Below are 144,179 nucleotides of genomic sequence, written 5' to 3' on the forward strand. Positions count from 1 at the left end.
GAGAGAGAGAGGGAGAAGGAGAGGGGGAGGTCGAGGGTGCGGGGTCCCGGGGGGGTCGTCTCTCCTGATGTGAGCCCAGACCGGGCCCGGGTCCGAGCCCCCGACTCCACCACTGAGCCCAGGGACCACTCCCCCGACAGCGGAGTCGTAGCAGGGCGCCACCCCGCCGCCAACGAAGAAGACCCCCCGTCCGGCCGCCATCACAGCAGCAAGAGGTCCTCCAGCGTCCATCTCAACAACCACCACCATCGGAACAGCGAGGTCATCGCCGCCGGCTCCCCGGGCGTCCACACGGACACCCACACCTCCTCGTCCCCGAGCACACTGTCGGAGTTCGCCCAGGCGTCGCTCTCCAAGACGTGGCACGGCTTCTTCGCCCTGAAGAACAGCAGCTTCCCCACGGACCTGTACATGCTGGAGGGCGGCGCCTCGTTCTTCAGCACCGTGATGAAGGACACGCTCAAGCAGCAGAGCCAGAACCTGCCCAGCCAGCTGAAGATCGCCCAGCGGCTCCGCATGGACCAGACCCGCCTGGACGAGGTGTCCCGTCGCGTCAAGCTGGGGCGGCCCGACGGGTTCGCCGTCCTGCTGGCTCTGCAGGGGCCCATCGACCGCCAGGCCCCCGCGCCCGAGCCCGGCCTGCAGGTGCGCCTGCTCCGCCACCTGGTGACCTATCTGCGGAACAAGGAGGCGGCGGGGGTCGTGAGCCTCCCCGCCGCGAAGGAGGGGGGGCCCGGGGCGATGCTGTACGCCTTCCCCCCCGGAGAGTTCTCCCAGCAGTACCTGCAGGCCGCCAAAAGGACTGTGGGTAACCTGGAGGAGGAGCACATGGTGATTGTGATCGTCACGGACACTAACTGATCATTACACTGAAGAGGACACACACATGTACAGACGTTTGTGAAGGCATGCACACACACACACACACACACACACACACACACACCGGGTGAGTTTCCCCCGACGACTACAGATACTTCCTTGTTTTTAGAAAGATGCATTTTATTGTTTTATTCAGTGTCTTATAAAGGAATCACAACAAATTACACTACATCTCTTTTACTCTCCTCCTCTTTTATTACTTTATGTCTCCCCCCCCTCCATGACGCGGAACTTTCGTCACACTCACAGTCAGATAAGATCGGAGACTTTGAGTTTCTGAGGGGGGGTGAAGTGTTCAAATGGCCTGTAATGAAAAACACTTAAAAAGAGAGAAGATATATAACAACAGGCCTGCTGCACACACAGGAAGCACCGTCGCTGTTGTACTCTAAAGCTGTAACATACGACACTAAAAACCGAGCAGGTTTGTTTATATGCTTGTTTACTTTATTTGTCTTTTTATTTTTCTTCTACTTTGATTCACCGGGATGTTCTGTTCATCCGATACAAGTGGGACTATAGGAGTTTTATAAAAAGTGATTGTACTGTAAACTGAATAGGGATCTCGCGCCGGGGGCCGAGTCCGGCTGAGGCTACTTCCAGTTTGTCTCCTCTCCTCTACTCGCAGGTTGATGATTCGAGGTTCTGTTAAAAGCACCAGCTACAGCCAGTAGAGACAACAGTGGGTGTCCTGACCCGTCCCCGTCACTATACTAGACTTTACATAGCTCGTGTTTTCAATCAATTGAACCATTCCAGTTTCTTCTTTCATTTTTGAAAGGTGTGAGTGTGTTTCGGTCTGTTGTTGCATGCAGGAAAAAGTTAAAACAAAACAAAAAAAAAGCAAACAGAAAAAAGAACTTCTATTTTGTCCGTCTTTAAAAACGTTTGATTCCCTTTCAGTGCACTGTTGTCACTCGGGACAGGTTCAGCTGTTACACTGGTGCGTGGTCTGATGATGTTACTGGTTCAGTTTTTATATTGTACACAGACTATGATTCACTTTTAATACATCAATCCATCCATCCATCTCTGATCTATCCATCCTCCTCTTTTCTTTACATCTGCCTTACATAGAAGCCTTCTTTTTAATTTCCCCTCCGTCTCTTTATGTGAACGTCATTCAAAGGGCAGTTTAAGTTGAATTGATATAAACCATTTTATTAGCTCCAGCAACTGAGACATACATTTGAGTGAAATTCACCTCCAGACTTTATCATCTTAGACGCTGATTTTAACCTCTCTTTGCTGAACTTGCCCAGAATTAAATGTCGAACATCCATGTCAAGTGAACTGTTGTGCCAAGATAATATTTTAGTAAAACAACACAGATTTGAACGATGTTTTTCTGCCCAGATGATATTAAATGAGATATTAAAGAATTAAACAGAGAAAACAAAAAACACAGCAAGCAAGACTTGTTTTTGCCAGAGAAAAGAGTGAAAGCGATGAATGCTAATAACTGTTTTGAGTTTTTTTTTTTAACCCGACAACACCGTCACATTTGTTGTCAGACAATTTGTTTTGCACCAACAGAATGAGAATGTATGTAGTTCATATAGAATAGGTGAGAAGTGTGACGCCTCACGTAGCCCGGGTGGTAGATGGACACCTCGTCAAACATGTTTACCCCAGTGAGTGTTTTACAAAAGCCAGAAAAAGCTTCATCAGGTTGAAGGTTCAGTTCACACTCGTGAGGACTGTCACATCTTTCAGACTGAGCAGGAAACACAGTGTGTGTGTGCGCTCAGTGATATGAGGATGAATCGGCAATTGGAGAATGATTTAAATTGTTTACAGCGGCTGGCTAACAGTACAGGTTAAGTGATGAATGTAAAATACACAAAGCGTATATAGATTTGATTCTAGGATATAGAAATACACCACAATTATTTTGACCATGGTATAGCCTATTAATTGATTATTTTTCCCTGAAATGCCAGAAAAAAGCTCAATCCTGCCTAAGGACCAACAAAACATCTTCAGAATTCATGTAGCCTATGTTTTAACCTAAAGCTTAAAACTGTCAGATAAACAATAACATCTGCCTGTAGACAAGTACAACTGTTTTTGAGCTGCCGCTGTTTTAAATGGAAATCTTACATGGGAACATCGTTTTTAGGTTTTTTTTCCCTTTTTTTTTTAATCAAAGAAATGAATTCCATGTTGGCCTTCGTCCTTGAGTCACAGTGTCAGACTCTTACATAATGAGGCAGTAATTACCAGTGGTGGGAAGTAACTCAGGTTTTGCATCACTGCCTGTAGTTGAATGCAATAACACATAATGTTGACCAAGTGAAGACTTTATACAGATGTTGCACAGATGCATGACCACAGGCGTCACCAAAGATGAAAACCTTGATTTGAACTGTACATCAGTTGCATATTTTATTTGATTATCCATTTCTGCTGCTGCTTGATCTTCTCCCACTAAAATTAACCCTTAACTTCACTGTTGTTTCAGGTTGTTCTGTGTTTTCTTTTTTGTTTTGCATAGTTATTTATTCTTTTTGTCATTTTAAGTTGGAATTGAGTCATTTAAACATTTCATAGTACACAGAATATTTCAGCCATTTTTCAGTGAAATTCAATTTTATATTATTTGCTTTGCAGACATCCACCCACCACTCTTAATACAAGTTGAAATATTATCACTACAAAATTATGAAACATGTTCATGATTCACCTGATGAACTGAATTGCTTTCAGATAGTTGCTGGTTAAACAACCCAGAAAAAAGGGGTCGAATCAGCTCCACCTTGAGCAATAACAAAACCCTTACTCACCCTACACCAAACCTTAATGCATCATTGCTAATAACCCTTTATTATACTGTTACTGCGGTTATTTAGCATGAGAAGTGCTTCATCTTCCATTACTTCAATTGCACTTTGCTGTTAATATATTTCTGCTTTTTCTTTGAAAGCCTGACTTGTACTTGCAATGAAAGTATTTTTTAAATGATCTGTCACTACTTGTGCAAAGTATCTGAGTGCTTCTCCCACCACTGGTAACAACTGTTTTCACATGTGGCCCGACACATTGGTCTTTTTCTCACCCTACTGTTTGTCGTAACCATCGGGACCCTAACACTACAGCAGGAGGTCACCTGTCTTTTTTATTAAGCTCACTGCATTTTCTCCATCACCTGTTGTCTTCAATTTCACTATTTCTCAGAAAGCTGCTTAACCCAGTGTTTCTGGACCTCAGCCTTGAATGCTTTTGATGAGGACAAGTAAAGAGTTTTGTCCGTGCAGGTGATTGGACAATGTTTCCTTCAGAAAAGCTCCTTGTTCTCCTGTATATTTGGTTTAAGCATCACTGAGACTATACTGAATGTTCATCACCACATGGATATATATATAAATACACCGGTTTTGTACAATATACCAGTAAAGAAAATGAAGAGGTGAATACACTACTTTTTCTATCAGCTGCCCTTGTTGTGAATAGACTTCCTATTTTTCCCTCATCTCATCTGAACTTGTGGTGTGCTGTGTTCTGACCGATACCATTACACAGACTGGGTGGAGTATAAAAATCCATAATGACAATCGGTTTTTGTACACAGTTTCCCTCTTTGTTTTTGTGTCAACATAGAAACATGTATCCTGCATTAAAAAAGTGTAATAAACATTTTATGCTCTTTTTAAGTCTGGGTGGAATGATGTCATCTTTCTGAGTTTTGTGTAGTACATACAGTAATATACATCTGTTATACAATACAGCCTATTTTAGTTTAGCGTTTTCTTATAGTAGTTAAAATAAAGCCTGCAGTTTACTGTAGTGCTGTCTACAGTAACATCAATGTCTGGTCATTGGAATATTTTTCATCCTGTAAATTAGCTTGTACCAGGATATAATAAATAGTTTAATAAAAGTTTGTATTTAAAATTGGAAAGTAAAAGCACTTGCGCAGTAAAATGACAATTACAATGCCTCAGCAGTATTTTGCTACTGTTTGATGTGTTTGTTTGTTTTACTGAGCCATTGGTTTAGACCTCAAAACACTCAACAGATCAGGTGAATTTCAATATGGCAGGAATTAGGTCGAGGCTCTTTTTGGTCATTTTGAGTCACTTTGCAGTTGTTTTTAGGCTCTTAGTCATTTTGTGACACTTTGTGGTGATTTTTTGGCTCTTTGTGGTAGTTATGTGTTACTTTGTGGTCATTATGTGTCACTCTGATCATTTCATGTCTCTCTGTGGTTGTTCTGGGAGGCTTTGAGGTCATGCTGCGTCACTTTTTTGTCATTTTTAGGCTCTTTGTGATTGTGTTTCCTTTTTTTTTTTTTTTTTTTTTACATCACTGCTGTTTTGTGGTCATTTTGTGTCACTGTGGGTTTGCAGATCTTGGAGGTCGCTTTGAGGCTCTTTGTGGTAGTTTTGTGTTATTCCTGGTTTCCTCAGGACATGATGCTTAAAACTGAGGCCTAACAGTTCAGTCTTGATCATGGCCAGAGCAGGGCCGTTGCTAGGAATTCTGGGCCCCCTTAAAGAATACTAAAGTGGGCCCCTACCCCCTAACTTTTCCAGTTTTTTTTCTTAGACTATGTGTGTATTATCATTTTTTATTTAGCCTACTTTGTTTTGATGCTAATGCAGGATTACTATGAGTATTAGTCAGGATCTTATGCAGAATAAACCAGTTACACAAAGATTATACTACTGGGGTTTTTTTTGTGGGCCCTACTGGGCGTTGGGCCCCTAGAATTATCATTACCTTTCTCCCCTATACAACGGCCCTGCTCGTCAGACCAGAGAATTTTGTTTCTCATAGTCTGAAAATCCTTTAGCTTTTTTTTTTTCTTTTTTTTTTAAACAAAGTTTCACAGAGGAGATGTTTCATCAGATCTGAAGCTTAAAACCGGTCCTGCCTCTGGGCTCTGCAGGGGGTTCACTCCAATCAAAGTATAAAAACACATCTATAGAGTGAACCTGAGCAGAACTTCAGCTGTCATAGCAAAGGGTCTGAATACTTGCTTTAAGCTTTAAACTGCAAAGTACCGTAATGTGAAGGGGAAAATCTAAACTGAATCAATGTTCTGATTTTAAAATGACTGATTCTAAGGGTAGAAAATAATTTATTTTTTATTAATTTGATCTCTGTAAAACACTGAGGAACGTTTATCATGAATACATGTTCTAAATCACCCCCAGGGTTTCTTAGATGTTCACGACAAATTTCAACCCAATCCAGTAAAAAAAAGCAATAGAAAACACAAACAAAGACTTGCAAAAAATGATGAAATCTTAACTCTGAGAGCCAAACTTCAGAAAATTCCTATCTAATAAAATATTTGGAGCAGAGCAAGATTTCACAAGGTCTCATCAATTTAATATTGAAAGTTTTCACATTCAATGTTTTTCAGGGAAATCAATAACATGAAGCGATGAGTTGATGGAAAGACCCACTGGGCTTTTATGTGCATGAAAGCTTCAGGCAGAATCTATGAAATGTATAATATACACACAGGATTCAATAGCTAATTAAATTGTTCTGTAAAGAGGAAAATTGACATCTGACACGTGGTAATAAAATCTAAAATTGATTTCATTACCACACACACACACACAGACACACACACACACACGCACACACACACACACACTGTCAGAAGACTAATAAATCACCTCTGTGGTGCTTTTTGAGAATGCAGTTTGTAGTGTTGCATTGGATTGCGTTATACTGCAGCAGCGTTCACATTATTGTGTCCACTCAGTGTGTTTGACTCTGTTTGATTTCATTAATTCAGCAGTGAGTGTGTGTGTGTGTGTGTGTGTGTGTGTGTGTGTGTGTGTGTGTGTGTGTGTGTGTGTGTGTGTGTGTGTGTGTGTGTGTGTGTGTGTGTGTGTGTGTGTGTGTGAACACAGGGGGGCAGCAGGAGCAAAGAAAAGGAAGCAGTGAGGCAGTCACCTCATCTAATCTCTCCTCAACACAGCACAGACTGAACTCACTCACTCTCTGACGTCAGACAACACTGATAAACTGCTTTTATTTGCAGCTGTTTTTTGTTTAGTTTAGTTTTTTGTTGCATTATTGTGATTGATTCGTCAAATTTGACCAGTTAAAAGCATTTTAAACAGGTCAGATACAGTTTCAGTACCACAAAATGAGTCAGATCAGATAAATTAGGTGCATTCATTTTACATACAAAAAATAAGATATCTAGCAATTTTAGCGAACTATAGGGTTGTTTCGCAGTTGGTTATTGTCACTTAGATGTGAGACAACAGCCATGAGGAGAGAGAAGCCCTCTGTTTTTTCTGTTGTTATGTTTGTGTCACATAATAAGAGAACAAAAGGTGATAATATTTCTTAACATGATGCTATAGGAGCAAAATAAGAAAGTGAAGTCACACACTCATAGCCACAATGTCAAACTGGAGTTTTTAATAAGGTTCACTTCAGACATAACCGACATTTCGACGCAGACACGAGAGGTCTTCCTCAGGGTGTGAACATAAGACACATTATCAAAAGGACTATAGCCTAGTTGTGTAAGAGAGACTGGGAGGTTGAGTGTGACTGACACAGCAGGTTTTATTGACTTTTTAAAGATACAATCATGTTATGGTTTTGATAAATTACCTTTATACGGTTTCAAAAAAGTACAAAATGTGACGTTTCTGCTGCTGTAACTGACTACTGATCAGAGCGATTGCAGATTGTAAATACAGCATAACAATCAACACGTTTATAAATCATATTCTCAAGACATACATAGGATGTTTCTGGGTGACCCAATATATTTGTTAATAGAAATTAAAGCTGAAGTAAGCGATCCGGTCGCTTTGGCTAACTTCTTGTCAGCCAATGGAGTTAGCAGTCTCCGCCCTCGCCCCTACATCACCACATTCACGCGTATCCCTTGGCTGCACACACAGAGAGGACCGCCCCTTTATGCCGTTCTCTCTCCTCATTGGATAAAGGTTGTAGGATACAAGGAACGTTTTCTCCTCGGCTTACAGCTGAGCAGAGTGACTGGCAGACCCTTGTTTCGGACCAAACACTCTATATAAGTGATTGCCTTCGGAAGATATAATTTAAGACTTAGCCTATATTAAAGCAGATATCAGTGGAATGTTTTTGTTAATATAAGTCCTAAATAGTCCTATTTTCCGTCAGCAATCACTTACATGAAGTATTTCAGCCTAAACACGAGTCTCTCCGTCACTCTGCTCTGCTGTAACCCGAGGAGAAAATTTTCCTTGTGGGATACAAGTGTTATCCAATGAGGAGAGAGAACGGCATGAAGGGCTGTGTGTGCAGCCAAGGGATGCGCGTGAATGTGGTGACGTAGCACGAGGACCAATTGATGCCTGACAAGGGCGGGGGCTGCTAACTCATGGTGCGTTCAAAGAAACTCGTACTTTGTGTTTTTCCTTCCTGTGAAGTCATACCAGTTCGATCTGGTACGAGTTCACGGGTCGGAAGTTACGAGTGGCCGTTATAGGGAACTTTCACAGACAACAGGATGGTAAAAACACGAGCTACGGGTTACCTAGAACGCTACCAAGTCGTAGTTGTGACTTGAAGCTGTAACTTACGGTTTCAAAAGCCTGCCTTGAACGCAGCATTAGCCGAAACGGCCGTGAAGCTGATATCTGCTTTAACACAAACATTCCGCTTACTTCTGCTTTAACTGCAAAAATTACAATTGCCACTAAAATCATGAAATTATAATGATTTGATGTTTGTTGTTTCTTTCAGCCCGACTCAAGTATTTAACTTTGCATAATATTTATATTTTGTAGTTTTCAGTCAATACAAATTCATATTGTGTCTATTCCTGTCTAGTCTGTCTCACCTGCAGCAGGACGACTATTCTCTGTGTACAAAGTGTTTGTTGATCCTCCTGGTCAAGAGTCAAGAGTGAGTCTGTGCTCAGGAAATTAAATTTAATCAATTTGATTCTTCAGTGACAATTTGTGGGTCTGCTTGACTGATTGTGAAAAACATTCCCTGGAACCTGAAATACAAAGTCCTCTATTTGATGCAGGAAACAAACAGGTAACACGAGATGGGTCCAGAATATTTGACTCATCAAACTCTCAGCATGGAGATGATTTTTATTTATTTTTTTGCCCAGAGCCATTGTGTGATCTCACATTTGAAACACATTTGGCAGACTTTACGTTCATGTGCTGTTAATGTGTATTGTGTTACCCAGCTTGGCCTTGCAGTGCAAAAACCAGGCTACTGTTGGAATCAATAGACTAAACTCGACTCATTAGAAGCCCTACGGGTGATTCAGCGTTTCCCCCAGTGTGTGGCCTCTGATTATGAAAACTATCGGCCTGTTTTCTTTCTCATTATCTATCCTTCTCTTCCTCTCCTTTACAGCTGTAAACAACCTCAACTCACACAGCAGCCTCTCCGCTCTGTGGTGGAGCTCAGGCTGTTTCAGCGATGCGGGCAGGAAATGGAAGGCTGATGAAATATTAATGTGGAATCATGGGAGGTCCAATGAAATCCATTAGGAGGCTCAAATCAATGGGAGGAGTAAGCAATGCCAGACCAACTGACCCTGTTGAAAATAACAGAGTATCTACAGTGAATAGGTGGTCACAGTGTGAACACTGTGAAACAGACCTATAGTCGTGTGATTCTATTATTATTCCTAATAATAATAATGATATGCCTTTTCAAATTGAAGGAAATGTAGTTTAAATGTGGTTTTAGATGTCTGCATCATGTTTTCATTAAACAGATCTGCCAGGTCTGGTAGGAAGTCTTTCCTCACTTGTTTTGGGCTATAACAGTGACTCAGAATTTAAAAGGCAAAAAAAACTTTTTTGAATTGTCTTGTCCTGGAGAGCCAGAGCTCCCAATGGGGTTCCCAGATAAATCTGAGCGGTTGTGAGGTGATTCAGATGACAGGAAGGAAGGAGGAAGAAAAATTTCTCTTGCTCCATGTTATGTGTATTTTTTGGACTCTTCTCTAATTTAGCACTTCATAGACGTAAAACAATTAGAAGCCTTTAGAACTGGTTAATGTGCTATTATAAGTAGTGACTATTACTAGTTCTTCCAACATCTCCTCCCAAATGTGTAGCTATTTATTAACGTCGTGGACATGCATCACGTTATCGTCGTCCAAATGTGTATTTATTATTTGGTATGTATTTATGTACATTTAGTATGTGTATAGAATGTGTTCTAGCCCATGTGGTATCCATTGTTGTTCTTTTTAAAGGTTGCCTTGTACAATCTGGCAGAGGGACAAACGATGAAAACTAGCTTTTTAAGCTAACTCGGGTGCATTTACATGTGTTTTTTCTACAAATATTTATTAATGTGCATTTAATTGTCCCTTTTCAAATAAACTAAACTGAAACTGAAATTACAACAGTTGGAGAGGGGACCACCACTCTTTGGGTCAGAGAATCACTGAAGTCAATATAGATTCATCCTCTGAGGACCATCAGTGTCTCTTTCCAATATTTCATTTGAGTCTGGATCAAAGTGTCTAACCAATTAGCTGATAGCAGCTGGAATGTTTAAAAGGTCTTGGAGCTCGTAAACAAGACTAAAATGAAATAATTAGGTAAAAGTTGAACTTGAAATTACTTAGAATTGATAGTTTATAATAAATTATCATATCTGAATTATACTTGTTTGGTTAGTTTTTTGTTTGCAGTGCATGTTCATAAACACTTATAATATTATGATATAATGTCGTAAGATGACCAGAATAGAACAGGCGCTCTGAGCTGTAATCGGTTCAGCTCTGGTAACGGATGCAGAGATCGACTGAAAATCTACCAGAACACAGAATCAATGGGAACCTTTCTATCTATTCCACATACAGATGTCAATAGGCCTCTGAGACAGCTCAGCTTTCCCACATTTACATACTGTATATCATCCTTCTCCCAGCACAGCAGAAATGTACACCGGCAGACTCAGATGCAACACTTCCCTCACTCGTCTTTTCTTTCCTCATTTCTCTTTTCTGCCTGTGCTTTTTTGAAGTTGCCCCCAGTTCTTGTTACAGCCCATTTTTAGCAGCAGGGCTCCATGCATGAAGATGTTGCTCTATATTACAACAACTATTGGGTAGATTGCCATAAAACGATGCATTTACATCAGAGGTGGAAGAAGTAGTCACACATTTAGCTTTTGCTTAAAGTAGTAGTAGTAGTAGAAATTAAAGTAAAGAATTATAATTTAATTATCATTAATAATGTGTAAGTAGCATTTTACTGACAGCGTTGATTGGTGGAGCTCTTTCGTACAGTTTTCCTGTGGATTAATGTCTTGATTATTTTCTGATTTAAATGGGCAGCTAAACTGCCAGGACACTATTGTATTCCTTCTTCTTCTTCTTCTTCTTCTTCTTCTTCTTCTTCTTCTTCTTCTTCTTCTTCTTCTTCTTCTTCTTCTTCTTCTTCTTCTTCCGAGGAAATCTACTTCCCTTCCACCTACTTCCCATGGGTGAAAACTCTAGCCTCGTAAACCAGCCTCTCGCAGAAATGCATTTCATTTCATTCCGAGGGAGAGTCTGGCCTCATTGCCGCTGTAAGCGTTTGGCCTGAAACCCCCAGAAGGCCGAGCCAATCAGCGTCGCCGCTGTGATTGACACAGCACGTTGGCCAATCAGGGACCGACTGGTGCAAAGCCCCGTCACTACACCAACTTGCTGATTGGCTGAATGGGGTTGTCTGTCAACGCTACTACTCTCGCCCAGCTCCCGCCCACCCCAAACGCTTACAGGGGGAATGAGGCCAGACTCTCCCGAGAAATGAAATGAAATGCATTTCCGCGAGAGGCTGGTTTACGAGGCTATGAAAACTCACCAAACTCTACAGAAATGTCCGACCCCATGCCAGATTTACTCAACTCCAAGGACATCTTCAGACTGTCCTCCACAAAACTTGTTTCCCTGATTTTTGATTTATCAAAAATTGAGCCTACAGTGCATGAAAACGTTTGACTGTAAACAGTACTGTAAAGATATACCATCCAATTCTTGATAAATACATTTTCAATCTTCCTGAAAAAAATTGACAATATTTTGGAGTCATGGTTGATGAAGTTTGGCAAATATCAGAATTTTATCTCTTGAGTTTGATTGACGGATGGTGTGACCAATCACAAGTGACCTTTAGCCATGCCCACAATTGAATTCCAGCCAATCACAAATCGACCTTTAGTCCTGCCCCTTTCTGCGGGCTGGGGTACACTTGAGTATAGCAACAAAACTCCTGAGAATAAAAGGAGGGTTGAGAGAAACCAGCCTCACCATAAGCTATTCTATTTCGCTGCTTCCCTATTAACTACCTTGCAAAACTAATCTAACCCAAAACACGATCCCGATAACTGAACCCCCAACTAACTCCAAAAACTAAAATAAGAAACAAATCACATCAAACATCACAACAGGGTATTCATATTCTCTTTTTTTTTGCAGTTTTTTGATGGCTTGGTCCCGATGCACAGATTATGATGCAGCACCATAAAATCACTACAGTGGCAATTTAACCATAATTGCAGTTACAAACTTGAAATCCATCAAGGTCAAAGCTTGCTAAGTAATATTGTTTTCCATGAAAACAATTACTAGGTACGAGTACGAGGTAGGGAGAAGGGCGACTGCATCAGCCGACCCCTCTAGTGCCTTCTTTTAAAGGCTATTCACCTTGACTGTAGATGTCATCAGGTGCTGGCTTCCTATTTGACAGACAAGTGAAAAGTGAGTGAGTGTAAGTGAGAGAGAGAGACAAGACACAAATGCACAACAACAAACTGGAGTTGTGTGTAACAGTGAGATCTAATAATGCCAGTATACACATCTTTTATCATTCCTGCAGGGTTCTGCATTTGCTTTGGAGTAGGCACCTGTGTTTCAGCAGGAAAACTTTTACCACAGATCTGATGTGGATGTAAACAAGTGGCCGTGCGTTTGAGATCTGGTCAGGAGGAGTAGTTGCAGACAGTGGGAGACTTCTTCAGAGCTGAGGAGGCCTTTTGAAGTAGCTTTCCTCTGAAATGTCGCTACAAGCAGAGAGACAACTTGCTCAACAGCGTGGTGCACAAAACTGAACAATGCAACAGATTTCTAACGAGCCCTGAAGAGGGATGAGTTTACTGTTGATGCCAGTGAATGCTCACTAAATATCACAGCTGTCTGTGGTGCAGAGCAGGGGATGATGAAGGATGCAGAGAAAGGAACAGATGAACAACGGGTGAAGAGGGGAGACAGAGGGAAAGAGGTAGATGAATTGAACAATGTGTGATGAGGAGGAGAGCATTGTTTTGAGTCAAATTTAAGAAAAGATCAGAATAGGATGGGGAGGTTGCAGAAGAAGCTGGGGAAATAAAGTGAGGGAAGCAAGAGGAAGAATAAGAGGGCAGAGAGAAGAAATAAAGGGGAATGGATAAAAATCTAAGAAATAAGGAAGAAGATGGAAGCGAGTGTGGAGGAGAAGAAGCAGGGCAGAACTGAAATAAGAAGCAGTGAGAGAGGATGGGAGGAGGAGGTGGGCGGACGTCTGCTGATCAAAGGATGGAGCAGAAGGAGAGAAAATAGAGGATGATCTGAAGCCTGTGCCAGAGACGAAGCAGGAGAGGGACAGAGGTAGAGGGAACATTAATGGTTTGAAGGGAAATTATTTGGAATGAAGATAAAGAAGAGAGGGATGAAAGTGGGAAGACACGCGAGGAGAGATCCAAGTCGATCCAGGCTCAGTTTATGGATCAATATTAGCAACAATAAATTTGATTAAATGATAATTATATCTATACGCTGCTGTACTGCGTCAGCTTCCTGGTGTTGTAAAGCTGCTGTCCTTTTTGACGGCTGCAGCATTTTATTGCACATGTCAGTGAAAGTTAGTATGAGAGTATGTGAAATGTAATTTGGGTGTTTTGCATGTGACGCTGCTAATGACTCCCTCAGTCTGTTTTCGCTGCTCTTTCTTATTCAAAGGTCAGTCTGCCATTATAGCTGGTGAATGATGCAGCTCAGCAGCTGCTACCTTTAGGTTCTGCAAACATCTCCAGCAGCAGGAGCTGTGCTTAGCGTATTTTTTGAGTAATTTAAGATCAGAATAAAATAAAAACTTGTGAAGGTCACCAATGGCCATTGGTTAATTGTCCAGCCGATTCAATCATCTGATCTGATTCTCTCTCACATATATCAGTATCAGTGTTTGTGCTCACCGTTAAGAACCAATGTGAAGACTTTGTGCCTTTGCTCTGGAGGGAACTCCGAGTAAAGCTGCTGCTAGTCAAAAGACAGTTGGGGTGGTTTAAGCATCTGGGCGCCTCCCGCTAGAGGTTTTTTGAGCACATCCATGAAGTAGACCTCAGGGTTAGACCCAGAACGCACTGGAGAAATTACTTATCTCATAACATCTCAGGATCCACCAGAAGGAGCTGGAAACCGTTGCTGTGCGGACGGGTGTCTGGTCTACTTTGACATGCTGCCACCATGGCTCAACCTTGGACAAGCAGAAGAAAATGGCCAGGGTGGATGGTGTTGCGCAAAAAGCTTGTCAGCTAATAATCACCTGTGAAGGAAGAGTCTCTGCTCCACACCAATGTGCTTTCTAACCTGGGTTTTCTAACCCTAACCCTATTTGACTTAACTAAATAAATAAATATCAATCATAGTAGCTAGAGCATATTTTTGTGTTCTTTAAAAATGTGTCTGGAGGGAAACATTAATAGCTTTTTAAGGACCTCCAGAATTTGGAGCATGTGAAGAGCAACTTGCGCCAAATTCATCATCATGGGAGGAGGTGGGAGAAATGGCCTTTGGGAAGAAATGTACAGAGTTGGCAGGAAAAGCAGAGGAACATGGTGAGAAACCAAGGGTCGGTGCAGCGTTTTGGGAACAGGTCAAATCTATGTTCTCTGAGTTAGGGCTTAAAGGGCAGAGTCTTAAAAAGAAGTCAATGGACAAGAAGAAAGTTCAGTCAGACAACTCTGAAATGAGAACAAATAATTTATTGAGTATAAGCATTGCAAGCTGAAGCACAGCATAGTTAGCATATCTTGATTGTGGTTGCAGGAGGATTGATTGTAAGCATTGCAAGCTGAAGCACAGCATAGGTACTTGAGCATGGCTGCAGCAGGTTTGGCGTCAGTCTCAGTTATTCATTCCCTGAATGATCTGGTTTGCCAGAACTAGCTCCGCAGGCTTTGCATCATGAACATGACAGGTGAGTGCGGAAAGCTGAAAACATGAGCTGGTGTGGTTGTGCGTTGTGTTGCTCACAGCAGGTTGGGTCTTCTCAGTCTCTGACACAACCTCTTGCTGAAGGTTGTGAACATGACTCACGCACAGAAAAATAGCTAATTACTGCATATTTGTAAGACTATGTGCTACTGATTCAGATAAAACTACGATGGTCCTGAGAGCTCAATTCACAAAAAAGCGGCATTTTGGCGAAAGACTAAATATCTGAATCACGTGATATTGACGTAAAAAATAAACCAAACAAACTCTCGTATTTTCAATCATAGATGTCTGTAACTTCCAAAGTCAGGAGCAAGCAAACAAAGGTGTTCACCTACAGGGTTCTTCACACATCGCCATTGATTTCAGATCTCAGTTTTATTTTTTATTTTTTTTAAATGGAAACAGTAGCCTACATATTAATGAACACTGTTGGGTAAATATGTGGGATAAGTGGGATAAGTGGCTAATTTCCATCCCCAGTCCCATTGGCAGGTTGATGTTAAACATAAAAACAATGAAGATAAAATTGTGTTGTAAGCTGTTGTAAGCTTTTCCAGCGCATGTCTGTTTACATCGATTGAATTCTTTTTTTTGCATTTAAGTTTGTTCCTTTGCATGTGTTTCCTTAGGCTGCAGTACATTGAGCTCTCAAGGCCGCTGTATGAAACTGCCCTAACGAGTCAATGGGGCCACTCAACATTAGTCTACTCAGTCACAGTATGTCTGGGTCAGGTTGTTAATATCTGCTCTTTGCTCTGAGTGGGAGATTCAAGGGCTGTCAGGTACATCAGGATTAGAAGACAGTGTTTCTTTACAAAAGTCTCATTAGATTAATCAGAACAGCCTGATACTCACTACAGAGTCTAATTGATAGGTCAGAACGTCATTAACATTACTTGTTACTGAGCGTCCATGGTTCACGGTGACAGTCTACTGGTACAGGCTTAGAAAAGACGAGACAAAAGTGTCTGGCTCAAATGTTCAAATCTCAATGCATCATCTTCACAGTGTAATATGTGCAGGAAGGAACATTAGCTTAAATATTCACTGTTTAACACAGTAAAGTAAGGACTTGCATGTTATTGTTAAGGACTTCAACGGTGTTGTGATGTATTCTTTGACCCATCCGATTTTCTGACCTGCAGCAGGTGCAACAAGTTCGCTGCTGACGTTAAAAGCATCGAGTAAAACATCAGTGATGTGTTAAGCTGATATTCACTGGACTGTGAAGTTGTTTTCACCTCTCCCTAAATGAGTAAGGACTATGAACAGAGTAAATGAAGGTCACAGAGCAGAGATAAAACAGAAGGTGAGAGACCTACAACCCTTCAGCTCAGCAGAATGTCTATGGTCTAGGTTGGATGCTAAATGGCCATCATTTACTGGAGCCATGTCGTGTTTCTCTGGTAATTGATACAGAAATCAGAATCGGAAGTGACACGAAATTGTTCTGTTCTGAATTTCTCCTGTTATCAGGAGAAATTCTGTTCACATCTGTTGTTAGACAAAATTACTTCTGTTGTGCAGACAGTAAGTTTTTCAGTTACCCAATGTTTTAATTTCCCACTAGACAAACTGACTAAAGACATTTGATACGGGACTCAGAGCTGGATTCAGATTTTATTGACTGCTGTAATGTGAGACTACTTTCTGTGTTAATATAGAATTATTCACTTATCAAACATGCAGTGCCACCTAAATTGGACAAGATCCCCAAACCATCAAAGAAGTTCATACTGACATGTATGGCCCCAAAGAGGCCACCCTTCTTTCTCTTCCCACCACCATCTCCAGATGATCACTGAATGAACCCTTAAGGGTTAAACTCATGGGAGAAAATTAAAAGTTGTCTGTAATATGTATTTTAGTAAAACAGATATATACCAACAACAGCAAGTCCTCTGTCATACATTGTTCACAACTGAGGACAATGATGATGACCTAAGGAAATATCAGGTTATCAAGGGGTGCGCTGTTACTCAAGCCTAAAGTGAAAAACTAACAAAACATTAATTAGCTAAACTGTAACATTTGGCTTAAGTGAAAAACAAGCTAACATTATTTTGTTAAATTGTGATTTAAGGCAAATGTAATGTAGCTTACTTGCTAATTAACTTTTCATCCATCATTACTTTGATTGATCATAAATAAATTCCCTGCATTGGGACACAATTAGCAAAAAATTTAATAAAAGATGACCTTGAACGCTACACAAGTTGAAATAGCGTGTGTTGGACAGTTGTAGCATTTCAGAGAATGCATGACTTAGGACCAAAAAACATAGTTAAAGAGAAATGAGGTGAGGATGTTATGAGGGATTGAAGAAGTGGACATTTTAAATAAAATATATATATATATATATATATTGGAGTAATGCACAAAAAGAGGAGGAGGATAAATGGCTAGGAAGGGAGGAAAGGGGATAAGATTTGAGCGAATAGAAAAAAGAGGGAGGATTATTGGATGTGGTGGTGGGAAGAGGGAGAGAGGAGGAGGGGTAGATTATTTTGGAGGAAGGAAGATGAGGAGCACCGCGACAACAAGGAGACAAGTGAGGAAAGGGTACAAGGAAGCAGAGAGAGGAGAAGATGGATAGCTCACAGCGTGGCGTGCCATCAACACAACACAACAGATTTCTCACCAAAGCCGGAGAAGGATGGGTTGAGCCGCTGATGAATGGAAGTTAAATATCACAGCTGTCTGCAGCTCGGAGGGGAGGAGCTGGAGAGGACAAGGAGAAGGTGGGGAAGGAGGGAGGAAATAATTCAAAGCAAAGACTGAAGGGAGAGAATTTGAGTGTAGTGATCCAAACCAGAGCTGAGGGGTGGATTCAGAGGGAAAACACACACACACACAAAATAGGAGATGGTGAAGTGAGAGGGTTAGAATGAAGACTACACAATTATACAAGTAAAAGTGGAGGAGAAACAGGAGGAGGAGGAGTTGGTTACTAGGAGGAACCGGAAGGAGTAGGAGTCATCAATGGCTTTCTCACAGCATGGTGTAGAGTCTCAACAATATGAGAGATTTGGAACGAGCCTGTGGAGAGATTCATTTAGCTGTTGATGAATGGTGGTTAAATGTCACTGCTGTCTGCAGGGCAGGAGGAGGAGGAGGAGGAGGAGGAGGAGGAGGAGGAGGAGGAGGAGGAGGAGGAGGAGGAGAAAGTGTAGAGACAGGACAGAAACTGTTGAAAGAGTAGTTAATGGATAAACCTACACCAGCCACTATATAAGGTACAAATTGCTAGTACGATGTTTGACCCCTTTGCCTTCAGAACTGCCAAAATTCTTGGTTTTGTAGATTCAATAATCAGATTTCTGCTTCATGTTGACACAACAGCATCACACAGGTGCTGTGGAAACCAGTTTGAGATTCACCATCAGATTTTCTCACTGGGTGTTTTCTCTTCATCTGACCGTTCTCTGTTAAACCCCAGAAATGTCTGTGTGAAAATCTCAGTAGATCAGCAGTTTGTGAAACACTCAGATCAGCCCATCTGTGATACTGTGAGAAACACAAGCAGCTGTACAAAAGAAATTATCATAAATCTTTGGTTGCCAACAAACATAGAGAGGAGGAGCTTCAGGTATCAGCTGTTGATTCATTGATTTCATTAAATGTACGCAGTCAGCCATTTCAGCTAATGTTATCGTTGTAGGCTTTTGCTGTTGTGTTTAAAACAAAATGTTAATATTAAAAAAACAGATTTTTTCAGATTTAACTTTTTTATGCATTGACAAATTGCCCATAGTGCATACTTTTTTAAACCCATTTAATCTACATTATAATCCATTTTAAACCCCCAGACATCTAACAAAGATGAATAAGGCCTTTCATCCAGAAAATATATTTGGAAATCTTTTTTTTCCAGGAAGGAAAGAAAGTGGTCTTTAAAAACTGGTTTCATGATTCAGCTCATTCGGCATAATGAGTCATACTGTATTTCTAGCAGGTCTGAAATGTTCCTGTGATACCACATAAATCTGCAAACAAGACTGTGAACAGTTGAATTAGAAAAGTAATCAAATAAATGGCAGGGTCAACTATAATATTAACACATGATGAGAAGTTCACAGAGCTGGCAGAACCACGCTGTTTTCCATAATGACTCATTATACTAGATGTAATTAATGTTTGAGCCATTTACTCCATGAATAAAGCTCACCCCTGCACATTAGTGAGTAGTACTGCGGTAACAGTATATCACAGTCATCGGTCCGAAAGATTGGAGCCACATACTCATTACCTCAGCACGGGTCCAATGATGGGACCAAAAAATCGTTTCACAGCCATAATACATTGTAATAATATTTCATTATCGTGACACCACCCCACAGAGATTTAACTTTCAATCTTTAATGTTAATGTGTTTGATATTTACAGCGTTGTACATGTTTCTGGTGAACTGTGAACTGAACTGATGAGCGAGCATCATTGACTTCTGCGAGAGGGAGTTCTCCGTCCTTCCCACTTTTACTGTCAGGGATTTAAAATGATTAGTTTGGTGGAAATTTCCTGTAAATGCAGTGCGACAAACCTGCCACAGGCCAAACTCTGCTTTGCATATTTATTTTTTCAAATACAACTATTACCACAGTTTAATTGGTGTAGTTATTTCTCATGTATATTGTTTTAAACATATTTATGGTATTTCTGCCGTTATTTCACACTTGATGCAATTCGCCTGCAAGATGTTGTGTATTGTTTCCTCTTTGAGGTGTTACGTTTTTCATCTAGGGGTTTTCATCTTAAACCAAAAATAAAAAATAAAAATAAAAATACAGAATGGTCTCATGGCATTTATTTTGCATAGTGAAATCTTAGACATTTTAGGTTTTGAGATATCCATTTGAAGACCCTATAAGGCCTTAGAATTTATGATTCAGTTCAATCAGAACTGGATGTTCTGTAGGTTGTTGTTTTTACTCTGACCCAGAGCAGCACTACTGGATCATTTTGAATTTCATTGTCTTATTTATTTATTTATAATTCTAAAAGAGAAAGAAAGAAATTATTTAAACTAGGTAGAAAATAAACTAATAGCCTAATGGTAATGATAAAAAAATAGAAATGCCTTGGTTGTTATTTAGTTATAGTTAATTCATTTATTTGGCCTGTTTTGTGGGAAAAAACTGCTCTGTCTGACTTTGGTTTAAAACAAACAAATACATGCATATACCTTAATAATTAATTAATTAATGTATTCATTTCATTGATTGGTTTAGAAACTAAAACATCACCTAAGTAAAAGTACACTAATCATCGGTAACTGTTCCACCACATGTCTCTCCTATAACCTGAACTGAGTCTTATTTTGCAGCCTGTAATCTGAAGGTGATTTCAGAGACAGATTCACAGAAAGTATGACGTCCTGTTTAGGTTGAGGGCAGGTTGGAGGCTGTTGGCGTCACATCCACACACTCACAGTCCGACTCGGCCAATCACTGGGCTTTTGTTGTGGGGGAACTAATGGCTCAGCCCGAGGCCGTGGCTCCGTGTTGGCAGATGGAGGCTCAGGGGAAGGACTGCTGCTTCATGAGGGCAAATATCCAGCCCTCCTTAATCCAGCCAGCTCAGTGCTTCCCTTCCTCTCTTCTTACTGCTGCTTTTTGCTCTATGAAATCCCTTCTTCTCCCCCAGTCCCCCAAAAAAATCCCATTTCATTTCAATACATTTTTTTTCATTAAAACCTTTCCTCGTGTTCTTTCATTCAACCTTCAACACCACCATCCACTCCCATAGTTAATTATCTATCTGTTTATCTATTCACCTAAAGTATCTAGCTATCCATTCATCCTTCATGCAGCCTATCTCCTTCTTCCTGTCTTCATTTGCCCTCTCTCAAATCCCATTACCTGCGTGTCCCTCTCATCCCCCCATGGACCCCTCAATCTGACCTGAGGGCAGCTGTTTGAACCCCTGACGACACCAGAGGAAACACACCACCAGCTCATATGTCACACACCTTTGTGTTTCTGAGGGATCTCAGTAATAGGCTTATGTATGTGCCTGGTAAACCTTCTTAGTGTAGGAAAGCGCAGCTGAGGCTGATGGGATGTCATTAATTTTGCATGTATTTGGTCATAAAGCTGAGATTCATACTTAAGGAGACATGAAGAGTTGCATTTATATATCTACCTGTTCATTTGCACATTTCCAGGTTGCACATTTTCTATTCACACCTGTCAGAGGTGGAAAAGTTCTTGTTGTTGGAGTGATGATGAGGAGACCAGAGGTGACCTTCCTCAATTTAACACATGAAACAAGCAGAGATGTCAGCTTTCCATACTGTTTTCCACCTGGTTGTGGAAATTGTTGATGCACGAAAAGATATAAAAACCATCTCAGTTTAGTTTTACATCTCCTCTTGCTGTGAGCATCTCTTCTGATTGACTGACTGTTATTTGAGTGATCCAATGAAAATATAGCAGATTTCAGGTAAAACACTCTGATAGGACCCCAGGAAGACTAGCCTGGCGTTTGTGCGTCGGCTAATGGGGATCCTCAATAAATAATAAACAATAGCCCTTTTCCACTAGCACTACTCGGCTCAACTCGACTCATCTCTACTTTTTTTTTTTTTGCATTTCCACAAGGGGTTGTACCTGGTACCTGGTACTTTTTTGGTAACACCTTGGCTGAAGTTCCAAGCACGCTGAGCCGATACTGAAACGTGACTCCAAACAACTGCCAACCACTGACTGGCCAGAGTGTCACTGGAAGAGTCGGGAGCATGAGGCTCAGCGCTCAGACTCTGAATACAGGATGTGCGCATTTTTCTGTCAACTGAGGCTTTGATACTCTCACTGTAAAGAAACTTGTCCAGCTTTACTATCATACTACGCATGGACATCTACCTTATGGAGCTGTAAGTCCTCTTCTTTAGTGGTTTATCAGCACCTGTACCCAACTGAAAAGTCTTTTTTAGACTAATATTGATATTTGGGAGTTTAAAACATTTATTCAAATTAGTTCAACTCCAAAACATTTTCTTTCTTTTTTTCTTCTCTTTCTTTTCCTATTTTTTAATTGTGAAATACCTGAACCAAATTTCCTGAGAATCCGTCAAATTATTGTTGATAAAGATAGGTGTTTGAGCCTGGACTGACCGATGGACCGATGCAGCCATATCTGAAGTTCCTGTGTCTGTGTGTTGTCCCCCACCCCTTAACCAACCCTTTATGATATGATGGTCATGATTCTTGAGCTGCAGCTGCATCCACCTCTGTGCTGATGCATCTCCAGTGCTGCAGCTTCTCTCAGCCTTGAACTCTTCCTCTCCTCTGCTCATTCCCAATTCTTCTCTTCTTTTATTGCTGCAGCTACCCTCTCATCTTCCTCCTCCCTCCTCCCCCTCCTCTGCTTTCTCTATTTCTCTTCTGAGCTCCTCCACTCCTCCTCTTTTTCCTCCTCCTCCTCCCCCGCCTCTGTCAGTCATGATGGATAAGGTCTTGTGATTGCCTTGTCAGACCTTTGGAGCATCTGCCCCTCTGGGACTGTACTGCTTTTGTGTATTGTGCGTGTGCATTCACATTTTGTGTGTGTGTGTTGTCTGTGGTGTGGCCCCCAGAGTTGATTGGATTGGATTGCATTTACAGGCAGCAGGGCTGGATGTATGAACAAGGCACCGCCACTCAGGCCAAGCCCTCAATCTGTGCCCAGCTCAGACATAAGCTCTGTGTGTGGTTGTGTGTGTGTGTGTGTCTTCCTGTTGGTACCATGTTCTTTGTCTTTTTCACATAAATCAAGCCATATTGTTTTTATGTTTTCTTCCCGTCTGTCCCAGTCTTGTGGACATAATGCCTTGAAGGAGCGTCTTCAGATTTGGCACAAACATCCACTTTGGGCTAAAGGATGAACTGATTAGACTTGGTGGTCAAAGGTCAAAGACAATCACGGATGTGGTGACCTCATAAAAGATGGTTTTGGCCTTTTGGATGCAATATCTCTGGTAACACTTTGAAATAACTTCCTCAAATTTGTTCAAACATTCACAAGGAATCCAGGATAAACTGATTAGACTTGGAGGTCAAAGGTCAAAGGTCACAGTGACCTTATATCACGACGAGGATGCCTAATTGGTGTCTTTGTGATACATCTGTTGTTGTATCTTGAATTTTTAAGTAAAGCAGTTCAAGCTGCTATTTCTGTCACAAAAGATGCCCTATAAATACAGTTTATTATGAATATCATTATCATATTGAATCATTAACATGACATGACCAAAACACTTTTGTTGGTGACATTGTTGTTATTCTTAGGAGTGATAATTTTCAAACAAAATAAAGGAAAACAAAGGAATCTTGTTAAAATTTAGAGTTTTCTAATCAATACTGGTAAAAATGTTTGTAAGAACATGAGACTGCTGTTAGTGTCCTGCTGACAGTGTTGGAGAATTCATGAACTTCTCATGTGAACTGAAAGAAAGAGAAAACACAGGACAAGACAAAGCAGAAATAAACCGACAAATAAACACTGGATGTGAAGCGAGTGCAGCTGTTCCTCCTCTGCTCAGACCTGATGTCTCTATCATTATCTCCACCACTTGATTCCTCGTATCAACGGCTGCTTTAATTGTTCTTTAAAACACAGAGTAGAACGGCGGCTCCCATGTAATCACTGACTCCTCCACTGGCTTGTCTTTATCCATTTGGTCAGTGTGTGTTTGTGTGTGTGTGTGTGTGTGTGTGTGTTTTGTTGTGGTCTTTGAAGACAGGGCGGCATGAGACACGAGAGCTGTTCATTTATCAGAAGGTCAGTATTGTGTTTGTGTCTTCAAGGCAAATTCACACACACAAACACTGACACACACTTGCTCAAACATGTAAAAACACGCAGACCCGCCTCATACATAGAGAATATGCATGTATGCACAGAATTACTGGCTGGAAGACTGTGTGTGTGTGTGTGTGTGTGTGTGTGTGTGTGTGTGTGTGTGTGTGTGTGTGTGTGTGTGTGTGTGTGTGTGTGTGTGTGTGTGTGTGTGTGTGTGTGTGTGTGTGTGTGCGTGCGCTATATGACCAGCTGTTGATCTCTAAGCTCTTGTTCTAAGACCCACTTTCATCTCAGGCAGGCGGCTGTTAGTGTTTATGGAGAGGGTGCGTCATAGTCAGCATGGCGTGTGTCTGGGTGTGTATGTGTGAGTATTTATAAGTGTATATTAAAAGAGGAGCATAAGAGAAAGAAGTATCACCAGCTCTGTTTCTATTTACCATCTTAAAATACAATTTGAAAACTCTCTCCTGAGGTGGTTGGACACTGCACTGTTGGACAGAGCAGAAATGACAAGGTAGCATGGAAGCACTTTTTCTGCATTGAAGTCACATGACAAGACTGAGTAATCACATTACAAACATTTCAGACTTTGTGGTCCCTGGCAGATAGAAGGGGTTTGTCTTTCCATTTTCCACAAGCACCAGATGCCTTCGACTGAACACAGCACCATCCCAACACTTAGACGATGCTGGATTTCTGTTGTTTAACATGGTCATATTGAAGAGGAGTAAACCCAGCTTTATTCACATTGTGAAGAATGCGTCTTTTATTTTGTGTAAAACTACAGAGGACAGTGTCAGCCACTATAAGTTACAAGCTAATAAACAACATTAACAAGTATGTACAAATTGTTCTTTGTAATTTAATTAAAATATTTCTCATCAGAACCTGCCCTGCACCGATCAATTGGTTTTTGAATTAAGAGTCAGTGAATTAAAAAATCAAAAAACAAAGTACCATTGAAGCTTGTTCTAGATTCTAAAGGTGTGAACTCTATTTTCTTTGATATATAGACAGTATACAGACTATATTTAGGAATATCTTTAAGACATCGCCTTTTAGACAATACTGTGGCTACATAAAGATCAAAAATATTTTTTGGGTCACCCAAACTTTCAACCCTGGCCATGCTGCTTGCTCACACTGTGCAAATAACACCATTAGTAGCCTGATGATAGAAATGAGCATTTAAAGTTTTAGCACTGGCAATGTGCCACTACAGAGGATTTGGGAGGCAGTGCTGGTGATTATTGGCATCCAAAAATGTCCATTAGAATTAATTTATATTGGCCGACACCACTTACATCCTGGTTAATAAAAGGCATACAGTATAATTTACAACTTTTAATCCAATATACCCTTCTGATTCCTTTTTAAAAAATATATAATTTCTAGCTATTCATATTGGTGAGTAATTTCAAACTCAAACCAAACACCAGAACCTTTTTACATACCTTCACAGCCCACCAGGCAGGACCGTTGTATAGGGGAGAAAGGTGATGATAATTCTAGGGGCCCAGCGCCCAGTAGGGCCCACAAAAAACAGTCTAATCTTGGACTGAATTATTCTAACCCGATCCTGATTAATACTCATAGTAATGCTGCATTATGCATCAAAACAAATAATAATAATAAATAAATAAATAAAAAATAATAATACATACGTAGCCTAAGAAAAAAAGTGGAAAAGTCAGGGGACAGGGGCCCACTTTAGTATTCTTTCAGGGGGCCCAGAATTCCTAGCAACGGCCCTGCACCAGGGGGCCCAAACTTTGAGAATCCCTGCCTGATACTATGAATACAGTAATTGTTTCAAATCTGCTGACTTTTGATCGGCTAGTCTAGAAGATGATTCATCAAAATGAAGTGAAACATTTTCCCCCACTGTGTTGTTATTAGCATTATTATCAAAATATACTGTATCCTACATTACTAACCCAATGAGTCTTCAGTGTGGAAACAACATTGTAATGAACCTATACATTCAGACCTGTCACTGCAACAGTTATGAGCTGATCTGGTCTAATTAGCTGCTGCTGGGTAACAAGCGGTTGATGTTCACTGTTTCCCTTCTCTGATGTGGTCGGATGTTTGCTGATGTTCAAAGGTGAAGACGTCAACCTGCACCACAATCTGTGATATCGAGAAACAAACTTCCTATGCTGGCAGTTGTAAACAGCTGTACAGATGTTGTTCTGTGGCTGCATGATAAAAGTGAAGAAAACCACCTAAGGTTTTTTGACTACAATAAAGTTAGGTTTTTTGGTAAAGAGATAAGCACAAATGGGTCAACACTTTTCTTTCAGTGTGGGTTTTATTTATTAGAACATGGCATGAATGGAAAATAAACAAGAGAATCACAAACACATCAGAATACACAAAAAGCAGAGCTGCCCCGACATCACAGGGAAGCAGAAATTAAAACACAAAGATGGTGGTGCTTCATACTCAGGAGAGAAAATCTCATCATAATGGATTTTTCATGTTCGAGTGCAATACAATATTCATTACCGGACTCATGTCGTTCAGCAGTTGGTTACCAGTGAACGTGGGTTTGTGGGTTTCTGTTGTGTATCTGTGTGTGTGTGTGAGTGCGTGTAGTAGAGGTTGGAATGAGAGCATCTTTATAGGGTAAATTTCTTCTCCATGTTTGATTGAGTCTTGTGTAGCGTGCTGAAACCTCCGTCCCACGGCCTTGAGGGTCTGAGTCCAACAACACATCCGTCCTGAGGAGATTCTTCACTTTTTCATTTTTTTTATATAATTTGTGTTTTCTTAAAAAAAAAAAAATTAAAAATTTGTCCGCAGCATCAGGTTGAATTTGAGTCCCAGACTCTTGTTGATGTTACTGCAATTAATCCCATAGTTTTGGAAACTATTGTGTTTGATTTGCTTGTTTTAGTTCAAATAAAATCTCCTGAGTTAAACAAAGCTTTTGGAGTATTTAGACCAGACAACTCCAGTAAGTTTAAAGTCACAAATATTTGAGAAGAAACTCACAGTTTTGTGATGAAGAAACACCTCCTAATTTATGAGAAAATAACTCACAAACTACAGAGAAAGAGATGTACAATGCGAATCACAAATATGTGATTTTGTTGTTGTGAAATTTGCAACTTTAAACATGAATCATCAGAATTTTAAACACAAGAAAAATCAACCTCCCCCTCTCTTCTTTTTTAACCTACAATGGCCTTAATAGACCCTCATAAATATAAGCATTGGGATGTGATGTGTTGGGATGATGCACTGATCCTTGGGGCAGATGCGTTGCGACTCAGACCCGTCGTCTCCTGTAGCCCTTTCATTTCAGCTGCACTTCACAAGCACCAGCGCAGCCTCCACGTGAACCCTCACATGGATCACTGAGCCCAACCTCACAGAGATGGTTTTGCATAGACATCAATTCAATTCAAGTCAGACTCATGCAAACGGCCGGAAGGACACATGGACGACGGCCAGACAGTGAAAAGAAAGAAAAAAGAAGAGCGAAATGAAAATGTGTTGAGGACGGATGAATGAGGTGATTGAACACGGTGTCCACAGTTCAGTTCATCAACAAGGTTATCTGACTTTATAAAAATAAGTGAGCTTGTTTAATACACCACATCGTCGTTAGAGTTATTCTTAGAAACAAACAGAAGGAACAGAGAAACTTGACGCATCAACAACCCATTCAGTTTAATATTAATGTCTTTGTACACTCTTGTAGATTTGCCTGCCACTGTTGCTCTGCAGTATGTCGCTACTCGTGCGGCTCTCTTTAGTATTGCTTTGAGTTCACACTGTCAGTGAAGAGGGGGTCAGTGCAGCGACCGAGGCCTGTGTGTCTGTGTGTGTTTCTGTCTTGTATCTGTGTTTGCATTTTAAACCATTTCATCAATATAATCTTTGAGTGTATTTACGTGTATGTGTTTTTTTTGTGTGTGTGTGCGTTTGTATGTTAGTGAGGCCAAGCAAACATGCAGCATTAGTCTTTGACACTCTGGCAAGGACAGTAAACCGCACTGAGCATCAGATCAGTTGAAACAATGAAAAAAAGTTTATAATAAAATAAACATTGCTTTGCTACTTTCACACACAGAGACTCTGCCACAGAACTACTGGAAGTAGATTCATTAATTTATCAATCAATCAACAGTGCAATGTTTCACTGTTCCCGAGGTGGAACTGGTTTGACTGGTTATATAGCTGGCTTTGCCTGGTTACTCCAATGGTTCCCAGCTTTTATGTTAAAGGAAAAATAAAAAATAAAAATTAGAAAAATGTTTTGGGCAAATTTGTTTAGTTTTGTCCAAATAAAATGAAATTTTCATCAAATTTCAAGAGATTCAGCCAAATAGAATGTGGATTAATGCTCATCCACCACCATTATAAAATGTTACAAGAAGAATGTTACAATAGTCGGACTTTGTTGAGACAAACAGCAGGTGGCGCTCTTTCTCAAGTTCCCTTGTAAACCACTGCACTCTCTGCCGACAATTGTAAATTTTCTTAAAACTTCAACAAACTGCTGTTTAATTTCTGGCTTAAATGGATTAAAATTTAATTATTAAGACATTTAACATATCTACTACGGCAAATTACTGATTGATCTGATTGAACAATATATCAATCGATCAATATCAATGCATTAAGTAACATGAACAGGGGTCAACGCATTAAACTCTTTGCTCATAATTTGTGTCCAGAAAGTGACCAGGAAGTGACCAGTACGTGGATAGCTTGTTCTACTTGGCTGTAGTTGTGTGGCTGAGAGTTGAGAAGCAGGGCATAGATTTACAAACACATGTCCCCAAGTTTGAAAGTGTGTGTGTGTGGTCAAATGTCCAGTTTGAGCTCACAAAGTGAAAACACTACTCTTCTATCTAACAAAAACATCTGGTTATTAGCATTAATGTAACAGTGATATTTTTCCTAAAACAAAGTTATTTTTGTTCACACAACTAAAAAACAAACAAACAAGAAACAACAAACTCAAGTCCATTTTTACAGTATTTACCTGCAGCCATTTTGGAAAAAGGAACATTTATTTTTTTCTAAAACTGATCATGTAATACTCCTTTTAATAAGTTAAAAAATAATTTAAACAACACATCTGTGAACAAAAAAAGAAAAAAACTGACTGATAACGCACAAAAAACATTGTATGTTTAAAAACAAAACAAACAAACAAAAAACAACAACTTTATACTACAAACCCTGAAACTAAAGAGGAAGAAACAGAGGAAGGAAAAAGGAAAGATCCTATACAAGTAGACATCATTGTATACAAAAGCTGATTTGTTCAGCTCAGTGTTAGTGACAAGTGATATAAACTCTCTGAGGGAATATTTCATATTAGTCAATAAATACGAGAGTATACAATAGAATAAGGGAGGAAAAGAGAGCAGGAAACAGACGGGGGAGAAGCTGGATAGTCTCTATGGCTTTTACAGGCTGTGTGGCCCAAATAACCTTAAACATAATCATCATCATCAGACAGTAGCTTCAAACCAAGGCTGGGCCAACGTCCGGACAGTCGCTCTGATCAGGGCAGATACATGAGAGATGGAAAGTGGGATTACTGGAAAATGAGGAAGTGGTGAGCTCTGCTGAATTTGACTTCTTCCTCTTAAATATGTGGCTAACACTGGTCTCTGTGTGCAGTTTAACAGTGAGCTGCTTCTGCAGGAGGGAAATCATCTGTAATCAAAAGAGTCAGAATATTGGAGGAGTCTTAATAAAAAAAATAATAAAATAATAAAATAATATAAATATACATGTAAATAATAAAAGTCAGAATTTTACTTACAAAATGTCTTTATTCCTTTTGTGGTAATTTGATGTGATTATTAAAGAAGTCATAGTTTTAAGTGACATGTTTCAGAAGGGGAATTCCAGACGTCCTGTCACTGTCAAGATCTACTTAGATGTTATATATAAGAGCATTGCATCTGCTTTATTGATTAGTGGAATAGCCCAAAATGTAATTCTGTAAACATGATGACCTATTCTTGTGATATTTTGAATTTGTTCTTGAGAAATTATGACTTCATGTTATATTATGATAATTTTATTAAAGTATTATGATTTTATTCTCTGAATTACAACTTGTAGTTGTAACCTGGAGAGTTGGCTGGTTCTGGTCGGGCTCAAGTTTCACCTCAGGCTGAACCAGCGCCACAATTAACCTGTCAGACTGAAACACAGTGTTTCCTTGCTGAAGGTTTTTCTTTGCCGCTGCACAGTGAACATAAGTCAGTTGGCGGTGCGTGTTGGTTTTGTCACATACTGCTGACATGAGTAGCACTTAGTGTGTAATTAACTGAATGTGTGTGTGTGTGTGTGTGTGTGTGTGACTAACTTCCCTGCCATTGGAAGGTGTTAGCATCCTTACCACTGTCATCAATTGATGTGTATTAAAAAAAAAAAAGTATTTAAAGTTATAGTTATTTCTATTAAACATACATGATAATAAATGCACTGCAATGACAATGCAGCTAATAAATAGATTAAAAACCTGGTGAGAAACACTCACTTGATTATCTCTTCTCTCTCTCTCCACTTATTAGGCTAAATAATACATTATAAAATCTATAAAGCAGACATGTAGAAATCAAACTATGTGTTAAAATCTATTCTATTAAAAAAAAGGGCAGTAGAGGCAGAGAAGTGGGTGGCTTGCTCAATTTTCCCAATTTGTTTGATTTCTTCTGTTTCTGAGATGGGTTTTTGTTCTTAAAATCACAAATATATCTTCTAATGGATCCAATTTTTAAATAAAACATATAGCCCTTTGATTAGTGGAGCTTGCCCAGGAAGAAGCTCAACTCAGGCCCGAGACATTAACTTACTAAACTTAAATATTTTTTCTCTTATTTTTTCAATGGTGGAGAAAATGTTTGAGAAGACACAGTAACAGCCTGAGCGAGGCTGCACACAGAGACATGATCGATGACTTGTGTGAGTCTGGGTAAAACCAAATGGAGGCAGAAGCTGATGCACACCGGGACATGTCGGCCGACGTTGTGACTTATGGCTGTAGCTTGCTGTAGACGGTGGATCTACAGGTGAAAGGTGGGGAGGTGTCACCGACCCTGAGTGGTTTATTGGGTGAGTTCACGTCTGCACAGAAACGCGCAGCTGTGATGCACAAACAAACAAGGATGTAAAGCGGCGTGGCGACTGCGTGTAACGATCCATCTGCCTCACAACAAAGACTAACTGTACAGGATTGTCTGATCGTGCGGTTCTTTTTAAAATCACCACCAAAAATCTCCCTGGTGCTGCAGGATGATTATGAACTCTGAAGCTTCTATTTGCTCTTTAATTTATTTTGTCCATGTGGAGCTTAGATGGGATCAGCATGTTAATTTGAGCCTCTCTCATTTCCCATGATGAGAGCTGCTGCAGTGTGGAGTCACACAGAGGGCGCCTCCTGCACTGGGATCAGTGAACAAAAGCCTCTGACTTCATTTTGGATGTTAACGTGGATTAACTGAGGGAATAATGATGACTTCTCTTTCTGTAGAGAAGTTATAGTTTTGTCCGTTGTTTGGGGTTTTTCCACGTGTGCGAGGTCTGGCTACTAGTGTGGTGTTGCTGGTTTGGTTGGTGTGTTGACATGAGGCTACTACCTGAGTGTCTGCAGTTTAAAGTTTTTGTTCTTTTAAATATCAGCCTTTCATTTACTTATTTGTTTTTTTATCGTTTACAGATCAACTGCAGCTGAGTCAGAGAGGCGTTCAGTGTAGAATGTCTGTATCTGAGAGTTAAAAACATCTGATTAAGATGAATTTGAGCTCACAAACTGTTGCACAAATAAATTTATTTTACTTGAACAGGTGTGACCAGGGAATGTGAGCAGGACATTATACAGTTAAAAAATAAACTCTCTTATTCTCTCAAGACAAACTAGATAAAAATGTCAAAGCAAATCTTTGGTATTTCTGTACTTCAACATTTAGTTAAATCAAGAATCTTAAAACTGTTTTGGGAGGCTTTTGTTGTGAAGGAGTTGTAGAATATGCAATTGATTTCTCCCCGTTAGAGGAGCTGCTCATCAATAAAAACAGATGTGCACATCAGTTTTCAACACACTGAGCTGAACTGATGTGCAAGCGACAGACTCACACCTCCAACATGTCACCACGGTCACAACTGACCACTGCACCGTGGAAAAACCCAGTGTGTCGCTGTGCATGTCCCTGTGTGAAACCAAACATGTTCCACTGATCCCACTTTGACCATTTCAAGAAATAAGGTGGAGAAAGACAGAGAGAAGAAGTAAAAGAGTGTGACAGAGAGAGGAATGAAAGAAAGAAGAGTTAAAAGCAGGAAGTGAAACTGCCCTGTCCGGCTGAAGACCCACCCAGGAGCTACCTCAGAGACACAGGCTCCTCCTCCTTCGTTAGTACGGAGCAAACTTCTGTCTCTCTGGCTTCTTCATCCCATTGGCAGATGAGATCTTGGCCGTGTAGGACGCCAGGGCCGCTGCCGCGTGAGCCTGGCCTGCCGTCGCCGCCGTGGGCATGGAACCCGGCAACATTGGGGCCCCGATGGCCGCCGCCGCCGCTGCTGCTGCTGCTGCTGAGGCGGGAGGGGTGGAGAGTGCCAGGTAGGGGATGGATTTCACTCCCAGGAGGCTGGAGAGTGGGAGGGCGTAGGGAGCGCCCAGCATGGGAGCGTGGGGCAGTGTGGCGCCCATCGCTGCCAGGGGGGAGGAGGAGGAGGACGAGGCAGGGGGGGCGGGCTGGGTGAAGCTCATGGTCAGGTCAACGGGAGACGGCATGGAGGAGGACTGGGCGGTGGATTTGGCGGTCTCTAAACTGGAGGACGGGAACGGATGGGGGAGGAAGGGAGGTAGGTAGGTAGGTAGGGAGGGAGGGAGGGAGGGAGGGAGGAGGAGGAGGTGGAAGGAAGGGAGGGAGGGGACGGAGGGTGGAGGGACGGGTAGAGGGGTAAAGGAGAGGGAATTTTGGATGGAGAAGGGTTAGAGGGTTAAATCAAAGACATGTTAAAGAAATCAAGAGTAAGAAACTGAAAAGGAAAATGAACCGAAAACAAAGAGGATTTTTTTCTTCTTTTGGAGAGTAAAAATGAAACAAAGGAAATTTGACAAAACTAAAATCATAAGACAGGTGTGTTTTGCTGGAGGTTGCAACAGATTATTGTAGGGGAGTTCGCTGTACGGATGGGGGGTGTGCTGTTTAAGTTGGGGTGATGGCTTGGGAGGGGGCTTTGGGAGGAGGGAACAAAACCATTATAGATATATTAGGATGAAGGCTTCGTCAGATATGATGAAAATGATGAAGAAGCATAAAAAACCTGTACTACTCACTACACACAAACACACACATACACAGGTTAACAACTAGGATCTACAGTACATGAGTCTGAACGGGAACATTTAACAACAGGAAATAAAATAAAATGAACCAGGCTGCTCTTCAGTGTGAATGTGCCCTGTTGCCTCCTGCTGAGCTGCAGATTTAAAACGGACGCCCACTTCATGCACACGTCCTCTGATGCAACGCGAGTGACAACCAGGACAGAGCCAGCTGTGTGGTTATAATGTCTGCACAGAGCTGATACAACATCACTGTTGTATCAAACTGTTTCAATAACACGTAGGCTATGTTAAAACACACATAGAGTTAAAGTCGAGATGAGAAACAAAGAGCGAGTCTGACAAGGGCCAAATTGTGATGGTTAGACGACTGGGTCAGAGCATCTCAGAAACTGCAGCACTTGAGGGGTGTTCCTGGTCTGTAGTGGTCAGTAATGGCCCAAGGAAGGAACAATGGTGTGTTTCGATCCAACAGACAAGCTAATGCTCAAATTAATGACAAAGTTAATGCTGGTTCTGATAGAAAGGTGTCAGAATACACAGTGCATCTCAGTTTGTTGTGTATTTGGCAGCAAAAGGGACCAACATAATATTAGGCAGGCGGTCATGATGTTGGTGTTTTAGATGTCACCCAAGCAGGGACAGGCTCCTCAGAGCTGCAGCTTCATGCTCACTGCATGTGTATGAATGTAATGTTAGCTTGTCGCTGCTGAATGCTAAAGATGCTATTGGAGATTTTACTGTAGAAAAGAGCAGCAGCAGGTTAGAGTGACAACAACAATAAGAAAAGAAAAGAAAAGAAAAGAAGCCTATAGTTCAGTTTCATGCTTCCTGTCAGAGTGGAACTTCAGCTCTCTAAAACACTGGACATTTATTTATATTCATTGTAAAAATCACAAAGTCTCTGATTTTATTCTTCGACTTCAGGAAACAAACACACCCCGCCTACACACACACACACACACACACACACACACACACACACACACAGCTGGTAATAACATGCAACCTGTTATCTGGATACATTATCTGGATATTTACAACACCTGGATGAAATGATGATTCTTGACTCTGGTTGGTTTTCATATGTAAATTATCTGCAGGGTGAGGGGTTTGATCAGGATATACATCAGACCACCTGCAGATGTGGAGCGTGTGCATTAATCTACATCTTCCCTTTTACAGATGAACGCTAATATCAAGTGTAAACATCATTTTAGCTTGTAACAGCAGGACTGCAGCAGGGGATTTCTCCCCCTCCCCCACCCATTTACATCTTCTGCCAAACTGTGTCATTTCCTGTTCTCAACAAAGTGTATTTAAAGACAGTGGGAAAGATGTTCAAGGCAAAAAAAGAGCCTTTTTTTTTTTTTTTTTAAATAACCAAAACTACTCCTTGTTACTGATATGACAAACTGACTCAGTGAGCAAATGAACTCTTCAGTCAAATGAACGAGTGATTGGAAACATTCACTGCATCTGTTCGGGCTGTGACTTCTTCCCTCTTCTCTCCACTCTGTGGTGGGAGCGTTTGTGTCTGACGGGTTCCCTGATTGCACGTGAAGCTCCTGAGGGAGCGCGCTCCGAGGCGTGAATAATCAACAGCAGATAAAAGGGAGTCACGTTCAGATCAGAGCGGTCATCCTCCATTTGTCACTGCCTCAGCCGCATAAAGCAAACATGCTGCTCAGAGTTCCTCCAGCACAGAGAGGGGGAAGTTGTGCGACTGCATCACAGAAGATAAAAGTCTATTCACTTTAACATTATGTATTGACCTGAAAATAGGATGATAATTTCATCTGGAAATTTTGTTTGAAAACATGACGATAGGCAATTCAGATAACAACATTGGATATTTCCTTTGTTTTTGATAGACTGTTGCATTATGGATTGTTTGTCACCTCAATGTTGCTAGGCTAGCAAGTGTTTGTTCAATAATAATGAACATGGTGACATTTCCCTAGCCAGGCTAGCGCCGCCTACTGGTTCCGGCAAATTTAATTTGCCTCAACCATGTAGTCAGGAAACTAGCAATGCGTTTCGGTTTGCTCCGTCCGCTCAGCGAACAGACGGGTAAGTGAAGGCGATGACGTTGAACTCAAGCGCTCAAGATTAACCTATGATCTTAACCGGTGTATAGCACACGTGACCACCAAGCAGCAGCGATTAGTTGAAGCAAATGTAAGCAACCGCCTCCCGGAAGCAAACGAATCCCTATGGCTCGTGTTCAGACGCTACATGAAATGTAATGAAATAAGCGGCTGATGCATCAGGCTAACATTTCCCACCATTTGCAATGTTTTTCATATAATTGTTAGAAAAGAATCAATAACATCTTAGATTAACATAATATTGTATATTTCAATAATATCCCCATCATACAGTTTATTATGGTAATGTGATAACATTGTATATTGCATCATAGTGAATTTCCCCTAGGGGATAAAGATGAATAAAGTATGTGTTTATCTGACTCGTTATACAATTATATCACAATAATATTGCAATATATTGTAAGAATTGTGACATTCGGCTGTCACATGTTTACCTACTAAGTTTAGTTTTGAGTAGGGATGGGCCATAATGGGACCCATAATGATCATCAATGGGACCCATAATGATCATCTACTAGTGTATACTAATAATAGACATGATGGCTATTTTGTTAATTTCTCAAATACTGAAAGCAAAACCAATATCTTATTGATACATTGGTCTTCAGGTTTATCAGGTTTGTTAAGTATTGGGTTTGGTACCAATCCCTGGGTCCCAATCTCTTGGGTTTGTGTAACAACTTTTGCTGTAGAAGAGAAAAGAAATGACCCAGGGAGGAAATATGACAAACACGTGTAAGAAAATACTATTCTGACACCTCAATGGTCTGACAGGACAGAAAGAGTCTGGGAGACTATACAGTAATGTGGATTTGTGTGTGTTACCGTCGTTCTTGTTTCACTTCCCTGAGACAAACTGCTTCAAAGACAACAACTTTGTTTCCCTGGGGTTAACAGGATCTTAGGGAAACTTTCCCAACAGAATGAGTGTAAAGTGTTTCTAGTCCTCAGAGCCTTTTTCTCTTCTCTCCTATATTCAGGTGGATACAGTAGGCCTATATTTTTTGCGCTACTGCAGTGCAGATTCTCGCTTGATTTAGAGGAGAGATGATGTCAAACGAGTGGAGGTCTGATGAGAAAAATTAGTTAATGTAGAAACTTTGCAGTGTTGATGAACAGCTGTCAACTGAAGCTCAACTATTTAGCGCTGATTCGGTTCCCAGTTTGAATTTACCTGCTGATCTGTGGTCAGCCAGTCACAGCCCTGACCTGCAGAGGCAGCAGCTGGAATAAGCTTTGACAGATAGTCTTATCTGTTCGGAGACTGATTAAAAAAATATAATGGAAAAGAGCAGATTTGTCACGGACACTCCAGCGTCATCGTCACCTTGGCTGACCTGACATTTCAGACTGAATGAGGCCGACCCTTCCTTACATTCGTTTTACGCTGTGTGTGTGTGTGTGATTTCTCTCCACTGTCAGTGGCAGGACGAATGGTTAAGTGAAATATCAATTTCACCCCGAGTCCAATCATGAATTTGCATATTCATAGTGGTTGTAACTTGTATTAAAGCTGCAGACAGTCTGTATCTCATGTCGCTCTCATTCACAGCCTCAATTAAACGGCTCGGTGAAGGAGCGACTGACATGATCTCTATGTCTGATGTAGAGCTTAATTTCCTTTTATCATGTAATGATTCTCATGTGACATTTCTACAGACATACTTCATGATGCCTGCAGTCATGCCACAAAAAACGTAAAGGTTGTATTATTGTATGCTTCCCCTGTGTTTTATTTTGAAGTGTTGATCCATACGAAGTTGTAAAATCATATCGATGGTAGCTGCTTTGCTGTGACATCACAAAGTCACAGAAGGCTCAGTTTCTGAATACAGGATGAGCGCATTTCTCTGTGGACTGCACCTTTGATACTTTCACAGTATAGAACCTGGATGTACTTTATGATCACACCACACATGGACATCAACCTTTATACTGTATGGAGCTTGGAAGATGCAAGATGAACATCTGGTCACCGCCACCGCAAGTAATAAACTATCATGACAGTCTGAAGGTGACCATGCAGTTGAAGGGGTTTACTTCAATTGTTGCTGGAGATGTAACACTTAAAAACAATCTTAAAAATGATCCGCCATTGCGTCACCATGTAAAGGGTGAAAACACAAAAGTCTGCTCTGATTTCTATGACCTGTGGAGGGCACGGAGGAGAGCATTATGATGGCCGGCATACAGCCTGCCGGAAATCAAGAAGAATAAGAAGAGGAAAAAACCTGGGTTGTACACAGGCGTGCGGACTTGGTCGTGTTGTGTGTTGTGTGTTGTGGCACACTGCCACTAAGGCGCCTGGTGTGCATACAACATTGAAATCCACAGACTTTTCCAGATTTCCACCCCAAAAACGCTCGTCAGGAAAGTGAGAACGCAACGCCACTTTTGCGTTTTCTGTTCAGATCGTTTCCGTGTGAACGTAACCTAAATCAACAATTACCTTGTTATAATGAAAGAGATATGACACTTTACAGTGATCTGATTAATCACAGGTAGACCTACAGTAAATAGCCAGAGCTTTTATAGTCCTGTTGCAGCTGTTCTGGCACTGGTGGAGACCCAGTCTTGGTCTTTGTTGAGTTTTTCACTGACAGGTCTAATAAGCAGGGGCGTGTCTATGTCCATTCATGGCGACTTGTGCTTCCAGTTCTAACCAGTGTTTCAATATGTTGGCAGGCTGCAGCTCTAATGTCTGCATGATGCTGCCAGCTACTCTGCTCTCAGGTTCATTACTGGTGATGCTTATGACACTCAACACTCATCACTGCATCCTGAATAAAAAGGTTGGGTGGTTCTCTCTCTTACTCTGAGAGACAGGATTTGCATACTGTATTTATTTATTTACAAAGCCAACAAAGTTAGTTTGGTCTACTAGAGTAGATTACATCACACCAGGACTAATGACTGACCGTTGTTCCAGGTCAAAAATATTTTGGTACTTTGTGGTCATTTCAGATTCTTAATCTCTGTTTGTACCTGTTTTCATTGATTATAACTGATATTTTTATCCATTGACATTAATGTTAACGAGGCGCTTCACTTTGAATGAATTAAACAGAAACCGATATTGAAACATATTCTGTTTAAACTAAAACAGGAATATGTGAAACATGTGAAACCCTGCCTGTTTACAGATTTTGAGTGTTTTACAATCTTTCACTGATTAAAACTTTCACCTGGATCCTTCCAGATCTCACACCCTTTTATCTGTCTTTGTGACTGTTAGTAGTTGCCAATAAAGTTGAGTTAAACTCTGATTAAATTACATACAAATTTGATTATTCGGTGAGATGAAAACAGTTGGCTGCATGGTGATGACAATCATTATTAATACTATTAGGATTTGCACTGAAGCAGTTATGCACTTTTGGAGGTTTCAATCCATCCTGTGTTCTCATTCAGTGCATGAAATGACTGTCTCATCTTGACTTATTAAAAAAATTAAAAAAAACCCAACCAATACTGACCCAGGGATCAGGAGATCTAAATTTTCTCTGATGGAAAAGTTATTGAGCCAGGAACCTGCTGTGGGTCCTTCAGTTCAGACCATTAAATCAAATCATGGTCCTTTTCTTTGTAGATCCTCTCCCGTGTTGATACTTACCATGAAGTGATTAGGTACTGGGCCAGGTTGATGGCAATTGGTGTGCCAGTGATGGTGACGTGGCGATCGCTGGTGCTGTCAATCTGACTGCCGATCTTGATCTGAGCTCCTGATACTTGCCGGATCTCATTTATCTTGGTGCCTTGGCGACCGATGATTGAACCGATCAGCTATGAGAAGAATGGGAGAGAGGGTTTAAGATTAGAGACCATATGCCAAAAGGACTTATAGATAGACATACAGATATTTCCGTCTGGATCAATGTGGATTGACCAACCAACCGATAGACTGTCAACGACCAGCCAATCAACCAACCAATCGAGAGACCAATCGTCTGACCATCCAACCAACCGACCAGCCAACAGACCCACTGACCAATAAACCAACTGACCGACCAACCTGATTTAATTTTGCAGATGTAAATCAGCATTTCTAGTGTGTTTTTACTAGTACTTTCAATGACTTTCTGACCATAGACACATGTGGGAAAGCTACAACAAACACCCCTGAATGCATCACAATCCAGCACAGCAGCAGTGACTGAACCAACCCAGGCTCAACACAACCTGAACAGAACAAGCTACATCATTAACTTATTTTCTTTGCTGATGTCAGACCTTCTGAACCCACACCTACACTGCATCTATCTCTGTGGTTCATTTTTCAGCCTTTCCATCCATCCACCCCTCCATCCTGTTACCTTTTCTGTGTCTAAGAATATAAAATAGCAACAGGTGGTGAACTCAGCTGTCCGCCAGGAGCTTTGTGTGTGTGTGTGTGTGTGTGTGTATGTGCTATACTTGGCCCGGCAGGGGTTTTGTCATACAGTAGGTGTCACCGTAACAACAGACTGATATTTACTGTGGTGTCAGCCCCAGAATATAAACATCTCTCATTACCACCTGCATGTGAAGGTTGCACCACTGCCCTTAACACCATAAAACCTGGTGTCTGCACACAAACCAGACAGGAAGTTGATAACATGGACGAAATTTTGATTTTAGAAGTGGGGGGGACATATTTTAATAAAACCCAAACTCTTTCAGTTTCTTACAGTTCCCCCCCCCCCCCCCTCTCTCTCTCTCTCTCTCTCTCTGTGTGTGTGTGTGTGTGTGTGTGTGTGTGATTGTGTGTGTGTGTGCGTGCGTGCGTGTTAATGTGTATCTCTGTGTGTACACGTGCGCAGGCTGCGCAGATGCACACTCACGTCCACACTTCACACACGCACGGTGCAGAAATTATTTTCCAGACTGGACAGACTAGTTGTAGAAGAGGTGTAGCCTACATTCAGGGGGGAAATATCAATATGATATCAAAAGAAAACGAAATTCGTTTTATAAAGCCAGTATTTAGGAGCAAACTAGTGTAAAAACAGAGTCGCTGTGCTCTTCATGTAAAGCGCCGACGTGAGCACGCGGGGGGGGGGGGGGGGGCAGCTCCACCTGACATATCAAACAAAGATCACTAAGGACTATGGATGTTGCCGTAAAAGAGAGAGAGAGAGAAAAAAAAGGTCGTTTATACGGTGGAAACCTGGCTTTACAGGCGGGGGCGGGGTTCCTACGGTATGCCCCCCCCCCCGTCCCCCTGCCTCGCGGAGGCTGCGGGGTGCAGCCTACTTCATGGCCCAGAGTAGCTGTTAAAAGACTAAGACAAATGTAACACCTATACAGCTCTAATTAACGCTTTATTACAGTTCGTCCAATGAACGACTCATGGCGGTTATAGGTATATAGTGTGCAATGGCGGTGCTAGTGTTAATACAGTGTAACATTGTTTGTGGACGGTAAAAACAGCGGGGGACAAAAACGGCGTTTTGAAAAAGTGGGGGGGACATGTCCCCTGCGTCCCCCCCTAAAATTACGTCCGTGGTTGATAATGACAGAATTCAAAGTTGCAAATAACAGGAGAAAACTTGTGACAAATGACTCAACAACATGAAGATGCCTTTCCTCCACTTCTTCCTCTGCTCTAAAATAACATGTATTTAAATGACTTAAATGTTATGAGAGGCAGTGACAGCAGAGTGAGGGGAATATAATGAGGGGGGATGTAAATATAATCCAATTAAAACAGAAAAACAATGGTAGATTTGTCTGAGCCCTTTAAGGCTGGTATGGTGTAAAGAATCATCATTAACCCTTGTTACAGCTCATTAGCCTCAAATCCATCATATTAAAGAACATATAATGTTAATTAACTTTGGCATTTATACTTAATTATGTGTTTACTTGTAAAGAAAATTAAAAGACGGTAAGAACAGTAATAATACTTTGCTTAAGAGGGAAGTCATTTAAAGTTAATGACCTGAAATGTAATTCTCTTTTTACTTATGAGTGTTTTTTTTCCTTGTGTTCACAGTGAAATCATTGCTTGATTTCAACATTCGAAAAAGTTTTCTTTTCTTGAGATCAAAATAAAGAGAGTTAATTCTGTCAAGATGAAAAATTTAGTAAATTCGGGAAAGTGAAATATAAAACAGGAAATAAATAAAGAAGCAAAGAAGGTCCAAGTCTGCTGCATTTGCGTCCAGGTCTGAGTCACCAAAGAAGAGTCAATTTCTGCACTCTGTTAATTGACATAATATACATTCATATATGTCAAGAGACCTGAAGGTCGTGATTCAAGCCAGTCACTCTTTAATTTAGTTTTGATAGTGATGATGCTAAAATGTCACTCAAACGGCTTGCACATGCAACACCAATGCATGTGACTGATTATGTATCTTTGGAAGCATCTGCATTAGTTAGATGTTTAGGTCAGAGTCTCAGACAAACATGCAGACCTGGTTGGGATCAAGTCTTCCAGGTTTTGGTGTTTCTCCTCAGCAGTGGAGGGTTCTTCTCTGTTCTCAATAATTTCTGAATGAAAGTTCTCCGTTACAAACACTGACTCAGGGACTCTGATGCAGAACCCTCCGTTGATCCTCTCACTTTTATCTGTGTGACCCAGATCTTTCTCTTAGTCAGGCTTTCTGCCTCTTCTAGCTCACTGGATTCTTTTTTTTTTACTGCTTCTGTCATTCTGTGCCTTTCATTCCTTTATTCCCCCCTCTCTCTCTCTCTCCTTCTGTAATCTTTACCTTTCCCTCTCTCCACTTCCTCCTCTCTCTGCAAAAACATTCCACTCCCCACAAGTAACGGGCTCTGTTGGAGGAGATCTGCTCTGTGGGCTATTCATGGAAAGAGGCCTGATAATGAGAGAGCGCTACAATGATATGTAGGAGACAGAAGACAAAGTGTCAGCTGACAACAACCAGGTCAGGACCATTTGTGTGAAATCCACCTTTAGCCACCGTTCGACCCCTCAAACGGCCTCATTGAATCACAGGCGGTGAGTTAGAACAGCAGAGGCGCCAGTCAGCCGTCCTGTGAAAAATTCATATCTCCAGGTTTAGCCTGTATGTTATTATAGTCTGTCCATCCATGATCCATACCACTTATCCTTATAGGGTCATAAGGGGGACGTTGGAGCCAATCCCAGCCGATGGTGAGTGAGGGCGGGATCTCGAGTCTATCACAGGGCTGACATACAGAGATGAATAATAATTCACACTTACAAGTCACAAGTTAACCTACATGAAATGTGGAAGGAAGCTGAAGAACCCGTAAGAAGCCTACTAGTAATTGTGAAATCAAATTAATGCTGAAAAAAAAAGTCATCTTCTTTTAATATTTTTTGTGCACTTTTCTTTAACCAGTCTCCAACCTGAACAATCCACACAAGTCTTTCATCCCAAGTCTCTGATAGCAGCGTTTCCTGAAATAGTGGCCGTTATGGTGGCAGGTGTCCTGGTCCTTGGTTGTCATGGTTACAATCAGAAATGGTTGTAGCTTGATTATGTTTAGGCACAAAAACAACTTGGATAGATTTAAAAAAAAAAAAAAAAAAAAGGAAGTGTGGCTTGGGCTAAAATAAGAACTTTGTCAACATACAATCTTTGTCATCATGGTTACAATGATAATAAAGCAGCAATAGATGTTGAATGGTCATATGGGAGGGAAATCCGTGTTTTGTTGATCCACCCATTCATCATGACCCCTCTCAGACTCTTTTGCTCCTGTTATGACTATGAACTAGATGTTGCCTAGCAACAAAATCTAACTATGGGTCATAATGATCAGCTGCACAGAACCACATACTATCTAAATGTCTATTGAAAAAAACAAACAAAAAACAATTTCTTTGTGACACACTTAAAACTGTGACTTGGCTCTAAATGTTTAATCAGGAACATCGTGGCTTCACTACATATCTAAGTCCTGACTTCCCCAATTTTCTACTGCGGTAAAATAGACGCCGTAGCCCTCACTGTGAGAACAAGCTTTGGCTTTTTACTCTTTCTGCAAGACTGACAGCTCTGGAGATACAGGGTTTTTTTTTTCAGGACTGTGTACAGTGGTATAGTCCCCTCTCTCCAAGCGGCTTTATGTAAGTGCTATGGGTAAAAATCAGCTTGAAGCTGAGGAGGAAGAGGACGAAGAGAGGGCTATTTTTGGGTGATTCCCTGCTGCCCTTGTAATTTGGAAAAGGTTTATTGAAGGAGAGAGAGAGAGGGAGAGGGGTAAAGAGAGAGAGAGAGAGGGAGAGAGAGAGAGGGGTAAAGTGAGAGAGAGAGAGAGAGAGAGAGAGAGAGAGGGAGGGTTGCTGTTAAATCTCTAACTGTGAGAGCTATAGGATGTCATTAAGCTGCTCTGCTTGGCCCTGCTCAGTGAAACACACACACACAACCCGACACACAAACAAACACATCACACACACTCACATACACAGTCTCTTAAGCTTTTATTGTGTTACTGGTTTTCTTATTCTCACTCCATTATACACATGTAAGCTGTGTGTATGTGCGCGTAGGGCTGCACAATGTAATCGAAATTGCAGTGTGGCCGTGTGCAATATCCAAATCACAAGGGCTGCAATTTTTCAAAGGTAAAATGTGTCACATCATTGTTGTGCATTGTTAGCCCCATAAGTGTTGTGTTGTTACGGAGATGCTCATATATATGTACAGTCACTGTACAGAGACCTGAATGGAAGTTGAAACTGATGGCTAATTTGTACATGAAAGGTGGTGGCACCTGCAGAGGTGTGGATTATCTTGTCAGAGCTCCAGAGTAGAGTTTCCTGTGAAACCGTGACCTCCCGCTCCCCCGTCTGTCCTTTACTGTGCCAATGAGAGCTCATATATAAAGACATGAACTGAACACAATTGGTTGAGGAGAGAGCCAAACGAAGGAATGAACGAAGCCTCAGGGCACAAACAGCTCGGAAAACACTGCGCCCTTGGTTTGAGAGCTCGGTGCAGCAAGAGTGCTGTATATATTCTATCTGCTGTATTCTGTTGTTTATTATAGCGTGTCTAATTGACTTCCCTTTGAATCTGATCTCTGAATCACCACCCACAACTCTGATATGTGCAGTTTCTGTTTTTTTTTCTCCTTGAGACAAATAAGTGGATGATTCTGCAGACTTCAAACCCTAATAAACTCTAGGTATAAACTAGTTATGGAGTAACTAAAACACTCAGAGAAGGTCAGAGAGAGACTGAGGTCTGTGACAGGAAACATGAAAGTCAGACGGGCTATTAGAGATCTTTAAAAAGTTAAACCCAGACTGACCCAGAGAGAACCTGAGCAGACATGCATGAATGCATTTTGAAAGAGGAAGGTCGACCTGAGCGCAGGAGGAACCAACCTGGAGATAATTAAAGAAAGTCCAAGACGACCTTCTCAGGACAGGTTCTGCTCAAAGACAACTGAAACAATAACTTCTCTTTAGCTAAATTTACGACTAAGGTCCTGGGTCAGCTCGATCCATTCATGAGCAAGACCTCACTGTTGATTTTTACCTCTCACACTCTAAGCTCTATGGATATAGGTCAATGTGCAGCTTCAGGTTCCTGACTCATCAATAATTTAGATTGAACAAGGTCTTTTTGAAGTGAGCATGCACAGAAAGGATGCACATCTGCCTGCGGCAATTAAGTCTCATACAGTATAAAGGTAGATGTCCACTTGTGTGATTATGAAGCAGGTCTAGATTCTATATCAATACTGAGAAAGTATCAAAGTCCACAGAGAAATGCACACAGCCTGAAACTGAGTATTAAAACCAGCCGTCAGGATCTTTGTTGTTTTACTTTGAAAATTAGGCTAATTAGATTTGAGTTATGAAAAGCAAGCAAAAGAACTCAGGAGTTCCTGTCACTTTATGGTGTCAAAATGAAACAGTCACCGCTCTCAATCACGACCCCACGACCTCTTTGAGAACTGATTCATAAGAATATATAGCTATGGTTTTGAGAACTAAAAACCAAATCTTAACATTAACAGTAGTGACAACAGGTCAGTGTCAGGAGAGAGGCTCAGTCTCACTTCTGATTGGCTGACTATTTTCTGAGTGAACCAATAAAAATAGAGACGATTTCAGGTAAAACACTCCCAGAAACCAAATCCTGCAAGTGTTGAATAGTGGGTCCAAGTGGGCAGGGCTTTGTGAATGCTTTGTCATGACATCATAACGTCACAGAAGTCCTGGCAGCTGGTTTGAAGACTGAGTTTCTGAATACAGGATGTGTCCACTTCTCCGTGGACTGAGGTTTTTCACTGTATAGTATAGTACTGTGTTTCTTTTTCCAATGATTAACATGTGAATTCTTTTGAACACAGATTTTGTAATGTAACATTTCTAATTTCATCTCTTCTTCCTGTGCATTACAGAACTGATGTCATTTGTGAGTCATTTTATCCTAATAAATGATCATGGTGTCAGTTTATTTTCACTTAAGCAGATGCTCTTGACATTTCTCAGTGATGTGCTGTTTGAAAGTTTCTTATTAAATGGCATACTAACAACAACTTGAGCCTGACTCACTGACAGTAATAAAGGCATGGTGCGTGTTCAGGTTTGTGAGCCTTGATACTTATCAGACATGTGTGTGACATCAGTGTGCTGCAGAAAAATTGGTATCCACTTCTGTTTTAAACCCAGTGTTTTGGCTGCAGGCTCCAGACTCCCACCGTGTGACAGCCTGAATGACTGACTAACAGCCAATGATGGACGGACAGAGAGCGCCAGAGCAGAGGACGACTCAGACTCAAGTGAGGGGGAGTCGCACATCGTCTGAGTGTTTAATAGGAAAAACACACTCGCTCACCACACTCCTCCCTCCCTCTCGTGTTTTCCGTCCAGCGCCACAAATCTGTGGCTCGTCAGTGAACGAAACTCAAACCCGTGTTTAGTGGTTTTCATTAATCTGTCATGATGCCGACATTCGGGCTCTGTTTGTTGCTGTCGTCAGCAGCCGGTTAAACGGGAAGAGGTTTGTAATGTGAGTAAGAGGAAAGTGTGAGGGAGTTGGCTGCTGCGGCCTGTCGGCCTGCAGAGGTGTGCGCTGTGATTCTTCCTTTTAGTTTAAAATATCCAGTTCCAGAGCGACTGCAGCATTTACCTCAACACTTCACTGACCACTTCTTCACCATCTGTTTAACTGTTATAGGTCATAATTGCTCTTCTAACATTGTTTTAGTGTGCTACAATCAGTCTGCTGTGGTGAACTTACCACCTTTTTCTGCTTAAACTGTACCAACCAAATGCTGCATAGACTGCATAAAGATTCATCATCACTTTTTAAACGCACATTTGCCTTTTTTTACTCTCTGAAATTGTGCATTATATTATATAAAGTTTGTAACTCAACACTAAAATTATATTTATTATAAAGCACTGTTTGGCAAACAACTTATGTCTTTTTAACTAGACAAAAGTTGAATTACACTTAATCTCAGTTATCACTTGATTTGATTAGCAAATCTGTTTACAATGCCCCATTCACGTGGAACAATCTGCAGAAGCTGTTAAAATGAGATACTCTAATTATAGACATAGTGAATCCATGGGTTTTCTTTGAGTGATAAACTGTATCTGTTATACATTGCTGGTCATGATCACATTACTGTAATGTGGTTTGTTGATTTTAAATGTAATGCCATCAGGGCATCCATGTAAAAGAGAGTTCTCTCTCAATGGACTTCCCTGTTCAAATAAAATGTGGATTACAACTCCCTCTTTTATTTTGAAATTGTTTTCCTTGTATCAAGATATCTTTTCCTTCTTCATGCAGCTGTTTTGGTATTTGACTGGAGTGAACTGAATTGTCTTGTACTGTGTCCATCTGTCGATTAAGAGGTGGAGAATCAGCTGTAGTTGGATAAAAACATTGTAAAGTTTGTCCAACACATCTAAATTAGTCCTAGCGTCTTTAGAAATATCTTGCCAGTGGATAAAAAAGGGGACGAGTTTTGTGTTGACCGTCTCCTCTCCTCCATCTTTCTACAGTTATGACTTCAGGGTCAGACTCTGTGTCTGTTTTTCAGACTTGATGCAGCTGTCCCTGAACACACCTGGAGCATTTCAAACACTCTGATCTCAGGCTGTAAGGTTGTGGGTCTTTTTGTGCAAATGTCTGCAAGGTATTCTTCTAACCTCAGGTCAAGTCAGTAAATAGAGACTGATTATATATATATAATATTCATCTAATTCACTGAGATCAGACCTGTCATCAAATCCAGATGGATTTAGCAGAACAATAAACTATTAAACATAAAATGCTGCTTAATATTAAACAAAAATGATATATTGTCTTGAATGCCAGTCATGATACACTTACTGGGGCTTACATCACATGCTCCCCATAAATAGAAACTAACTCTGGGTGAAACACATCAATCCACTAAGGTGTAAGGGTACTGTATAGGGCTCTGACTGTGACTGATTGACTGAATGTTAATAAAGAGATTAATCGTTGTGAACAATGGGACAGGTGCAGCAACTTATTTTTTATGTCCATGAAATAGAAATTTGTTACATGTAGGCTACTTCAGACTTTTTAAGTCGCCTCAAATACATATATAGCTGGAGTTGTTTGTGCTCTTTCCATTTTCTGATGTTTCTAAAAGTTGCACTGAGTTGCACTGGGTTAGCAGGTTGGGAGGGGCGCAGAGTCTTGGCAGGGGTGTGTGGATGGCTAGGAGAAAAATAAGGAATGAAACTCAGCTGAACGTTTGTGTTGAACAGGGGAATTTAAACAATGAGAACTTACTGAGCTTTTATTTCAGTAAAACTGGATGTTTGTGGCTCAGTTTCACTCGTCTCTGTTGATGAAGTGTGCAGCAGGATGGAAGCTCCAACACGTTTCCTGCCTCTCACGTTAATGAGTTTGGGCAGCTTTCTTCTGATGTCGCAGAACAAACCAAGCTCTCCACAGTTTGCTTTAATGTCATGTTGTGTTTTCATCATGTGCGGTCAAGCCGGGTCCGTCTGCGTTATTTCATTACTTTCCTCTGAACACTCACAATAAGTGCTTATCGCTCCTCAGGCAGATTATTAGGCTCGGGTTCACATTACAGAGTTGTGTAAACAGCTTAATTACTCTGAAGCTTAATTCAGAGTTTTGAAAGGAACCGGGTTGTCGTCAGTAGTGAGACAGCTGATTGCATCCTGTGATGGACAGAGGGAAGGAGGGAGGGAGGGAGGAGACATGGTGGCCAGAGGCTTCCTTATAAACTAAAAGCCACTGCTTTGACCTCACCACAGTCAACACGTCCATCAAATGTCATGTGTCCTTGAGCACGACACTAAACTGCTGCTCAGCAGCTCGGCAGTGCAGCTCATTCAGAGGCCGAGGGCTGAAGTATGTTGTTTTTTTGTTTTCTCATATTTTCTGATCAGATTCAGAGCCAACCTTCAGCAAAACACTGAGGAGACCAGACACGCACCAGAACGTTCAGGTTCTGACCACCGCTTTGATCCAGGCTGAAACATCTCAGCACATTTGCGCTTCCCTCAGGCTGAACTATAAATTTGATCCTCTGACTTTTCATGCAGCACCATCCTCAGGTTGAAACATCAAACTCTCCCTTCCTTTGGTTTATGACTTAATACCTTTAGACGTACAGTATCTGCTGCTGCACCACACATCAACATTGCCACCAGGACCAACATGTAAACAAACGCTAGTAAACACACAGTAGCAGAACAAAGCTTTCATTTTTACTCCACCTACAGTGGCTCACATCACCAACCCCGGAATATAAAAACAACTCACTGGAATTTGTTGAGAAACATAAACATCATAAAGCCGCAACTCAGCTCATTAGTTTCTTTCTGCAGTCAAGGCATATCTTACTTTTTTTTAATAAACAAGCTTCATGTGACATCTTCTTAATCTTATTTGCAGTTTGCATGTGATTGGTTTTGATGTTTGTTTCTGATTCATGTGAAGCAATTTGTCATTTGTAACGACAAGTGATATGCAAATAAACTATCATTATTATTATTATTATTATTATTATTATTATTATTATTATTATTATTATTAATAATAATAATAATAATAATAAATTAGACAGTTTCAGTTTCAATATCAGCTTGTGAGGCACAGATCTGACCTGTGAGATGTTGTTTAAACTCAGTCCTGCATTAAACAACTAATCTGAAGAAATCCAGTCAATCCAGTTTTTGAGTATGAGGAGTTACTTCCTAGATGATTTCTACACTGATTCATTAGTTCACCCAAAATTGAAATTTCACTCATTATCTACTCACCCTCATGTCGACTAAGGGCTGGGAGAAGTTTCAGAGTTATCCGTGGCTTCTCTGAGTTACAGGGGGTCTTGGCATAGCAGTGCATGTCCATACTGTATAACGGTTGCAAATGGATACCAACTGTCTTCGTAACAAAAAGACATACCAAAAAACATCCAAATACCTCCATGCTGCTCGTATGCAATGTCCGTCTTGTGTTGAAGCCCCGAAATGCGAAATTGTCCTGAAAAAAATTAAATAAGTCTATATTTCAAGCTTGTTTTGTAGCGGAAGCTTCTCAAAGCTCCTCTTCCTGGTTTGTCAAATTTGGACGAACTGGGAAGAGGAGCTTCCGCTACAAACAAGCTCGAAAAATAGACTAATTAAATTTTTTTCGGACAATTTCGCATTTCGGGGCTTCAATACAAGACGGACATTACATACGAGCAGCATGGAGGTATTTGGATGTTTTTTGGTATGTCTTTTTGTTACGAAGACAGTTGGTATTCATTTGCAACCATTATATGGACATGCACTGCTATGCCGAGACCCCCTGTAATTCAGAGAAGCCACGGATAACTCTGAAACTTCTCCCAGCCCTTAGTCGACATGAGGGTGAGTAGATAATGAGTGAAATTTCAATTTTGGGTGAACTATCCCTTTAACCCTTGATCAGGAAATGACAGATCAATTAACAGTGTAAAAACAACAGGTTATAGTGTTTTGATTTGACTCAGTCATGATGACTCTGAAGACAGGGGACACAATGCTTGTAGCCAATCATATCAATTGGGTCGATCATCTGACAGCATGTTGGTTACTGGGCTGAACCTTACTGACAAGTTCCAGATGCCAGTGAGGTCAGAGTATTCTACATCTGACCAAAGCTGACTGATCACAGAAATCCAAACAAAATATTGATCAATATCCTGAGCACTTACATCGTTTGGAATGAGGAGCTCCTGAGATGTGGTTTGGGAATTGGCTTCCACCCCTCCAGAGAGAGAGAGAGAGAGAGAGAGAGAGAGAGAGAGAGGGGAGAGAGAATTACAGTTACACCTGAGGAGCACATAAAACATAACCCAATTTAAATAAAGAATTTGAAGATTTTCATCCTGTTAGCGACAGAAACTGTAAACAGCAGCAGCAGAAGTGATGACTATGAGCTCCAATTAGTGTCAAAAAGTTTCCAGGCTTGTGACGTAATTGATGAGTTTTCAGCTGGAAATCAGCTTGAGAAATAAACAGGTTGAAACTCCAGTCACTGAAAACTCATTGCTTCAAGTTCCAACTCTGTGTTTGTGACACTGAAGTTACAAGAACCAATTTTTAGCTCTTTTTTTTTTTTTTTTACACCTGAATCTGACTGGACATTGACAGACCAATCAGAGAGCCGAAACATCAGCCCTCTGATTGGATATACTTTGTTCCTCCTTCCTCACTTCTCTGGTCACAGTTAGCTAAACCAACACTGCTTCTAATACAGTGTGAGAATATCTACTGGAAAATGTGTGTGTGGTGTGGTGTGGTGTATGTGTGTGTGAAGTTGCGTTACCATAACTGATGAGTTTTATACCTGGGACATAATGGAATAATCAGCCATCCATATCCCCACATGATAATTTGCTCTTCTCTCGCTCTCTGCTGGCCACGTGCGGTTTGCATTTGTTTGAAAAATGATGTGACAAAGCGATCCTGTCTTTGTGTGTGTAGGTGTGTGTGTGTGTGTGTGTGTGTGTGTGTGTGTGTGTGTGTGTGTGTGTGTGTGTGTGTGTGTGTGAAAAGAAACACAATAACAAAACCTTCAGAACCTAAGTCACCTCCCTCGCTGTTTGTGTTTAAAGTGATGATGAAGAGCTGCTGCTGCTGCTGCTGGACCGTGTCTTTTAGTTTCCTGCATAAATTCATTCATCCAATGAAAACATTTAATGCAAGCACATCGTTTTAAATTTCACATGGGGCTTCTTGTGTTTAAGATACAGAGTGGCCCGTTCAACTTCATGAAAAAGAGCCAGACTCTTAGCGATTTCTATGATGAATTTAAGATTTGTTTCAGTGCGACTGTGTGTATCTGTGACCTCTGACTCACTGTTTCATCTGAGTATGTTGAATGACAGGGCTGGTACAGAGCTGCTGACAGGCTGTGTAAAGCATTCTTAGTTTTACTTTGATTATTAACATGACACAACTGCAGATATGAATCTATTATGTTTGATTTTTGTTTGTTTTGTTTCCTGAGTGAGTGAGTTTTAAGAACATGTGGATTAATCACGTCTCCAGCAGAGATAAATCTGGTATTTGTGTCATCTCTGTGATTTTATTAAAAAATACATGAATCAAATCACAATTATGACAAATATGAGCTCCGTGAGGGAGAAGAACATGCTTCATTTCTCTGTGACAGTAGCTCTGCTGACGTGTCCTTGAACAAGACACTGATCCCCTGTCATCTCTGGGGCTGCAGCCCTGAAGCCAACCGTGAACTCTGACCCCTCTGAAGAGGAGGGGGAGGTAACATGAGGAGACCATCGATGAGGCACCACAGATGGAGCTCTGCTGACAGATGAGCTAAATGTTGACTAACACATTTTGCTTTGTTAATTCTGAAAATAACGAAAAAAAACTGTCCCGACATCTCTCACTGCACTGATTGTTGATCAGTCTTTAAAAACAATGAAAACCAATCACACCTTTGGTTTTCACCTTGTAGTTAATTAGCAGAGCTCAGAGTAGCATGCAGCAAACTTTGACTGGAGAAGCTGCTCCATAGTCGCCGTGTGCGCCCAGCTGGATGCTGGGATTCAAACACACAGGGATTATAATGCAGAGCCGTAGGCTGCGGTCCTGATTATATAAGGTTTATTATCCAACGTGAACTTAAAACAGCTCGCACAGCACGAGAGGTCGACGTGACAGAGATGAAGTCAAAGTCGGGCCTGATAACGTTAATGTATTTCTACAAATACGTGTGAGTTCAATGATGAAACTCAGAGTAACGGCTTTCCTCTTAAGTAGGAATGAGGTGTTTGAATACATTTTTTTTGTTTTAAGTTTTTAAGTTTCTGTAGTTTTTACTGTCAAAGGACAAAAAAAGAAATAAATAAATGAAAAAAGAAAGACTGTGACAACAAAGTGACTTCAAAGTCAAAAGTGAACAGACTGAACACAGATCAGCTGCTGACAGCCTGACTCCACTGACACGCACACAAACACACATACACACATACACACACACACACACATCCCTGTTTAACTACATTCATGGGGACCCTGACATTTCCATGCATTACTGTACCTTCCCTTATTCTTACCAGAGTTTGAACTGTGCATATAACGTGTGTGCGTGCGTGTGAGTGTGTGTGTTTGTGTTTGTGTGTGTTTACCTACCAGGCAGAACCTGTGTGGCTGATTGGCTGATGGGGGCCAGGCCCTGCTGCTGCATTGACAACTGGTGGAGTTTCGCTAACTGAGAGAGGGAGAAGACCAGTGTGAATTAGTGACGCTAACGCTAATTAATCATCTGATAGAATCAAAACCATCATTAACACACTGCTCACAGAAATTAACTAAATCATAAAAGTGTGTTTCATTTTTACCTCTGAGTGTGGAATGCCGTAGTGGCTCTGTACTGCATATGTCTGGAGGAGAGAATAAAAAAAAAAGACATAGGTGTCAGTAAAGTCAAGGCTTACATGAAAAAAATGAGATTTCTGTATCCGTGCAACATGTTCCTGCACCCAAGGGCGTAATATCAACTGGGGGAGGAACTTCTCATAATCCTGTTTATGCAGCAACGCTCACAGTTTTAGCTTCCCTAAGATTAAGAATATTTTGTCGGCTGTCAAAATCACAAAGAGAAAAGGCAATATATACAAATTTAAAGTAAAATAGCCTGTTTTTGTAGTCAAGGCTGCACAGAGACGACAGTGGAGACAAAAAAAACAGCACCCAGGTAACGGCCTTAAGAGCTCAACTTCAACTTTAGAAATCTTGCGATTGTACAAACAGCAATGATGATGATGCAGGTGTTTCTATTGGGCACAAACCATCCATGTGAGTGTGTCGCATCCTGGTTCCTCACTTTTTTGGGTCGCCTGGAAACATTTCCCAGTTTGTGAGTATTCTCACGTGTGTTGAGCTCTCTGGGCCACCTCTTTAACCTTTTATTATTTTAACTACTTACATTGATATAATTATTTTAGTGCTTTTATTTTTAGCCCTTTTATTCATTTATTTTTTAATCTTTGTATTATTTATTCATATATGACGGCTGTTGCTGAAGTAAATAAGTAATTTTTCTTTATTTCGTTCAAGCACTTGTTGAAATGCATTTGTAAGGTGCTACATGTATAGTATAGTATAATATACTATCAATCAGATAAATCAGTCAAGCTTTATACTGTATATTATACAGTATAAAGCTTGACTGATTGATCGAAAAAGCTTATGCTCCTGTACTGGGCTGATGAGATATTAAGCTAGTGGAGAAAAACAAGACCTTCTGACCATGCCCACTTGGGAGACAGGAAGTGTTGACCATTTTGTGCCATTGCCTTAAATGTATTACCTTCTGTATTAAGAGTCTTTGTTTGAACATCTTGAGGTTAAAACTCCTGAAAAATACACAATTTCCAGTACTGTTGGTTTATGTTATCAGATTGCTTCACTGATTGTTTGAGCTTGTTCCATCATTTCATTTGTTTTCAATTTTTTTCTGTTCCTTGTGCCCCTCCTCCTCTTCTAAAACCAAACCCACTCTCCTGGCTGTACCTGCATCCCACGTCATAAGATTTTTAATATAGATACAGATGTTGTGATCACCCATAAAACCGTCTCAGCTTCATCTCTAGATGATAAGAATGACAGCTCATAACACAAAGCTCATAATACTATTTAAAAGACACAGTATAAAGCCTGTCAGTTAAAGTCTCTCCACTGCACATCTCACCTCTGCACGGAGCACGGAGGGAACCACCTTTTTTGTCATAATATCAGTAGGATTAATGTTCCGCTCTGCAGCACAGAGACAATAGAGAAGTTCCTAAAAACATTTTTGCTCCAACAACCGTCCTGGCTGAATCTCCCGTGACTTCTCTCCCTCTGTTGCCTCGTTACAGCGTCTATGTTTATCTCACCGAGATCACGATTCAGAGAGTTTTTAGAGGCCTTTCCAAATCCCAGACCCAACTTCAAAGAGAACAAACGCCTCCATAGGCAACGCATGGTTACAGGCTGAAGGGTTGTGAGTTTGTGTGTGTTAAAGTGTACAGGGACAAAGTTGGTGTGCCTGGGTACAGAGGACTTTGTATGGGAGAGAGATGTTTTGTGCGTTTGTGTGTCTCCCTGAGGTTCACCACACAGATTTCACAGTGTTATCCTTGACGCAGTCTGCATTGCCACTGCTGCTGAACTCTTGACTCCCGATGCTAACTCAGGGATGTGGAGAACAGGCTGTTTGCAGCAGCAAGAAATACAAAGAGATTAAAAAAGGAAAGAAAAACACAGGCGACTACAAGCTCAATCGACCTGGGTGTGCTTGCCCCCCTTGTTTCTCTAATATCTCTCGCCTTCATCTGCAGATACGCTGCTAAATATTTATGCACGGTGGTAAAGATGTTAGTCTCCATAACATGCCCAAGTCCAAATGGTCCATGCATGCAATAATTCAACTGAACAGCCTAATGCAGCATGAATCAGATGCCGCAGCCAGGAGGAGCCGCTGATGCACTTCTGCAGCTGCGTTTATTAAACGTCACGTCTAACCAAAGAGAAATCCACTGAGGTTTTCTCAGACTGTAAGCGCCTATTTTTTCAGACTCCTGCTGTGTTTGTGCTGAAATTTAGGAGAGGAGTTCAAACCTGTACGGAGCCGAGTCACACTTTGTCCTCTTTACCTCATGCCTAACAGGGGGGATGCAGCTGTGCAACAGTGATGCTTCTGTTACCTCAGCAATAAGAAATCCAGCTGGATTCACACATTTCTCTGTGAGAGTGGACTGAACACAACCAAATCCCCATGGCTGGGCATCACCTCACCTGACTGCCATTATAGAACTCAGATCACAAACAGTAGGTTAACGGTTGTTTGTTTTAACCCTCTGATATGACCCACAGATTGTCTGCTAGACGTAGTGCTCACAAGTCTGCTGTGGTGACTATAATAAATACATACAGACATCGATGTATCCGACCTCTGTCACCATGGTTACAATAATAAAAGCTTATTGCTCTGTTAGATTTAGGCTAAAAAACAGTGACTGCATCACAGCTGTGTAACAAGGCTGCATCAAATATGTGATGCTTTACCTTGGCAACAAAGGTTCCTACAGACAGATGTGTGGCCTGACGTATCCCAACATTCATAGCGTGCTGGTTATAAAATTAACGTGGCAGCAACAACACCGCAGGTAAGAAAGTGTTGGGTTTCAGCCCAGTTCAGCAGTAACAACTGTTCAAAGACCAGTGACCTTAAAGGTGTGTAATAATTGGCAAGGTTTATTGGCAAAATCTGAATATACTACCCATGGATATATTACAGTAGTATAAGTGTATAAACACAATATAAAATGAAATTCTTTTGGTTTCCGTAGCCTTACAGTGCGTTCACACCGGGCGCGAGTAAAATATTCACCTCGCTCTACTCACTCGAGTTTTCCCACTGTAATATTTGTTTTTACTCACGGCATTCGCACAAATATTTCACGTGAGTTCAATTTGCGTGTTCGCTTCATTCGCGTCGCGCCATTCACGTTTTTTTGTCCTCAGAGGCCTCCTGGGGAGGACTCCTCTTTGATCAGTGTTTCCCACACACACTTGGGCGAGAGCAAGATGCTACGTGTGATCAATTAATCTCCCCTCACGCTACCCATCCTGTTTGTTCAGCTAACATAGCACCGCAATTACCACAGCTCCTGCCATAATTACTACAACCAATAGGTGTCGCCTTGGAACAAAACCCAACTATAGATCATGATAACGCTGCTGGAGAGACAGAAATGTGATAAAGCTTCTGCGTACAAAGTTGTTAGGTACTGTAGTTACTCAAGTTGTTTCTCTTGACACATACAACCTAAATGAATTTTGTTTTGCTTATTATCTGCCGGTTGGTTTTTACCCTTTACTCTAACGCTCCATCATCACGACTCTTCAGTGTTGAGCAATGCCGTGCTGTCTCCTGAGAGTGGCCTTCCACTCTGCAGTAAGTCTGTGTAATGAGTAATGACAGAGTTTCCCCCTCTGAAGCCATAATCGCCTAAAATTTTAAACCTGCCTTGTCTTGCGGGTTCAGCCATGTTACAGCTGTTTGCTCCTCTGGATGTTATAATGGATCTTTTCGGCCTTCAGGACCGCCCGCTCTTCAGTATTAATGATGGCTGGTGGAGCTAAACAGCAAACACACTAATTACTCTTTTGAAACTCAAATGTTATTAATACACAAATTAATTAACAATGCAAGGTTCTCATGAATATGCATCAGTTCTTTAATATAGTAGGGATCAGGGATGAGGTGTTAAGTGTCATCTGAGCAATGAACACCAAGCTGGAATTCAATTATTTGTCAAAAGTTCTTTAAAGCTTCATATTTTCCTCTTCTCCTATGTTTTATATGAAGTGTTGATTCATGAAAAAAAAAAAAATATATATATATGTATAAACATCTCCTTCTCTAGATGTCAGCCAGTCAAAGACTGAGACTGACCCACTTAAAAATAGAGCAGATTTCAGGTAAAACACTCAAGGTGGGCGCAGCCTGGTAACTGCTTTGTTGTGACATCACAAAGTCACAGAAGTGCTGACGGCTGGTTTTAGGGCCCAGTCTCTGAATTCAGGTTGTATGCATTTCTCTGTGAACTGAAGCTTTGATATTTTCAGTGTTAATATGGAACCTAGAATATTTATAAAAGAGAATATTTAGAATATAAAAAATACCACCAAATTACCAATATCAGGATTTGTATATGGGGTAGGGAAGAGATGCAAATCTGCTATTTGAATCTATGTGTTTCTGTTGCAAACATCAGTAATTGGAGTTTAAAGTTAGACGTTTTGTGTCTGCATTGAATCATCTTCTACATTTACTCTCATCATCTGTAGTCAAATAACAAAGAGATAAATCTGATAGAATAGAAAAGAGGCTTTTAACAGGATGGGAAAAAAATAATAGTATTTTCTTTTAAACCAAAAGGTTGCCCAGGTCAAACTTTAACTGTTTTGCTGAAGCATGTCAGATGAAAACAAATGAGAGCTTCAGAAAAAAAACAGCCCATAATAGATTTTTGAGGCCATATTACTGGAAAATAAAGTTGTTCATTTCCTTGAATAAGAAAGCTATTGATAAAAGTATCTGAAAAGCTTCCATTAGCCTCTCAGTGTGGACTCATAATGGTTCAGCTGCTCAGTCTCCTTCTATTGTCAAGTTGCACAGCATGTTAGAATAAGTGTCAAGGTGAAAATGAGATGTGTGGAACATGAGCTAAGATTTTATCTGTAAAAAATACTGATGGAAAGATGTCAAGGATAAAACTCTGTAAATGTCTCAATACTGAACCGTCTACACCTGCATGTTTCACTTTCAGATAAATCTTCATATTAAACAATTATAATAGGCAGAGATTTCCTTAACTGGATCGAATGCACTGCATTTACAGTATATATTTGACCCATCATTTTCGACTTAGTTCCTCTCATTTCCAAGCTTGTTTTACATGTAAATAAATACATTTACTTAATACTCTGCAAACTTTCACTCATTCGCTTGTTTGTTTACTTCCTCACTGAGTCAGTGTGCTTAGTGTCTACTCGTGTTCAAATGCGTCATTGCAGCAAATTTCCATCCAATGGCATCAGTGAGAAATTCTCACTACTACAGTATAATCTTGAAATTATAAGATTAATGTTAAATCCCAGAAATGAGAGGAAACGACCGCTGATGAATCTGTCAACAGGGAGCAAATGAGTGATTTTACCAGAAATTCCATATAAACAGACCATGCCCTCTTTTCAGCCCCCGACTGTGGACTAAATAATGAATAAAAAACATTAATCACATCGCACAGACACTTAACTCTGCACTACTGTAACTCTCTTCATGTTGTTCACCCAAACCTCTTCACTCCATCTACTTCCTTTTCTTCTTTAATGAAAATTTGCTTTTCATTTGTACTTTGTCTGCTGAAACCACATCTGGCCTTAGTATGGATTTGCAACTGGAGCAAACGATGAAGTAACGTGACAGAAGGAAGAAAGACACCCTAAGGCTGAGGAAGACAGATCAATAATGGTTTCAACATGCCCATGACTCTAATTCTGGCCATTCTATCGCCACAAGGTTTCTTTACTGTGAAAGTTTCCATGAAGGTGTCGTCAGAAAAAGAAATGGGATTATTAAATTCCAAGAACTCAGAGATTAACTTCTTCACTGCACAGTGTCAGTGTTTGGAGGTCAAAGTTCACTTTATAGCGAGACTCGGGAACAATTATTATGTGTTATTATATGTTTTTAGTTGTGTTGGTGTGGAAGCAGATTATTACTGATACAACATTCATCTTCGTCATTTTTTTAAAAAGCGTGTTTTAAAACGAAATATTTGTGTACTTAGTACTTGTGAAAGAGATTAGCCACAAATGTTTGTGCTGTCTCCTTCTCCCTCCTGTCTCTTCTTCATTCTCTACCTGTCATGTTCTCTCTCCTCCTCCTCTCCCCCCATCAGTCCCGCAGAGCTTCCATTAGCTAGTGTTACTGTTGCTTTAACTGACACTCCCAAGGCCCTGAGACTGACAAATAGTGTCTCTCGTACACACATAGACCACTTAGCTATGTTGGGTCTTGAGCACACTGAGCTGTCAGTGCACTATGGTGTGTAATAGAGTAAAGTGATATTCTATTCCTCTTCAGTCTTTTAATCCAAATGTCCATCTGTCACAAGTCTGTCTGCACGTCTCTCTCTCTAGAGACGTGTCTCTCAGGACAAGCATCTGAACTTAAGTCACTCAGACGCAAGTGTCCATGTGAGGGTCCCAGGGTCATTGAACCTGTGGTGAGTCCCACTGTTCGCTCTGTAACTCAGGTTTAAACCAAAGTCATAGGTCTAAGTCGTCACTTCACCTTTTTAATTCAGTAATTGAAGTGAACACAACACAATTAAAGTAAATCAATGTTACAGTAAAATCAAGGAATGCAACACGTTCTCATGAGGGGGTTTAGATCGTAATATATTCATGAAATTTCAGACTTATCCTTGGATTTATTTGACGACGTTAGAGGAATTAAAATCAATGTCAGCAGCCGTCTAGTATTTTACAACCTCACGGGTTCTGATACATTAAATGCTGTCGGCTGTTTAGTGAACGGCTTGAGCTCAGGTCGGAGTAGTTACCAGAGAAGGGCTGAACTAAAACATCTCTAACCTTAACCAGGAACCAGGGAGACCGACAGGAGCTGTTAACTATTAATACTAATAATTTGATCATTCATTCATTCATCTTCTGTACTGCTCCTCACTAGGGTCACGTCACGGGGGAGCTGGAGCCTATCTCAGCTGACTTAGGGCGAGAGGCGGGGTACACCACGGACAGGTCACCAGTCTTTCGCAGGGCCAACACATACAGACAGACAACCATTCACACTCCCATTCACACCTACGGGCAATTTAGAGTCGCGGATGAACCTAACCTGCATGTATTTGGGAGGAAGCCAAAGTTAAGAGTACCTGCACCCGAACATGAAAACTCCACCCAGAAGGGCCCCAGTCGGCCCCTCTTGCTGTGAGGTGATAGTGCTAACCACTGCACCAACGTGTCGCCATAATAAGGTAAAGTAAAATGTACAGTGGCCCATGAAAGCTCAACACACTGCAGCTTAAAGAAACACATGCAAATAAGCAAAACAAATACATTCAGAGAATAACATCAATTAGACGATCACAACACAGCAGAAGTGTTTCAAACGGGACAATAAAATGATTAACCTGTTTGGGACACATGTGCATGGATGTATCATAATGCACATATACAATTAATAAAAAAAAGTTTATTTCCGATATATCTATGACACCTCTTTTTAAGGTGCAGTTGAGCTCTCAAGATTACTGTAAAAATACAATCCATGCAACTTTAGTTTAGAACTCGTGCTAAAATCCACAAGTAAATCAATTCAACATATTGTTTCGTAGAGATTAAAAACCAGTCATTCAGATAATATCAGGTCTGTTTGTCCTTTCCTCTCTACAGTCAGTGTGCCTCCGTGCCTTCAACCACACACCTGCCCAATTTAGCCTATCTCGCTAATATCAGCCATGAGTACCATCATGGACGAATCACAAATAAATACAGAGGACAAGAAAAAACAAATGTGCGATCAGGGTGAGAAAGTGACATTAATGGGCGACATCTGCATTTAGTTTGAGGCCGTCACACACCAACACCCTCTGATGACTCTGTACATGAAAAGTATTTTAATGTACATGGATTTTTTTTTTTTTTTTTTGCCCCGGGCTTGACTCTCAGTCTAAAATAGAATAAATGTGTAAGCAATGATTGCGGGTTCACTGCCTGGTTGAAGGACACTCAGCTAATGATGGTGACACGCTCTGCTGTAGGAAACAGACCTCACAATGTTCAGTCACGGGGAGTCTAATCTAAACACCCTGCCTTGGCCTTCACATGACAGCTATTTGTGAGGCAATGTTTGCACAGTACACGGTTCATTGCAGCAAAAATGAAATGAAAGGAGCGAAAGAGTAAATAATTTTATTTGCAGTGCAAAATGCATTGATTAATGCAAACCAATATGCTAATTTCTATGAGTATTGGGCGACTCAAAAATATAGATGGTGATGTCCAAGCACATAAAGCTGACAAAGGAAGATCAGACTATCAGGGAATCAGTATTTTTTTTTAAGCTGATATCTAATTTATCTTTTTTCTATGATACATTATGATACATATTTTTAGGAAGCACAGGAGTGGGTTTAACAGCAGATCCAAACTGTGATGTTCTGTCACTATCCAGAAAATGCACCATATGGTAACAGATAGACATAAAATCAGCTCAGGTGCAATCAAAAAACAAAAACAAAAAGATGTATTAAAAATAAACTCTTGATTGACTTATGCTGAAAAATCAACAACAATTGCATGACAGTATTGATATCCTCACTGCCAGCTTGTTAAAAAAAATGCATCAAAGGCCTGGGTGGTGGGCGGTAAACATCTGTTAGAGTGAAACCACACAGGTGGACGTGGGGGGGGGACACGAGGACACTGATCACTGAACAAAGCTGCATGGAGAGCGAAGTGCCCTCCTGCTGTGCTGACAGTCAGAGCTAACCAACCATGGGATGTCTGAAAGGACAGGAAGTTTCTGCAGCCACAGGAAGCAACACGATACCAGACTGTGAGAGAACAGATGCTGAGGTCAGACTCCTGAGCTGTGGTGGAGGGACGTGTTGCAACCAAGAAACCAACGACACAGTCTCCGAGGCAGTGTGTGACTCTGCCTCCTAACATTCGGCTAATGAGACCGAGATACCCTCACCCACCTGTCACTCACAGAAGCCACACCCGAAATTCGCCACAACTTTAGTCCTGGATGTAAACAGTAAAACATGTCTTATTCTGCTATAACATGTGAGTCCATGGGAACTGAATCAGGAAGTACTCAGAAATACATTGAGGTAGAGACCTTGTTTACAATGTAGCTGAGCAAAAGATAGATTAAAACATCCTTGACACAAAGAACACCAACGTTGAGCTTATACACAAATGTGTCAGGAAAGGAAAAAAGTGTTGACAATAATTTAAATATGAAAGTAAAGGTGTGCAGATCAGCTAAAACAGGATCATCTGGGAGTAAGATGTGATGATGTGCAGAACGTTTTAGATTATAATTCTACGTCAGTTGTTGCAGGAGCAAAATAAGACCTGATGAGTGATCCAATCACATGATGGTGCCTGATAAGAGCCCAGATTACAGGAAAACAGTGAAGAAATGTCAGGGGGTAAAGGACCAGCATGAGCTTTATAAATGAATAAAACCCAGTATCCTTCAGGCTGTACAAAGAGAGAGGGCCACCCAGCCTTGGCATACTGGTCACGGTGGCCTATAACTATCACCAGTGATAAATCTCAAGGCAGAACGGTGGATTGACTTCAGGGGCTTCAGTCACTGCTGAGGCGTGCATGTATAAAATGTCAGTATAATCTAACACTGAACTTCTGGATCTTCAGTGTCAGCGTTGCTTTTCAGGAAGCTGCTGCTTGGTCTTGACTAACATGGATACCTGTGTCTCTAGTCCGTCTGGGTGTTCATAAAGCACCAGTACAAGATCCACTTGGTGCTCTTTTTTGCCCCAATTCCTGTGCTGCCTGAAGACATTTTTAAACATGCTTGACGGTTTCTCCCTCTTGTACCTCAGATTGGTGCGCATTAAATTACCCTATGAATTGGCCATTTCATCTTCGCAGTCATAGTTGAAATTCTGAACAGCTGTTTTACAATCTCCTCCATGTTCATATGATCTACCAGGCTGATTTCAGACCAGTCGGAAAATAAACACAGTCAGTAATCCCCAACAGATGTGTTTCTGGTGTGTTGAGGTATTGGGTGTTTGACGGCTGATTTTTCAGCTTTAAACTAACCAGGCAGAATGAAACTGATACGACAGGAGGTGCTGCTGCCTTTGTTGATCTCTTTTGACTTATTTTGTTTCTCAGAACGTTTTTATCTCCCTGCCTTATCTTCCTACATAAGTATTTTTCTGTCAAGCCAGCATCCCTTCACTTTTCTTTTTTTCTTTACATCTCTTTATTTTCATTCTTTCCTTCATGGCCATGATCTCCACTCAGCCTTTCCACATAACTGCATTTTGTAGCTTTTTTCATGTGAAAAAGAAGAGGTGTCTTATTTATTGACCTTCTTGGTGCAGAGATGTTCATCTGGGATCCTTGACCACTCTGATCAGCCATGTGTGAATTTACAGTGACATTGTATTAACGAATGTGATTGAACTTGGGTCCTGTGGTTTTGTCCCTGGCTTGATGGAGGTTGTTGTTTATCTGGTTTTAGAAGAAATCTCTTCATATCATACATAGAGCTGCACAGCTAAATATCCAGACAAGATGTTAAGAGTCGACACATGAACCTGTCACATCGTTTTGTATCACCAGGCAGTTTTTCCTTTATAAATGAGGCCTTTAAATACCTTCATTTATCACCTGTGATTTAAAAGAGTTGCTGTCACATGTTCTACACGGTACTCTCACTGAGGTGGTACGTGAAGTTCAACAATTCTCAATTACAACACTGCTGTTCTGCATTAACCAGAAATAATCATTGCAACATGTGACTGCAACAGTTCCCTCTTGCACGATCACGGCACTCCACTCTGTCAAACCCTGAAATAGGAAATGTGATACCCAGAAAACTTCTTCTGACTTTTTCCTCCATAATGCAGCTACCACCCCTTATGATTAGTTTTGTATCTCTTAAATCTTTTAATCTATGTACATTTTTTTTGTATACATTATCCTAATGAATGTGCGTGTGTTTTTTGTTCTCTAACTCTACTGTCACAAGTAGCCATCAACCTCATTGCACTTGTGTTATAACAATAATGGCATTGAGATTCATGTTTGTATTTTTACAAGCAATCGTGTAGTTAACATTTATGATAAAACATAAAGAAGATAATTTTTTCAGCATTATTGCTTTTACTTTTGAAGTATATTTTAATGCCAAATTTTTGTATTACTGTGTTCTTTTCTTATCTTTGACATCCAAACACAGAATAGGTAGTCTAAGTGGTTTCCCATCTTTTAAGCATCAAAACAATTTGTTGGCAGGTCAAAAAGTTAAGAGCACATATGAGATGACCTTTAACCCCTCAACCCTTGCCCCCAGGCGGCCATACTCACTTGCTGCAGGTCCACTCCTCCCTGTGCCACTGAGAACAGGGGGTGAGAGCCAAAGTCCGATGCCTCGAATACCTTCAGACGGCACAAAGAGACACAAGCACAGTCAGCACAGGAGTTAAGAGCTGCACTCATCACAATCAAACAACCAAGAAGCCAGTAAACCAAGTCATTCACAGATCCCTGCCACAGTTCATGAGGGTGGAGCTGACATTGGTGTTTGTGATCATTACTATAAAACTGTTATAAACCCTAAATGACTTGGTTTGGGTTACACTTCTGTCAACAATATGTTTAGTCAGGGAATGAACTGTGAAATTATTGTTGTTCATTGGCAGTGCAGTGATAAGATCATACAGTACTTAGATTAAAAAAGGAAGTCAAAGTGCAGCAAGGAGACCAATGAATAAGTTGACCAATTTAGGAACTTGGCCTTACAACAGAAGTGATTAACTTGCATTGTTTGACCCACAAAACAAAAATAACGTTAAGTGTTCTGCAAATTAAGTTTGTGTTTACTTTTTCTAAACAGTAGCTCCACACAACACTGTTGGACTGCCAGTGTGTCAGTTCTACACTGGAGCCATTTTGAACGATACGTTTATTGTGTAACAGTAACATGTTAGGCCTCAAATGTGTTTGAACCATATTTTTAGGGATCAGTACAAAAGAATGTGTGAATGTGAATGTGTGAACATGAGGAACCAACGCAGATCTGTTTCCATCCTTGAGCTACTGTTCCGTATTTTTCTCTCCTTTCAACACCGTTGACCCGAGTTACATTCAGTGAGCACCACATCACATTCACACATCATATCAGAAATGGGCCAAGGTGGTTTATTAACCCGCTGCACCACTTTGAACCTCACTCTATTACAAACTGGAAACTAATGTGAAGATGTAGGAGCAGGAGAAATGTGCTCAGTTCTCCTGTTTCTTGTTAAAACTTCCTTTGCACTTGGTCCTGACGTGACACCTCTGACTCCTACTGTTGGTTGAGATCATAAAACATTGACCATGGCAAATCTGAGTCGATTCACTCACCAAGGTTTCTAACTTAATCTTTAGACTTTAAAGAGCTGAAACTTTGCAACGTGCCATGAAGTTAAATGTGTACCTATTCTACTGAATCCTCTCTGGTGTCGTATTGATTTGCCTTTTTCAGATGTGGAGATGTGAGGCTGGTTTTTAAGTCTTTTTGCTGCTGAGGCGCAATTTGAACTTGTTCTCAATATTTGGGACATGTTTATTCCACAGTTGACTGTAGTGACACCTATGGGCCTCATAGCATTCATCCACAAACAGCCAAATGCCCCCAGACAACAACGCCTAGAGACATCCAACCACGAGCGAGTAAACCTCCAAACAATATCTGTTACAGTTCAATGATGTGTGACCAAGTACAGACAGATCTCAGTTGTGCCACTCTCACAGGGAAAATCATCCATAGCTCACACTGACCAAATGACAACCTGCACCGCTGCGCTAAGCTTCAATGCACCGCTGAATGCACACAGCAAGATTTCTTCAACCAATTAAGCATCCGGGTTTCCATCTCTAGTAACTCCTCAGAGCTCAAGGTGCTTTGAAAAACCTAGAGGGAAAAATCGTTAACGATGAAGGATTTTTTTCTTTTTTCTTTTTTAACTTTTGTGATATTTGAGTACAGAAAGGGCTAATTAGGGCTCTAACAGTCAGTATATCTGGATTGCTCAAATTCAACCTCAATTTAATTGTCTCGCAGCGCTTTACAAGATCAGGGGAAGATGTACGAGAGAAAGACAAAAAAAAAATGAATCAAGTTAATTTTCTTCATCCCTGTTGATATAAATCAACCTGATATTAATTAACTCCTTATTTCCCATGAGCTAAAAAAGGCAGGAGATTCAGAATTGGCTCTGTCAGGCTTTGTGATAATGCAATCATGTCTGCAAAACCAAAATACTCAAGGTGATGTTTCACAGGTGTACAGTATGTTTGCTGATTTCATCATCTTAGTTTACAATGTAAGTATCTACAGTAAACACAAGGAAGAGCTGGAGCTGATGGGAATGTTTCAGTATGTAGTCAAAAACCAATGTTGTTAAATGTTGACCTGACCACCAAAGTTATTGCACTTCATCCGGATATATCATCTTGATGTAAAAAAAAAAAAAAAAAAGAAAAAAGAAAGAAAGAAAAAGATCATTCATGACTATAATGTCAACTACACGGGGGCCTTGGAGAAAAGGGCTAAACACCACCAATGTCCACCAAAGTATATGTGTATTGTAATTTGTTGTTGTTAAAATGGATTTTTATAAAACTTGTATAACGTACAAGACTAGACAAAAAAGGACATTTAAGAATCGGTATGAAAGTCAATCAATAGTTGACTGGCTTATGTGACCTATTGACAATACATTGTAGCCTATACTGTATATTTCTAATTATCTGATTCAGAATCTGTTCTTTTGTCATCATTGTTTACATCATAATATATCGTATTATATTGATGTAGAGAAAAGCAGAGAGTCTGAAAGGTTTCCTTGTGCCTATTTGATCTTGAAAGATGTGTGGTAATCATTTTGTACAACAACATTTGGCGCACAAAATAATTGGCATTGTAAATTGATGTAAATAAAGATAACCTTGATTTTCTTTTTACATTCTCTGACTACAATTCTCAAGTTACTAGTTCCTAAAAACTACCAATTGGTAATAAATGAAGTCACTGCTGTAATTAGCTTCTGCTCAGAATGTCACAGTATGATACTGTAATCAACAGAATTAATGTGGGTATAGTGATAGACCGTGGCAGCAGCCTCAGGTTGGATCCTGGTAGAGCAACATCAGTCGTTTTCATGTTTGTTTATGATTTTTCCTCAGTTTATTCACTGTAGAAATGTGTGTGTAGAAGTAGGAAACTACATGAAGATAGAAAAACAATCAGGCACATCAGTCCTGAGAGCGTTTCCATGGCAACACTTGCTAACATCCATCTTACAGCAGCTATAGCATTTCAAGTATTTACTTTAAGGATAACACTATTGATATTCAACAGTCTGCTCATTGTGCAGACTCACTGCACGGCAACAGAGTGATGCTCATGTTCCTCTACGTCTCCATGAACAACATCCCACGGCTGGAAACACTCAATACACTAACAACCAAATTTGGATTAATCCGCATCTGAAAATAGTCCAACAGATGCACCATTTCCTCCTGTTAGTCAAAAAACTACAGTGATCAACTGTTTGAAGAAATTACTGAGATTTATTTAAGAATTAAAACTTTCTATTTGTGTCCTGTGTTTACAGATTTATGTCTTGGGTGAAAAATTAAAAGCAGGATTAGATCGGAGAGCCAAAGGCAGAGGAAGGAAGTCAGAAGGCATTAAGGATTAACATGTTGTTGGCTTTGACTTTTTATATTATTTCTGATTGTAATAACAAGAAATAAAGTATTGGCAGAGTTATCATTTAGGCTACTGTTAATGAGAAACGGAGGAAACAAATAAAAAGCAAATGGTGAATGTTTTTGTGTGAGATAGAACTGCAGAATGTAATTTTTCTTAGTTTTTAATTTAAGACAATAAACTGACTCTAGATATAATCTTCTCCAAATCTAATTTATAAGCTTTTAAAGAAACTCAACTTTTATAGGACATTTGACTCTACAAAACACATCTTTAACATTTATTAAATCCTGAGGTTTCTTCTTTAAACTTTCTTTGGGGAAATTCAAAGGTTTAAGACTCATCCTACGTGAAACTGAAAGTCTGATTCAGATCATTTTGCACTTATACTGACACTGTGATAAATCCATATTAATCCTTTTGTGTAAACAGCTCTATGCTGAGACGCAGGTGCTAAATGGTGCGCATTCATGCTGGAGAAGATTGTCATATTATATCGTGTGAACACACACGCACATGTTTAAAAGACACACACAAGATGACATTTCTTCTCCAGCATCTATACACACATCTGATGAATAGTCATGATTAGTAATGAATAAACATGAAAAAGCCTCGTTTGTATCCTGCTGGATGGGCGGTGACAGGAGCTGCCACTCACCATGCATGACCCATCATAGAAGTGTGTGTTGTTGTTGTGTGTGCGTGTGTGTGTGTGTGAATAAAGCCAAAGCATCCAAGTGGTCATTCCCTCTCTCTCTCTCTCTCTCTCTCTCTCTCTCTCTCTCTCTCTCTCTCTCTCTCTCTCTCTCTCTCTCTCTCTCTCTCTCTCTCTCTCTCTCTCTCTCTCTCTAACATTCAAATTGCAAACTAAAGCAAATTTCTGACACTAAATTATGTACTGGCTCATTCATCCATCCATTCCTCCATCTCCTCCTCAGTCCTCCTCTACATCCATCCATCATTTCTCCTTCCCTCCATACACCCACACCTATCTGACCCATTAATCCATCCACCCATGCCTTTCTCCCCACCTTCCCTTCCTCTCCTCCCCTCGTGCTTCCTTCTGTCATCCCTCCTTCCTCTCTTTGTCTACAAATCAGATTTTACACGCCTCCATTCATCTTTCCCTTTATTCATCCAATTAACTATCACACTCTCCTACAATCCTCTTCTCTACCTTTCTTCTATCATCACTCGGCTCCCTATGAGTCAGTAAACTCCATCCATCATTTCTCTGCGCTCTTGTAGCTGATTTAACTTGTTTCCCCCCGTGTTGTTAGGTCTTATCTGGCACTCCTGATGACGCCATATGATTTCCTACTCTGATCGCAGGTCAGCTGTGATCATTGTGCAGACTCTTACCTGGTTTCCTGCCAGCAGCACAGTTCCCGGGGTCGGGCTTGGTCTGTACGGGATGGTCGCTCCCTTTGGCGGCGACTGCACAGACATAGGAGGATTGAAAAGAGAAAAGGAAACAGGGGAAAGTGAGAGATGAGGAATCAGGGCCCACATCCATTAAAAGAGTTAGTTTGTGTGTTACAGTATAAACTCTCTTGACTTAAGTTAGGAAATTACTCCTCTCTCGTTCATCACCTCATGAATATAATGTGCTCAACTGAGGGGAAATTAATTCTAAATCTATGTTTTTTATTGTGAACAGGTAAAATCTGACTCAGTTTCAAATTATATCAGAACTGTCATATTTCACATTGTTATGACGTATTACTCAACACAGAAATAAGTCTCTCCCAGCTTTTTTTTTTTTTTTTCCATCAGGAAATTTTCACTTCACATTATTTCACATTTTTACATCAGCTATCAGATCGTCCTTGTTTTGATGTGAGAACTCTTTGGTTTTATGTCTACTGTCTCTGTCTCTGTTCACACTGATAAACCTCATTACGGCATGTATCACCTAGAAGACACATGAAGAGGAAGCTGTGATCTCACTGGGTTTTTACTATAATGAGATGCTATTACTGTATGAACACATAACTGATGCCATAACTATCATAAAACGATGTGGTAAATGGGTTAATAAAGTGCAGTTGGGTCAAATAATTAATTTTGTGTGAGGCCAAGGACACATATCCTGGAGGTGCACAAAGATGAGGTTAAAATTGCGTAAATGTTTTTAAAATATGTTGGAATATGAGGTTCCAAGTTCTTGTCCTGTGAAGAGAAAAGTTCACCCCGCAGCAAGTGAAAGAAAAACTATATATAGGCTATAATATAAATGCTCCAAATCAGGAACAAAAGTTGACGCATGTTTTGACAATCAGATAGATAATAGAGATACCTAATAGAGAACTGGATGACTAAATTAATTCCAAATTAAAATACTATGAATATTGAAATATCTCCAGACAATTATATTTCATTCGAATTTAATTGTGAACAGATTTCCCTGTTGAGTTCTTGAAGTGCTCATCTGTTTGTGTCCTTGTGAAAAATTAAGCATGAAAAGAAAACCTTCTTAATTTAACTTTCATATTAGATCATTGGTTAATGTGTGATTAAAGGTATTTTTGCATGTATAATCTTTTTTTCAGAATTATCTGTCATCACACATAAAACCTACATGAGAAAAAGTGCTATTTTCTTTATTCTCTACATTGCTGCTTTGTGTAATCCTTAAAAAACTGTCAGAAAACTGCAACACATCATCCTAATTTCTATTTTATGGCTGTTGAGTGTTGTAAAATGGCCACGTCTCAGTCTTTCCCCTGAAGGAAAAGTCAGTGTAGAAGCTTCAAAAATGATGCTCAGCTCCTCCTCCTCCTCCTCTCTGGCGCAAATGTTTTTCAGTCCTGGTTGAACTTTTAGCTCGATGCCTTGCAGCGATTCTGGGACTCTTGATAAGTACGTGCTTAGAACTATTATTATGAATGTGCAGAAATTCATCCTGAAGGAGCAGAAACGGTAAAATTACACTGATACATCACTTTGCTGACAAAATGAGGAAACATTTTTTATCTGCCCAATCTGATTTGGCCAATCAGTGTTGTTATCTCTATAATATGACAGATCTGATGTGGGCTGCATGCATATTTATGGAAAGACAGAACATACAGAACATGTTTTTTCATTGCATAAAACAATGACCATCAGCACTAGAACTAGTGTTAAAAGTGGCATTAGTTGTGTTTATTTTGACTATAAAGACTCATTATCCCACAATCTAATTGTTTCCTTTGCAGCTTTTTCACCCTGCCAACAGAGGGAATTCTGGGAAACGGTTTTCCCTGCAACCGAATGGCAGAACCAACTGTAAAATTATAAATTTTGCAAACAGGAGCAGAAATAACAAGAACAGAAATAGTTGTATTGCTATGGTGCAGGTTACATTTCTCCCCTGGAAGCTGTTGATTAACAAACAAGAAGGATGTCTCAGACGTGTTAGAAGATCGGTTCACCAGCAGCTGATAAAAACATTGTTCAGGCCCAGCTCTAATGGCTGTCTCCATGCTGTCACCAAAAGCTCAGTATTTCTGAGTCTCTGTCTTCTATTTCTCTTTCTCTTTTGTGTCACATCTCACCTCATACTGACACACCCTGTATCTGCTCTAAAAATAGCCCACAGCCTGATGTGACTGATGTTGTCGTCAAGTGTCAACTGATGTCATTTGTTGGGGGGGAGCTTAAATAAAAGAGACATCCAATAAGCAGCAGCAGGAGCAGGATGCTTTTATGAGCAACTCTTGTTTACAGCTGGATGGTTGTGTTTGTCTGAATTGCTAATGTGGTTGAAACGAGGGAAGTCGTTACTTCCCGTGCTGTAGTCTGAGTGGTTTTTATTACCCCCGAGCTCCACCTGACGTCACATTCTTCACACTGGGAGCTGTAACTGAGTTTGCGTTGCATGATCTAAAGCAACAAGTTAACACTCGAGCTGCAAGTTACACTCACCTTTTGAATAAATGTTTGATTGTGACTGTTTGTGTTTGTTCAGGTTCATTATTGTACAATCAAATATTTTACTCATTAGGACGTCCTCCACCCATCATCACATCCACCAGCGTCAGGACGCGGGGGAAAGATTCCTCTAACTGGAGTTAAAACCTATGGATCATTTTCAATGCAATCCATTGTAAGAATCAAGGTGTGTTTTCCTCTGTCCACAATGAATTGCACTTAAATCATATTTTAATTGCCTCCTGTTCCTTTTATTAGTCTCTACGAGTTACAATACACCCCTTAGCAACTATTAAATTTTCTGTTGTGTTGTAAGGAAAATAAACTGAATTAAAAAGTGACCGAACTGTCTGTCTGTGTCAGGAACATATTTGGACAATTTGGCTATTTTAAAGTTGATACTTGGGGTTAAGTTGATTTAGGTTTAAATTTAACTTTATTTCATCATGCTATTGCAAGAGATATATAAAACATCATTGGTTGTCCATGCTCTCAAAGCATCAGAAATGCACTAAAACAAAAATAATAGAGTATCACATGTAAAATCTCAAATATAAATAATAATATATGAACTGTGTGTGGGTCATGTTTGGACACTGCTCTGAGAGAAGGTGTCAATAAATGAATAAACTCTCCCTCCTTTTAAGCTCCTTCAGCAGGAGACGCTTGGGTTTTTATCAAACAATGTACTGACAGAAAGTTAAATTTGGGATGCCGCAACGGCTCACGGTGCATGGAAAGCAGGACCTTGCAGTAAAATACATCTTTCATTCATTTATCTTGATCTGGGGGTCAGGCTGTATCCTATCCCAGCATGCACTGGGTGGAAGGCAGGGAGACAACAGTGTGTCGGAGGGCATAAGTAGATCAAAAGGCTTCTTACTTCAGATCAAACAGAAAATGTGAATGGAGGGATGGAACTTCACGTCGGCAGAGTAAACTCTTTGATTGCACCAGCACTTGAAAGTGAATGAGTTTAGCTAAGGTCAGCGTTTTTTATTATTTCTTTTCCTTCTCTCACTTCTCCCTCCCTCATCCCAGATTAAGGTGCCTGGCATACCAATGAGCAGCAGGAGACTTTGATTCCACTGTTTCTGCCTCTAATCTCCAAGACGAAGCTCTTCTTAATGACTGCTGCTGCTGATTAATTATAATACAATCATGAATTATAGATTTCAGTGTTTCCATTCAGAAGATTATAGGAGAGGTGGACGGGAGCTCGTAAAAAGCACTTTAGTGTGGTGTTAATTGGGAGCAGACAGGTAGATACAATCACTGAGGTCAGTCGACTTTTCTCCATTTTAAAATTAGCATCAGGTTAAATAAGAGAAACAGCTTTACATTTTGTTTGTTATGAATGCGATTATGAAAAGTCATTCTTAATCCATAGACTGAGGCCACATCCACACATTATAATATCAAAATGAGCAGCATGTAGACAAGCACAGCTAAAAACTCACAAACACTGAGCATGTGCGAGCCAGTGCACGCAAAAATAGTTTGAATGAGGAACAGCTGCAGAGTTTAATATAGAATTGAATTAGATGATATGTGCAGCAAAGAAAACAAGGTCAGTGATAATTATCAATCAAAATAATTCATTTTGTTATTTGGTGTTTATTTCACCACTGGTGGAAGAGAGGAATCCTTTCCAAAAGGCTTGATATTCACTGATCTCTCTGATTTTGGCAGAACTGTACGTATGGAGGAAGAAAGATGGCAAAAGAGACAGATTTAAAAAACAAAAATGTCGATGTGTGGATGTAGCCTGAGGTAAATGTTTTATCTGTGAGTTCTTATAAGTTTCTATTGTTTCTATTTAATTGTTGCATTCCAGGACCTCATTGCTGACTTTCATTCACTTTCATGTACCTCACGTTTTGAAATGACAATCAATCTTCACAGCTGCTCCCTCATAGACACGTACCTCTAAGATGACGGTGCAGATGAGTTTAACACACTGGATGATGGAGTCCTGGCTCCCCGATATCGTCACCTCTCTCTCTGTGGAGTTGGGGAGAAGGTCGCCTGCCACCTGCACCTGGGCACCTGTCGTCTATACACAAACACAAATACAGTATTAACACACAAGTGGTGATTTTCTGCATCTGAGAGTCAGGCTGAACAGAAAACTGAGAGAGAGAAGGTCTTGTGTCACTCTTGTGTCAAAAAATCGATCGATAGAATCAATAGACACAGCGAATAAAGAACAGTCAAAGTGAGTAATTTTACAGCGTTTAGTGAGTATCCTGGAGTCATCCTCCTCTAGAATCAAATAATTCAAGATTTCAGGTCATCTGAATTTAATTTATTCACTAAATATTTGTCTCCTTCAGGCCTCAGTTAGTTAATTCATGTTGCTATGGAAAGAAGCTTGTGAGCGACTGACTGCTACTTTTGTTCCTGAACAATGACTTTACTGAGCTGCCACTGTTTTCCAGTTTTCAGGGTCTTACTGTTCCTGCTCAGTCCTTGGATTTTAAATATGAGAAGCAGAACTGCTTTTGTCCAGTGACTTTTTTTTATTTGATTTATTGCACAAGGTTTCAGTCTGACAAGCAGTTCAAGACATTGTCATAAAATAGGGAATCATCTATTGTTCTCTCTCTTATCTCCCTGCAAAACTGTGCAAACATACAAAGCCTATAATGAAATCATGTGAAACTGAAATCATCCCAGCGGAAATAATCCACCTCCTCCACCCCTCACCTCTCTGATTTCCTTGATCTTGGAGCCGCCTTTGCCGATTAGGGAGCCACACTGACTGGCCGGGATCACCAACCGCAGGGTGACTGGAGGTTTGCTGGTCACTGTGCCGTTGGCTACCAAGGCTGCCAGGTCCTGAGTGAGAGAGAGAATGAGGGAAGGGGGGTTACACAGGTCTTTAAAGTGCTCAAGGTATTTCCTGATGTGTGGCTTCATTGCTCAGTCTGCCGGAGGAAACACAATAAATGCTGTGTTTCACTCCATCGTGTTTAATCAGTAACATCTGTCAGGGTGAGGGGAAGGATTAGCCCGGTGAGGGCTGTGGTGCAAGAAAACAAATCACAGTTCATACAAATAGATAGAGAAATTGTAATGTTTGCTTGACTAAATGTAACTGGGAGAAAAATACATTTAATAATAAGGCTGAAATATGCACACAACAGAAGATAGTCAGGATTAAATCCTCGATTCTTTCTTGACACTGTCTAGTCATGATTTAAATACTTTTTGTATGACGTATACTTTAGAAAGAGAGCAGTAGGCCTATTTGCTGTAATACTGATTTCAGCCCCAGAATACTAATATTAATTTACTAAAATATCTTTGTAAGACATTAATATATTTTCCCTTTCTTCTCTGAATATAAAGGAGGAATGATCATCGCCAAAAAAACAAATGATTAAAAATTAAAGCACTTGCCTCTCAGAACTTTTTACTGATAAGAAAAAATAAATCAATAAATAAAACTTGAAAAATACTAAGTTGTTTCGACAAGGTACAAAGTCAGTTAAAGGGATAGTTCAACATTTTGGCAAATTGGCCCATTGCCATAATCGCTATAGTCATAGCAGTAGGTTCGTTACCTTTAATTGTCGGTGTAAGCTATTTTTAGAACGGAGGAGCGGAGCGTCAGGCTGCTCAGGGCTACGCTATGGAGGCTAATGGAATTTCTTGGTTTTCCTCATCAAACTCATCAAATACAAAATCCCAAAACTCCAAAACGCTTTCGTGGACAAGTTGTGACCTGCACAATCACCACGCTATGAGATAATAATGGAACGTTACGAAACGGAGCCGTTTTCGAGGTAAATACAGAGTCTGCTTGCTGAAAAACTGTCCCTGAACGCAACGCGCATCAGCGGTTTTGCATGAATTTACCTCTAAAACAACTCTGTCTCGTAACGTTCCATTATTATCTCATAGCGTGGTGATTGTGCAGCTCACAACTTGTCCACCACAGCCTATTGGAGTTGTTGGGTTGTGTATTTGATGAGTTTGATGAGGAAAACCAAGAAATTCCATTAGCCTCCATAGCGTAGCCCTGAGCAGCCTGACGCTCCGCTCCTCCGTTCTAAAAATAGCTTACACCGACAATTAAAGGTAACGAACCTACTGCTATGACTATAGCGATTATGGCAATGGGCCAATTTGCCAAAATGTTGAACTATCCCTTTAAGTGAAGACTACAGCAAACTAGATCTCTGCTAAAACACAAACAACCACTCCACACTTTAAAACTCAGGGAGCCATCTTCATTTGAACTGCGTTGCTATGGAACAACTTGGACCTCAGTGTATTATCTCAGCTATTAATAACAACAAACACAGCAATGAATGTATTATTTTATACCAGTGACTGCAACTGTTTGCCAACTACAAAAGGAAAAGATGTTTAAATATATATGTGTATAAAAAACAGGACAGGAAAAACAGTTCAGCATGACAGCGTTTATCATTTCCACACAGTATCATGTTGTGTCGTCAAACAAAAAAGTGCAAAGTGCATGACGAAAATAGACACAGAGAAAGGTTTTAAAGCAATAACTCCAGCTTTTGATGCTTCCCCCTAATCCAGCTCCTGTGTGTTCGACTGGAGCTCACAGTCGCTCTTTAACTCTCCCGGTGGATCCTCGACTCTCATCAATCATCATCATTATTGATGAGTTTTCATGTTGCGTAACTGTGATTTACTTGTCTGTCATCTCTGGAGCCCCAGCACAGCATTGCATTTTGGGATTTATGGCCTAAATTAGTGCACATACAACCCACCTTTTTTTGTTCTAATACGAGGTTACATGTTTCTATGAGTTTTGGACCATGTTTGATGCTCACAAACATCAGCAGCTGGCTGAGTTAGCTTAGCATGAAGAAATGTTTAAAATGGATTAATTGTCCATTTTTATGTATACATTTCATTTTGTTCTATCTTCAAAGATTTAATTGAAGTTATGGTGTTTCTTGTTTTTGAATGCTATTTTCATGTTTTGACACTTGACACTTCAGCTAATTGTTTTTTTTTAACTTTTTCTTAAATTTCCTTACATCTATTACACTCAATTATCTATGACACTTGGGTTTTCTGTCAATCAAGTGTTCATGTAAGTAAAGTGCAAGTAAATGTAAATTTTACATAAAGACAAACTGACTCTTGTATTTTCATACATTAAAAGAAAAGTACAATTTTGAGGTTGCGCAGGTCAGGCGCCAAATGTCTTCAAGCCTCGCCCCTCCCCTCGCCGCTGTCGGGTCGGTGCTCCAGCCAGTGGGAGGTTGTTGACTGAACATACGACTTCCACTCTTGTCTGTCATTCCTTGATTGTCAATGCAGATCACAGACTGTATATTTGCCCTGGTCAGACGTCTCTGTCACAGACTCCCTCTCCGACCTTGACCCTCTCTTTGTTTCTCCAACTCTCTCTCTCTCTTTCACACACACACTTTTACGATGTAAATGTTTCTTCAAGTCAGTTACATCTTGTATTATTGATTATTTGCATTTCCGATTATTTGGATCCATATTAGCTACCACCAAAGTAGTCACTATTCTTACTGGGTTTCATCAAACATTTCATCATAATTTCAGAAGACACTGACATTAAAGGTATAGGGTTGGGAATTCTGGAAAAACGGTACTAGCAGGCCACATTTTGAAAATACAGTCAAAAGTCCCAGCCCCTTTCCTCAGACTGCTCTCTGAAGCCACACCTTCACCTTTCCGCGAACGTGGGCGCAGACACCCAATGCACGTTATCAGAGCTACATTGCCACTCACAAGACTGGAGTGTGGCACACTTGCTGTTATTTTCAGCATGAGCTGCTTTACAAATGGCACCCCATAGAAATTCATGTAATTCACATGACAACAGTTCACATTAGCCTTTCAGGTTTAAAACTTAATATTAGTTTCAGTGGAGCAGCTCTGGTTTAGGGGGTAGAGAGGCTCATCCTGACTCACAAGGTCAGTGGTTCAATCGTCAGTTTCTCTAGTGCCCTTGTTGTAATGTCTATGAAGTCTGCCCCATCAGTGTGCGAGGAAAAGCACTGTGCATAATATGGTTTATTGTGGAAAGTGTTTTGAGTGTTGGAGTGGTGTTGTACGTAATGAGACTACATAATTACAGTCAATTTCACATTTATTTTTCTTTCATTGCACAACATGCAATGAAATGATTTACGGCTGAATAGCTCTGTAAGGTGAACGACATGTGACAGGCTCCCTGTACTGTCTTCTATCATATCTGTGCGCTGTGTTGGAAGAAAGCTCGGACATTTTCACCCGACAGTAACTCCTTACATTCACTGATAGACACACAATGACACTGTTCACTGCTACTTGAGATCGCACACTGTTATTACTGTAAACTCTCTCGCTCATGAAGCTGTGCACAGAGTTTTAACACAGCACAGTGGGGCTTCTCAGACAGCTGTCAAACATCTGCTGATAAGCAAGATGTCAGGATCGACTGGAGGCATCCTGACTCTCCTCCTGATCTCAGAGAGAAACTGTTCATCATCTGTGTTCAAATGAAATGTGAGGAAACGACCGCAGCAATAACCTGCTTACCCCTCTATGATACCCACACAGCCCCATCTGTAGTCAAGCTTTTGAAGAGATCCACGGTGATCAAGGACAGAGAACAACAGGTGAGCGAAGCAACATCCAGCTGTGAGCGCTTTAATCAGCCTCTGCCTGAAAACCTGCCGCTGCGTCTGGCCTGCAGTCTGCAGCTGAACCCACAACACGCTTGTCCTCACCTCTCTCTCACCTCTGCCCCTCTCCACGACCCTCAGCTCCATCCTACCATCTCCTACTGCTCTTTCCTGTCCATTAGTCAGAAAAAAGCTTTTTTCCTTCTCTCACTTTTTTAATTGCATCTTTCCTTCTCCCCTTCAGCTCTTTCTTTCTTCTTTATTTCATTTCCTAACTCTCTTTCCCTCTCCTTCTCCCCCTTTTTCTCATTACATATTATCTCCCTTGGCTGCTTAAATCACACTTTTCCTGTTCGTATCGCTCTCTCTTTCACCCCCATTCTTTGCTAAATCTCCCTGTCTCTATCCCTCTCTCTTTAATTAACTCAGGTAATAAATGGTGGCCTAAATCACCTGGTCTTAATATGATTGGTTCAATCATATCAATCAGCACCGTCTTGTCTGCTCTGCCCATCACGCGAACATGCTCTGAATAAAATGACTCTCTCGCCGCGCTCCCTCCCCTTTTTCTCTCTGGGAATATTTAGCATTTTCATTCACATCACCACGTCATGCAATAAAAATAAACAAAAAAATCTCTCACAGATGCTTCTTCCTGTTGTGTTGCATGTTCTCGTCACAGTAATTGACAGCCAGCACTGTCCCACTGTTTTGTGATGCTATACAAAGCTAAGCCAAAAAACGAGACATTCTAGGGACGTTTAGGGACAAGTTGTCATACTGAACAATTATAAGATGTCGTATTGTCATATTTCACCACTGTTAGCGTTGCAGGGATAACAGCTACATCAGTTAATAGCAGACACATGTTACTATTTTTATAAATTTTGGACACACTGGCTCAAAAAATAGCTGCAAGAAACAGACAGAAATGTCAAAATGCTGTCACCATCCCCTCCGTCTGCTGATGCCCCGTATGAAACCGTTTGTGTTTGTGGCTTTGGATGTGAAAGATAGTTTGGGGATTATTTTGAACAGAGCCGGCTGCTGGAGTCCCTGGTGTGTTGCTTTGGATGAATAAAGATGTGTTTTCCACCTTAATTTCTCTAAAGTAAACTGCAGAAGAGAGAAAGCACAGCCATAAACACCATGCAAAATGACTGTTCCTCGTTTCCGAGTACAGCTTTCTCTGTCCTCCGTCTTTCCATCTGACTCTCATTACAAATTTTCTTTAATCCTCACTACATCCTCTGCTCCTTTTTCAAATGCTCTCTTAATTTATTCCAGAGTATATCACTCGTCTAGTTTCTCTTTTGAATATCTTACACTCGGTTCGCTTTTATCTCATCTTTTTTTACTTCCTTTTCTTAACGGTTTCTCTCCTTTGACAGCTTTTCTCTTCATCTATATGGATAGATACTTCACCAGCCATTCTGCTTTTACCTTTTTCTTAATTTGTATTAGCATTGTCTTAGATGTTATCCCTCTTTGTCAATACATGCAGCCTCCCCCCAACTCTTTTTTTCTCATTGATTTGTCTACTCTAGGATATTTAAAATAGAAATGTCAATTTCCTCAAGCTCACGCTGACATCTTCAAATGTTGTTTTTTTATCTGACCAAAGTAAACTAAATTAGAGTTTCCAGGTGTAACCTTCGGGAAAAGCATTACGTGTGGTGCAGTCAGCATCTGTTGCTCACATATACTGTACTGTGCACCCTGGGCATTGGCCAGGACAGTGAGGTGACTGTCAGAATGGAACAGAAATTCAGCCTTGTATTGAGCTTGGATAAAGCCAAGTTAAAGATTAACAGGGGAAGAAGAAGGAGCAGTCTACCTTCTTCTCGGCTTGATGCAGTGTTTGAATGGGATTGATTGATTAGCAATGATGGTAAGTGCATGTGGGGTTGTCTATAGACAATGGTAACACTGTGGAATCCACACGCAGCACACGCATGAGCACCCCATCTAACCCAAGACCGGGTCAAGCATAGAGTACCAAGAACAAGACAAGACCAAGGCTTTAAGGGGGTCGAGACCAAGTGAAGACCAAGTGGGTAAGGGTTAGGTTAGACTGAGTAAAAATGTAGTCGATTCCAAGACAAGACCCCTTGACCTTGACCTTGACCTTGGCCAAGGTTGGGACCGGTCTTAAGTACCACAACATTTTACGAGAGTTACCTTTAGTTCCATAAACTTACACAGTTTGTCAAACATTGTATGTAGACCTGTGCAATTAATCACAGTGTGCTATAATTGTATTCTTTTTTTTTTTTTTACAGAAAATGTGCCACACCATTGTTGTGCATTGTCAGAAGTGTTTGTGGACTGACATAATATGTTTGTTCAGTACACACCATCAATTTTAAAGTCAAAATGACAATTCACATTGAAATCCAACTGTAATTGCAATATGATGTTTTTTATATGGTTTCACCAATGATTCATTTTTGGCCTTTATTTTTATTTTTATTGGGACAGTGAGAAAGTGACAGAGAAGTTAAAGACAGAAAGTATAAAGTGGATGACAAGCAGCAAAGGGCCATGAGTCAGATTTGAAAATGACAGTGAGAAGGGGAGTGAGAGTCCAGCCGGGTGGGAGTCGAGCCAAGTAGAGAGCGGAAGAGAGGGAGCAAGTCAGAAAATTCACCCTGCGCCTTTATGCACAAATTAGTTCTGGCTGGTAGAGACAACAGAGAAAGTCAGAAAATCTCAATTTAAATTTTCTTCAAAGTCTTATTGGTACATGTAGGGTGCTTCACATTCTCACATATCACACCTTTAAATCCTGAAAATATTCGGTTCTCTTTTACATAAAAAAAAAGGAGAACTGGAGAATAAGTCAATCCTTTTGCTTGAAAATTATACAACAATTAACTTGGTGATTAGTCGACTAATCTTTTCAGCTCCACAAGAGCGAGAGCAGTTTTCCCTGACAGCACAGACTTGTCTGAATTTCACAAACTCCAGCAGCTCTTGGATCAGATATTAGGAGTGTGAGTGAAAGCTCTGCTCTATGTATTTGCTTTACTTGCAGCTTCGCCTGAGAGGTCAGGAATCAGAGTAAAGCAGAGAGCAGAAGCATTGAGGACAGACACTTGAGCCTCTGTAGGTCTTATGATTGATGCTGCACACACTCTCTCTGATTACACTCCTTATTTAATTCCCTGATCACACGTTTCCCACCTCTTTTCATAATCTCTCTTTTTTTCAATCTCATTAACTTTTTATAGCACCTACTCTCTGCCCATCTCTGTATCTTTCTCATTCTCCTGACTCTTTTTTTAAACCCCTCTTGCTCTCTCCATCTTCTTCCATCCATCTCTCACAGTTTGCCTATTTCATAGTGTTTTTTTTAAATAATCCTTTAAGCAACTCATCCACCACTCTCCAAATCTCCGCTCTCTCCGCTCTCCAGACTCCACTCCACTCGTCGCGTCTATCCACTCCTCCCCCCTTCCCATTTCATATCCATCTTGTTTTCTTTCATTAGGATCACTAAGATTTACAAACCAGCTGCCTGGATTTAATTTCCCAGCATGTGACATGTTCTTAAATGACAACAAGACACTTCAATTCTCCACAGCAAAAACCACTTCGGTATAATTCGGCCAACATGGAGCTAAACTAATTCTGTAGGTAAATCATCAATTTTCATTGATTTTCTATCTCACTTTAAGGTGCTGACACAGTCTTTCCCCCATGACTTGGTGCACACTGTTGCCATATAAACTGTATACATCTATATATACAGTATATATATACACAAATAACCACTATGTTTACTGTGGCTGTGAAACGAGACTGGCAGAGTGAATTTAAATGCACTTTTATGAGTTTGAACAATGATTGGATACACAGCATGCACTAGGGATGGGTACGAGTACTTGTAATTTATTAAAAGTCAGTCCATAATTTTTTGCCAAGACTAGAAAAATGAATAACATGCGGTCAAGAACTGTACAGCACCACTCTACCTGTGGACCACCTGGACTCTGAAGACCACCCATGGCATGACCAGTTCACATCTTTGAGGTAAGGGTTCCCCTGTGTGCAATCTTCAGGAACTCAAACACCACACGTTGTCTCTGGGTTTTAATTGTCCATGTGGTTTTGGTTACTTCTACTTTTTCAGTTTTTATTTAAAACCCAACCGTGTCACGGACCATGTGGTAGTTTACTTACTGCATGTTATCCTCTCATGTAGAAATTTGGTCAAACCTGCTTGTTTTAAATGTGCTGCAAAAATAATGTGATTTCATTTAATAACCCTGTTTGTTGGGCACAAACTGAATACATTATGGAGCAATGAATTTTGCATTACCAAATGACTTCTACATCGATTTAATACCAAAAAATATGTTCAGGTTCTGTTATTATCTCTGTGTGGTGCTCTGGATCCAAATCATCTTCTTGTGCACAAGGGGTCGACAGCAAACGAGGCAGCAGTTAATGTTTGTCAATTGAAGTGATCAATATAAGCCCCACTGTTTACTTCGTGCTAATGCTAAGGCTACATTTTCTCCAGTTGCTGCTGCCTACGACCACACTAAACACCATGGATCCGTCAGTGAGGTTAGCGTCGCCCTCGAACGCTCATCGATCGTTTGTCCACGAAAGAAGAGAAAAGTCATTGTGTTCCTTTTATTTTTTTGGGGTTTCAAATGTGTCCGAGTAATGGAAGAGTGAGAGGCAGCCGGAGATGTACAGATAGCGCAAAGTGCTAGTTTGAAATTCCCCATGGGGCACACTCACTTGTAGGTGTGTGTGTGGTGTGTGTATGTGTGTATGTGTGTGTGTGAGGTCAGACAATCCCATTAGACATATAATAGATGTCTCCCTGCCAGAGAGCAGCCATGTTGTAGAGAAGTAAAGGTTACACACTTCACTCCGGACCGCCCGGGAACACCACTGGGAGCTCAGAGGTGTGTGTGTGTGTGTGTGTGTGTGTGTATGTGTACCTCCTCCAGTTTGAACGTGATCATGGTGAAGGCTCTGAACACACAGTCCGTCGGCCCTGTGATGGTGATGATCCTTTCCGGACAGGAGCCCTCTGATATGTTGATCCTTGCGCTGCTCTGTGGGTCCAGACAGAGATGGAGGGAAGGAGGGAAAGTGGGAGGAGAGGGATTGTGGGAAAATTATTTTTGGGGGGAGGGAGGGAGGGAGGGAGGGAGGGAGGGAGGGAGGGGAGGAGGAGGTAGGTAAGAGGGAGGGATAAGGAAAGGGAAGGGACAAAGGGAATGAGGGGATAATGCAAAACAATGAGGAAAAACATCAGGAGGTAAGGGAGGCAGGTGGGGAGCAAAGTAGAGGTGAGTCATGATGGGGAGGGAGGGTTGCGTCGAAGGGGGAGGGGATATGGAGGTTAATGGAGAGAGGAAGGGTAAGGGAGGGGAGGAACAGAGGAGAGAGAGAACACATTAGTGGAGGGTGGGATATGTGGGCTGAGACAGAAGAGGAGGAGAACCATTTTCGCCACACTACTTCCCGCTCCCTAAAGGTGATTCACCTGTGATGCAGGAGGAGAGAGGGATTACAAGGAGGCTGGAAGAGGGAGGAAAGAGGAAACGGGGGAAGGAGGCAAGGCGGATGAGAAGAGCAATACAGTAAATCAAGGTTTTAAGGAGGAGGTGGAGGGGGGCAGGGGTGCAGGAAGGAGTGCAGAAGAGGAAATGAAAAGGCGATGAGAATATTGGGGAGATTAGGGAGAGAAAGATTAAGATGATTTTGAGGAGGAGGAAGAGGGAAATGGAGGAGAGGAGAGAGTGTGGGTAGAGAGTTATTAAAAGGAAGGAAGGAAGGAAGAAAGGAGGACAGGAAAGTGAGGGAAAGGGACGGGAGGAGAGGAGAAGAGATACACAAGGTGGTGCAAATATTTGAGGAAAAATAAGAGGAGAAGGTGACGATAAAGAGGTGCAGTAATAACCATAGAGGATGGATGGAGAGGAGGAAGGGTGTCAGGAGAAAATTGAAGTTTGAGTTGGGGTGGGTGGGGGGATAGATAAACAGAGACGATAAGAATCAGAGCCTGGTGCTGGGTTTATGGGGAAATGAGGGTTTGACTCTGGACTCTGGTTCATGAGACTTTAACTCTGGTTTCAAGTGTTCTCATCAAACTGTCCCTGCTGCACAGCGTCGCCCACAGTCTGAACGCTAACACACAGCCTGTCCTGCGAGAGACAGTTTAAAGAGGGACTACTATGCAGGTTTTTAAACTTAGCTACTGTATGCTACATTTTACCTTAATCAAACAGCTTTTGAGTAATTGTGATGGTTAAATAAATGACTTGTAGTCACAGGGAGAATGGAGGCTCTCTGCCTTCCACAAAGTGTCTCTTGGGTGAAAACCAACCTTGCAAGATCAGAGCCTCCGACTCGGTGTCCCAGCCCTCATCTCTGTGCACCGCGACACAAATCTCTCCAATAATCTCTTGTTTATGACAGATAAGACTACACAAAGATACAAATCGGAACACTGCACATTATCCACCACTGCATGGATTGCTTTCTCACCAGCTTTGTCAAAAACAATGTTTTGTTTAGTTCATCACTTCAAGAAATGTGTGTTAGAAAATATGCATCCAAACAAGCCGGTTGTAAGAGTAACTGAGGTGAACAGAGATGACTGTGATCTCATGTCAGAAAGAAAGAATGAAAGAGTCCATCCGTGACAAAGTATAAATGTGACCTGTGACCTAGCATCCACACCACACCTGATCTATCCATCCATCAATCTCCATCCATCCACCTCAGCTTGGATGGATGGATGCATGGATTTTATCAGGTGTGGTGGTGTGGATGCTAACGTTGGTCTGGTCAGAGGTCACATTTCTACTTTGTCAAATTCTGTGGTTTAAACTTGCAAAGACACTTGACTTGATGCTAGCATGCTAACATGCTGTTAGCACTGTTACTGTGAGTGTGTTAGCATTCAGACTTCAACTGCAGCCTCACTGAGCTGTGAGTGTAGAAGAGGTCTCATTAAAATCTGTCTCTCACTGTGGATGTGCAGCATTAACTCACTGGAGCACACCTCCAACACTAATTTGGATTATCTGTTGAATTGTGCAAATGCATGTGTGTTTGAGCCAAGACTTTCTAAACCCGTTATCTGTGTAGTGTGTGTGTGTGTGTGTGTTGATAAGCACACAGAGTATTCATATTTTATGGTACTATTTTGTGCGCTGTCTCCGCTTGTTTTCTCCAAACAACACACCTGCTTTTGTGCAACTGTGTTTCAAATTGTGTGTGTTTAATAGCGAGACTTGTCCGGTGCTGTTCCCCCAGCAGCCTCTATAGACTGCAGTCTCCTCATTGTCGTGAAAATACAACACAAGTGTGTGTGTGTGTGTGTGTGGGGGGGGGGTGCTCTTTCACCTTTTATTATCTCAATAAACATGTATTAGCTGGCATCTCCCTCTGCTCCGCTGTTTCTGTCTGTCTGTCTGTCTATCTAGTGTAGGACCTGGCGTAGATTCTGATGTAAATATCAGCGTGTGCCAAGTGTCACGCGATTTGTCGCGAAGTGTATAGGTTGCCGATTTCGGTGTAGAACTGGCGTGGCGTTGACAAATTTGACGTCTGAAAATGATCGTAATTTAAATGTCACGCCCGATATATTCCTGCTTAATAATCATTCTGACACAGCCGCACTCACTCCTGCATGTTCTACGCTGGTTCAGAGCTGGTGTGAGATTTCTGCGTACCCTACTGTACGCTCACGTTCAGATAAATGCCGATCCTGGCGGTAGATTTGGCGAACACATTTTCTTGGTGTACGCACATTTGATAAATGAGGGCCAGTATCACCATTATCTCCTCCTCTCCTCTCTTCTCCATTCATTCATCCACCTCTCCTCCCCTCCCTTTTATCCTTTAATCTCATGAGTCTCATTATCATTAATTTATTGATACGTCCTCCCGCTGCTCCCCGTCCATATGACGGTCCAGCAATCACTTCTCATATGCGTCTCCTCTCCTTCTGATCCTCCCACTTAACCCCCTGTGCCATCAGTCACCCTCGCCAACCCTACTTCTTCTTACCCCTCCCTTTATCCCCTCCATCACCCCTCTCTTTCCCAACTTTCTTTGCTTTCTATTGCGATTTAATCCCTCTCCACCTGTTTTCTCTGCCCCTCATCGAAGCCTGAAAGCAGGTGAGTTCCTTGTTTAGTTTCTTATTTTTTGTAGTTTAGATTTACCCTGTGAAGCTTTTGAGTTTGATCCTTCCTGAACTGATTGGCCAGCTGGCTAGCAACACATACATACATACAGCTATAATTTGCCAGTGCTGCCTGAATTTCACGCTGGATTACACAAAATCATTTAGATCAAACTCTTTCAACCCAAGGATAACTTAAAGCAGAAGTAAGCGATCCGGTCGTTTTGGCTAATGCTGCGTTCCAGGCAGGCTTTTGAAACCGTAAATTACAGCTTCAAGTCACAACTTACGACTTTGTAGCGTTCCAGGCAACCCACTCGTGTTTTTCCGACCTGTTTTACCTGTGAAAGTCACTATAACGGCCACTCGTAACTTCCGACCCGTGAACTCGTACCAGATCGAACTGGTACGACTTCACAGGTCGGAAAAACACGAGTTACGGGCTGCCTGGAACGCACCATAACAGTCCTCGTCCCTACGTCACCACATTCACGCGCATCCCTTGGCTGCACACACAGCCCTGCATGCCGTTCTCTCTCCTCATTGGATAAAAACTGTAGGATACGAGAAAAGTTTTCTCCTCGGCTCAGAGCAGAGCAGAGTGACTGACAGACCCGTGTTTCGGTCCAAACACTCTATGTAAGTGATTGCTGTCGGAAGATATAACTATTTAAGACTTATATTAACACAAATATATCGCTTACTTCTGCTTTAACCATCAAAATAAAACTCACAGACCATCCAGCTCTCCAAATATCCAGAGAACCAAAAGGGTCTACTTCTTCAACAGCACGACTAAAAATGTTAAAGGCTCAGTGAGTAAAATAGAGTGAATCTAGCATTTAGATTCTAGATTGCAGAGCTCACTTGCTCGCTCGCACTCACCCCACCCATCGCCAAAGTGATGGCGGCCTCCAAGGACAAAAGTTGTTGTTTACCACAACTGTGACGACTGGGAGTATTTCAGGAGCATCAACGATGAGGTGAGGATCTAAACCATTTTACAATATGTCTGCTGTTTCCTACTCTTTCTTCTTTCCTTCTGCCTTCTTCTTTGTTGGTTGATTTATGAACGCAAACCTTGCGAAACATGCTCTCTGGCTGGCTGGATTTTCCATTCGGGCAGCCGTACAAACATGGCGGTGCAAGATGGCCGCACTCTCTAAAGCAATAGTATAGTATATGCAAAGTATGTGTATTATTATAAGGCTATGGAAACCAAACAAAGTTTATTTTATAGCTATAATACACTTATACAATATATTCATGGGTAGTATATTCAGATTTTGCCAACATACCTTAACAATTACTACACACTGGACATTTAAGTTGTAACACTTAGATACAGTGCTCCACAGAGAACAGCTGGTTTGATTAAATTGATTATTATCCAAATAATAGGCAGAATAAGAGTGTATTGTGTACATATAGTATGTATCTTTTCTCCTAATTTTAAAACTTTAAACTAAAATTCTGTTTTAAACTCAGAAGTTTACCCAACCTGAAACCTGCCCTAATACTTGTGTGTTTTTCATTTTTTATCACACATGGCTTTTTTATCACACATGGCTGAACTAAAGTCAAATAACTGTGTGAAGAAGCATTAAAGTGGTGTCGATAAGCAGCACTAGATTTTCAAAGTGTCTGTCCTATTCTTCTATCACATTAAGAATGAACACAAAGCAGATAATAATTAAAAACCTAAAACATTGTTTCATTTCGAGGCGTCTTCCAGACAGATTCTTTTAGGTATTCACTCACTGTTCTCCAAATCTTTCCAGTCACTTTCTCCACGTCTTTCCCCTCCTCTCTACCCCCCACGCTTCTTGATTTTCCCCTCCCACTTTAATGAGTGAGACATGCGGCAGTATGTTGTGTTGCTGTTGCAGCGTGGAGCGGCTGTCTTCATTACTCTTCATTTGGAGTGGAGGAAGGATGGACAGCCATGTCATTCAACTGGATTACTCTGCTCTGTTCCGCTTTATTAGAGAGTCATGCTGCCAGGGAGTCTCTCTCTCTCTCTCTCTGTGTGTGTGTGTGTGTGTGTGTGTGTGTGTGTGTGTGTGTGTGTGTGTGTGTGTGTGTGTGTGTAAGAAGAGTGGGTGAGAGACCATGCGTGTTTGTGTGAGTGCAGCCATTACCAAGAGCTACAACCTGACATCAATGTTTTTATTGACTCTATGAAAAGGGACCTCTTGCATGCTGCATCCTTTCCTTTTATGTGTGTGTGTGTGTGTGTGTGTATGTGTGTGTGTGTGCGTCCACATGGTGATTCTTCAGCTCTTCAAAACCCTGGAACACATAGCCTTGAAAACTCTGGACTCAAACAGTAAACTGTTCATTAAAGTCAACAATGGGTGTGTTTTTGTGTGCATTATGATGGATATAATGTATATGTGTGTTTGTGTGCCAATGAGGTAGCCTGTTGAGGGAATAAAGAAGAGTAATGAGAGGAAGACTTATCTTATAAATCCAGTAAACTGTAGATCCGGTGCTGTGGTTTTGTCCTTGAGAGGCAAATATCCATTTAAATATTCATGCTTCCTGCTCAGTGAGTTACGCTGTCAGACAGAAATGCTTGGGCTAGAAAACAATGTGTTGTTTTTTCGTCTTCATCAGTCTCCCTCTTGTTCATCCCTCTGCCTCCTCTGTTTGCTCCGTCTCCCCATAGAGGTGAACGTCAAGCTTTTGATTTTTAATTAGATGTTTATTTTGAGTCTTTTTCACTCCAGTTTGGTTTTGGTTCCGACTTTGACTTGGATGTTTGTCATAGTTTGATTGTAGTTTCCCTTTTAACTGCAGTAGTTTTATCTTGAAATTGTGAATATTTTAAATCCAGGGCAGCATTTGCAGCAGTGCACTGGAGCAATTATGAAATATTCATATCGATTACTCTCTTTGAAAGAGCTGTTAAGCAACACATACCCAAGCTTCTTAAAAGGTGACGCTGGTGATTAATCTGATTAATTAACTCATTAATTAGACCAAGGAGAGTAAGATGTATTGTTACCTTTTAGTTCTGGTCTGTTTCACGTTAAAATTGACTCATTATAAACAAAACAAGAGCAAGAGATCCTGAAATCACTCAGTGGACTGACAGGAAACATCGCTACATGGAGCAAGGAGGGGAAATCAAGCCCTGACACCTGACGAATGAAAAGGATGAAAACCCATAATAGTACAGGAAGAATATGAAAAGAAGTTGAATGTGCAATAAAGGCTTTTTATGTGTCCTCACAAAATCGGTTGGTTTTAAGGCTCAGTTTCTGAATACAGGCTGTGCGCCGTATGTAAACGTGCGTGGCCCTGTCCGCGGCCGTCCGCGTGGGTTTTTATGCAAAATTTATCATAAGACTTTCCTAACCCTTTTGTTTGACAAAAACAAACACCTAAGATGTGAAAGTTTAAATAATAAACATGGCTTATAAAATGATCTTAAAATATATTTCCTTTGTATGAAATCATCTTCATCTTCTCATATCTCTGCAGGAAGCTTGATCCTCCTCCAGGAGACTGACTGATTCCTCTAAAATCTGGTAATTTCACATTTCATTTTTTTTGGTGACATTTCACAAATTCCCCAGCGGATAAAGGGAAACACAACTCCTCTGCCTCACTCTCTCTCCCTCTCTTCCTCCCTCTTTTGTCTCTTGCTCTCTAGAGTGTTGATTCATGTGCAGTCGTCGTCAAAACTATCTCTCTGAGGACACACGTTTCCAAAATAATTTCTCCCTCCAGAACATATTTGTGGGTTATTATTTAACGTGTTTTCCAGGCGAGCAGGGAACTAAATTGAGTAAATTTGAGGCTCATTAAAATACAGCATTGCATTCTTTTCCTGTTGAACCACACCGGAAGGAGTTCTGTGACCTATTTTGAGTTAAAGAATTTAATCTTATCCCACATATTTGACTCTTCCCCTTTATGCAGCAGCTGCACTGACGTAGAGGCTTTCATTCCGCATGCCTGATGTCGCAGGGACTCGGGAGAGCGTTTGTAACATAACAATAAGGATTTGGTGACATAACACCTCATCCTTGTTTCTCCAGTGTAATGTGAGGTAGCCATAAACACGCACACACACACACACATCCTCGTGATACCACACACGTTCAACAGAAACATTTCTACATTTCTTTCTTTCTTGTGAATGTTTGGACAAGGATAATCTGGGCTTTTCATTAACTTTCCTCTGGGAATCCCCACGTCTTTGCTCACTTATATAAAAGTCTGGTATTCACATCAGGTGTTGCATACATTAACAAGTCAGGGATGTGCCTGTGTTGTGGAGTCAGTGAGATGAATGCAGAGCATCTGAAAGTGTACGTGCACGTGTTTAAGTATTCATGCGCTGCAGGCAACCTGATTACACATGTAGCATCCAAGCAGGAGAGGTGAGAGGGGAATGACTCAAGTAAAGGTTCATATTATCGCCACATTTTAATCTAACGTATTATTGTAGTCAAATTTTATCCCTTGGAATTTTTCAATTTTCAATTTAGAGTCTTTTATGTGCAGTTCAGTATAGGTTTGGGATGTTTTACGCTCTGTGGGGCTGAAACGGTCACTATCTTTGTTGTGTATCCATTAGAAGAACGTTGGATGAACAAACATATAAACAAATTATATCCAACAACATATTTTTCCATATTGAAATTGTCTCTGTGTTTGGCTCAGGAGCTCAGTGGTGAGCAGAGCATATGAGCGGGGCAGAGCAGGACAAGGGAGCGGAAGGATTTTGTGTCGAGTGAGGAGCAGCTATTTTCTTATATCTCGCTCCAATTTCGCTCCGGTTGCTCATGCCTCACCCAGAATGCATATTTGCACCTGCGCGAACACCCACACTATTTTCTTTCAAAACTATGGAGTTTACTGTGTACTAAGAAACTAAGAAGTCAGTTTACTATTCCTGTAAATGTAACAGATGGGGATAATGTGGAACAAGAAAAGGAATGCAGCGACGTTGTTGCAGTTGGTAAAGAGTCGTTTTATAAGAGCTCATGTTTTATTTGTGTGGTAACTAACACCTACTTCTTGAAGGAAATGGCCCAGTGTTTGAAAGTGAGGAAATGAGCGAGGGTGTGATCTGCTGCACTCATTCATTATTCTTTACAGAACTCTGTCTGTCATTTTTCTAGTGTAAGGCTGAGTGCACCTCTGAAAATTGGAGCTGCTATCTTCATATTTAAACTATCTCTCTAGTGTGGTCAAGTGGAACAGATATAAACTCTGTTGCCTTCTAACATGGTCAGAAGACAAGTTGCACAAACTGGTTCTTACACAAACATCTCGTCTCTCCGTTATAACAGATAACACTTGCGCTACTTCATTAATTTGAGAGGTCGTCATAGTTTTCTAAATTAACTACTTTACACAGCAGTAAAGGAGAATTTACGTTGGCCACACAGGTGGTATCTCCTACTTCCTGTAACTTGAGTTATTTGTGTCTCGGTTTCCTTGAAGAGATGAGAGAGGGGCAGAGAGCACAGCCACTCCACACCCACAGCTTCAAGTGGTAAAACCACTTTGCAAGCTGCTGACAGCAAAGACAGCTAAATATGTAAACGTCAGCAAGGCTAACGTCCCAGCAGGCGGCCAGAAATACAAAGTACACCTTCACATATTAAACTGCCATTCTAAAAATAGGTGGACGTGATGGGACCCTTGTTCTTTTTGCTTATTTTCCATTCCAAATGAAAGCTCCTGATGAAGGCAGCCTTTTATATACAGTGTAATTACAGCAGAAAAAAGCTGAATATATATAATCACGTTGGATACAGCTGATTTTCATGCTGCCATTGTGTACACAGATTAAACGGTGCCCGTGCGTCCTGTTTCTAACAGTGTTAGTATGGATTTGTGCTGCTGTCTGAAGACGCCGTCATTAGCAGGATGCATGTGAGCTGCATTTGAAGGGTTATCATGGATTAATAGGAAAAGCAGAGGGGATGATGGAAGAAGATGAAAGAATGTGCAGGATGGGGGTAGGGGAGTGAGACTTACCTCTTCTCGTATTCTCTTCACTGTTTCTCCTTTCTGTGGAAAAAGAAGAAATGTACTCAAGGTTAGTTTTTTTCATCCTCTGTAGACTGTTGTTGATTATTGTAACAATAATGTTGTACAAAAGATTCATAAGTTGTGCAATGCAGAAGAAAAAAAAATGGAAATCACAATCCAAGATAAATTGAACTTGTCTGAAAATTAGCCTGTATCTGCAACCAGGTTGTCATAGCTACAACAGCCTCTCAAAGGTCTCGTTTAGACTTGGTGTCAAAAGGCATTTTTAGAGATCCAATCACAGGAAGTCACCTCTGAAAACACTCTCAGTAAAAGTTCTCCATATTTGTCTCCAGTGACCCACTTGTGATCAGATCTCACCTCCTGCTTCATAAGCAAATGAACAGGTGGGAGTTGCTGTTTTATGCCAATCAACAGAGGAGTCTGTTGTCAATGTGCATGTTAATGAGACACCGTAGCAGAGGAGAACAGTAGAGTCAACGACCCTTCAGAGGGCATTAGTACAGTAGACAGTCTTTCAGAAGACACTAGCAGAGAGATGGTCTTTCAGAAGATACCAGTAAAGTGGGCAGCCTCTCAGAAGATGTCAGAGTGGGCGCTCCGTCAACGTGACCAGGTGAACATTTGCGTTCACTCTGCTGAATGAATGTGTGCACTGAGTGGGATGTGAGTGATCAGATCTCAAATGGGTCCTGAATGCATCTTGAGTATGTTCACACCTGAACTTAGAGCAGACCATATCACCTCTGCCTCCTCTGTGGTTAAAGCATTTTTAAGCTCAAGTTATACTTTTGCATCATGTAACACAAATTATTGAAACAGACCCTTTGTTCGTTTTTTATCCAATTGTTAATTTTCCTTGTCTGTCCAAGGCACTACAGCAATTTTAAAATCAGACCTGACTTAATTATAGCCCTAAACAGGAAGTTCTTATACTTGGAGCACCTTAAAGATGAGATGGACGATGAGCAGTCTAAGGTGATAAACATCCAGACCTCAGTCTTTCCCTAAAGACTGAGGCTTGGATGCTTTCCTTCGGTACCACAGGAGTAATGTCATCAGTAATCCTCAGCTGAGATCAGTTCTTTGTGCCTGCAGGTTTGATTAGGTTAAAGGTTCCCTGGAGAGACATGTTTTTTATGAGCTGCAACTGCTGTGTTTCACGCCCTGCTGCTGAAGATCACCTTCATTTAAGAAACCAGCATTAGCTTTTGATTGATGCCTGGACAGGAGCCTCTGCCTGTAGAGTCAAAGTCACCTGCACACCTACTGTACCTCACCTGACCCACCTCCTCCGTTAGTCCAACTACGTATGATGTCACTGCTGCTTACTTTATGAGACCATTACTTCCTGGAAATGTTAGTTTCTTGACCAATTTGTGGAGTGTCATATTGTCTAGTTTGAATTCCGAGTTCAGCTTTGTGAAGTTGTTTTTACTTCATTTCAACAGAAGGCGGCTGACATTTGATACTTTCGATAATATCAATAATTTCAATATGACTGAATAGTGCATTATTTTGCGTTGCTTGTATATTGTACTTCAGCAGACAGATAACTTACTTACTTGAAAACAGAAAATTAAATACAACAATATAATTATACATTATAAAAATATCAAAATTATTTAAAATAAAAAATTCTACTTAAAAATAGAATAAATATAATATTCTGGGTTGGATGGTGATGAGATATACGTTTTTTGGGGGTGGGGTTCTGTGTCAAATTTCTTTAATTGAAGAAGTCCTGACATAAAAAGGTTAGGTCACATAAATATTTATGACTTTTCACGAGGGAGAGACCTCCCATTACTGTAAGAGACAAAAGAAAACTGTATAACTGCAGGAGTGAATGGAAAAGAATCCAGGTAAAGAGAATGTGGTGTTCTGAGCCAGCGGGATGCCCTGGAGCTCGTTCACTGGTGCAGTTTTTCAGGTATGTGAGAGTCTAACATAATGATTTTTGATTTTTTTGATTTTATTTATCTGCACAATTAACAAAAGAAGAAAAAACAGCATAAAAACAGCAAACCAGTTGTGCAGGTGAGATTAAAGAAATCCAGATGGGTTTATAAGAGAAATCTCACCTCATAATGAATGTGACATATGGGTTTGTTAAAGGAAAATGTGCTCAGGAAAAGAAATGTTCCTGTGATCAATAAACATTAAAAAAAAATCAGCTGTCACGTGTTTTGTTTGTTTGCCTTTTTTTTTTTTAAACTGAGCTGTGTGACATCATCACATTTTGACACCTGTGTCTATAACACGAGCGTGTTTAAGCCAGATAGCTCGGCTTTAGCGAACATCAGTTCTGCTCTGCCGCCTGGCTGCCTCGTTTAATGCCACGAGAAACCCTGGAGAGCAGCTCCTGTGGTGCAACTACACACTGACACGACCCAACTAGAACACTGATGTAATTTTCATGCCATCTTTATGTCAGAGGCTGCAAGTTAATAGACCACACACTGAAAGTGATGAGGAGGGCAGGAGGGGAGGTGGGGGGTCTAAATATATGCGAACGGAAACCAGCCCCAATCATGGGTTAGTGAATTTGCTGCGAGGGTAACGGTCATTATCACACTTCACTTAGCTGTGATATATTTGCGGAAAAAAAAAAAATCCAACAGGGTTTTTATTTAACATGTCTTCGGTTAAATTGACTCGCATCCCTGGAGAGCGGCTCCTTTTCAGCACATTCAGATTGGACTGACATGGCCTGACTGGAAATTTTACACACTATTAATGCATATTTCATGGCAACTTTATATTGCTGTGGTGGGATTATACCAAACGTTATCATACAGCAGCATGCCAATTTTAGAAAACCACAGTCAGATTTTCAAACGCAGTTTATAGATGGGGGGGATTTTCTTACCCCACGTCACTGTCACTGTGAAATGGTTGTGTGTATAAAAATAAACGTTTTCAGTAACACTTTATAATAGTATATTAAGCATTAGTTCAGCATCATTAAATACTTTCTGATATTCTTACAACATTGATACTAATTAGTATGCAATTCAAATACACATATTGAACTCTAATGTTTGTATATTCATACCTCATACAAACTAGTTATTTAGGAGACATCAGATGGTGAGCTCATCATTGATAAAATATGAAACTATAATCATCAAACATATCACAATTTAGTTTTTCGATTGAGAGTTAAACACTTACAACTCTGTTTAGAAATTACATTCTGCTGTAATACTGTACTTAATAAATGATGAATTATGTATTAAAGGGACAACGAGGAGTTTGTATTTGGTTATAAAAAAGTCTCACATTAATGTGGATGAATCTACGTTACCCACACTTGTTAATGGCTCCATTTTCGATAAATACATCGTTTTGTCTCTATCGTTATTTTGTTATTTTAATTAGTGGCGGAAATGCTGGGCGAGCCGAACAGCGTTTCCTTACTTTCGGTTTTGCGGGCGCTGCCCGGCGGGTCATGAGAATAGCGTCGCCGAATCGTCGTTTATGGTCGGAACTACGACGGTACCTGATCGTCTTCAAACCTCTGACTTTAATTCTTGATGAATGAAAACATTCTTGGCAAGACGTCCGTCTTGCGCCGGTCCAAGAATTTCACCGTGCGCGCGGAGGCTCATGGTAAATGTAGTATGAAAACACTTTGCTTTCCAAAACTCCTTGTTGTCCCTTTAATTTATGCTTAACTAACGCTTAAAGCAGAAGTAAGCGATCCGGTCGTTTTTCTGACTTCTTGTCAGCCGATGGAGTTAGCAGCCCCCGCCCTCGTCATGGATCTATTGGTCCTCGTCCCTACGTCACCACATTCACGCGCATCCCTTGGCTGTACACACATAGCCTCGTAAACCAGCCTCTCGCGGAAGTGCATTTCATTTCATTCCGAGGGAGAGTCTGGCCTCATTGCCGCTGTAAGCATTTGGCCTGAAACCCTCAGAAGGCCGAGCCAATCAGCGTCGCCGCTGTGATTGACACAGCACGTTGGCCAATCAGGGACCGACTGGTGCAAAGCCCCGTCACTACACCAACTTGCTGATTGGCTGAATGGTTGGTTGGTTGTCTGTCAACGCTACTACCAAAGATATTAAACCGTCTTTGCTACAGCTCTCGCCCAGCTCCCGCCCACCCCAAACGCTTGCAGGGGGGATGAGGCCAGACTCTCCCGAGAAATGAAATGAAATGCATTTCCGCGAGAGGCTGGTTTACGAGGCTAGCACACACAGCCCTTCATGCCGTTCTCTCTCCTCATTGGATAAAGGTTGTAGGATACAAGGAAATAAAATAAAAGTTTTCTCTTCTGCTTACAGCAGAGCAGAGTGACTGACAGACCCGTGTTTCGGACCAAACACTCTATGTAAGTGATTGCCGTCGGAAGATATGTAAGGGATAATGCCCGACGAGGTGTCCATTATCAGAAATTAGAACACGGCTCTCTTGAATACTCGATTCTGATTGGTCAATCACCAATATTCTGCGGTGTTTATTTCTCGATAGACCACCGCTGAGCGGACCGTTGCTAGGGACTCCATAGCAACGCTGACTCTGCATGTCCGGTCACGGCCGCTGTTATGCTGAGCCTCCTCCCGTTCGTGCATTAAAGCCTTTGATAATCAATCAGTGGATCGATGGATTACCATACACGTTACGATGTATTTTGTGTAGTCGTATCTGTCATAAACAAGAGATTATGGGGTGCGTTTGTGTCGCGGAGCTACAGAGAGGAGAGGAGCTGTGACACGGTCAGAGTTTCTGATGCAAGTTTACTTTTCAGCCACAATGTGGAAATAAGGAGCCTCCACTCTCCCTGTAACAGGTTAGGCTACAAGTCGTTTATCTAACATCACAATTAGTCCGAAGCTATTTAATGACGGTAAAAGTGAAACATAAAGTAAATATCCTGCATACTTTCTCTTTTCTTTTGCTGCGCTGATCAGAGCGGCGTCCCGAGCAACGGTCTAATTTTACATGAATAAAATCTCTTTTTATCATTATTTTGTGTTACATTATTGAATGATTTAGTTGTAGGCCGTGTTCTAAGCGGGATAATGTATAGTTGGTCGGTTGTTATGGAGAAATAAACCCCTTCATGTTGTATGGAACCCCGACGCGAAGCAGCAATGAAAAACCTGTCGGGGTTACTTACTTAATGGACGACGCGGAGGCGTGAACCGTCCGACACGAAGTCCATTAATCTCTGATAATCGGACACCTCGAAGGGCATTATCCCGCTTATACCATGGTCACTTACGAGATAAATACATATTAAATCAATTACTTATAGTTTAATGTTGTTTTTACCGTTAAAATCATGTCTTTCTTTCACAATAAGCGGCTGAGCGGACTATTTAATAACTCTCGTCGGCGATATTAAAAAAAAAAGAGGGACCCGCTGTGACCGCAGCGTGCAGCCAGTGACTCTGCCACAGCCTGATGGTGAGGTGATGGCTTAAATGTTACGTGACACAAAGTTTTTCAGAGGGCCAGTGCACTTCTTACCGCTTGTGTGTTTACAGACTCCAGTGCCGTGATGCGCTGAAAAAAAGTTGTTATGGTCCGAGTGTCCTTTGCCGTGGTTACCAACAAGCGTTTGAGCCAGCGCAGTAATATTTAGAACGTAATCAGGCAATTTGACCGGAACATCTTTATGGGTGTCCATTATCACTTTTTAATGGACACCCCGCAGCCAATCAGAATCGAGGATTCACCCAGACCATGGTATAAAACTATTTAAGACTTATATTAACACAAATATTCCGCTTACTTCTGCTTTAATGTGTTACAATGATTTCTAATGCGGCTCAGAAATTCTAATTAATGGCAGTTACCCAGATCCTCTCTGATTTATTTTATTCGGTTGTAAAATCAACAGTGTGTGGTCATTTTAACTGCCTGATATTTATGCTTTCGTCTTCTGCATGCACTAAACAATGCTTTTGTTTTGTTTTGTACAGATACAGAACAGATGGAAAAGCTACAAAGAGTAACTCACCTTGCCAATAATGCTTCCCACTTCCTGAGGAAAGAAACACAAATGGAAAATGTTACTATGGTAACAGATGAACACATAAAATGAGACAAACAGAATCTCTTATCACATCTTTATTGTTACAAAAACAGCGTGTTGTCATGAGGGCATGTATTACACCATCTAATCAAATTTTTGCACAGAAATTTTACAAATTTGATTTTAATTTTGTAAAGTGCTGAAAATAAATCCTCTATTTTGCCTTTTTACTAGGTTGTTTTGTTTGACTTTGCTTTTCACATGTATGTAGGATAAGGTCAGACATTAATCAGTGATTTTTCAACATCAGCTAATCCCATTAGAAGACCAAGACCAACAAAGTGTTATAGACTTTCCCTACCAACACAACGATACAGCTTCATTAAATAAAGGCTAACTGATATCCTACTGTGTGTGTGGGTGTTGATAGTAAAAGAAGGAACATGTCACAGAGATTCTAAAATCTGGCTTGTGTGGTTTTTAAACATTTTAAATCTAGTTTCCCGAATTCAGAATCTGAGCCTTTAAACCAGCCGTAGGACCTTCTATGACTTTGTGATGTCACAACAAAGTAGGAACCAAGCCCCTCCCACCTGGACCCACCATCCAACCCTTGCAGGATTTGGTTTCTCTGTTTTACCTGAAATCATCTCTATTTCTAACACGAGGTCAGCCAATCAGAAGAGAAGAGGCTCAGAGCCTCACCTCTGATAGGCAAGCACTGACTTGTTGAGAGAGAGAAAGATGTAAACATACACTGAGATGGTTTTTTATATCTTCCCATGGATCAACACTTATAAAATATATAGAATATATAGAAATATAGAAATAAAACACAGGAGAAGAGAAGAATAGAAAGCTTAAATAGTTTGTGGAAAACAGTGGAGCTCTATGGCTCAGAGGAATCAGATCAGGCTTTGTACAAACACAGTAGCCTATTTGTTACTAGGAGTAATTCAGTGTTGTTTTGGACTTTCAAGGGGATTTGTTGGAAATAAGATGAAAAATCTAGACTATGATCTCATGACAGATCCTTTAAGTATTGTGAATTCCATCTGTTCATCTGTCATTTCATTCCTACTTTTTCCCTCCCTCCCTCCCTCCTCACCTTTCCATGCATAAGGAGGCGGAGTGTGAGCGTGACTCCCATGGCCCCGTCTCCAAACTCCCGTTCACAGCTCATGGTAGTGGTGGTGTGGTGGGTGGAGGTGTGGGTGGAATCTGCCGCTGGGAGACGCATGAAGGTCTGAGGCCCCGAGGCGTATGGAGCTTTCCAGAACACCACAGAGAACCCTTCGGAGAACCCGGTGAGGAACCGTGGCAGCTGCAGAGAGGGGTGAGGGGAGGCCGGGTTCAGGGGGGGTTGGACAGCGGGAAGGTACTGGCGGAGCTGGCGTCAGGGGCAGGTTTTATTGTTGTTCCTCGTTCTCGTTCAGTGCTGTGGGGAATAGAAAGAAGAAAAAATATGAGAGGAAGTATTTATGACATGTATGTTATGTAATCCACACCATCTCTACAACTGTACCACCTGTGTCGACAGCGTCGTACATCATGTAATGCAACAAATAGCCTTTCAATGTCTGAGAGCTTGTGTGTCATGTTGTGATGTGGTGAATATGACTCAGCAGACGAAGATGAAGAAATTAGAGGAAAAAATGGGACAAAGCGCAGCAGGACAAAGGAGCCCAAAGCCAGCATGGAGGCAGCGCTAATCAAACTCTACTGGATCCACAAGCATTAACACTCAGCCTACTGTTGATCCACAATGTCAATCAGTGTTTTCCATAATATAGATTAGACTTAGTAACTCCAGCTAATGTGTTTCTGGCTAGTGGTTCAGACAATTACTGCTCAATGGGTCAAAGACTACTTGTATTTTCTAGGTTTCTGGTGCAATAACAAACTACCTTAACATCAAGATCAGAAAAATACTGACAGATCAATAAATTAAATGCAGTCTTTTAAGATGTATCACAATCTGTGATCTGAATCTCTACAGACATACAACTGCTCAGACCTGTCACTTCAGCTCAAGGCTAAAAGGCCCCACAGATAAGTCTCTACACCCTGTTTGTGCTCTTATTTTATTGTCACAAACAAAGGCTGCTGTATCACAACCAGTCTCATTTTTTTGTTAAGTTAATTTGTTGACTGAGATCATATTTGAAAGTTCAGTTGCTGCCATGGCTCGCCCCGCTCCCCGTTTCCCTGCATGCAGCGGGTCTCCTCCCACTGAAGGACACAACTCCGCCACTATGGTGATGCCATACAAACCAATATAATAATATAAACCACAATACACAACTACTGTAAGGCTGAGAGGAATTATGGGTAACTCGTTTTACAGATACAGTATGTGCATTATTACACACACTTCATCCCGATGGTGACTTCAGTGAATGCTGCTCCTCATTTCTTAGTTCATGCACAGGCCCACACTCAAGTTTATGTTTGTACCAGACTTATATTGATGAGGTCTGAGGTCAGGCACAGAGTGAGACTGTAGTGAAGCTTCATATAGGTGAATGGCCATTGATTGATGTGCTCTCATTTGCATTTGTGTGTGTGTAAGTGTGTGTAAGTGCAGCCGAAGCTCAGAGCCGAGTGCATTTATGTGTGCGTGATGTCGCTGTTAGATTATTTCGGTTGTAAACTACCAGTGTGTTTGGCTCCGTAGCCACGAGGCCTACAAGCCTTTTCATTGATTCAACATCTTGAGCGGTGTTCAGAAAGCACCGCAGGAGTAAAACGACTCCGGTGCAATAAGAGGTGTGGAAATTAACATAATTTCTCAAGTGTCAGAAGCTAGTCAACAAGTCAGTGTGGTAATTTAAAAAAATAATTGGGAACTCTGTTTAAAAAAGCTTAGAGGCCTGAATTAAATAAGCTTTTGGCAATGGAAATGCCACTCAAGCGTGATGATGCTTAAGAATTTCCTTTTACCCCGAACCCCCTCCTCTGAAAACTGAGAGGAAAAACAGCAAAAGGAGAGTGGACTTCAGTCGCTGCTGCTGCATACTAAAGAGATGTTTCCTCTCTCCTGTGAGTGTGTCTTTGTTGAGGTGTATGTATGTACACATCTGTACATGCATGTGTGTCAAACACTCTGATCATTGTTTGTGTAAGCTTGTGCTATTTTCCTTTAGCAATGTGTGTGTTTTTATGTTTCTATGCGTGTGCAGTCTGGAGAGAATTCTTTCAGGCATCTGTCTCTATGCCAACCGGGAGCCCAACTGGCATAAGGTGATATACAGATGAATAAACAGAGGTGTATGTGAATGGGCGTTTTCTTCATATTAGAACATCTGAGTATATGAGCATGTGTGTGTGTTGTTGTGTTTGCACACGCTGAAATGAGTATTTCTGCGCATCTATGGCGCGTTATGTCTGCATCTCCATTTGCAGTGTGAGCGTCTGCATCTCCCCGGCTCATAAAAAATACACACTACCAAAGTAGGTCACAAACGCGATGCGGGCTGTCTGGCACACTAGACGAGCAGCTCCTCACGACAACATAACACAAAAAAACACACACACACACACACACCAACGGATGTACACACACCTCAGAGAGACCACCTGAGAAACAACAGAAAGCTGATGAGAGTTGGAGAGGGAGGATAAAAGTAGAGGGATAGAGAGAGTGACAGAAAGACGAATCCTAAAGGAGAAGAAGGAAGAGTCTTCGTATGCCCGCCTGGTCTGAGACAGTGAAGGTGAAGGAGGTGTCAAAACAAACGTTTCATCATTTTCACATGAATTCATTTCTTCAGAGCATCGGTCAAGTGTGTGCGTGTGTGTGTGGACTTCACAAACCATGTCACTGTATGGAAAACTGTCTGCACTCTTGTGTGTTGTCCACTTGTGTGCACTCGAGTGTGTGCATGAGCTTGGCCGCATGAGTTCATGTATTTGAAAGGAAATATTATGCATTTTTCTGTGTGTGAGACTGTGTGTTTGTGTGGTGGAAAGAGGGAGAGAGAGAGAGAAAGAGAGTTACAAATACAGGACATATGAATTATTTAACCTCTTTCAAATGCTTCAGCATGGCATTAAAAACCTGGCTTACCCATCCCCCTTAAATTCATATATGATCGAACGCACACACACACACACACACACACATACACACACCAACAGTCAACATCCCTGGGGACCTGTCCTTGTAGAAATGGACTCGGGGGAATATGCCATGAATCAGCCAAGCATGAGGTCAGCCTCTATGTGCTTGCATTACTAACATTGCAGGGAAAATAATATGTTCATTCGGTCACATTATGGCAACTTTCAGAAAAGCTCATCCTCACATGGTGAATCATTCAATTTTTACAGTTGTCCTTTGAGTGGGAAGGTGATTAGTCTCTGAGGACAAAGGTCAGACTACACATCCATACAGTGTTTGCATTCCACGCAACCTTGTCATATAAACATCACAGAGCACAAAAAGCAACATAAACTGTGCCTATTCTCAGCTGCTCCGAGATACATGCCTCTGTGGAAAGGGCTAAAATAGAAAAATATATATTATACAAGAACATATTGAAACTAATACATTAAAGATTCAGTTCAGTAAAATGAAATGCAGGAATCTCATAAATCATCCAAGAAGGAAAAAGCACTACATCAAAAAATAGGCTACTACCTAGAGAAGTAGAAAAAAAGGCTAAAGTTCCAGAAAGCAGAGGATTGGAGTCAAATTGTGTAAAATACATTCAAAATACACATTTTGCTTTAAAAAATGCAGTGACTGTAGCTTGATTAAACCATATCATAAAAATTTTGGTCTGATTTCATACAGAAATACAGATGCAACCTGTTTGTTTACATGTATCAGAAACCAACATCTTTCCCTAATCCAAGACAGAGAGCAAAGAGCTTCTGTTGACTCAACCTTGATCACTTAAACCAACAGAAAACAAAATTGTTTAGCTTTCAACAGCCTCAGCTCAGATGAGATGAGATGACATGACATGACTGTGTTTGACTAGCTGGAGCTACAATATTAATCACTGTTGTAAATGACTGTTCATTTATCTTGGCTCAGCTGACACGCTGCTCATTATCTACAACAGTGATCACCGACCTTTTTCAGCCAACAATCCCTGACCTCGAACGTAAAGATCTGCTGTGATACTGTATGAAGAGACAAGGACCCAGAGAGTCCTTTTTAACTTGAGGCCTCTTTCTTTGGACTACTGTAACTGTATTTGAATCACAAATGTTCAAATCCAGTTTTAAATGAATGCAATCGCGGACTGTAACCACAATTTGAAAGCCACAGCTTCTTGTTTTAACAATTGCACTTTGAAATCTTATTCAGTTCCATTGTTAACTGTTCTGCTGCTTAGTCACTGAAACTTGTAAAGGTTTAACTTGTGATCACATTTTCCATTTTCCAGCATTGTCAGGGAGTAGGCTACAACTGTGATGCTGCAAACAACAACTAAACTCTCAGAGCAGGTATAAGAAATATGTTTTCTCATATTTTCAAGGGGCCTCCTACATTATGGTTGGGTTAAAACCGCCAGGCATAATATGTTTGTTTATTTGTACAGTCCTGATTTTTCTATTGTTACTTCTTCCACTGCCTATGGAGTCAGTGAATAAAACCACAGACAGCGCTACTCTGCTAATGCAACCAACATTGTGGTGAAAGGTGGAGTAGAAGATTGAATGACAGAAATAAAGCTCTGCCCCTTTTATATTCTCTCACAGCAGTTACGGAAGTCTTTATGTACAGCGCACATATTCTTGAGGATGGATTGGTTTTTCTATATTATTCTCTAGTCGTAAAGACTTACCAGCAGATCACCGGTTACCCTTGATCTAGTTTGGTGTAGTGTGCTTCATATTTAGTTCGGCAGATGAGCAGAAAAAGTCTGTCCTTCTACCTGAACAACGACGTGGGAACCCTACGATGTGATCATGAGAGTGTCTCCTGAAATACTGCCCCCTACAGGCTGTCAATGCGTACCAAACCTCAGTTATCATTATTACCACACATCTGTAACAACAGCAGCATGGTTTGGTTATGTTTCAGAAAAGAGTGTGGACCGGGTTAAGTACGTCCTCATCCTTAAAATGATCTTTGTTGTCATGGTGACAAAACAATAGCAAAGTGGTCAACTTTGAAGCGTTGGTTTCAGTCAAACACCGCTCTACTGTGTCATTCTTTTTTTGAGTTTTGCTGACCCATCCTCCTCCAAGCAAGGATTTTGTCACTCTTCGTGCGTCGTCACCCCTAACGACCTTTCCCTGTTCCTGTCTTTATTACTATGGCCACTAGATGTCATCAAACAACAAAGTGTAACTATGGGTCATATCATCCTGCTGCGTAGATGACCTGTTTATCTGAAAGTTGTTTTTTTATAGAAAGAAACATTAACAACATTTATGCTGATAAACACATACAGTTGTGAGAGGAGCCAGTGAAAGAAATAACAATACCATGATATCTGGCACAATAAAGTATTCTGATTCTGATTCTGATTCATTTTAAAACTAGATATAATCTCAGACTGTGATTACCGCTATTAACGCCCCTAAAGGAACATCAGGTGCTCTCCGTCCCCCATGACTGTCACCACCATATTGATTCAGCACACATATTCTAGCAGTGGATAGTTGTGGACAAAATCCAGAACTTGTCTTCTAAATTACCCCCTGATAAGTCTGCACGCTGTCCTCCCTCTCAGTGATGACCTGCTTCCCCCAGGACTCATCAGCCAACTCATGTCACTGCCTTGAAAACAAGTGAGGGAAATTGTTCTGAAGAGAGAAAGGGGAAGTCTGCGTGTACATGAATACAAAACTGAGAAGAAGGAGAAAGAAAGAGATGGAGAGGGAAGAAGAATAAGAAAAAGAAGAGAATGGGAGAAAAACAAAGGGAGGCACAAGATTCTATTTCAAGGCCATACGGTAAATCATTGTATTGGATTTGATTACCTGGTGGGCAGGGTCTGATTGATTCTGGCTGGCAACAACTCATTTCTCTAAAGCCTGATTGGATTAAAACACTGAGCCAACAACTCACTCTTGGAAGCTGATTGGATTAAAAACTACGGCCGGGTGATTTAAATCATGTCACCGGTTAATGGTCAGCGGCCATGTCAAGGTCGACACGCTTGTAAGATCTGAAAAAAAAGACAGAAAGAGACGTCATATAGCTCAGTTGGTAGAGCAGGCGCCCCATGAACAGAGGCTATCGTCCTCGCTGCAGTGGCCCATGGGTTCAATTCCACCCCTGCGGCAGCCCTTTGCTGCGTGTTGTTCCCCCCTCTCTTACTCCCCCTTTCCTTACTCTCTCTAATATAAAGATTCAAGACCAAACCACCATGAGAGAGAGAGAGCTGCGTATGGGCATTTTATTCTGATAGAGAGCCAAAGTGATAATGTCAGTTCATATAGTTCCTTGGGCCGTTACTTTCTTCTTTAGCTTTAGCTTTAATTGTTCTTTCAGAATTGTTCCTGAGGTTTACTTTCCAAGTTCTAGTTATTCTAATGAAGTTAAACAACACATCATTTGTTTTCACATAAAAACTACAGCTCCCATAAAACCGGCTACTCAAATAATGAAGCTACTTCAATCACAGTAACTTGGTTTCACCAACATCCATAAAACTCACCAAAGTCCTTCTTCAGCTGTGACCTCTGCTGTCTAATAACTTGTGTTCTGCTGTTATTACAGACATGTCCGCCCTGTGGGCTTATGGGAAATAGTGTTTACTTAAGGCCACTAAAAAGCTAGTTATATTTTTTGCATTCCCATGTATTACTTTAGTTTTCCATATCCTGCTTAAGTGGGTGTTATATGCATGCATTAGTCAAGTGGTGTGTGTGTGTGTGTGTGTGTGTGTGTGTGTGTGTGTGTGTGTGTGTGTGTGTGTGTGTGTGTGTGTGTTTGTGCGTGTGTGTGCTACAGTGTGTGTGTTTCTGTGTCCATGTGGCTTTTAATACACCAAGTGTGTGTAAGTGCAGCTGGCATGGGTGTGTGTATATTGTGACAAATGGCATCAGACGATGATGTCATAGTAGGCTATGGGATGGTGGAACGGGAGAGAAAGAGAGAAAGAACGAGAGAGAGAGGGAGGAGTGATGTCATTATTGGTGTGTGTGCGTGCGTGTGCGATGTCTCAGTGACACCAGCCTCTATTTAAAGGCAGGGGGAAGAGGAGTGAGAGACAGAGACAGAGACAGAGACAGAGACAGAGAGAGAGAGAGAGAGAGAGAGAGAGAGAGCGAGAGAGAGAGAGAGAAGAGAACGTAGGGAAGAAGGGAAGAAGGGAGAAAAGAAAAGATAAAAAGTGGTTTTAAATTTTATGTTTCTATTTAGACTCTTTAAAGGGATAGTTCAACATTTTGGCAAATTGGCCCATTGCCATAATTGCTATAGTCATAGCAGTAGGTTCGTTACCTTTAATTGTAGGTGTAAGCTATTTTTAGTACAGCGGAGCGCAGCAGCAGGCTGCTCAGAGCTACGCTATGGAGGCTAAGGGAATTTCTTGGTTTCCCTCATCAAACTCATCAAATACAAAATCCCAAAACTCCACAGCGCTTTTGTAGACAAGTTGTGAGCTGCACAACCACCACGCTATGAGATAATGACGGAACGATACGAAACGGAGCCGTTTTCGAGGTAAATTCGTACAAAACCGCTGATGCGCGTTGCGTTCAGGGACAGTTTTTCAGCAAGCAGTCTCCGTATTTACCCTGTATTTACCTCGAAAACGGCTCCGTTTCGTATCGTTCCGTCATTATCTCATAGCGTGGTGGTTGTGCAGGTCACAACTTGTCTACAAAAGCGCTGTGGAGTTTTGGGATGTTGAATTTGATGAGTTTAATGAGGGAAACCAAGAAATTCCAGCGTAGCTCTGAGCAGCCAGCTGCTGCGCTCCGCCGTACTGAAAATAGCTTACACCTACAATTAAAGGTAATGAACCTACTGCTATGACTATAGCGATTATGGCAATGGGCCAATTTGCCAAAATGTTGAACTATCCCTTTAAACTCTGACAAAGGGGATGAGCGAGAGTGGGCGAGAGAAAGGGAGCACACAACAGGAAGGAGTGAGCGAAATGCAGAAACAGAGAGAGAGGGAGGGAGAGGGAGGTCATTTTCTGCCATAAGTCTCTTCCATCCAACCGCCGCTCCTGATAATCACTGTAATTACGTGGACGGACTAATGCTAGGATGCTATGGCTAACGCTGCCAAGGGAAGTGAGGCCAGGATGCTGAAGCTGCAGCAGTTTTTTGCAAGGAAAAGCCAAAGTGTTGACGACGGCAACACAAAGCTTAAAATAGAAAGTATCTGTAGAAAGCAGGCACTGGGAAGATAAAGTTCCCCCTTCAGCTAATGCCTTCAGTGTTTGAGATTCAGGTCCGGGTTAAACTGCTGCTGGCGTCAGCGGCTTGATTCACTCACTAAGCGTCAACGGTATAGTGTCGAGCAGAGGCCGTCGTCACTGAACATCTGAGGGCTAAAAGTGGCACAATTTAGAAAAGACCCCCTAAACATAGAGGCTGTGTCCCGTGTCAGTCTTTTTGACGGCTGTCGCACCGTTAATTCTATCAGTAGTTATTTTTTACTCCAGAAGAGATGAATTTTACTATGACAACATTACCAGGGCAAAATACACATCACCAGGTTGTGAACAAGCAAACTATTTTTAATTCTAGTAAAACTGACCTTTGACCTTTTGATATGAAACAGCATCACTAATCTGTATAGAAATTTGTGTGAAACTGGGTCATACAAAGTGTGGGAATTTATGAATAATATTTTGTGAGCTTACACTTACGTCTAACCACCAGAATTGGACGCCATGTTCACAAGTAGGGGATGCTCTTGCATATGATGAAGGGTGGTTTTATATTTGTCCCGTATGGGCAGCCATACACACCTGCACATTTTTCTGTTCGCTATAAATTGACATTCCAAAGGCACCTCCCCTGTCCCTACTCCCACCCACCCATTAGAGAACAATGTAGAGAGGCTGACAAACGTTTAGCATTGACAACAATGTTGCTGTCCAATCAGGTTCCTTGTGTGTAGAACGAACATCCTGCAAACCAATCCCTCAGGAGGCTGAGCTATTTGCATTGTGTACTTAACATTTACATGCAGTCAGTCAACGTGTGTGTGTGTTTGTGTGTGTGTGTGTGTGTGTGTTTCATGCTTTAAATTGTATATATTTCATCCTGGTAGATCCCAGGGTTTGTGTTTGTTTTGCGTGACAGGTAAAATGACAGTAGTGACCTTGTCATATTTAGTCACTGCTGACCACACACACACACACACACACACAAACAAATTGCACGTGCACAAGCAGAAGCACAGAGCAATGTGTGAGCACAGCCGTACATACACACACACACGTTGGCATGCATACACAGGCAAATACACAAACTCAGACACAAATAGAGCGGAAAACATGTGCTGCCTGCATACACAGACAGGCCTGCCAAAACCACTTACACACAGCTAGGCTTACAGGACAGACAGGCACACACGCACAGACACACACATACACACACACACACAGAGACTCGGAAAAGGCTGACTCCGTCTGGCTCATACACACTGTCACAAATGTCGCTTGGACATGAGCATATAAAAAAGGACGCCGGACAGAGAGACACACACAAACACACACACACACATCCATTAAATGAACAGCATCCAAGTGGAGAGAAAACAACAGAAACATTGGTGAATTAGTAACGGATGGTGATGAGAATGAATTGTGTCTGAAGCTCAGTGATGCTCCATTTCTTCACAGCAGGCACACACGTACACACACACACACACACACACAATACAAAACACGGTGCGACTCTTCTGTCAGTCAAATGAAGATAAACTAAGAAAAAGAAATGAGGAAGAAACAGGGAAACATTCACATGATGGAGTGTTTGCACAGGCGGGAGGAAAATGAGCTTATTTGTTTCCGAGCCGCATGAAAACACAATTCTATTTTCTTTAAAAACATCCTTTAATCAGATGTTTCAGTAACTTGGATGACCCTCAGAACGGCCACGAGAGCTGATCCAAAATCCTTTGCGCCACTTGACTCCGTTCCCTTTCAGTGCCTTAAGATGGGAGAGACAGGGTTTTCCTCCTGGCCAGCAGTGCCAGATTAGAAAGCCTTGCAACAGCGAGCAGACTGCAAAACCATGAGGCTGCATACATTTGCCCTCCCCTGTAATTGTGAGCTGAATAGAGTGCTGTGGCATTCATGTGAGTGCGTGAAATATTGGCATAATTTCTCTGTTAATGTTCACAGGGGAAGAAAGGAAGGATGGAGGGAGGGAGGGAGGGAAGGCAGAGTGGAGACGACGCTGTTGACACGTACTGTTTAGGTACTTTCAGTGTCAGTGCAGAAAACAGTCACTGAGGAGTCAAATGGTTTTAAAATTCAGCTGAGCAGCAGCGGTGAGTTTGAGGAAAATAGCCTGAATCCCAGTTTTGAGTTGCTTTTAAAAAGGTCTTCAGCAACTCCATGACAATGAATCAGAGCGAGTGGTGGCAGTCACTGAAAGAGTCGCGCAATGTGCTCAAAGAATCAGACGCCGGCCCCCTGACAGACGGAAAGACGGACAGACAGACAGCGATACGGAAACATGGGCCAGTGGGAAGATGTGAACAAAAAGACACAATAAAGACGATAGGGGAGCAGAGCTACAGTCTTATCCTATAGTGAATCTATATATTCATAATCTATTGATTTTTCTTCTTTACTTCCTAAGTATATCGGACTATCTTTCTTGAAGTAGCATGCTCTGTTATTGATCATTCTGCTGTGGGTCTCTGTTGGTTCATTAAGTTGTTTTTAATGTTTAAGAGGTTCAAAAAAAGAGATCCCTGTTTGAGGAGAAGTGGTTAAGAAAATAGATTAAAAAAATGTATTCGCATAAAAGAAATAAAGAGTTCCAAAAAAAAAAAAAAAAAAAAACTGAAGGAAGCAGCGATGTGTTTTTTCTTCTCACTCATTTCCTTCACTCTTCACCAGACGTCTCTGTAGCACCACAACACTTATGCTGCTAACAATGCTCAAAATGTAATACATCTTATAAAACTGCAGCTTCTGCTTGTTTTTTTTCCTGCAGTGACCCAGTTTCCTCACAGTTGTTAATGTGTGTACCATATGCACTGTACTCTATCACTAACAAATCCATTGATACTGTACATTCGGGGGTTGTCGACCTGTCTGGTAGGTCTTTATCAGTTTTCCAGTATGGAGAACAACAGAAAAACTAGTAGCTGAGTGCACCAAAAATAACGATGCAAAAGGGGCGGGGCTTTATATCTTTCATTAAAGCTGCAGGTCAGGGGCCCACCACAATGTGGGTTGCAACAGCAGAATTGCGCCACCCGTTATTACTTGACGACCGAATCAATCAAACCAATTAGCAAATATGGCCTTGCAGGTTTGGCCCAACCAAAATGGACGAGGCCCCATGAAATGTACAATTTACACTCAGAACAGGAACAGGAAATTATTTTTACCTTGTTGCCGAGTTGAAACTTGCCGAGCTTCAGTTCATAAGCAGAACAATGGTCCCGATTATCATATATCTTTTTAAGTCCAACATGAGCAAAGACGTTTCCTTACAAAACTGCAAAAATAGACTTCATGCCTTATGAAATTCTATATTTAGTTAGATTTGAAAGCGTGATGTTTTATAAAACTGTGTTCTAGTTACAGTAAATTTATGTTTGAATCAATTTAAAGCTGGACGTTAACACTTTATGTAATTCACAGATAGCCAAAACAAAGAGACCTCAAGTGTGAAATACAGCGTGGGTCTTTTTTACTAAGCGTTACATCAGGTAGATCTTTACTTTCATTCAGGTCCAGTTCAGAGATCTTGTTCGGTGACTACTGCATGTACATGTTAAATGCAAGTAGGCTATTACACAGACAACTGGGACTTTGTAAGACACAGAGAAGCTATAATGAAGAGAAAACACTGGAATGAGGAACAACTGCGGAGCCAGTGGAAGAATGCCCCAGGCTGTGGTGTTGAGCCTTGGAGCAAATCCACATGCAGACCAAAAACCACAACCAGTCCTGCATAATTGGACTCAAACAGCTGAAATATAACATAGCATTTACTGTATAGTACATCTTTCATAAATCAGTCACTTTTCTTCTATAACTTATGTGAAATTATGTAGGTCAAGAGCCACAAAGGCAGTAAGATAAACGGGAAAATCCTTGAAAAAGATGATAAAAAGATGCAGCTGTGACATTTCTGCTGTCTCTCAGGCCTCTGAATGAGAAAAGGCAGAGAGTCAGACAGAGTCAGAGCTCACACTTTATTCAAATGCCATTCTCTGCCAGCCAGGGAACATTTGAATACCATAACAGGATATGCATATCACCTGCTGTGGACTAAAGCACAAACAGCCCCGCCATGGCTTAGACCTTTGAATCACATCTGGTATTGACTCGCTCATAATACAATTGTGGTCTGAGAAGGAGACTTTTTTTTAATACTTTCTTTTTATTCTCATCTGCTGTGAACTGTGTTGCGCAGCAGAGCACAGGTGTCAGGAGTTTTCTCCATATTTTTTTTTACAGGTGTCTCAGTCGCTATGTTTCTAATCAACCACATTTACTCTGCTAAGCCACTGAAATGATGGTTGCGAAAAAGAGAGCAACATTTAATTTCCCCAGCTACATCTCCAAATATCTGCATCGTTTCTGATCTTTAATTCTATAAATCTAGATATTTACTCATGTTAATCTTTAATTTTTGCAGAGTGAAACAGGGTCGCTGTAGATGCTGCACAATTCACTCCATCTCCTCTATTTCCCGAGTGACGGGGGTGGTGGGGATTTTTCTTTCTGTTGTTTTGGAAACATTTTTTGAGTCTATATTCTTTCATGATTTTCGTGCTTTGAAAAGATCTCCCACCAGTAATTATACCTGACACCAGAATTTAATTTAGGAAAATGGAGCAAATCTGCAGGGTCTCAATTAGAGGGAAAGAGACATCCATCTTGATTACGGAGCGTATTTAAGTTTTGTCTAAATTTTCTCTTTCTAAATGAGTCATTGTCAGTTCTCCCGGGTTGTGTACGCAGCAGCCTCTGTTGGTCTGGCCCACAGATACTCATGGTTATACAAGCGGCAGGGGCAGAGGGGCTATAGGGATGACTTTATATGTGCCGTGTGTGTGTATGTGTGGGGGTGGGGGGCAGTGGGCGGGGGAGAAAGAGAAAAGTGACGCATGCAAATTGCAGAGGCAAACACAGTTTCTGTATTGGCAGTGGATTATGTTTACTTGTGTTTTCCAGACCTACAGAGGTGCGCACACACACACACACACAGAAGCCCCTACAACTTAAAAAAAAATTCTTTAAGGCTTTTTGCCCTTAATTGATAGGACAGTTGGGAGAGACAGGAAATGGGAAGGCAGAGAGAGAGGGGATGGCATGCAGCAAAGGGCCACCGGTGGAATCAAACAGGGATCTCTAAACCTTCACCCACATGTTGAGAGTGACCAACAGACAGGGTCACATCAGGCTGCTCTGTATCAGCTGGACAGCACCTGGTTTCCATTTCAACCTGCAGCTATCCTTTATTCTGAAAGGTTCCAAATTTTACTTACTCAGCAGACTTTAAGGCCATATGACGGGTGATACATAACACAAGTTCAATTTATCACTCAAAACCCACAAACTCCAGTTGCAATTTCAGTTTCTTAAAGGGGAACTCTCCAAGTCTGGTCACTTTGCTGTTTTGGTCGCTTATTTTCTCTACGGAGCTCCCCCTACAGTTTCGAAGTGCATATTTTCACTGCCGTAAAAACTCACCGCTAACCCCCCACACTCCCCCCCGGCCATGCGCATTCATCCATGATGTCTACCGAGGCGGGTAACGTTGACAAGAGATTACTGATTACTGGGCGTGTTTGTGTCATATAGTGCCATATGTTACTCGCAAGATGAGATCTGGGACACCGGGTCGAAGGCGCTGATCTTGCAAGTTGGTTTTTCGGTCATGTCACGGTTTATGTTTTGACTGCCATCAAATGAATTCAAGAAACAACTGAACTGATGTAAGTGAAACTCAATTGCCAATGCCTGAGCTAGATACAACTACGGCAACTGCTTCTTGACAGTACAACAACATAATAATAAGTCAAGTCAAGTCAAGTCATTTTTATTTCTAGAGCACATTTAAAAACAACAGATGTTGACCAAAGTGCTTTACATACAAGATTAGTTAAAACAAAGACAGGACAGACACAAAGAAACATTAAAACAACAAGTGAGTGGGAATAATGGTAGGCCTATGGGAGGTTCTCATGAGACTGAATTAAAAGCCAGAGAGAAAAGATAAGTTTTTAGCTGAGTTTTAAAGATGTCTGTGGAGGGTGAAGATCTGATTGTTTGTGGGAGACTATTCCATAGTTTGGGACCAAATAGCTGAAAAGGCTCTGTCACCTCTTGTTTTTAGTTTTGTAGGTGGGATAAACAGCAGTGACTTGTCAGTGGATCTGAGCAGACGAGAAGTGGAATAGGGGGTGAGGAGTTCTGTGATGTAATCAGGTGCTAATCCATGCAATGCTTTAAAAGCAAATAAAAGTATCTTAAACTGAATTCTATATTTAACTGGTAACCAGTGAAGAGTAGCCAGTACAGGTGAGATATGGTCGATCTTTCTGGTACCAGTAATAAGTCTACCAAAACTCATAAATAGTAACTGTGCGACAAAACTCTTAGACTGGCAGCTCGGTTCCCATCTTCAGCCAGTATTGTTTTATTTTAACCACGACCAAGCTCAATTCCTATTATCACAGCCATGATGAAGTTTTAACAAAGTAATAATTGAAACCTTACGACAATAAACTTGTGTCTGTGCCTAGACGTAAACAAACCTTTATCACATTATATAAACACTTTTTTTTAATGACTGGAGGACATGGAGCAACTGCATGTCATTTAATCTTAGAGGAAATGTGAACCAATCAGCAACATGCATTAAAATCGGTGACTGTTTTTATTGTTGAGACTGATTGGGGTGCATCTGTTTTAGTTATTTCAGAATCATTAGTAATTTGATTTGATTTGAAACCTAATTTGTAGATTAAATTATTTTCTACAGCTTCATGGCTCAACTCAGTCATGACATTAAAACCAGTCACCTGTTTTAAGGCTGTGGCTCATCAATATAAATTCATCACCATCTGCCCTTGAAAACATATGTTGGACCATGCACGATAAATGTCAAATGTGTGTATTAATATCTTCATTTCAATTCACAATGTTAATAAACTGTTGCTGTATATTAATATCTGGCTCCTGAATATTTTCTACCTCAGAGGGCGAGCTCTCATCAACCGTAAACTCTGCTCTCTCAGCTTTATAGAGGAAGACAAGAGCAGATGTGACATGAACAGCTGTTTATGTAGGTTCACTCAAACCTAACTGCTATTGTAAGACAGATTTTGAGTCCAGGGCTCATTTCCAAGAGTGGACAAACACTTCTATTTAGCAAATAACAGAGAGGGGGGTTGTCACAAGGCCAGAAAGACAGTCCAGACTGAATGCAGCAGACAACCACAGATCTGATTTTTATGGGCCTGGGCACGTCTTAAATTAGCCTTGACTACTACTGGCCAGGGTTAGAGCTACGCGTCATTTATATTACATCAATACTCAGGCCAGTGTGTGTGTGTGTGTGTGTGTGTGTGTGTGTGTGAGTGTGTGGTTGCACTTCTATCTTTGTGTGAACCAGTGTGTGTTGGGTAAGGGGCTGGCTGGGGAATGCATTACATCAGTGGGTGTCCAAGTCCGTGTGGGCGTGGATGTGGGTATATGTGTGTGTGTGTGTGTGTGTGTGTGTGTGTGTGTGTGTGTGTGTGTGTGTGTGTGTGTGTGTGTGTGTGTGTGTGTGTGTGTGTGTGTGTGTGTGTGTGTGTGTGTGTGTGTGGAGGGGGGTAGTTAAAAAGGGAATGCATACACTGAGATACAGTGTGAGTTATAGGTGTGCATAGATGTACATCATGAGTTATACATGATAACCAACCAGCACCCTGTAGTCTACATATGTGTCAGGGGGGAGTGTGTGTGTGTGTGTGTGTCTGATGAGGTTACATGCCAGGTCACCGTGTAATCTCCTCTAACTGCCCCGGCCTTGGCTGAGAAAGCTGAGGACACTGCAGCGTTCTCTCATATCATGACACGGAAATATTTATTCTGCTGCCATTTATAAATCATGATGCTTCTGCTTGGAAGACGTGACGAGAGAATGTGTGGAGGTCACAGGGGCTACAACATCATGGTTTTATAATTGTTCGATAAATATTTTCATATTTATGAATTGCCTTTGGTGTTATGTCTCTCCACAATGTCAATGTTTCATTTCTACAGCAAAATTCAAACTGAACTTTTTTCTATATTTGTGAAGATGTTTTCACAGTTTCACCAAAACTATTCTATTTGAGGTTTGATTTGAAATCAGCCTGAGAAATAATTAAAGCCACTAATGTTGTTATAATATTCTTTTTTGGATCACTTTAACCTCAGAGGTTATCAAATCTCTGTAATTCATATTAATCAAGGCAACATCAGATTAGTACCACATTGGAGCAATTCACAATAATACAGCATTTAAGTGGGAAAAGAAACTGCTATTGTAGTGTGTCAATATTCAATTATTAGATTAGTAAGTAGAGTAAAGATAGAGATACATATTAGATAATGATATAATATGTACAATCGGATACTTAACAAAAACAGCATTAATTAATTAATTAATTTATAGTAACATGGCTTGTTTTAATTACGACACAAGCCATGTGTTGCGCTTGAGCGTGACTAAAAAATGCAGAATGTATTTTGATGCATTTCATGTATTCTTCATTCTTTTTTCCAGGTTACAGCACATAATGCACAGGAGGAAGGTTATCATGGCTGCCCATAAAACAGGTCAGCTGTGTAATGCATTCATTCATTCATCTTCTATACTGCTTATCGCGGGTGAGCTGGAGCCTGTCTCAGCCGACTTAGGCGAAAGGCAGGGTCGCCAGTCTATCACAGAACTAACATATAAAGACAGAAAACCATTTACACTCCTACGGGCAATTAAGAGTTGCTAATTAACCTAACTTTGGTCTGTGGGAGGAAGCCGGAGAGAACCCACACATGCACAGGGATGCAAACTCCACACTGAAGGGCCCCAACCGGCTGGTGGGTTCGAACCCAGAACCCTCTTCAGTCTTTAGTGGCCCTTGCTCTTTTTTCATCCTCCTCCCCTCCTGTGCCTTTCCCTCTGTATGAAAGTCTCATTCTGACATATTTGCTCTCTGTGCTGCTTTAATTGTCTCCTTAGCTCAAGAGCCACTTCTCTAATCTCTGAGTGTGCATGGATATCATCTTTCTATTTCACTGAAGAGACCACTGGCCACCGGGAAACCTATGAACATTAGAAAGAGGAGGAGCAGAGGGGGCAGATCAGCCCCATCTTTCTCTGACTTCTGTTGATCTTTACAAATTTGCTTCCCTAGATAGGGCCCCTGCCTCAGGTGGCCTCCGAGAGCCCCAAGTAATCCACTACCAACCCACTCACTATTTTTTTTTTTAAATTAACACACACTTAATGTTTGAGAGGGACCAAAGAGATAAATGAATAAAGAGCCGCCTACCAGTCATCCTTGCAACACTTTCAAACCTCCTGGTTATGTGAAATCGCCGGTAGCTTCTGCCTTTGCAAATATTAAGACAATATTTCCCCTATTTTCACGTGAATGTGTTTGCATTTGTGTCCTTATTTGTAGTATGAAATTAGTATTTAAATAAATTCTGTCATATTTTCATGCCAGGCCCCTAATCCTATTGGCTATTCGCAATTTCACAGAGTGACAACGTAGTATGAATAACATTGCAGAACAAGGTTTTCTCCAAGTTGCAAATACATTGATACTGAATTCCATACAGTAAAACAATCATGGCTCCAGCATTATTAAACCATTCATAGTTCTGTTAAGACTCTTGCAGATTCTGGTTGAGGTCACAGAAAGATTCTGGCCCCATTTTAATTTGCAAAAAAAAATTACAGTGACATCAAAAATAATAGTTTATTCACATTTAATCAAAATCACAATTTTCAAGGCTCTAAATGGCTTTGCCCACAGTTACATGGCAGATTTGTTCCACAGTTATCTTTCCACATTAGATTTCCATAGTCCCTGTCTTTCCTCTACAGTTATTGTCAGATCCTCTAAGTTGAATGCTGTTTAGGACGTTTTCTATTGTGCTCACACTTGTTGGTCTAATTTTTTTTTTTTCATATTTCTGTGAAGCACTTTGTAAGTCTTGAAAAAGTGCTGTATAAATAAAGTTGTTTTCCATTATTATTATTCTGATATTCAAAGAGATTTTGTTATCTAAAGAAGAGATGGGACAGTGGATGCTGACTCCACAGCTGTTAAACATCATGCTTCATTCATTCAAAAAATACATTGCCAGTGAACATAATTCAGCAAGAGAATATGTTTCCTATAAAAACACTTACGCTGTTGCAGTTTAGTTTGGAAATGTAATTTCGAGGAGACAAGATTTGGACAGATATGAATGTAAAGAGACAAAGCGAACAACAAGTGAAGGTAAGACAGGCAGGAGAACAGAGGGGAAGCAACATGTGGGAGAAAAGGGTTGACAGCAAACTGTGAGAAAGAAACATTAACATACTTTCAAATGGAAAAACTACACAACTCCGAGCTTTGAACCCCTACTCTAGTCAATCACAATAAAAGGTTCAATACAAGGTAAAAAGCAAGCTCTTAAAATATTTTGACATCAGTCAATAAAACTGTCTGCCTAGCACAGGGATTTGAAACATTTGGCTTGGTCCAATAGTTGAATTAGCTACTAGCAGTTCCCGTTTCCAAACACCACTGCTAAAGAGCATATTTTTAGAGGCTATTTCTAACCAGTTTTATTAGCATAAGACATAAGACAAAAATGATAATTTCTTGTGAAATGTGAGTCACAGTGAATCTAAAAATAGGTGTTTCATGTCTGTTTTCAGATCTGATGGAGGTGCGACTCACAGGGGCGTGGTTTCTGACACAAACTGAGGCTTTCGGCTGATAATTCATTGCCTCCATGAGCTATGTGTCACAGCCACTGATGCAGCTGCAGCTGCTGGCTGTGGATGAATGGGGACAAATCAGTGGGTCAAACTAGAAGAACAAACTTCCTGTTGTTTCCAGAACACCTGCATGCACCTGTGCAGCATGTTAACTCCACCTCTCCCCCACTGCGCAGCCTGTCCAAGCTCTGCTGCGCCACAGTTTTGAAATCCTGTTTATTTACTCAGCCACATAGGCCACGATAGATCAGAATCCAAGGCAACAAACAAAGCTATATTAATGCTGCGTTCAAGACAGCAGTAAACTTGGAAACTTCTGAGTGAACGTCAGTAACATCATCACATCAGCAGCTAACCATGTTGATATCAATGAAACTTGAGTAAAACAGTAGGCTGACATCAAGTATTACAAGGTGTAGCATCACTGATAGAGCATGTAAATGTCACACGTAATAGTGAATAACTTGTTAAAAGTTATTAAATAGCCTTTAGAATATTACTGAAAAAAGTTTAATAACAACTCCAATCTCCAAACTCCAGTCATTGTGAATTAGAGGTTGCAATTTTCCAACTTCAATTGCAGCATTCGACACAAGCTGTATCTCAATTCAGGGGCCTAGGTTGTTCTGATTTGAAAGCTCATGAAAATGCAGCAGAGTAATGGATCCCTCTTTTCAGGTAGATCCTTCAAGGCAGCACCTCTTCCAGGATTAGAAATAATATGGCAGCAAACAACACAAACAGAAAGCCCAAGGATGTACAGGGGGACCACAGACTGACAGCCCTGATTATGGTATTAGTGCAGTGACTCTCCAAATGCAATGAATGACTTTCAGAAGACATTATGGGGAAAAAAGGGCAAACATCAAGAGAAGCAGAACAGTAAATCATGCCTCAACACAACAATAATTGCCCTTCGCACTTAAAGGATAATTTCCGTTTTTTACAATCTGGACCTTATTTCTAGCATAAAATATGATCATTTACTCACCCAGATAACTTTGGTGTCATTACAAGTCGTTCCGACGAAATTGGATCCAGCCGAGAGCCGCATATATCCATATAATGCGAGAACACGGGGCACGCAATGCAGCCTCTAAATAACACATTATCTGCCACGTAACTCGTTCATTTCACCAACATTTTGTTATGATACACTAGTGCTATTCCCCTCCGAGCCCGTGGTGGCATGTTATCAACATCCGGTGTCTGTAGGTTGACCTACTAACCTCTGCAGCGCGTTTCCCCTCCCCTCGCCCCCAGACTGGAGTTTGCCAGATAGCCACATGCTAACCTCTGCTTGCTCACTCACACAGTTGGTCTTAAGGTAAATATGCCTCTCTAAAAATGGAAGACTGCATTCGTTACCTGCAGTCATAGGGACGAAGCAGCAGTAGCCTACATCTCTGTCATCATAGTACATTTCCTACAGTAGCCTATGTGTTTGCGTTTCTGAATGAGCAGGTTGTTGATGAATATTTAGTTTTTTACTCTGACTGTTTGCTCTGACTCACCGTAAAGCGAAGTTCACGTCAACTCAGGTGATCTGCAGGTTGTTTCACTTCACCGCTGTCTGTGTCTGTGTGTGCAGCACTGACACACTGACAGACACACACACTGTTACCCCGCATCCATAGGAGCCTTATGTGCATGTTCTTCATGCCATACTGTACATGCGCCAACATATTATGACAAGTTTTACTGGAGTTTCCTCCTGCTCTTTATGACCATTGTAGACAGGCGACCTGACCGGCCGGACTCGTCTCATGAACCGCTCCACACATTCACCATCACTTTATTTACCATCGGCTCCATTTCACCACATTTCCTCTCTCTTTTCCAACTTTCACTTTCCCGTGTGATATCAAGGAAATATGACCATAACAGATAATCGAAATCGATCATTTCTTTATTATTTTTATCGCAATCTCAACTGGAAGTCGCTTTATCTCCCAGCCGTAGCTGCAGCTTAGTGGTAGCTTAACTGGCAACCCGGAGGCCTAAATGCCACTGATGCTGTAATTGGGAGAGGGGGCGGTGGGTGGCGCAACAGGCCAAAACACAAAATCAAAACATAAACATGATTTGCAGGCTGCAAATACATTTTTTAAATGCAAATATTCTGGCTGAAGCTACTATTGTTGTCAGTTAAATCAGTATTTCGAATGAACATGATTTCGTAGTCTCTGGTGACTTATTGAGTGATTATACAACAAGTAGTTCCGACCAAGCAATCTGATTGGTCAATAAGACATTTAGAACGTGCTCAAATCAGCATTACAGCACGGCTGACTTATCACTGAAAATATTACTTCGCCATGTCATGTTGTTTATACATCTCCATGGCAACATGGATTTTTTTCCCCCTTTTATTTTCAGAAACGTGATTTATTACTCGTGAAAATAAATCACAAACTACATTGCCCTCCTGTAGGTTGTTCCTGTCAGCTGCCAAAGTCACATTTATAGAACAATTATTTTATTTTATTTTTTGTTAATATATTGTAAACCTCCCCGTTACAGCAGAGAGGATTGTCTCCCTCCCGTGTGTGTAACGTTACAAAGTCGGAGAGTTGTGATCGCGGTGGATATGTTTTTTTAAATATGTCCTGGAGCTGAATATTTCATTGGATAAAACGGAGGTGATTACCTGTATGTTTCTCTCTCTCCCTCTCTCTTGCTGGCGCCTTTTGGGCTTTTAAATAATCTGGAGTAATCGTTTGGCTTTCTCTATCAGCTGTGTCGGCGACACGGCGCTATAACTTCATTTACATGCAGAGTTTGCGGTTGTAGAAGCTACATCTGTGAAAGGAAAAAAACGGCATCTTTGTTATAACTTGGGCGATCATTTGTGCAGTGTTGATATAGTTCGGGAAAGTCCGAGACCACGTTAAAACATGAACGTCAGCTCAGAGTTCACTCATCTGGGACTAGAAAATCATTTCTGTTGCTAGGTCGTTACTAAGGTTCGGACTATTTGCTGTAGAGGTGAACTAGGTTCCATTACACATAGGAGTCTACTGACGTGACTGATTGTGTTTCAGTTATTAGTCAGACCCCATTTATTTCCATGGAAACGGGAAGCACACTCGCAAAAAACTTTAAATTTTGAGAGCAAAATGTCCATCAACATGAATATTTATTTAATTATACGCTCTATTTTGTTGGTAATTGTTGTATAATCGCAATATTACCCTCGATGGTGTGCTTAAACGTAATTTGAGCACTTCGGTGATGCTTGCGGACCTCGGCGCAAGCGCCTCGGTCCTGACCGCATCACCGTCGTGCTCAAATGACGTTAAAGCACACCCTCTCGGGTAATATTGCTTAATTGTATGATTACTTACTGTACATTTCTTACATACAGTTCCTTTAAATACACTGCATAGACTCTTTCACACTATATCTGGTTTCTGTGTAACAGCTTTGCTCAGGCCTAGATGGTGTGATTAGTTAACATTAGCAATGACACCACTCCAGTCATTTCACTGGAAGAAAACAGTGACAGACCAACATACAAAAAGGCAGCAGCTGGTGTGATGGAGAAGAAAACAGAGAGGTAGGGAGCAGAGGCTTCTGGGCACTAACTGGCAGGAAGTAATGGACTCTTTATTGCATTAGATGCTCCACAAAACCAGAGCAGTCATTATTATCCTGCTGAGATCCTGACACAACCACTGATAACTGGATCCATTAACCCGATTGGCTGCACATCCATTAATCACAAGGCATTTTAAAATATCTACCTTTCTCTTGTTTTTTGTACTTGTTTTTATTTGCAGTCATGTTGTGGCTCTGAATGACATTCATTTATCATTTCAGGTTTTGAGTCTGATTTTGTGGTTTTTAGCTTTAAATATTATCAGCCTTGTGATTGTTTAACCACTGATTCATGAGTTTACACTATGTCCTTAAAGGACAAAGACTACACAGTGGTGATAAGCAAAGTAGAAAACAAAGAGTCTTTGTCTGTGTCTGTGAATAAGTCACTCAATGACGGAGTAAAATGGCACTGAGGGGTGCCTTAGCTATACTACCTTCAGCATCCTCAGCAATGGATAAAACTCCAACAATCAATATAATATGCTACAGGCGTCCAAACACTCTAATGCTCAGGAAAGGAAATAGTCCACTGACTGTGAGGCTCTCACAATCTTACAACCTGTACATATATGTACTGTACAATATGTCCCTATTAATGTGCATTTCAGTACCAATGTGTATGTGAAATAGGTAATAGGGGTATGAGAAATACCTGAATTACATATTACACACACACACACACACACACACACACACACACACACACACACACACACACACACACACACACACACACACACACACACACACACACACACACACACACACACACACACACACACACACACACACACACACACACACACACACACACACACACACACACAAATGCAACAATAGTTTAATCTAATTCTGTAGTAGAGTGCCTTTTTTTGGTTCTTTTCTAATCTCTACATCGGATGCTGGAGAAATGTTGCCCTCCCTCGATTCCTTGAAGTCACAACAAGATGAACCGAACTGAACTTGGGCCATTATCAGGCTAATTCCATGTAGTGTGTGGAGGCGAAGCTGCACAGGCCCCCAACCAATGGCCAGTAAAGTTTCAACCACAGGCAGCATAGACAAGAGAGTTCAACAGGGACCAATAACAATCTCTCCCACATCAGCACATTCCTTCCGGCAAGCATAAAACATTCAAAGGAGATGAGTCATACTCTAGATTTGGAGAACCAACACAACCTCTGGCAGGACAGGAGATAAAATGTGGACTAATTTTTCTCAGCATCACTTCCTGTGGCGACTGACTGTTTCCACTAACGATGTAGCACGGCACTCAGCAGCACCTACACTGAAGTCACTCGTAAAGCCGTTATGATGGGTCTCAGTGGGATTGAACCCCTCCCTCCAGACCTAGCAGCATTTAAGTCTGTGTTCTGTCCACAGAGACAGATGCTGGAGCACTCGCGGTTTGCTCTAACAGCATGTTTTAGCAGACCTCTACTTGCACTGTGTCTTTTCAGTGCTTGAGACCCAAGTGAAACGAGGTATGGAGAGAGATACGGGTGTGCGAGATTACTTGTCGGGCAAATTGCTTGCACATCAGCTTCTCTCCATTCAGTTCCCAAAGACTTAACACACAGCCATCCTCTTATTTTTTTTTCTCTTTTTTTTTTTTTAACCCTGTCCTCTCCTATTTCTTTTCACAGCACGGTTGAGCCAGACATAGATGCACAGACAGAGGGAGTAGTGGCAGGGAAGGAAAATGACAGCACAACTGATGGATGGATTGATATCTCAATGAAAAATTAAAAGTCAGGGGATCAAAAAACCCACACAATAGCTACATCATCTGAGAACACACTATTATCACATCTCAGACTAAACCTTGTACTAGATTATGGCTGTTCCATTTTGCAGATGTTGAGATATTAAACTAAGTAAGTTTAGCGTTTTGTTAGCGTGCCTAAAAACATAGAAAAGCTGCTACAGAAACCTAAATAGCCATAAAGGTAATTTGTTTGGAACCCTAGATTCATTTCATAGGAGCTGACCAGAGGCAGGCATATAACTCTGTTGTTCACAATAATAAAACTTGGTCTAGTTGGGTTTAGGAAAAGATGTGACACTGTTTGGGTTGCTTCCGTGCTTTCGTAAGATACTGTAAGAAGTCCTTTGTTGAAAAGGTTATGGTAATGAAATGGTCAAAATAGAAAATTAACAGCAGAGACTTCCTGGTTGAAAGTCTTGTCAATCTCTTTCTCCCACTGCAAACTTTGTCAGCCCTTGACTTCCCTCCCTTGCATGCTTCTTTATTAGTACAGCCACTTTAGGTCAACTGACAACTAGAGCCCCGCAAGCCCATGGGAGCCAGCGGCCCGTCATGTGGCTTGGGACTTTTTTTCATGAATACCTCAGGCTCAGGCCGCTCTGGCTCATTGAACCCACGTTACATTAATAACTCTCGTTTAGCATTCTGCAGTGGTATTTAGGCATGTCTCAGCATTGCGTTGTGTGAGGCATGACAAATTAACAACACATAATGTAGCCCTGAACACCCACAGAGACCTGCGATTGTACAGTCTGGACAGCAGCCGAGATTTATTAGGTTACGTCATAATCATCATTATAAATGAGTCTAAATATAAGGTGCTTAGTGTTTATAACCAACATGTCACTGTTTACTAAATCTACATCTCATCTGTCCTTACAAAATCAAGTTTGTGAAGTGCCATTTCTCTTGCGCTTGCACTCTCTCTCTCCCCTGATCCACTTGTAGAAATACATTTTATATGGAAACAACCAGTGATGCACGAAAACCAAGATATGGAAACATTGTAATAACTCCTGTGAAGATACGAAGTGTTCACAGTGGTCCTGTAACAGCTGTTCATATAAAGCCACCCGTCAATATGACTGCTATGGCAGTATGAGGAATAAATGCTCAGAAATCAAGTGTGTTTCATTTTATTAAGTTGTAGGCTTCAGAAACCATTAAACACATATATTTAGGCAAAGTCCTGGACTGAGAGACCTGTAGTTTTAATGTATTTACATTAGGAAAAAAAACAACTGGTCTGTCAGACAGTCTACAGTAGTTAATAATATTTAAAATATGTGTCAGGCTCGGGCTAGGTAAGGGCCGTGCAATTGCGGACTCGTGTCAGGCCGGGCCGGGCCAGGCTCGGATACCACAGGCCAGGCTATAGGGCTGGGTTGGGGCTTAGGTTTTGGGCCTGTGCAAGGCTCTACTAACAACACCACACATAACGATGGACTTGGACTCTGTGAACATCACGCACAGGTTTCTGAGGAGTGGGATGCTCAGAGCTGCTGCCTTTTTGCCATTTTAACAGTGATGAAAGATGAAAGACTATGGCACAGGATTTGAGTGCAAAACAGACAGTCAACACACATACACACACTCTCATGCACCTCATATCACATATGCACCACAAAGTCTCAGCTGGTCACACAGGCAATGTCAGCAGGAAATGAGCTCATATTGTACCATTGCTCTATCACTTGACCCTGTGACCTCCCCACCACCGACACCCCCACCTCCGCACTGACACTCCGGGTGATGTCTCAAAATTAAACCAGCGGAACGAAGGGACCCAATGAATAAAATGCCAGGAACACATTAAACACAGCGACTGGGATACAGCAGCTTTACAAAAAATAAATAAAAAAATAAAGAGAAAAGTCTCATTTACAATGCATGGCTTATCAAATGCTAAGCTAGAAGTCACACACTGTAGTGCCCTTTGAAAAGCTAATCCCATCCCGGATGTCCCCAATACGCCCTTTAGCTTTAAGTGTAAAGAAGTTTAACTGGGGCAAAGGAGATCTCATTTATTTATTTATTTTTTTGTTGTTTGTCCAACTTCTCAAACTACCAACTCAAAGTATAATATAACATTCAATCCCTGTCAGATCAGTTCATCAGAATTTGTTTTTAAATACACAGTATCTGTAAGGATCGACAATAACATTTTTGACAGCTGGATGTCATATTTTAGTTAAAGCATTAAAAATAAAGCCAGGGTGGAATAATACAATGATTTCTGAGTGAGCTCTGTGCACTGATGACCCAAATCCATCTGATTTCTTCTTCCGCCTTTTTTTTTTCTTTGTATGAAGACAAGCAAGGCTGTTTGAGGTTTTGCATTTTACACATTAATTGGTAGCTGAGCAGAGAGGGTTTTTTTTAAAGGAGTGGGAGAAAAGAGAGAAGACAGCAAAGCTGATTAAAAAGAAAGATGGGGAGAGGGGGACAGAGAGGCAAGGATGGAAGAGAGATAAAAATGGAAATGAAAGATGCAGCAGGACAGAGAGAGGGAGAGAGAGAGAGAGAGAGAGAGAGAGAGAGAGAGAGAGAGAGAGAGAGAGAGAGAGAGAGAGAGAGAGAGAGAGAGAGAGAGACTGATGAGACAGCCTGGATAAAGGAAGAGAGAGAGAACGAAAGAGAGAGAAAGGGGAATAAAAATAAGCTAAAGGAGAAGGAAGATGAAGACAATAGAAATATATGTGTGTGTGTGTGTGTGTGTGTGTGTGTGTGTGTGTGTGTGTGTGTGTGTGTGTGTGTGTGTGTGTGTGTGTGTGTGTGTGTGTGTGTGTGTGTGTGTGTGTGTGTGTGTGTGTGTGTGTGTGTGTTGGGTTCAGATGCCCCGTTAAAACAACACAAATGCAAACACAAATCATAATGTTAAAAAGTAACCTATAACTAAATCCACTTCTTTGAGTTGGTCCGTAAATTACACAGGTCAGTGTTTTCTGTTGGTCCCAGTTTTTTCTCCTTTTTCCAGAAAAAGAAATCAAGCAATCCAAGGTTTGACAGAACACACCAAATTAAATAAAAACATTACAAAATAATAGATTCAGATTTTGTTAATAAAATGTGCGGTGTGGAGGTCTGAAGTCTTATATATAAAATGCTATATCAATTTCATCCATATTCGTCCACATCTTAACCCTCCAACCAGGTCTTAACATGCATTTGAAAGAGAGAGGACCAGCCTTGCTTTCCAAAAGTGTCCCCACTCTCAAGGACAAAGATCTCAAATCCGTCCTGACACAGTACACACGCACACACCAACCCACACACACAAATTGAGGGGCTTGGATTCCACCGCCTGTTCCCAAAGTAAACTGACAACGGTGTGAACACATGACTTGCAAAAGAGGAAGCTGGTACCAGGCAGAGAATAAAGACAGATTAGAGACCAGCACTTTGCTGTTACTTCATGCTCACTGCTTCTCAGAGCTAAAAGTTTAAGCAACACCAAAGTCATGAGGAAGAGCTGGATGAATGGAGCGAACTGACTGAATCTTCACTGCAGGTGCTGTGAATCAAGGTTCACTCAAGTTGATTTTTTTTTTTTTTTTTTCCAACAGTTGAAGCCACTTCCAGGCAAGTGAACACAACAGGGTTTATCTCAACAGAGTCAGAAAATCAGCTGATTTGTATTTGAGACAACAACTGATTATATCTGCAGACATGGTTCATGACAACATTACTCAGCAAAGACGACAGTGGGATTTTCCCCAAAACCTTCTGCACCAACTTTAAAGGTTCAGTGTGTAATAATTGGCCAGGTTTATTGGCAAAATCTGAATATACTACCCATGAATATGTTTGTATAAGTGTACAGTATAATCGCTATACAATAAAATAAGTTTGCTTTTCGTAGCTTTAGAGAGTGTCATCTTGCACCGCCATGTTTGTACGCCAGCCTGAATGGAAAATCCAGCCCTTCATATCAATATTTTTTAAGTTTAAGAGTAAACTAACTCAACTCATGCTGTAATGATGCATTATGTTTGCTTTTGTTGCTTTTGTGAATTAATTGATGCATTTGTAGAAAACAACGATTGTTTATCTGTAGAGCGAAAGATTTTGTACAGACAATGAACCGAGTTAATAAACAGCCATCTGGCTTGTCAAACACAGGGTGCAACAGCTGATCTCACCCCGGGCTGGGTCACTCCTCACTCAGCTAAACTCTAAACTCGTCTGATTGGACAAGATGTCACATCAATATGAAGTATGAAGGTAAATGAATAGAGTCAATCTACTAGGATACCAGGGATTTCTTTTTCATATTGTCGGTTCATTCAAAATAGATCATAAATCATCCTGCTACACTCAAACAGGCTGGGGAATGATAAACCCAAGGTACTACCCTGTAGTACACTAGGATTGGTTGATCACTGTGTCTCTAGGGCGGGTGTAGCCGATGTTAATCTGGCCCTCTGCGTTGTGTTTCGGTACAGACTGCCCCAGGTGGGGTTCAAACCCTGGTCTTCCGCACGGCGGGCGATGATGCAAATAATTTTGCCAAGAGATCAATTATCGCTTTGCAGTCAGGTTTGCACGTCCTTTATGGGTGAGTGAGTGCACCTGGACCCTCCGTTGCACGGGCATGAAGCAGACCATACTACGATCTTTCTGCTTTGGCAGATCATCAAAGTGTCAAATCCTTCACAATCTGATATCGTCATATCGCCCACCCCTACCATTAACACACTGTTTAAGTAACATCTCATGATTTCTCATACGATCAAGCATTTCCGCATATAATTTTCATTATTTATTTTTCCATGCAGTGAGGAGACGTGAGGTCTGAATGTAATGAAGAGTTATAGCAGCACGTTAGCTCTTCGAGCTTTGCTCTCCACAGGGGGGTACAGTTAATCATGTATGATTATGGATTGATCTCAGTTTCCACAAACTTGGACAATGCTGAGTTATTTCATCCGGAACAGATACTTATGTTCAAAGAATACCCATCATTCTCAGGAAGGAAAGATACATTTAAAAAAAGAGAGATTTACTCAGTTTTGCTTGAATTGTTTTTTCCCCCACAGGTACCAGACACAGCTGTGATTTTGCTGTTTCAGAGTGAGCTTAGTCTCTCAGGCTTCTTCATATGTACTCAGCTAACATGCATTCTCATCCAATGGTTTATCCCCTCATTACCCAGACAAACAGTTGTAGTAAAATTTGACAGACTTTAACACAGTCAGAGAGGAAGAGTCAGAGCAACTCACAAAAACAGATTCATGAGGTAAAATGTATCTTACTTGGTGTCTCAGAGCTGTGGACGTGGCGACATCACTGATACAAGTCCTGCAAGACAAGAAGCAATAGTGGTCAGATCATCAATATAACCCGTTTAATGTGGGACCCACATTAAATTGCATTTCCTAGATAATTAAATATTTAACTTACATCAGATTTCAGTCTGAGAAATGTATATTCAACAGAAATAATGGTTAAAAACTATATTATTATCATGCTCTTTAATCAGTTAGTCTCATCGAAATAAAACATCAAACAGCATCTAATAAATGTTGAAATTAAACGTTGAAGTAGGACAAGATTTGAGTGTGTTAAAGAGATCTCTAATGAAAATAGAGTTTCCAACCTGAATAAGAAACACTGGATATTTTTTATCGTTCAAGACGAATTATGAGTGAAATAAACAGTCCACGCCATCATTTCATAAACAGATTCAGACTGTAAGACATCACAAACTTAAGGAACCAGTCCCATCCACTTATGAGAATGAGGGACAGAGCTAAGTACACCAACGTTGTCTGTACAGCCGCTAACACAGTGTCGGCCACTTATAGTTACAGTACAAGCAAACATACAGCAAATAAGAGATGAGAACTAACTCATCTAATCTATTCAATGGTCACTGGCGGAAACAAACACTAAGCAAAAAGAAGACATTACATTTAGCATATGGGATGCCAACTAGTGCGGTCACAGTTCTGATAAGTCTGGTCTAAAGTAGCCTAAAACAAAAAAAGTTGGTTATGGCATCTGCTCTGGGGTTAGGGTTAACAGAGAAGTGATAACCCAAGCCATCATTAGCAAAAGAGATTTAGAACTAAAACTAATGAGTAGCCTATTTTTTCTATTATGCCATGAGACTGTAAGATACTGTAACATTTCCCTTTGACTACTCCCTCACAACATACACTTCACTCCTCCCAGCACTGCAATTACTGCTGACCTCACACACATTAAAACTCAGTGGCCTTTTACCTAAATAACCTACATACCTTTCGGTAGATTAGTATTAAGCTTTATTTCCAATGTCCAGTAAGGCATGCTGTAGATGTGTTTACACAAGCACAAACAATTATAAAGGTGAATTCAAATCTGATTTCTTAACTGTGGTATAATGAGTGTATACCACAGCTGTGCCAGTTAACAAATCACTCTGTGCCTGACGACCACAAACTCCTAGCTTGAAGGTAGAGTCTGTAGGTTTGTCCGTTGCAGTTTGTAAACACAACATTCAACCTGCACTTTGCGTCAGGCTGAACAACGCCCCTTAGCTGTGGTATAATTAGCGTATACCACGATCTGTCATGATGTGTTGCTTAATTATACACCCATACCTTTGTATCACATTCCTATAGTCTAGGCTATTTCTAGATCAGAGCCAGATATGGACTTCATGCAGAAGATCTAGTTTATCAGCTTCCAAGACTTTCCGATGATAATGGCTTCTGACTTTATAAAAACCAACAGCTGTGCTGTGAGACTGGTGGGAGAGCTAGCTTGTTAGCCACTCTCCACAACTTCCTTTGATTTACCTCGAGCTGAGCAAACGGCAGGTCTGCTTCAGAAGCTGTCTGCCCCCTCTGACACCCTCACACATCTCCATCCACATCAAACATTTCAAGTTCATTTCAAGATCACACTCATGTATTTTGCCCCAAGAGGTAGGTTCTGAAAAGTGAGGAGGGTGGGGGCTGCTGTGGTAGCGGTGGGAGGGCATGACTGTGGGAATGAGAAGTATGTGAGGGTGGGAATTTCTAAGTATGTAGCCTATCTCCTGGGTGACAGAACTAAAGACATTTACAATGGGGATACAATGAAATAGATATAAAATGAACACCAAATGAAAACATGTGACCTACCATATGAAAAAATTAAGAAATTAATAATAAAGAAGAAGAACAGGTAGAAGATCAGACTTTAAAGCTCCTTGTTATGAAGAGTAAAGTAAACTAACTTGTATTGAAGGACTCAGTAGCAGCACCACTATGGTCCGAAACCCAGTATTTGCACTGGCTTGCACCATGACACCATTGGTTTGCCCATGGTAATCCAGCACAAAGCAAACTGCCATGTGGCGCAGTGGGTTAAGCAGGCTACAGTCCTCGCTGCAGTTGGCCCTGGTGTGAATCCATTTACTGTACCCCCCCCCCCCACACACATTTTCTGTCTCTCTCAACTACCCTATCAATTAAAGGCAAAAGGCAAAAAAATATACAAAAGAAAGATCAACCCACATAAGTTTGAACATAGCCTACTGGCTGCACCTGATTCTTTCTAATACTTCCACATAACAGTGTCTACAGCTCCATTACTTACAACACCACAATATCAACAGGTATTAATGCAAATATGTGTCAGTATGAACCTTCACAACCCTTCATTACAACTAGATTACACAGGAACAGCAGAGGTTGTAATAGCCTACTAGAAGTACAGTAGCAGCAGTAGTAGAGGTAAAAGAAGAAGTTATTACTGTAATCAAAACCTGAAATCTCCACAATGTTGGTCAAACAGACAAATGATAACTTTTTCCGTTTTCAGCTACTTGTCTCTATACTGCAATGTTTTATATTTGACCCATGTAAAGTATTTATTATTATTATAAATGAAGTCAATTACTTCCCAGTTCCCCAGCAAAGCAAAAAGCATTTTGTGTTCAGGGAGGGATTAGCTGAATGGAATTAATGTCTGTTTGACGTGTGTGTGTGTGTGTGTGTGTGTGTGTGTGTGTGTGTGTGTGTGTGTGTGTGTGTGTGTGTGTGTGTGTGAGCTGTACAAGAAGCACAAGGCGGGACGCGTGTCTGATGTTGGAGAGGACACTCAGCTGTTTAACACAGGACAACTGCACAGGGAGAGAGAGATGACTAGACTAAACGACGACAGCGGTGAACTAACAAAGTAGACAGGAATTCTAGGACTTCTCTGTATGGCTGCTATGTGCATGATCCACCGCTCACTGCTCTGTATGTGTGTGTGTGTGTGTGTATGTGCGTGTGTGTGTGTGTTTTCACCCCGGACATGGAATTAACTCTTGCTCATCTCCCTCTGATGCCCTTTTTCAGACATTTGACTTGTGTAAGTGGACTTTTGAGTGCACATGGTTCTGTGTGTTGGTGCCACGTCATGTGTAGATGTGTGTATGTGCGCCCCCTGCCCTTTTCCAGATGTCTGAGTATGCTCAGTGTGTGTGTGTGTGTGTCTCCCCTCAGTGCTATAATGAGGTCTTGGGGGACTGCAGGCCCTTCTGTCTGTCTCTGACCGACCTCACATGCACGCCAGGATCCTGACCCTACACACACACACACACACACACACACACACACACACACACACACACAGAAACAAATACAGACACAAAGCTGCTGGTAATGCACTTCTACAATTTAGAGTCAAAGAGCAGGGCACCATTAGCAGAGAATGGAGGGAGTCTAATTAGGTAGCGAGGTCTGAATGAAAGCTCAATGTTCACTTTACTGTAATATGAGAAGAAATGCGAGCGAGAGACAGCAGATAGACAAAGGGAGAGAGAGAGAGAGAGATTTGAGTTTCTTTGCCATTTCCTTTTTGTTTGTCTTGGTGTGATTTTGTGTAATCCATCGTATTTTTTTTCTCCTCATCTCGTTACTGAATTGCAGTACTTTGGCGATGTTGTTCACCTGACATCCATGCCAATAAAGCACATTGAACTGAGAAGAAATTAATTCATCCAGTGTACATGGTGAAAAACTGGGATGAATGAAATTAATTAAGAGGCAGAATCTCCCCACAGATGTAAAAAGAAGCAGACTTCACTCGTCTTTGTCTTGTGGAGAAGGCAGTCATCGAAAAATTCTATTGTCAGAGCTTCCTATAATAAATAAATAAATAATGATGATAATAATGATAATGACGCTGGAGGGAACTGTCTTGGTTTTCTCTGAACATTTCATACAAAATCTTAATTTTAAGACTTATTTTGATTTCTTACTTAAATAAACTGCCACCAGGTCACATCCACATGACTTATTACACTTACAATTGGACCTGGTTCATCAGTGACCAAAGATGTGGCGTATTACTGTGAGAGAGAGACTGTCTGCCCCTCCTCCTGATGTCTTTTCATAGTTGTTTTTGTGTTTAAAAACAAATAAAAAGAGCCATCTTGAGATGCCAGCTTTCCTTCCGCTATGAGGGTATGCATGCGCATGTGTGCGCACACACCAATGTTTCTTCTATTTCTGGTGGCTTTCTCCGCCTCCACTTCACCTGCTTGTTGCCATTTTTAAAATCCCCTTCACTACAGGAAACAACAGCAGCATTGACAACAACACGTCAATATAAAGTACACCTTCCCTTTTGTGCAGGAAATAAGCAGCGTTCACTTGCCCATGTGGAAATGGATACACACTTTTCAAGGGGCGCCATTTCTACATCCGGACTTATCAGCATCACCCAAGATGGCTGTGATTGCAGAGAGATAATACATAGTTGCAGCCAGATCATTCTCTACCTTGAATCCAAGGTGAGTCACCAGAGCGCCATGTTTTCAACCAAAACATCTGATTTTATAGTTTACATATCCACTTGTGATCTGTTGTATGTACTGTATGTGTGTTGGAATGTATTGTTTTTATGTCTTTCACAAACCTAGACTGCAACCAAATTGCCCAAGTTGGGACAAATAAACTATACTTGACTTGACTTGTGTCAAGCTGCTGAAACATGACCCCAATGGAGAAGTGATAGTGGCTCCAATAGTGAGAATAGTGAAACAAGACTACTTCTGTTGACTCTTATACTTAAATTTCACCCTTAAATCACATTTTGTAGATGTGATGGGCTTATTTCAGACATAAACAGATGAATATCAAGAGCTGCAAACAGGCTGAACCACTTCAGAGGTGGTTTGTATATGAGAGTACATTTTACCATCTACTTCCCTGGTGGATTTTTATTTTCTGTCACTCTGCTCTTTTGGATGAACATGTTCCCATTTCTGGAATGGCAGTACACAGACTAAATTTCTTCACTGAGCTGAAAAACAGCTTCGAAGAGAAACTTAAATAATTTGAGGACAGAACAGAAGGCATCAGTATCATGATTAAAGTGTTTGACACAGGTGATATTCAGAAATATGAAAAATCTAAGAATCCAACTCTCTCCACAGCTTAAATACAGCGGTGGTCTTGTGCATTATAAATGGCAATAGACAGTGTATGGATACCATCCGCATATCAAAGACTCACATTTCTTATGCAAGGTCAGTACTACAACAGAATGCCTGTGTCTGAGTAACAAGCAAATTTCAGTTAAGTGGGTATTTCATCTTCCTCTTGGTCCTTCTAAGGAAATAATAATAACAGCTATATTTACACGGCACTTTCAAGGTTAACGAAGCAGAAAAAAAGAACAATCTCTGTAATCTGCTTAAATGAAAGGAAGCTTTGCGCTGCTGACACCAACAGCACCCGCAAGAGCTGACTCAGAAAACATATTGGACTCCCAGCAAACAAATTAACAATGCTACTCCTGCATAACGAGAGAAATAATAAGGTGTCAGTTGAATACGTGCCCATACTGAATTAGCCCTCAGCCAAGTTTGATAAGAATAATGTCCATGGATACTAGACTGAATATTTACAAGGGCAGATTAGGACTGATTAGGACTCACAGGAGACTTGAATACAAAATGGAGAGATTTTGCTGTTAGTAAATACTCAATCACAGTGAAAGCCTTCAAATGATGGTCCATTGTTAAAGAGCACAGACATAACAAGTGGGGCCACTTCTTTACATCCAAACAAGGACACTGACTCAGAGCAGAGGGTCTCGGCTTCACCAGTAATTCAAAAAATATGAAAGCATCATAGCCTCAGCACGCAAAAAAGACTGTATTCAGAAACTGAGCCTTAAAACCAGCCATCAGGACTTCTTTTAACTTTATGATTTCACAAGAAATTTGGTTTTACACCTGAAATCTATTGTTCACAGATTTATTACAGGGTCACTGGAAGTTTGAATCCAAGCCCCCGAAGTCCGGAACAATTTACCTGCTGAGATCTGTTATTGTTTTTTGATCACACTTTAAATTTATTTTTTATATATTTAGTTTTTCTCTGAATTTTAATCTTAATTGTACCTAATAACAGCATGACTGTTTTTACCTTTTTGTTAAGCACTTTCAAACCTTGTTAAGAAATGTGCTCTAAACAAAGGTAATTATTACTATTATTATTATTATTGACAGTTTATTGTTACAATTAACAATAATCAGTCGCCTGCTGGTCAACTGACTGCAGCAGAAATACTGAAACCAAAATCAGCTCTCTTGTTGAAGAGAGCTGGAGGAGGGACAGCAAATTACAGATGCAATGCTATTACACATGCAAGTGCTTGAATGCAGCTGTCTGATTCAAACACACATACACACAGTAACACACATACAGTCAGTCCCATAAGAATCAATCATGGCTGAGAGGGGTGATGATGAAATGCATGGGAATTTGCATGCGTGTCTGGGAGTGTGTGATTGGGACAGCTGCTGCTGCTGCAGTAAAGTTGCTAGACTTTATGTGTGTTTGTGTATGTGTGTGTGTGTGTGTGCAGGATACAGGGATGGGCAGAGAGACATCCTCCCTCTGGGCAGTTTTAAGAGAGACAGTGTGTGCGTTCTTGTCCTTCTATTTTTGTGAGGACCAATCAGAGCTGCACAGACTGATGACATTTAAAGGTACAGTGTGTAACTTATTTGGCTTTTTATTAGCAAAATTCAAATATTTCTTTCATAATTACGTATTTACTGAAGTCTAATCACAATCATATACAAATGAAAGCTTAGAATGAGTTGTTTACAAAGGTGCCACATAGGTGGCGGTGGCTGCCATGTTGCATCGCCATCTTTAAATACAGTAGCCGAAAGGGGACAAACTTGGTTCAACCGTTCTATTGAGTGTCTGTGAGCTTGTGTCGATCAGCAACCTGATCGTCTATTGGAGGACGATCAACAATGTTTTTTTTTGCCATTATAAAACACACACACACACACACACACACACACACACACACACACACACACACACACACACACACACACACACAAAGTGCTACAGCTGAGCAGCATTGGCAGCTAGACCTTCCAATGTTGGACAGTTTTTATACAAAGTGCAACCAAACACCAGGCTGAAGAGAGAGAAACAGCAGAGGCTCCTCTATGGAGCTGCAGGTGAACCGGCTGGAAGCGCAGCACTGTCCTTTTTTTTTTGTTGTCTTTAGCAGAGGTTCTTATGGAGAAATAAACCCCGACAGTATGTATGTACACAAGCTCCACCCACACCAGTACGTCTTTCCCAGAATGAGGGAATAAATTAGCTCCATAAAATGCTTCTTTATAAAAGAAAGGGAGCCGACAGGATGTATGTATTTCTCCATAACAACCCTACATTATCCCGCTAATTACACGGCTTACGAGTGAAATAATTCATTTTAAACATAATGTTGATCAAAATGTGACTTTTATCGATTTATAAATTGCATACTTTAGCGCATCTGCAAGTCACTTCTCCGCTGTTTTGCTAACCCTCCTCCTGGTCGTGTGCATTTGTTTTCAACAAAGCCTTTGATAAACAGTAGATGGATTATCATATACATGTTACGACGTGTGTATTTGTGTCGTCTTATCGGTCATAAACAAGAGCTAACAGTTTGCGGGGTGCGTTTGTGAAACATAAGGTGAAACATAATAGTTCAATCTAGAATTTGGACGCTGGACGCTGGACGCTTTTTTTGTCTTTTGTTTGCCAAAAACGTATTTGCAGACATAGAAACTTTGAGTGTGTCATAGAGATGTTACCTACTTTTGGCATCAGTTCAGTCAGTTCAGAGGCTTTAAACTCTCTGTTTGAACTGTTAGGAAAAGTAATAAAACTCCAATAACAGAAATCCTAATAGACTTTTGATACAGCGCTGTGTAAAAATGACTGTGAGCACCGAGCGTAGATATAAAACATAATGAAAATCTGTTGTACTTAACCAGATTTTATAGCAGCTGTCTCTTGGTAACATAGTCATGAGTCGTCTTCTGCTGTGGGCTCAAAAATCAGGGTTAAATAAGAAAAGCATAAAAGTAAGGGAAGTAAATATAAGCATGGATTTAGTGGCGTTATGGTCTTTAGGAGGCCAACAAAGGTTAAAGGTTAAAGATTTGATTGTTAGGTTAAAGAGCTGGATTAGTAGAGATTAGAATCAGAGATTGAGTGTTTTATGTCAGTGGAGGTCCTCAGAAGTATGGAGTTTAGTGAACGGAGAAGTGTGTGCAGTCAAGCCTCTCTCTCACTCTCTCTCACACACACACAGGTTTGGTTCCTGAGGGGATGGCGGTGGCTCCATCAGTCAGTTGGCTTAAGAGAGGACACTGACTGCAGATCTGTTCGGACTATTCACTCCAATTTTTCCGACACATCATCTTGCTATGAGCAACATGTCTGACAGCAGTGAACACAAAAGCCAAAAGCCTGGTATTAAGGTGATATTTAAAATGTCACCAATGTGAAATAAATCATCTCTATGTGCAGGTGTCTTTAATTCTTCATGACCTTGTTGCTGTTGGTGGCGAGCTGATGCCGTTTGGGACGAATCCCAACCATCGATCTCATCCAGCTCAGACTTGACTTTAAGTCTCTCCCCACCCCCCAGCCCCCTTAACGATCTGACATGCTGGCAGCAGTGTATTATTTTGAGTGGCATCTAGATTCCTATCACAACAACAACTACAAAAATCTCCCTGATTATCCACTTCGCTTCTGCCTCACTAATAACGAACCGTTGTCTTGGTCATTTTCTGTTTGTTTCTCATCAAAGCTAATGATGTTATTCTGAGGTCAGCGGCCATGTTTTACCCAGCAGAAGGAAACAGCAGATTGTCTTTACTCAGATCAATAGCTCTGAAAGCCTCGTCCCTCCCTCCCTCCCTCTCTCTGCTTTTCTTCCTCTTTTTTTGTCTCCCCGTTTTGATGATGTCATGCAAAATGAAAGGTAAGCCAGCGAACGAAGAGCTAAAGTCACTCTGTTTTCAATGCAGAAAGCATCAACAATTTCTTCATAACTTGCATCACTTTCTTTACACCTCTCTTCCCTCATCTCTTCTTTCACTCTCTTGTATCATACAGTACCCCTCCCGAACCCAATTTGCCATCTTATTTCCTTTGGTTTACTTTGTTCTCCAGTATGTTCACATGCATATAAATAAACTGATTAGAGTGAACTCCCAGACTAGAGTAATGAAGAGAGTTCAAATCACGATGGCATCAAAGAAAAAGAAGAATATGGAGCTATTTAATTTTCTGTTAATATACTTTTCAGGGTGTTTGTTTTTTTTACAGCTTTCTGGTGCAATATCTGTCACACATGGCAATGAGTTGGATGCAATATGGATTTGCTCTAACAGTCTAAACACATATAGTTCCTCAAAAGACTCATGGTTGCCAGGGAAAGTTTGTTAGGCAGACAGATGCTAACAAAAATAACAAGATCAAAGGACGACATGGTAATTAATCGTTGGTAGTGTTGACTGTTGAAACCCAATCAGGGAGTGAGGGAACATGGGCGTCAATGTCATTATTTCCAAAGGTCTCAGTAGCATCTCAACCTGTACAAGTCGTCCAAACTGAAAAGTCTCTGTCTCTTCAGTTGGAGCGATGTGGACATCAGGTGTGAACACAGGCAGAGAGAGAGAAGTTTCAAAACTGAGGATGCAGCCTCTGAAGATCTAACTGACTGAGGCATTCAATGACCCTGCAAGAGATTAGAAGCCGCCGACTCTCAAGAATCTTCAAGAGCCTCCAGCACCTGGACTGTTGCCTTTCTACAGCTCAGATGTGTGTGGTGAAATGATGAGGAGACCAGAGCCTTCATCACATTTGCACATGAAACAGAGAGAAATGTCAGATTTCCATCGTCCGTCTTCTTTTCACGACCTATTCTCACTGTGTCCCTTTCTTCTACTTTTCCTTCTGCATCTACACCAGCTTTCTATCTGAAAGTGTGCGGCTCCTAATTCACTCAACAGTAATGGACTTAAAAAAAAAAAAAAAAAAAAAAACTCTGAGTTACATTTACTTCTGTCTCAGTTTTCTGGAGCTTCATTTCACAGCAGTAGATCTTATCAGAGGAGCCTTTGCCTCTGTGTCTTTGCATCATCCACAGTACATACACACACATAGTATGTGCTGTGCTGTGCAGTGTGTTCGAATGTGTAAGTTTGTACACAGAGCAGGTCGTATAATGTGAATAAATCATTGGGTCACCTTCCTTATTGCATTCATGCATAAGTTCTGTGTCGGGCTCTGGAAGCTTTCAAGGAGCCCACTTCAATGAAGTCGCTGGAGATTTTATTTTTATACACATTTCCTTCTTTGTTCCTCTCGTCCTCCCTCTGTCACTTCTTCTTTCCTCCTCCATCTGATTGTCTTACTCACTCTTTTTCTTCTTTTACTTCCTCTACTGACATATCAAAAACCAGACAGTGTCTTTTTGAATCTATAATTCTCCACATCTTCTTTTCTTTCCTTATGTTTCAGTAATGAGTCGATTGCTCCTGTCCAGATTAGATCAAAGAGGAATGCTGTGGTTTGCTTTTCAAGCACATGACCAGTCGGCCTGTAGCTCCACACAACAACATCAGTACACAAACCCACTGTGATCACAGGACAGGTCTATTAATACACACCAAGCTCGTTATGAACTCAGATGAAAAACATATTCTCGGGGCAAGAAATTAAACTGCCTCGCTCTGGCTGGAGGCTAGAGGTGGTTTTTTGGAGAAAACTAATGAACAAGATCATGGAAACAGATTCCTGACGCCGTGCCTAAATTTTCACCAATGTGCACCCCAGGTGTCAAGGAGAGTTCAGTGATTCCCGAGCGGCCGGCTGTCTCTTCTCTTTTCAGTTTCTACCTTTAAATCCAAGGATTAAACAACATCACAGACACCTTCAGGGACTACTAATCTGATCCATCACCGAGGAGAGCTCCACATCCGGCTCTAAACGTTTGCTCTTATAGGAGGAAGCTCCCGTCCCCATTTTGTGTTTCAGCTTTTAAAGGGCAACTTCGGGTTTTTTCAGCCTGGGCCGTGTTTTCATATGTTTTTCTGTATATGTGAGTGATGGATAATACTTTTATTGAGGTCGCTGCAGTATTGAGCCGGGCAGGCAGCCTGCAGCCCTGCTAACGCTCTTCCACGGGGCAAGTGGCTCGCGTCAAAGTTCGCCCTATAAACAGGCATTTCTTTCAAACTGACAGGCTCAGATAGTTACAATTAGTGTCCGACAACATACTAGAAAGGAGAAATGAACGTAATAGTCTCTACCTTTAGCTGGAGGTCACTGTTTGCTGTGATCTGTGTCCAAATCTCACCACGCCAGAAATCTCGTTCTGAAATCTCGCAATAACTCGCGACAAAACACTGGGGAATACTGTTACCTGACTGAGGTGAAGAGAGACGACCGGAGCATTTACAAATTAACAACAAAATGTTGGGCTGCTCTTCGCGCAGCTTTCACAAGTTAGGGCTAACAGTTAGCTGTGCTAAATGGATGCTGACACTCCTGTCGATGCACTGCGCCGTGCCGACCACAGGGTCTGCTGTGACCACTTTGATCGGGGATGACTACTGCCAGTCAGAAGAAGAAGAGACGTGCTAAAGGTAGAGACATACGTTCATTTCTCCTTTCTAGTATGTTGTCGGACACTCACTGTAACTATCTGAGCCTGTCAGTGTGAAAAAAATGCCCGTTTATAGGGCGAACTTTGACGGGAGCCACTTGCCCCGTGGAATAGCGTTAGCTGGGCTGCAGGCTGCCTGCCCGGCTCAATACTGCAGCGACCTCAATAAAAGTATTATCCATCACTCACATATACAGAAAAACATATGAAAACACGGCCCAGGTTGAAAAAAACCGAAGTTGCCCTTTAAAGGACAGACTTGGTCGAATGGTGGATCAGAGCAGCAGCTTCGGGTCTGATTATATCCCTCTGAATGGCTTTTTGTTGATCATCACACTCAACACTCAAAGACTATTTAAACAGCATCTGTGAACATTTCATTGATGTGTTAAGTATCAACATTTTTGTCAGTTGCCAAACATCACATCATAATTAACATCACAGCATGATCGCACCCCTCACAGCCAGCTGCAGGTAGGCTACATATCCTGCAAAACATATTGGCTGTTGCAGTTGAGTTGCAAATTCCTTATAGTTTGAATTGCTCACCAGATTTTGCTGTTGCACATTTCCAGCAACAGTTTGGTCGACAGTGAGCAATATCGTCCGGCTGCGGACACAAATGGGCGTTACTGTCGCCCCGTTGTCGAGGCCAGGAACGCCCCCTTCGCAGCCAGGAACGCCCCCCCCCCCCCTCTCCCCTTCTTCTTCGTCTACCCGCGCTTGTCAACATCCGGGGGTTAATAGCTGGGTTAACATAGCCACATCCGCTAGTCAGTTTATACGACAGGTAGCGTAGAGCTACCATTAGTAAGCTAAGCAAGATAAAGAACGTTAATTTTAATTTAATCTTTAGAATCACTGCCCTATCTCTGTGCCCTATGTGCGGCGCCAGAGACGGTTTATCTGTTTATTTTTAAAGACAAACTTTATTAGTAATGTAAATTGAGGGTCCGTTGTAGTGGAATGGATCTTGATACTCAGAAAACAGGAACAGAGGCGTTTTTTGTTTTGTTTTTTAACCGAGCAGCTAATAGCCGCTAACGGCTTTTTAATTTATTTTTTTAAAATGAGCGGCTGACTAGCCGCTAACAGCTCTTTACCGAATAAATCCATGCTCATTACGTTAACGAACTTAGAGAAACCCGGTTATTCAGTATCCCTGTGTACATGATAAATACAGTGTGTAACGTGTGTATTTCATGTTTCCAACCGGAAGTGAAACTACTGGGAAATATGTAGGCCTAGGTCATAAAATTTACAAATTAAAAATGCTGCCATGTTATATAACTTCAAAAAGGGTGATTTCTGTACACACGTTAGGCTGCAGAGCCTCCAGACAGGGCTGCTGTGTCCATAACGCTGCACACATGAAGCTTCACTTTTCATTCAAATAAACTAATGCAACTGCCACAATAAGATTTCATCAATGAAACCAGCATTTATCTCCTAAAAAGAGTTAAACCAGCCGGTGGTTTACCTCTAAAAACCTATGGATAAGTTCATTAACAGTCGTTTTCCCCCGCGAGGTGACGGAGTAGTCTGGCCGGTCGAGCACGTCAGGAGACGGGGTTGCTGCCTCTGTGATGTCCCGGTCACAGCTCATATTTATCCAATATTTATTTTATCCAAACGACGGCTGTTTAGAAGTTAACCTCGAAGCGAAGCTCCAGGTCCGAGCAGTGACCGCGGCATCACAGAGGCAGCAGCCCGGCTCCTGACGTGCTCCGCCGGCCAGCCTGCAATCGTCACCCCGGGGAGAAAAAGACTGCTAATTAACTTACCCGATGGCTTTTAGAGGTTTACCACCGGCTGCTTAAACTTCTTTTAGGGAATAAATGTTGGTCTCTTTGATGAAATCTAACAACTGTGGCAGCAGAAGTTTGTTTGAATAAAAAACCATGGTTGGACAGTAGCAGTGCTGCCTTGGGGTCAGTCTACGCACAGAAAACACCACATTTACATAAATAAATAAATACTTTAAAACGAGCCAGGCCTGTCTCAGAGCTGGCAAGACTCTCCGGTGGCATATTGAACGATTAAATGCCGTTAACGGGACGAGAGAGCAGTCAAAACGGCAGCTCCAAGCTAGCTACAGCGAGGGTAGGTTCATTTCCTGTTTACAAAGTAAAAGCACCTAAGCGATAAAAGGCAACGGGTATTTTATTTTGTGAAAATAACCGGAAGTGCGTTGCTCACTACGGCTAGTTTTACTAGCGCCAGAGAACGCCGACTTCGTCGGAACAAATTTGTAAACAGCGGGTATTTTGTCAGATTTTCAACACAGTGGGGATCTAAACGACCACTTTCTCGCCTGAAAATGTTTCAAATGTTGCTAAAGTTATATATTTACAGAGTTTAGCAGCAGCTAGCCGCTCGCTAGAATGCTACTTCAACCGGAAGTACGTCACATGAAAGGCTACCAGCCAGGAACGCCCATAGGCGTTCCCGTGTCATGACGGGAACGCCCCTGTCCGCAGCCAGACCCTTCTCACAGTGAGACAGAAGAAGAGCATGTGTAAATGGCCTTAACTTCTCCGATTCAGGTTGACGTGTTGTCGAAGCATGAAAACAGAGCTGAGCCCCAAGTAAAACTGTTTCCGTCCTGTTCGCTAATTCAGCTCTGGTGGGTGAAGTCAGCTGTCTGGAGAAGGAGCCAACCATGGAGAAAAACCACAGCCTCAAGTTCTGTTAATGTGAGTGGATTGGAGATGTTTAGTCTTTCTGCTACATGGACAGGGAGGCTTGTGGTTCTGTCCAGGGTTGGGAGGGTTACTTTAAAAATTTATTCCAGTACAATTACAAGTTACCTGTTAGAAAATGTAGTAACTTACTCTAAGTATCACAAAATTGAAGTAATGTAACGGATTACATTTAGTTACTTTTGGATTACTTTAATACCAAACATGCAAATTCAGTCACGCATCCATCACGCATCAATCCACGCAGAGGAAACAGGAAATGAAACGCACCAAGCATGCGCTAAATTTCAAAATAAAACACAATGGATAAACTCTCGATTGTAAATCATCACTTTATCAACATTAGTGGCAGCCGCCGGGGCACAAACCACGAGTGGGGTTAGCGGGGGTTAGCTTATCACAGACACAGTTCATCACGCAAGAAAGTCACAACAAACAGGTTTTGCACAGTGGTTTACACTTTGCACAGACAAGTCTTAAAATGTGTGCACTGCAACACCTTCTCATCACAATCCAC

The 144,179-nt window shown here is 41.1% G+C and overlaps 2 protein-coding genes across 2 annotated transcripts in view; one reads left to right on the forward strand and one right to left on the reverse strand.

The window, feature by feature from the left end:
- The window catches only part of rbm15b (RNA binding motif protein 15B), a 6,378-nt gene extending 1,900 nt beyond the window's left edge, over nucleotides 1–4,478 (forward strand). The window contains exon 1 of the mRNA XM_083971418.1: nucleotides 1–4,478. This exon is cut by the window's left edge and continues 1,900 nt beyond it. Coding sequence (XP_083827544.1) covers nucleotides 1–861 — 861 coding nt within the window. The 3' untranslated portion in view covers nucleotides 862–4,478.
- Nucleotides 4,479–32,243: 27,765 nt separating this feature from the next.
- On the reverse strand, nucleotides 32,244–99,776 carry pcbp4 (poly(rC) binding protein 4; the record flags this gene model as incomplete). Its single annotated transcript, XM_083971635.1, has 13 exons — nucleotides 99,639–99,776; nucleotides 98,516–98,539; nucleotides 92,521–92,553; nucleotides 83,315–83,431; nucleotides 74,428–74,559; nucleotides 73,646–73,774; nucleotides 69,166–69,240; nucleotides 64,407–64,478; nucleotides 53,090–53,131; nucleotides 52,881–52,959; nucleotides 50,435–50,487; nucleotides 38,910–39,079; nucleotides 32,244–32,661 (listed from the first exon to the last, which is right to left on the reverse strand). The coding sequence occupies exons 1-13, from the start codon at nucleotides 99,768–99,770 to the stop codon at nucleotides 32,244–32,246; spliced, it is 1,476 nt and encodes a 491-aa protein (XP_083827761.1). The 5' UTR covers nucleotides 99,771–99,776.
- Nucleotides 99,777–144,179: the final 44,403 nt, after the last annotated feature.

The sequence above is a fragment of the Trachurus trachurus genome (genome assembly GCF_905171665.1).
Source record: "Trachurus trachurus genome assembly, chromosome: 5".
Classification (NCBI taxonomy): Eukaryota; Metazoa; Chordata; class Actinopteri; order Carangiformes; family Carangidae; genus Trachurus; species Trachurus trachurus.